The sequence below is a fragment of the Ranitomeya variabilis genome, chromosome 4 (assembly GCF_051348905.1).
Source record: "Ranitomeya variabilis isolate aRanVar5 chromosome 4, aRanVar5.hap1, whole genome shotgun sequence".
Lineage (NCBI taxonomy): Eukaryota > Metazoa > Chordata > Amphibia > Anura > Dendrobatidae > Ranitomeya > Ranitomeya variabilis.
The window spans coordinates 98,477,905-98,622,083 of NC_135235.1; the positions used below are offsets into that span (position 1 = coordinate 98,477,905).

A 144,179-nucleotide genomic window follows, 5' to 3' on the forward strand; every position below is an offset into this window, starting at 1 on the left:
AACAAAAAAAGTTCAGAATTTTTTAACCCCTAAAATAATCTTTTGGTACTGTCATAATCATACTGCCAGATCAAGTTTTATAGCTCAATAAGAACAAAACTCAAAATACAATGGCAGCATAGCATTTTTTTTTCACTAATTCGTTAAATGATAAAATGAGTGGTGTCAACTGCAATTTGTCCCGCACAGAACAAGCCCTTCTATAGCTGTCGATGGAAAAAATAAAGAGAGTTATGGCTCTTCAAAGAAGGGGAGGAAAATAGTCTGGTCATCAAGGGGTTAAGAACTGGGGATTTTCCAGATATTGTTTTTTAAATGTATAGCTGACATAACTTTTTATGATAAGCACTAGTCAGTCTAGTTTTGCACATTCTTTACATTTTGTAAAACACTTCCTGATTTCGCATAAAACACACAAGTAAATCAAACGAGTAAAATTCACGAGCTGTGATCAGGTTTCATGTCTTGTCAGGAGGAAGATAAGAGACATCAGACCCAACAATGCAGACGAGCTGAATTCTGCTATCAAAGCAACTTGGGCTTCCAAAACACCTCAGCAGTGCCACAGGCTGATCGCCTCCATGCCACGCCGCAATGATGCAGTAACTGATGCAAAAGGAGCCTTGACCAAGTACTGAGTGCATTTACTGAACATACATTTCAGTAGGCCAACATTTCGGATGTTAAAATCATTTTTTCAAGCTGGTGTTATAAAGAATTCTAATTTACTGAGTTAATGACTTTTGTGTTTTCATTGGCTGTAAGTAGTGATGAGTGAGTATAATCGTTGTTCGGGTTTTCCCGAGCACGCTCGGGTGGTCTTCGAGTATTTGTAAGTGCTCGGACATTTAGTTTTCATCACCGCAGCTGAATGATTTACAGCTGCTAGACAGCTTGAATACATGTGGGGATTCCCTAGCAACCCCCACATGTACGTGCAGCGCCCCAGAGTCCTGGTCGTTGCAGTACTGTGGCTCCGCCGCTATGGGGAGCTATGGTACGTCTGATGGCACTGAAGGAGTTCGTCTAACCAGGTATCACAGACACCAATACATTTCACAGCCGGGCCTCCGGGGGGAGCTAAGGGTTCTATTCACTAGGCCACTCCCCACCATAGTGGGTAAACTGGGGGTCAGGCAGGAAGTTAGATCAGAAGCTGACTGGGTTGGAACCAGGCAACACCTTGTGGCAGAGGGTGTTGTGGGGGAAGATACAGTAGGGTCTCTGTCAGGGGTGGGATCCTGACAGAGGCTTGGCAACTTGAACGAACGTAACGGGACCGTGCCTGCTCAGCATAGCGGCGGTGCCCAAGGAGGGACCAGAAGCGAGATAGATTGTGCTGAGTGAGAAACGAGATCATAGCAATAGGAGAATACCAGTAGGAGTCGTGCTGTAAGACCGAGGCAACATCCTACTGAGGCGCATTACCGGTGGCCGGAACGCCGAGGGAGTATTATAATATCCAGCTTCAAGCAATACTCTAAACAGCGGCAGGACAGTCAGTCTAAGGCGGGCTGTCTAACTTAAATCACCTATGCAGTCTTGGGGGGCAACTTGTGGAGAGGGGCAACTCTAGGGTCCCGGAAGAGCTCCGAGCCTACCCGTCAAACGGGTGCCGTCCCAACCAGAACATCAGGGAGGGACGGAGGATTAGCAGAACATCATCTAATCGAGTTGTGAGGGAACTTAAGAAACAGACACAACAGTTGTGGGGACTTTCCGTAAGCACAGCAGGGAAGGACCACAACACATAGCGCAAGCAGGAAGGCACAGATTTCCACCTGTGAAGAGAACTCTGGAGGTGCCATTGGACCGGCCGGACTTGCGCAGCCTGGTGAACCCTATTCCGGACTGAGGACCCAGAGATCTTCAGTAAAGAGGTAAAGAGACTGCAACCTGGTGTCCTCGTTATTTACCGCGACCTGCACCCCACAACTGCACCGCTACAGTCACCACCATCTACATCTACCTACCCATTCACTGTGCGCCCCACGGCAGGGTCACGGACCGGGGCCTAGCCACCGTGACAACCCCAGAGCAGAGACTCAGAGGCCCGGTACCGGGTACCCCTCGGCCCTGCGGCGGTGGGGGCGCTACAAACTTGGCGTCACGAACAGGATCTACTTAAGCCTGAAGAATCAGGTCATGTGTGCCTTGGAACTGTGATTTGTTGTGTTTGGACTGTACTTTATTGCAAGGACTGTGCTGCGCCATTTGCCGCCAAAATCCGCCGCCATTACAGCGTTGAGGAGAGCGCAGGAAGAGAGGAGGGGCGTGGAGTGGGCGTAGGTAAGCTGGAGAGCGCGAACAACAATGGCCGCCCAGTCTAAATATTTCTGTGTCCTGAGGACGTGTCCGTCAACAGCCGAGGTCCGCCTCCTGATCCTGTTTGGAGGGTGGAGACCATGGAGACGGGGCCGCCCACGAAAGAGACCGCGGGAAGAGGACATTGGAGAAGGAGAAAAGATGGCGACACCGAGAACACCGCGTGGGACTGACCCGATCCAGCCTGAGGCTGCGCCACTTGACATAGCCCCAGACGCGCCAACGTTGCGGGGATTGACCCTCACGGGGCCGCCGATGGGCCGACCCCCCTTGCCAACGTCCGAGGAGTGTGTCGCGGCAGCCGAGGCCCGACGAATAGCACGCCGCTTGGAGGCTGATGCCCGCGTGCTCGCTCGGCTGGGTCAGCCCACGGAGATCCGTCTGTCTCCAGTGTCCCCGACTCCTCCCAACCAGGCCGCGGCTGGAGGTACGCTGCAGGCAGAGGGCATGAGGATCTTGCCGGAGGCCGAACACCTGCGGCACCTGATGACGGCGTGGCGGAGCCGGCCCCAGCCTGCAGTTCAGATTGATCTGACCAGCGTTGTGGAGATCCCATCGTCCCACTGGGGTGTAGTGGTCTCCTTTAACCCCCGATATGGAAGAGGGGTTATACAGGAGATCGGGGAGCCGCTACAAGTTCACGTGGACCGAGAGGAGGTGGAACATTGCGGTGGAAGGTTCGCTTGCGACCTGGAGCCAGGTGATGCCGTAACTTATACCAGGTGGAGGAGAGCAACAGGTGAAGCTGGCTGGATGGCGCGGGGCGTCCAGCGGTGTGTCGCGCTCCAGGCCGCCGCTGCAAACCCCGAAGATGAACCTCCCGCTGAAAATACAACGGAACCTGACCTTGCGGAGCAGCGGGGGACCCGGACCCACCATGTACCCTGGGGGCGTGCCGGATCCTCGGTGAAAAGAACATCCCGGCGAGGGATCCTGTCGTTGTTGGGGCGGGACCCGATCCTTGAACCAGCAGGACGACCCGTTGGTCTGGTGAGGCCCGGGAGGAAGCCACCTTCCTCCCCGAAGAATGAGTAAGCATGACCGCTTTAAATATGTATATAGTTACTGTTTCCTGTTTTGCTGCTAAACCCGTTTAGGGTAAACTCTTACAGGGATCCCTTCGTTGACCCGGGATCCCTATTGTTTTTGTTTGTTTTTTCTAAGTTTTTGCACAAGTTTCTAGAACTGCCGCAATCATGAACAGTGCATGATACAAACTTTCTGTAAATAGTTTGCACCTTATTAAAGGTGCTCCCTACTGGTTTTACTTAAAGAAGGACTCTTTGTGAAGATACCACACTGGAACCTTCGTTGAGTATGGACTGGTAGCTTGAGAAGACACGCTACCTCATAGAGACTTGATCCCCTCTTAAAGGGGATGTTCATCTACGTACCTATGAGTAATACTGCCTTAAAACAGTAAAGTGATGATGATGCTTTGAAAGAAAATGACACTGTTTACATGTAAAAGTTATGTGTATTGAACTGGTTAACTGTAGGAGAAATGTTGATAATGTTGATAGAAAATGGGGATAGAAGGTAAACCCTGAGTCCTCCGTGGAAAGCTAGTTTATTGAAAGAAAGAGTTAATAATGTGTTACCGAGGACAGAAAGTGAACCCGTAGGGGTTAGGTAGTGAGTCCTCCTAGGAGCCATCTGAAGAAGGCTCAGTAGTCCTAAACTGAAAGAATGTTATGCTCTATACTGTGTATAGTAGTGGAAAAGACAGAAGGCTCGGGCTGAAAGGAGCGGTCCTGTGAGAAAGGAGAGGCAGTAGGTCTGGTGCCGTTAGGACAGGCAGTCCTGCAGATTTAAAGAAGGAGAATGTGAAAGTTAAATTGCCTTATAATGTGATTAGAAGAAGGTCTTTAAAGGATTTAGAGTGTACATCCTTAAGGTCAATGTTAAATTATTGTTCAACAAATTTTGCACTTAGTAGAATACCCGGTTGGGTAACAGGAGTTATTTATAGCATGTTGCTATAATATTTAACCATGGTTAATAGAAGAGAACAAAGGAAGCTTTCTCAAATATATAAAAGCGATAAATTTATTAGTTACAAAAAACACTCATACAAAAAAGACCAATAAAATAGACATGATACAAAAACACATGAACACGTTATCTGTAAATACCCGTGTACAAAACACAAGAGTGTAAAGAAAGACACCAGGATTAATAGAGGAGCGTACCACATAAACCATTAGCTGTACATGTTCTTAATGTGGACCATAACTAAGGTGCTACCAAGCCAAAATCTCCATGTGTAACCATGAATAAAATACTATGTCTATCACCCTCTGTGTGTCCTATGCCATATGGACACGAGTGGTGAAAGAGCTATAGACCATGCGTTATGTGCACCCTAAGGTCCTAGACACAAAAACCTTGTGGACCCTGGAAACGCTAGTGGTCCTGAAAAAACGGTTATCATATTGAACACATGGGAGGCTGGTCTCACCTGGTATGCGGACGCTCCAGCACGCACCCCGACGCACGTTTCGCTACCTGTAAGTACTTGCTTTATCAAGGGGAATAGTATTATAGTATGTGTCTAGGACCTTAGGGTGCACATAACGCATGGTTTATAGCTCTTTCACCACTCGTGTCCATATGGCATAGGACACACAGAGGGTGATAGACATAGTATTTTATTCATGGTTACACATGGAGATTTTGGCTTGGTAGCACCTTAGTTATGGTCCACATTAAGAACATGTACAGCTAATGGTTTATGTGGTACGCTCCTCTATTAATCCTGGTGTCTTTCTTTACACTCTTGTGTTTTGTACACGGGTATTTACAGATAACGTGTTCATGTGTTTTTGTATCATGTCTATTTTATTGGTCTTTTTTGTATGAGTGTTTTTTGTAACTAATAAATTTATCGCTTTTATATATTTGAGAAAGCTTCCTTTGTTCTCTTCTATTAACTATGATCTATAAGGAGGATGTTTATGGTTTTTTGTGACATATGGGGGTCACAATGATGTTTCTGGAAAATTGGTTAATAATATTTAACCATGTTTGTAACGTTCAAGTGTCCTTACCTCCCATAAAGGGAAGCCTGTTCAAGTATACTTATTGTTATTGCACTCAACAAAACTGTATGTCTTTTTGCTAACTTGTATTGTTGTTTTCTTCCCAGTCCCGGAGTACTGTGTTTAACCAGGGGGGAGTGCAGCGCCCCAGAGTCCTGGTCGTTGCAGTACTGTGGCTCCGCCGCTATGGGGAGCTATGGTACGTCTGATGGCACTGAAGGAGTTCGTCTAACCAGGTATCACAGACACCAATACATTTCACAGCCGGGCCTCCGGGGGGAGCTAAGGGTTCTATTCACTAGGCCACTCCCCACCATAGTGGGTAAACTGGGGGTCAGGCAGGAAGTTAGATCAGAAGCTGACTGGGTTGGAACCAGGCAACACCTTGTGGCAGAGGGTGTTGTGGGGGAAGATACAGTAGGGTCTCTGTCAGGGGTGGGATCCTGACAGAGGCTTGGCAACTTGAACGAACGTAACGGGACCGTGCCTGCTCAGCATAGCTGCGGTGCCCAAGGAGGGACCAGAAGCGAGATAGATTGTGCTGAGTGAGAAACGAGATCATAGCAATAGGAGAATACCAGTAGGAGTCGTGCTGTAAGACCGAGGCAACATCCTACTGAGGCGCATTACCGGTGGCCGGAACGCCGAGGGAGTATTATAATATCCAGCTTCAAGCAATACTCTAAACAGCGGCAGGACAGTCAGTCTAAGGCGGGCTGTCTAACTTAAATCACCTATGCAGTCTTGGGGGGCAACTTGTGGAGAGGGGCGACTCTAGGGTCCCGGAAGAGCTCCGAGCCTACCCGTCAAACGGGTGCCGTCCCAACCAGAACATCAGGGAGGGACGGAGGATTAGCAGAACATCATCTAATCGAGTTGTGAGGGAACTTAAGAAACAGACACAACAGTTGTGGGGACTTTCCGTAAGCACAGCAGGGAAGGACCACAACACATAGCGCAAGCAGGAAGGCACAGATTTCCACCTGTGAAGAGAACTCTGGAGGTGCCATTGGACCGGCCGGACTTGCGCAGCCTGGTGAACCCTATTCCGGACTGAGGACCCAGAGATCTTCAGTAAAGAGACTGCAACCTGGTGTCCTCGTTATTTACCGCGACCTGCACCCAACAACTGCACCGCTACAGTCACCACCATCTACATCTACCTACCCATTCACTGTGCGCCCCACGGCAGGGTCACGGACCGGGGCCTAGCCACCGTGACAACCCCAGAGCAGAGACTCAGAGGCCCGGTACCGGGTACCCCTCGGCCCTGCGGCGGTGGGGGCGCTACATACTCAGCCTGGCTAGCAGCTGTAAATCATGCAGCTGCGTCAACAAAAACTAAATCTCCGAGCACTTACAAATACTCGAAGACCACCCAAGTGTGCTCGGGGAAAACCCGAGCAAGGAGTACACTCGCTCATCACTAGCTGTAAGCCATAATCATCAACATTAACAGTAATAAACACTTGAAATACATCCCTCTATTTGTAATGACTCTATCTAATATATGAGTTTCACATTTTGTATTGAAGACCTGAAATAAATTAACTTTTTCATATTATAATCTTGTGAGATGCACCTGTATGTGACCTAAAACTATCACCTTAACAACCAGAGGTATTTTTGTTTTTGCATTTTCATTTTTTGCTCCCCTTCTTCAAAGAGCCATAACTTTTTTATTTTTTGGTCATATTGGCCATGTGAGGGCTTGTTTTTTTGCGGGACCAGTTGTAGTTTTGAACGACATCATTGGTTTTAACATATCATGTACTGGAAAACGGGTAAAAAAGTGCAGTGAAATTGCAAAAATTTGGCGATTTCGGTGATTCGGCGGCTGAGGAATGAGGTGGCTCGAGCGCTGATGGATGACTGGGACGCTACGCCACGAGTGAGAAAGGAATTTCGGAAGTATTGCAATGTGGTCTGATGCGGCAGTGAACATGAAGGCCTGGATTACACAACCGTGTGTGATGCTATAAACTCCTGCGAGTTTCTCACACCACACAATGGTTGTGTGATCCCGGCCTAAAGTGCATTGTTTAACTATTTTTTTTCCCTATTCACAGTGAACAAAGTCAAAACCCGTTGACGTTCAATGAAGAATCGCTTCAACAAGGACCTGAGACAGGAGATCCAAGTTCGCAGTGGTGCTGCAGTAAGGATAGGGAAATACAAATACCACCAGGTGCTGGCTTTCCTGAGGCCTGGCCTTGCTTAGAGAACGTAAGCATTTTTGTGTTGTATTCCCTAATCTGAATGTTTCTATTCCACAGGAGTTGGCACTTTTACAATTGTTATTTTTTGGTAGTAATGTTATACTTTTCTTTTCACAGACCCTGTAGCAGCACCCTCGAACCTGGATTGTCCTCTGGAGCGGTCCCTCATCGAACAGCCACGGACCAGTCCCAGCCATCCACCAGCGAAGCAGCAAGTGTGCCTGCGTCATAGTCTGGAGAACAAGCAGCTGGTCCTTCAGGTGTTCCTCTGTCCCAGTCCTCTGCCTCTTTTTGGGCTCTTCCCGCCAGCGACAGAAGGCCTCGGACAGGTCACTCATGCCCAAGTTTCGTCACTTGAGCTCGGTCTTCCAGAATGGCCTGAAGGTGCTGGGAAATACACTGGAAAGTGGTCTGACCCATATTAACACACTTTTCCAGGATGTCAACCAATGCCTTGATCATCTGGAAGACGACCTCCAGAGACCGGTACACCATTTTTTTAATCAGATAGAGCGGGGCATGTCGGAACACCTTACGCCTGAACTCCAGCTCAATGTGATGCAGATCTGCAATGCTGCTTATGTTCAGGCTATGCAGCAGACTCGGTACTTCCAGCAGCCACAGGTGGCATGTCCGCCTCTGCCACCACTAACCTGCTTCAGTTTTCCGACTTCTGCTGCATACCACTGTACGGCCACCACCATGCCCAGTCCTGCTGCACGCCACTATACCGCCACCACTATGGGTCCTGCTGAACGCCAGCCTACCACCACCTTGCCGAGACCTGCTCCTGCACGGCCGTCAACCTCCACCACCAGGCCGGGACAAGATCCTGCACACCCTGCTGACCCCACCACTCCCAAGGATACACAAAAAAAGAAGGCAGCCGACTAAGACAGGACAGAAATCTAAAAAGAGTTGTGCCACCAGAACTGTCCAACTACCTCCACCCTCACCTCCCATTGTGTCTCTGATTTCCAATGTGTCTCTCCCGTCCCATGCTTCCACTCCTAATGTGTCTACTTCCATCCTTGACCTCCCAGACTCCACAAATTTAGTAGGCCTTTCCCCTGGAACCCCTTCATCGTCCATACCTAGCCAATCCTCCCAGCTCCACACCCCATGTCCATATTCTTTCTCCCTCATTGTCTCATAAATTTTTTTTTTGTTTTTGTTAAATAAATTTGTGTTGTTTTTCCCCTATCACTGCTTGTTCTTTGTCTCTTTCGTCGCCGTCTACTCACAGTGTTTTTGCCACCTTATAGCTCCATAACACACAATCTGCTGCCCCTCTTCTTTAATTGCTTTCCACTGCAGCTTTGCTTCTTGTGTCTGTCATGGAGCTATGAGGTGGCAAAAACACAGAGGACTGAAAATCCTCCAAAAATGTATATTAATACAGCACAAAGGGTCAGGGGTCAGCAATGCTCACCTGCCCTGGTGTCAGCACTAGTGCACTCAGGATGCAGTGTTTTCTGCATCCTGAGTGCACTAGTTCTGACACACGGGCAGGTGAGTAAAGATATGAGGTGCATTAGCTCCATCATCTCTTCAGTCTGCATTAATCTATTGGACTATAGAAATGCTGACTGAAGAGAAATCCCTGAAGCTCTCTTGGGACATCCTCGTGTACTCAAAATATTTCTCCGGGTTTTCACGGAGCTCACTGAATAAGGAGTGGTAGGCTCCACGGCTCTGTCGGAGTTCAACAATGGGGTGCTGCCAAAATCTCCACCGCCATCTTCTCTGTCTTTCTCTTTTCCATTCTTGCTCACAAGCAAATGCAAAGGCAAGAAATAAGTTGACATCCAAATCCAGATTCCGATAGAAACTGCCCATGCGAAGATCCATCTTGACGCTGGATACGGGAGCAAAATCTGAGGATTGAATCAGTACAAGGGTCTATATATATAGAAATCCCATGAGACACGCCCATTTGGCGTAGCTTGTGTCAAGGAAATTCTCCTTGATAATCTTTTTCCTATTGAACGCATGCGCATAAAAACCGCAAACGCATGCAAAAACGCTTCCAAACGCAGCGTTTTTTTCTCACCATGTGTAAGCGGATGCGACTAAAATACGCTGCGTTCTTGCATGCGTTTGCGAGCCATACGCTGCGGACTCAACCACAAATGTGAAACGAGCCTATGAGAGACTCGTTCTGCTGGGTCGCCCAACCAAGACTAGAGTGAGCAAGCTAGTCACAACTAGCAGAATAGCAAAAGACAACTGGGGCGGCACTGAGAACAGAAGACGGCGACTGGTAAGTATTTACCTATGGGAAGGGAACATACATTAGTGACACCACTCCAGTAGTGAAATGAAAAAAAACCCAAAACATTGGAACGATGGTTTAAGAACAACTCACACGTATATCACACATGGTCCTGCTCTGTCAAGTACCCCCTGTAAAACGAAGGATCTATCCTCTCTGCTAACTTGTCCGTTTTAGTAAATACTAGTATTCTTCATGAAGTAACTATTCTGGATCATTTTTTCCTAGAAATTTGCATTGTGCTGTTCCTCTGTAATTCCTCCAGGAAATATATGTATAAATCGACAACCGGGTGATACCGGCTGTAGCTGCATTAAAATGTGGCAGTCACATTGAGTTTTTTTCGCTAAAAAAAAAACGCATGGTGGCTGGAAGGTGTTCGTGTAGTTTTACATTTTTAATGAATCTACGAAAATTCAAGTTCCTTGTAAATCAAATGTGCTTTATTATACTCTGAGGCATAATAATTTTTTTATTTTTTTTAAACCTTAGAAACCAGTATACTCACCTCTTCTAGGCCGCCTCTTTCTTCACAGTGCTCTTCAGCGTTCACTAGACCTCACGTGAGCCAAAGGGCATTGTGAAGATGGAAGACCAGATTTTAAGGCGGTAGTCACACAAAAATCCAGGCAGCGAGCTGGGGGAGTACAATTTTTTTTTTATGTTTTACTAGCTTTAAATTGAACCAAGCAAAATGGCAAATGTCTGGCCATGGTTTTACTGGATTTCTATTTTTTTTGTGAAATTTGATGTGAAACTGATTTTCTTTAAATCAATTCATTCATTTCAAATGTACAATATTTGTTGATGCTATCAGACTCTGTAGAGACACTCCCCTTTGACTAAGGGGAAAGGTGACACCCAGTTGTCAATTTACTCATAGAGTTCGTAGAGGAATAACAGAGGAAGAGCACAACACAGATTTGATAAGAGATGACCCAGAATTGTTATTTCATTGGGAATAAAATGGTAAAACAGACATGTCATGAGTGCTTAGATAATAGCAGCTGTACGTCCTGACTCCTCTTAGATACCCACAGGATAGGTGTGAATTGTATATACATATGCATGTCGGGCTGAGCGTGCACATGTCCAAGTGGGGAAAGAGGAACGAGCCGCTACCAGACACCACCTTCTGTAAGAACAAAGGCTCTGCCATCTGGGAAAAGTAGAGTCACCTTTATACACCGCACATTGCTGACCGACGTGGGTTCCCCCAACATTCATCTAATGTGTATGGGCACGTTTTAAGGCACCCCTGGAGAAGTCGGACCTCTCAGTGCAATATGAGATGATAACTTTCTGGTCTGACACTTTGAATGCATAAATCCTATTGGTTGCATACAATAAGGCTTATCTCACCATCTAAGGACAGTTTATATCCGATTTTCTAGAACATGTTCTGCATTTTTCATGGATAGTACCCATTATTGTCTATGGGGATGTTCAGATGTCTGTTAGTCTTTTTTTGCAGACCAAGTGCATGAATAAAAAAAATAAATAAATAACTGCCCAAAGATATGTTGAATTTTAATCCTAGTCAAGGACTAAGATAACCCATTCAAGTCTATGGGTCAGTGAAAACCTGAGACAGCACGTAGATTCATTCCTACTGACGTTCATTTTTCAATGACTGTTTCATCAGAGAAGCTAGAAAACCTTGGAGAGGTTGTCCACTACTAGGACAACCCTTTCTCATTCCCCACTAAAAAAGCTTATACTCACCTCCTGTGCGGGCGACGTTCCTGCAGAGTTGGCACGCATGCTCCCGGAGTCCAGTCAGCGAACTGAACATGAAGAGGAAGAAGTAAACATAACCCAAGATGCATAAGGAATAGTGTTGAGCATTCCGATACCGCAAGTATCGGGTATCGGCCGATACTTGCGGTATCGGAATTCCGATACCGGGATTTCGATACTTGCCGCGTATCGGATACCGGAATCGGAAGTTCCCAGATTCAAAATGCACAAATTCAGCCAATGAGAATGATTTCAAGTGTGGGCACATCCTGTTCAGCATGGAGGGCATGAAACTACTGGCATGGCTGTGATTGGCTGCTGAAATGATGTCATGATGCAGTTTAAAAGTCGCTGGCGCCATTTTGCGATCACTCTGCTGTGAATTCAGTTAGTGACAGGACGCTGTTTGCTGACTGAGGGACAGTTTAGAGATAGCGATTTGCTTCTTTGTGCTTTCCAAAGGCTAATTTAGCAACCGCTGTGTTCACCTACTATTCACCTTGCTTTTGCCTTGTAGCGCTGTTTTCACAGTGATCTGCAAGGTCTGTGTGTGTGTGTGTGTGAGTGCAGCCCACTCTCTAGTCTGAGTGCAGCCACATAGGCCATCCATAGCTGGTTGTATTCAGTTCAGGGAGGGTGGTTCATTGCCTCATACTGTTCTTTCTTTTTTTTTTTTTCCAAGTAGTCTGCTGCTAATTTTTAACAAAAAATCCTATTAGTGTCTTTCCACCCGTCTCCAGCTAATTTGTGGAAAAACACTACATAGGATAACGTAGAGGAGGGTTTTTGGGCCTTGCAGCGCCGTTTACGGCTGTCTGCACGGTCTCCGTGTGACTGCAGCTCGCCCTGTAGTCTGTAAGCAGCCATAGCCTGGTTGTCTCCAGCTCAGGGTTGTTCACTGCGTCATACCGCAAAATCAATTTTCATTTTGTTTTAAGTAGTGCAGGCTGCTGCACATTTTTTCAAAAAATTCCTATTAGTGTCTTTCCACCCGTCTCCAGCTAATTTGTGGAAAAACACTACATAGGATAACGTAGAGGAGGGTTTTTGGGCCTTGCAGCGCCATTTACGGCTGTCTGCACGGTCTCCGTGTGACTGCAGCTCGCCCTGTAGTCTGTGAGCAGCCATAGCCTGGTTGTCTCCAGCTCAGGGTTGTTCACTGCGTCATACCGCAAAATCAATTTTCATTTTGTTTTAAGTAGTACAGGCTGCTGCACATTTTTTCAAAAAATTCCTATTAGTGTCTTTCCACCCGTCTCCAGCTAACTTGTGGAAAAACACTACATAGGATAACGTAGAGGAGGGTTTTTGGGCCTTGCAGCGCCGTTTACGGCTGTCTGCACGGTCTCCGTGTGACTGCAGCTCTATCTGTTGTCAGTTCAGCCCCCAAAAAATAAACAAATAATAAAGTTCACCAAACACACCAGTGACACCACTTTACATTTCTGTAGGCCACATTAGCTCATATTAAAGTCTAGTCCACACTTTAGAAAATTAGTGTTTCTTATACCTGTTAGGAGGAGTTGTTCAGGAATAAGCACACAAAGCCGTTAGTACTTTTCTGCTTATCTTTATCAGTCACCCAAGATGAAGAAGGCAGTAAGTAAGGCACGTGGGCGTGGGCGTGGGCGCGGAGCAGGGAGGGGACGTGGGGATTCTGTGCCCGCTGCGGGCACCGGTGACTCATCAGCACCCACTTTCACAAGGGAACAGTCATTCATGCGCAGCTTTGTCGCAGAGCGCCGTACACCGCTGCTGCGTGAAGACCAAATTGAAGCCGTTGTCGGATGGATGGCAGCTAATGCATCAACTTCAATTAGTGCCACATCCTCTCAGACACAGAGCACTGGAGAGCAGCCATCTGTCTCTTCACCACCTGCCAAATTGCCCAGGCAGACAGAGAGCCCAGGACAGGAGCCGTCTCTACTTCTGTTCTCTGAATCTCTTGGCTTGGAAACAGGGGGCCAGCCAAGCAGCATTGGAGAAATGGAAGAAGAGGCAGGGTGCAGTGATGCCCAACAGCTTTTTCTCTCTTCCTCTGAAGAGGCGGGTGGGCCAGTGGCTCCGGTCACCACATCGCAGGCCGCATCAGCTGATGATGACACTCAGGTGCCACTTACTGGTGCGTGCTCTGCTGCTGAGACTACCCAGGAGGAGCAGTTGGGGGCAGAGGGTAGTGTAGATGATGAGGTCCTTGACCCATCTTGGCGTGAGGGACAGGAAGGTGGTGGGAGCAGCTCTGAGGAAGAGATTCCCCATACGGCCCAAAGAGGGAGAGGGAGGGGGAAGACTGCGGATCCTGCAGCCTCCGCTTTGGCAGCCGTTAGGAGCATGTCTCTTCCAAAAGCCAAAAAGGGCGCTCCCAAGACTTGCAGTGCCTGGTCCTTTTTTGACACAGTTGCAGCTGACATTTGCTATGTCAAATGCAAGGTGTGTCATCACAAAGTCAAAAGAGGTCGAAATGTCAGCAACCTCAATACCTCCAACATGTGGAAACATGTGCGCACCAGGCACCCGGCGGAGTTAGAAAAACACACTGAAGAGCTAGGCCAACCAACAGCGGCAGCTACCACCTCTTCAGCTCGTGTTGCCTCTTCCTCCAGCTCACACGCAGCTGGTTCGGCTTCCTCCCAGGATCGCCGTGGAAGAACCTCTGGCCCTGTTGTCCAGAGACCCGCTGTAATTCCACCCGCAGCACCACTTTCCCAGTCATCCACACACTCCCAGCCCAGTCTACAGCCATCGGTAGTACAGGCATGGGAGAAAAGGCGGCCTTTCTCGTCAAACCACCCACGAGCACAGGCTCTGACTGCAGGCATTGCCAAACTTCTGTCACTGGAAATGCTGTCATTCAGGCTGGTGGAGACTGACAGCTTCCGTGACTTGATGTCATTGGCAGTCCCACAGTACAATGTGCCCAGCCGCTTTTACTTCAGCAGGCAAGCCATCCCTGCCCTGCACAAGCATGTGGAGGGACACATAAAACACGCGCTACTGAACGCCGTCAGTAGCAAGGTCCACCTCACCACCGATGCGTGGACCAGTCAACATGGACAGGGGCGATACCTTTCCCTCACTGCCCATTGGGTTAATGTCGTTGAGCCGGGTACAGACCGTGCGAGTGGCGCAGGACGTGTCCTGCCCACTCCAAGGATTGCAGGAATCCATTCTGTACGCATTGACTCCTCCTCCACCAGTTCCTCAGAATCATCGCTGCAGGAGCCGTCACAGTCCACCTCCACATGGACCCGTGATGAACGTGTACCTGTTACGACCGACATGAGCACAGCCGTGGCCAAACGTCAACAGGCCGTCTTGAAATTAATTTATTTGGGGAATCGAAGCCACACAGCGCAGGAGCTCTGGAATGCCATCAAGCAGGAGAGCGATGTGTGGTTTGTGCCAGCGAATCTCCAGCCAGGCATGGTAGTGTGTGATAATGGCCGAAATCTGGTGGCAGCTCTGGGCCTCGGCAACCTCACTCACATCCCATGTCTGGCACATGTGCTCAATTTGGTCGTGCAGAGTTTTCTGAGGGACTATCCGGATCTTGATGCACTGCTGCACAAGGTCCGCCTAGAGTGTGCTCACTTGCGGCGTTCCAGCACGGCAAAAGCGCGCATTGCGGCTCTGCAGCGCCGACACCGCCTGCCGGAACATCGCATCATATGTGACCTACCTACCAGGTGGAATTCCACGTTACATATGTTGGAACGGTTGTGTGAGCAGCAGCAAGCTGTAATGGAGTACCAGCTGCTTCAGGCGCAAAGAAGTCGCAGTCAGCGCCGTACAGACTTCACAACCACAGAGTGGGCCACTATGAATGACGTCTGCCAGGTTTTGCGTCCCTTCGATTATTCCACGCGGATGGCGAGTGCAGATGATGCACTAGTCAGCATGACTGTCCCCCTTATCTGCCTGCTTGAAAAATCACTGCAAGCGCTAAGGGATGATGTTGTGGAAGAGGTGGAGGATGAGGATTCAGCATTTCCATCATCTTCTGGACAGTCAGCGCCACGTGGTTCCTCACAAACACGTAGGCAGGGGACAGTTTGTGAGGAGGATGAGGAGGAGTCAATGGAGGAGGAAGACATCCGTCCAGAGGAGGGAGTTACACAATTGTCCAGTAGTCAGTGTGTACAGCGAGGGTGGGGTGATGACGAGCGGGCAGAGATCACGCCTCCAGCAGGGGACAGCGTTTCTTGGGCAGTTGGCAGTCTGCAGCACATGGTGGATTACATGCTGCAGTGCCTGAGAAACGACCGCCGCATCGCCCACATTCTCAACATGTCTGAATATTGGGTGTTCACCCTCCTCGATCCTCGCTACCGGGACAACGTAGAAAGCATCATCACACCGTTGAACCGGGAGCGAAAAATGCGGGAGTACCAAGACACACTGGTGAATTCCATCATCTTCTCCATTCCAAGTGAGAGAAGTGCTGCTAGTGCATTCCAAAGCAGCTCAGTGCGTCCAGGCAGTGGTGGAGGCTCTGCACAAAGAGGGAGCAGAAGCAGTGCCTCTGCCCAAGGCAAGACCAGTATGGCCCAACTGTGGCACAGTTTTCTGTGCCCGCCACAAAAGTCTACACCATCACAGACGGCTCCAGTCAGCAGGAGGCTACGGTTCCGTCAGATGGTGACAGACTACATGTCTTGCCCTCTTGCTGTACTCCCAGACGGCTCTTCCCCTTTGTATTATCGGAACGTGTCTTTAGTGCTGCAGGTGGTGTACTAACTGACCGTCGCATGCGACTATCCTCCGATAACGTTGACCGGCTTACTTTCCTGAAAATGAACAAGGCCTGGATCTCGCAGGAATTTGCCACTCCTCTTCCTGATTAAATAATTAGGTGACTGTCTACAGTATCCAGGTCTCCTGTTGTGTTCATCTTTCTACCACCTGAACTTAAATTCCTGGGCTCCAACACCGCCAGTTGAGGCTCAGAAGTGCCGTCTGCACAGTCAAAACATACGACCCAGTGTTATTGGGTTTCAGTAACGTCAGCTGATCCCCAGCTGTGTAGCCGGCAATGTGTCCTGCGACCGCCACGCTGACACAACAACTGAAATGTAAGGGAACCTGTCCCCCCCCCCCCAAGGCGTTTGTTACTGAAAGAGCCACCTTGTACAGCAGTAATGCTGCACAAGGAAAAGGTAGCTATTTTTGTTTAGCTCCTTGCACACGCAGAACTTAACACTTATAAAATGTGTCCACTGATACCGTAAAACCGTCCCGGAGGTGGGACTTTCCTTCGTAATATGACGCAGCACAGCCGTCATTCCTACCCCCTTGGCGCCGTGCCCCGGCTCCTCAGCGTTGTTTGATTCCGTCCCGGAGCCTGCGCTGTTATGTTATGGCCACGGATCCCAGGCCCGCGGTGGGATTACATTAGACGACACTGCGAGGCGGGCTCTCGGCCAGCGCGGCCGCACAGGCGCAGCCAGCCTGACACCAAATGATGTCAGAAGATGGGCAGCGCTAAGTGTGCCTGGCCAAGGGATAACATAACAGCGCAGGCTCCGGGACGGAATCAAACAACGCTGAGGAGCCGGGGAACGGCGCCAAGGAGGTAGGAATGACGGCTGTGCTGCGTCATATTACGAAGGAAAGTCCCACCTCCGGGACGGTCACACGGTATCAGGGGACACATTTTATAAGTGTTTAGTTCTGTGTTTGCAAGGAGCATCATGAAAAGAGCCACCTTTTCCTTTTGCATCTTTTTTGCTGCACAAGCTGGCTCTTTCAGCTACATACGCCTTGGGGGGGGGGGGTTAAAGGTTCCCTTTCTACTTTCTCCAATCAGGCTTCGGCCTACATTGTGTTCCTCTGCTTCTCCTCCTGTCCCTGGGCTCCAACACCGCTAGTTGTTGCCTGGTAGTGCTGTACGCACAGTCCCAACAGTCCCTCCTCTGTTATTGGGGTTCAGTAACGTCAGCTGTTCCCCTGCTGTGTGTGTGGCAATCCCTCCTATCTCCTCCACCTCCACCTCCCCCTCCTGTCCCTGGGCTCCAACACCGCTAGTTGCCGTCCGGTAGTGCTGTCCGCACAGTCAACAGTCCCTCCTCTGTTATTGGGGTTCAGTAACGTCAGCTGTTCCCCTGCTGTGTGTGTGGCAATCCCTCCTACCTCCTCCTACCTCCTCCACCTCCTCCTCCTCCACCTGTCCCTGGGCTCCAACACCGCTAGTTGCCGTCCAGAAGTGCTGTCCGCACAGTCCCAACAGTCTCTCCTCTGTTATTGGGGTTCAGTAACGTCAGCTGTTCCCCTGCTGTGTGTGTGGCACTCCCTCCTACCTCCTCCTACCTCCTCCACCTCCTCCTCCTCCACCTGTCCCTGGGCTCCAACACCGCTAGTTGCCGTCCAGAAGTGCTGTCCGCACAGTCAACAGTCCCTCCTCTGTTATTGGGGTTCAGTAACGTCAGCTGTTCCCCTGCTGTGTGTGTGGCAATCCCTCCTATCTCCTCCACCTCCTCCTCCTCCTGTCCCTGGGCTCCAACACCGCTAGTTGTTGCCTGGTAGTGCTGTACGCACAGTCCCAACAGTCCCTCCTCTGTTATTGGGGTTCAGTAACGTCAGCTGTTCCCCTGCTGTGTGTGTGGCAATCCCTCCTATCTCCTCCACCTCCACCTCCCCCTCCTGTCCCTGGGCTCCAACACCGCTAGTTGCCGTCCGGTAGTGCTGTCCGCACAGTCAACAGTCCCTCCTCTGTTATTGGGGTTCAGTAACGTCAGCTGTTCCCCTGCTGTGTGTGTGGCAATCCCTCCTACCTCCTCCTACCTCCTCCACCTCCTCCTCCTCCACCTGTCCCTGGGCTCCAACACCGCTAGTTGCCGTCCAGAAGTGCTGTCCGCACAGTCCCAACAGTCCCTCCTCTGTTATTGGGGTTCAGTAACGTCAGCTGTTCCCCTGCTGTGTGTGTGGCACTCCCTCCTACCTCCTCCTACCTCCTCCACCTCCTCCTCCTCCACCTGTCCCTGGGCTCCAACACCGCTAGTTGCCGTCCAGAAGTGCTGTCCGCACAGTCAACAGTCCCTCCTCTGTTATTGGGGTTCAGTAACGTCAGCTGTTCCCCTGCTGTGTGTGTGGCAATCCCTCCTATCTCCTCCACCTCCTCCTCCTCCTGTCCCTGGGCTCCAACACCGCTAGTTGTTGCCTGGTAGTGCTGTCCGCACAGTCCCAACAGTCCCTCCTCTGTTATTGGGGTTCAGTAATGTCAGCTGTTCCCCTGCTGTGTGTGTGGCAATCCCTCCTATCTCCTCCACCTCCACCTCCCCCTCCTGTCCCTGGGCTCCAACACCGCTAGTTGCCGTCCGGTAGTGCTGTACGCACAGTCAACAGTCCCTCCTCTGTTATTGGGGTTCAGTAACGTCAGCTGTTCCCCTGCTGTGTGTGTGGCAATCCCTCCTATCTCCTCCACCTCCTCCTCCTCCTGTCCCTGGGCTCCAACACCGCTAGTTGTTGCCTGGTAGTGCTGTACGCACAGTCCCAACAGTCCCTCCTCTGTTATTGGGGTTCAGTAACGTCAGCTGTTCCCCTGCTGTGTGTGTGGCAATCCCTCCTATCTCCTCCACCTCCTCCTCCTCCACCTGTCCCTGGGCTCCAACACCGCTAGTTGCCGTCCAGAAGTGCTGTCCGCACAGAGCCAAACACCTCGCCAATGTGTTAGTGGGGTTCAGTAACGTCAGCTGTTCCCCTGCTGTGTATACGGCAACGTGTACTGCGACCGCCACGCAGGCACAACAAGTTAAATTTAAGGGAACCTGTCCCCCCCCCCCAGGCGTTTGTTACTGAAGGAGCCACCTTGTGCAGCAGTAATGATGCAAAGGGAAAAAGTGCCTCTTTTCGTGGTGCTCCTTGCACATGCTGAACCTAACACTTATGAAAAGTGTCCCCTCCTACCGTGATACCGTCCGGTTGGTGGAACTTTCCTTTGTGATGTGACGCAGCACAGCCGTCATTCTTACCCCCTTGGCGCCGTGCGCCGCCTCCTCAGCGTTGTTTGAATCAGTCCCGGAGCCTGCGCTGTTATGTTAGCCCTTGGCCATGCACACATTTTGCGCTGCCCGTCTTCTGACATCATTTGGTGTCAGGCTGGCTGCGCCTGTGCGGCCGCGCTGGCCGAGATCCCGCCTCGTACTGTCTTCTGATTTAATCCCACTGGGGGCCTGAGATCCATGGACATGCGCAGTGCATATCTGAACCTCCACCTCTCACTCATCTCCCTACGGCTTCTTCAAACTGTGCGGTGTCAGCTGGTCCCTAATAGCATGCCACGGCCGTGACACCGCACAGTCTGAAGAAGCCGTAGGGAGGGGAGTGAGAGGCGAGGATATGCACTGCGCATGGCCACGGATCTCAGGCCCCCAGTGGGATTAAATCAGAAGACAGTACGAGGCGGGATCTCGGCCAGCGCGGCCGCACAGGCGCAGCCAGCCTGACACCAAATGATGTCAGAAGACGGGCAGCGCAAAATGTGTGCATGGCCAAGGGCTAACCTAACAGCGCAGGCTCCGGGACTGATTCAAACAACGCTGAGGAGGCGGCGCACGGCGCCAAGGGGGTAAGAATGACGGCTGTGCTGCGTCACATCACAAAGGAAAGTTCCACCTACCGGACGGTATCACGGTAGGAGGGGACACTTTTCATAAGTGTTAGGTTCAGCATGTGCAAGGACCATAATTAAAAGAGCTAAGTTTACCTTTTCCAGCATTAGAGCTGTACACGATGGCTCTTTCAGCTACAAACGCCTGGGGGGGGGGTTAAAGTTTCCCTTTCAACTTGCTCCAGTGCAGGCTTCGGCCTACACTCTGCTCCCTCTCCTCCTCCTGCTGACCCTGGGCTCTAACACCGCCAGTTGGGGCCCAGATGTGCTAGCTGCACAGAGAAAAACACCAGCCAATGTGTCAGTGGGGTTCAGCACCGCCAGCTGTTCCCCTGCTGTGTAGCCGGCAACGTGTCCTGCAACAGCCACGCAGACACAAGAACTGAAATTGAAGGAAACCTGTCCCCCCTCCCCCAGGCGTTTTTACGTTTTACAGCCACCTTGTACGACAGTAATGCTGCATGTGTGCAAGGTGGCTCAGAAACTTATTCTCCTTGCCCATGTTGAAGTGAACACGTCTAAAAATGAGTCCTCTGCGACCATTAAAACGTCCCTCAGGTGTGATTTTCCTTTGTATTGACACGCAACAAGCTCCTTGGTAGCGCTGCCCGTCTTCTGGCATCATTGTTTGGCTGCCTGCGCCTCTGCGGCCGCCTTGCCCCACACAACGCCCCTCGGTGTCTTATTTATTGGGACTGCGAGGGTGTGATTGATGGGCATGAGCGGTGCATCAGTTCGCCTGTCCCTCATCTCCTGCCGCCTTCTTCGGACTGTGCGGCTTCATGGCTGTGGCATGCGATAAGGGATCAGCTGACGCCGCATAGTCTGAAGCGGGTGTAAGAACCCAAGCGAGAGGCGAACATATGTACTGCGCCAGGCCATGAATCCCAGCCCCGCAGTGTTTTAACAATGTTAAGACACTGGGGGGCTGGGATTCATGGTCATCGCAAACCGCAACGGCCGACATAACATGATGTCAGAGGATGGGCAGCGCTAACAGCGCAAGGCCAAGGGATAACACAAAAGCGCAGACTCCTGTGCAACAAATAACGATGCTCAGGAGGCCGCGCAAAGCACCAAGGTGGCATTTTTGTCAGCTGTGCTGCGTCTCATTACGAAGGGAACTCACGCCTCCAACACAGTTTGACTGTATAAAGGGCTAAATGTTATACGTGTTTCATTCAGCGTGTGCAAGGAGAAAAATGAAAAGAGCAACCTTTGACTTGTGCAGCACTACTGCTGCATAAGCTGTGGCTCTTCTACTTTGTAACCCTTGAGGGGGGGTTAAAGGTTACTTTTAAAATCGGTTCAATTAGGCTTCGGCCTACACTCTGCTCCACCTGCAGAGCCCGGGCTCCAACACCGCTAGTTGCTGTCCGGAAGAGCTGGCTGCACAGAGCCAAACACCTCGCCAATGTGTCAGTGGGGTTCAGCAACGCCAGCTGTTCCCCTGCTGTGTAGCCGGCAACGTGTCCTGCGACCGCCACGCAGACACAACAGACCCAAAGCTGCCACCAGTGCAGGCTTCGGCCTACACTCCCCTCCCCCTGCTCCTCCTCCTGCTCCTCCTCCTCCTGCTGACCCTGGGCTCTAACACCGCCAGTTGGGGCCCAGATGTGCTAGCTGCACAGAGAAAAACACCAGCCAATGTGTCAGTGGGGTCCAGCACCGCCAGCTGTTCCCCTGCTGTGTAGCCGGCAACGTGTCCTGCGACAGCCACGCAGACACAAGAACTGAAATTGAAGGGAACCTGTCCCCCCTCCCCCAGGTGTTTCTATGTTTTACAGCCACCTTGTACAGCAGTAATGCTGCATGTGTGCAAGGTGGCTCGGAAACTTATTCTCCTTGCCCATGGGGAACTGAACACGTCTAAAATGAGTCCTCTGAGACCATTAAAACGTCCCTCAGGTGTGATTTTCCTTTGTATTGACACGCAACAAGCTCCTTGGTAGCGCTGCCCGTCTTCTGGCATCATTGTTTGGCTGCCTGCGCCTCTGCGGCCGCCTTGCCCCACACAACGCCCCTCGGTGTCTTATTTATTTGTACTGCGAGGGTGTGATTGACGGGCATGAACGGTGCATTTCTTCGCCTATCCCTCATCTCCTTCCGCCTTCTTCGGACTGTGCGGCTTCATGGCCGTGGCATGCGATAAGGGATCAGCTGACGCCGCATAGTCTGAAGCAGGTGTAAGAACCCAAGCGAGAGGCGAACATATGTACTGCGCCAGGCCATGAATCCCAGCCCCGCAGTGTTTTAACAATGTTAAGACACTGCGGGGCTGGGATTCATGGTCATCGCGAACCGCACCGGCCGACATCAAATGTTGTCAGAGGACGGGTAGCGCTAACAGCGCAAGGCCAAGGGATAACACGACAGCGCAGACTCCTGTGCAACAAATAACGAAGCTCAGGAGGCCGCGCAAAGCACCAAGGTGGCATTTTTGTCAGCTGTGCTGCGTCTCATTACGAAGGGAACTCACGCCTCCAACACAGTTTGACTGTATAAAGGGCTAAATGTTATACGTGTTTCATTCAGCGTGTGCAAGGAGAAAAATGAAAAGAGCAACCTTTGAGTTGTGCAGCACTACTGCTGCATAAGCTGTGGCTCTTCTAGTTTGTAACCCTTGAGGGGGGGTTAAAGGTTACTTTTAAAATCGGTTCAATTAGGCTTCGGCCTACACTCTGCTCCACCTGCAGAGCCCGGGCTCCAACACCGCTAGTTGCTGTCCGGAAGAGCTGGCTGCACAGAGCCAAACACCTCGCCAATGTGTCAGTGGGGTTCAGCAACGCCAGCTGTTCCCCTGCTGTGTAGCCGGCAACGTGTCCTGCGACCGCCACGCAGACACAACAGACCCAAAGCTGCCGCCAGTGCAGGCTTCGGCCTACACTCCCCTCCCCCTGCTCCTCCTCCTGCTCCTCCTCCTCCTGCTGACCCTGGGCTCTAACACCACCAGTTGGGGCCCAGATGTGCTAGCTGCACAGAGAAAAACACCAGCCAATGTGTCAGTGGGGTCCAGCACCGCCAGCTGTTCCCCTGCTGTGTAGCCGGCAACGTGTCCTGCGACAGCCACGCAGACACAAGAACTGAAATTGAAGGGAACCTGTCCCCCCTCCTCCAGGTGTTTCTATGTTTTACAGCCACCTTGTACGACAGTAATGCTGCATGTGTGCAAGGTGGCTCAGAAACTTATTCTCCTTGCCCATGTTGAAGTGAACACGTCTAAAAATGAGTCCTCTGCGACCATTAAAACGTCCCTCAGGTGTGATTTTCCTTTGTATTGACACGCAACAAGCTCCTTGGTAGCGCTGCCCGTCTTCTGGCATCATTGTTTGGCTGCCTGCGCATCTGCGGCCGCCTTGCCCCACACAACGCCCCTCGGTGTCTTATTTATTGGGACTGCGAGGGTGTGATTGATGGGCATGAGCGGTGCATCAGTTCGCCTGTCCCTCATCTCCTTTCGCCTTCTTCGGACTGTGCGGCTTCATGGCTGTGGCATGCGATAAGGGATCAGCTGATGCCGCATAGTCTGAAGCGGGTGTAAGAACCCAAGCGAGAGGCGAACATATGTACTGCGCCAGGCCATGAATCCCAGCCCCGCAGTGTTTTAACAATGTTAAGACACTGGGGGGCTGGGATTCATGGTCATCGCAAACCGCAACGGCCGACATAACATGATGTCAGAGGATGGGCAGCGCTAACAGCGCAAGGCCAAGGGATAACACAAAAGCGCAGACTCCTGTGCAACAAATAACGATGCTCAGGAGGCCACGCAAAGCACCAAGGTGGCATTTTTGCCAGCTGTACTGCGTCTCTTTACGAAGGGAACTCACGCCTCAAAATCAGTTTGACTGTGTAAGGGCCTAAATGTTATACGTGTTCCTTTCAGCGTGTGCAAGGAGCAAAATTAAAAGAGCAACCTTTGACTTGTGCAGCATTACTGCTGCATAAGCTGTGGCTCTTCTACTTTGTAACCCCTGAGGGGGGGTTAAAGGTTACCTTTGAAATTGGTTCAATTAGGCTTCGGCCTACACTCTGCTCCCCCTGCAGAGCCCGGGCTCCAACACCGCCAGTTGGGGCCCGGTACTGCTAGCTGCACAGAGAAAAACACCAGCCAATGTGTCAGTGGGGTTCAGCACCGCCAGCTGTTCCCCTGCTGTGCAGCCGGCAACGTGTCCTGCAACAGCCACGCAGGCACAACAGACCCAAAGCTGCCGCCAGTGCAGGCTTCGGCCTACACTGTGCTCCAGCTCCTCCTCCTGCTGACCCTGGGCTCTAACACCGCCAGTTGGGGCCCGGTACTGCTAGCTGCACAGAGAAAAACACCAGCCAATGTGTCAGTGGGGTTCAGCACCGCCAACTGTTCCCCTGCTGTGTAGCCGGCATCGTGTCCTGCAAAAGCCACGCAGACACAAGAACTGAAATTGAAGGGAACCTGTCCCCCCTCCCCCAGGCGTTTGTACGTTTTACAGCCACCTCGTACAGCGGTAATGCTGCATGTGTGCAAGGTGGCTCATAAACGTATTCTCCTCGCACATGTGGAACTGAAAACACGTCTAAAATGTGTCCTCTGTGTGACCATTTAACCGTCCCGGTGGTGTGACTTTCCTTTGTAATGACACGCTGCAACCCCCTTGGTAGCGCTGCCCGTCTTCTGGCATCATTGTTTGGCTGCCTGCGCCTCTGCGGCCGCCCTGACCCACACAATGCCCCTCGGTGTCTTATTTATTGGGACTGCGAGGGTGTGATTGATGGGCATGAGCGGTGCATCAGTTCGCCTGTCCCTCATCTCCTTCCGCCTTCTGCGGACTGTGCGGCTTCATGGCCGTGGCATGCGATAAGGGATCAGCTGACGCCGCATAGTCTGAAGCGGGTGTAAGGACCCGAGTGTGAGAGGCGAACATATGTGCTGCGCCAGGCCATGAATCCCAGACCCGCAGTGTTTTAACAATGTTAAGACACTGCGGGGCTGGGATTCATGGTCATCGCGAACCGCACCGGCCGACATTAAATGATGTCAGAAGATGGGCAGCGCTAACAGCGCTAGGCCAGGGGATAACACGACAGCGCAGACTCCTGTACAGCAAATAACAACGCTCAGGAGGCTGCACCCAGCACCAAGGTGGGATTCTTGACATCTGTGCTGCGTCTCATTACGAAGGGAACTCACGCCTCCAACACAGTTTGAATGTATAAAGGGCTAAATGTTATACGTGTTTCATTCAGCGTGTGCAAGGAGAAAAATGAAAAGAGCAACCTTTGACTTGTGCAGCACTACTGCTGCATAAGCTGTGGCTCTTCTAGTTTGTAACCCTTGAGGGGGGGTTAAAGGTTACTTTTAAAATCGGTTCAATTAGGCTTCGGCCTACACTCTGCTCCACCTGCAGAGCCCGGGCTCCAACACCGCTAGTTGCTGTTCGGAAGAGCTGGCTGCACAGAGCCAAACACCTCGCCAATGTGTCAGTGGGGTTCAGCAACGCCAGCTGTTCCCCTGCTGTGTAGCCGGCAACGTGTCCTGCGACCGCCACGCAGACACAACAGACCCAAAGCTGCCGCCAGTGCAGGCTTCGGCCTACACTCCCCTCCCCCTGCTCCTCCTCCTGCTCCTCCTCCTGCTGACCCTGGGCTCTAACACCGCCAGTTGGGGCCCAGATGTGCTAGCTGCACAGAGAAAAACACCAGCCAATGTGTCAGTGGGGTCCAGCACCGCCAGCTGTTCCCCTGCTGTGTAGCCGGCAACGTGTCCTGCGACAGCCACGCAGACACAAGAACTGAAATTGAAGGGAACCTGTCCCCCCTCCCCCAGGTGTTTCTATGTTTTACAGCCACCTTGTACAGCAGTAATGCTGCATGTGTGCAAGGTGGCTCGGAAACTTATTCTCCTTGCCCATGGGGAACTGAACACGTCTAAAATGAGTCCTCTGAGACCATTAAAACGTCCCTCAGGTGTGATTTTCCTTTGTATTGACACGCAACAAGCTCCTTGGTAGCGCTGCCCGTCTTCTGGCATCATTGTTTGGCTGCCTGCGCCTCTGCGGCCGCCTTGCCCCACACAACGCCCCTCGGTGTCTTATTTATTTGTACTGCGAGGGTGTGATTGACGGGCATGAACGGTGCATTTCTTCGCCTATCCCTCATCTCCTTCCGCCTTCTTCGGACTGTGCGGCTTCATGGCCGTGGCATGCGATAAGGGATCAGCTGACGCCGCATAGTCTGAAGCAGGTGTAAGAACCCAAGTGAGAGGCGAACATATGTACTGCGCCAGGCCATGAATCCCAGCCCCGCAGTGTTTTAACAATGTTAAGACACTGCGGGGCTGGGATTCATGGTCATCGCGAACCGCACCGGCCGACATCAAATGTTGTCAGAGGACGGGCAGCGCTAACAGCGCAAGGCCAAGGGATAACACGACAGCGCAGACTCCTGTGCAACAAATAACGAAGCTCAGGAGGCCGCGCAAAGCACCAAGGTGGCATTTTTGTCAGCTGTGCTGCGTCTCATTACGAAGGGAACTCACGCCTCCAACACAGTTTGACTGTATAAAGGGCTAAATGTTATACGTGTTTCATTCAGCGTGTGCAAGGAGAAAAATGAAAAGAGCAACCTTTGACTTGTGCAGCACTACTGCTGCATAAGCTGTGGCTCTTCTAGTTTGTAACCCTTGAGGGGGGGGGTTAAAGGTTACTTTTAAAATCGGTTCAATTAGGCTTCGGCCTACACTCTGCTCCACCTGCAGAGCCCGGGCTCCAACACCGCTAGTTGCTGTCCGGAAGAGCTGGCTGCACAGAGCCAAACACCTCGCCAATGTGTCAGTGGGGTTCAGCAACGCCAGCTGTTCCCCTGCTGTGTAGCCGGCAACGTGTCCTGCGATCGCCACGCAGACACAACAGAGCCAAAGCTGCCGCCAGTGCAGGCTTCGGCCTACACTCCCCTCCCCCTGCTCCTCCTCCTGCTGACCCTGGGGTCTAACACCGCCAGTTGGGGCCCAGATGTGCTAGCTGCACAGAGAAAAACACCAGCCAATGTGTCAGTGGGGTCCAGCACCGCCAGCTGTTCCCCTGCTGTGTAGCCGGCAACGTGTCCTGCGACAGCCACGCAGACACAAGAACTGAAATTGAAGGGAACCTGTCCCCCCTCCCCCAGGTGTTTCTATGTTTTACAGCCACCTTGTACGACAGTAATGCTGCATGTGTGCAAGGTGGCTCAGAAACTTATTCTCCTTGCCCATGTTGAAGTGAACACGTCTAAAAATGAGTCCTCTGCGACCATTAAAACGTCCCTCAGGTGTGATTTTCCTTTGTATTGACACGCAACAAGCTCCTTGGTAGCGCTGCCCGTCTTCTGGCATCATTGTTTGGCTGCCTGCGCCTCTGCGGCCGCCTTGCCCCACACAACGCCCCTCGGTGTCTTATTTATTGGGACTGCGAGGGTGTGATTGATGGGCATGAGCGGTGCATCAGTTCGCCTGTCCCTCATCTCCTTCCGCCTTCTTCGGACTGTGCGGCTTCATGGCTGTGGCATGCGATAAGGGATCAGCTGACGCCGCATAGTCTGAAGCGGGTGTAAGAACCCAAGCGAGAGGCGAACATATGTACTGCGCCAGGCCATGAATCCCAGCCCCGCAGTGTTTTAACAATGTTAAGACACTGGGGGGCTGGGATTCATGGTCATCGCAAACCGCAACGGCCGACATAACATGATGTCAGAGGATGGGCAGCGCTAACAGCGCAAGGCCAAGGGATAACACAAAAGCGCAGACTCCTGTGCAACAAATAACGATGCTCAGGAGGCCGCGCAAAGCACCAAGGTGGCATTTTTGCCAGCTGTACTGCGTCTCTTTACGAAGGGAACTCACGCCTCAAAATCAGTTTGACTGTGTAAGGGCCTAAATGTTATACGTGTTCCTTTCAGCGTGTGCAAGGAGCAAAATTAAAAGAGCAACCTTTGACTTGTGCAGCATTACTGCTGCATAAGCTGTGGCTCTTCTACTTTGTAACACCTGAGGGGGGGTTAAAGGTTACCTTTGAAATTGGTTCAATTAGGCTTCGGCCTACACTCTGCTCCCCCTGCAGAGCCCGGGCTCCAACACCGCCAGTTGGGGCCCGGTACTGCTAGCTGCACAGAGAAAAACACCAGCCAATGTGTCAGTGGGGTTCAGCACCGCCAGCTGTTCCCCTGCTGTGCAGCCGGCAACGTGTCCTGCAACAGCCACGCAGGCACAACAGACCCAAAGCTGCCGCCAGTGCAGGCTTCGGCCTACACTCTGCTCCATCTCCTCCTCCTGCTGACCCTGGGCTCTAACACCGCCAGTTGGGGCCCGGTACTGCTAGCTGCACAGAGAAAAACACCAGCCAATGTGTCAGTGGGGTTCAGCACCGCCAGCTGTTCCCCTGCTGTGTAGCCGGCATCGTGTCCTGCAAAAGCCACGCAGACACAAGAACTGAAATTGAAGGGAACCTGTCCCCCCTCCCCCAGGCGTTTGTACGTTTTACAGCCACCTCGTACAGCGGTAATGCTGCATGTGTGCAAGGTGGCTCATAAACGTATTCTCCTCGCACATGTGGAACTGAAAACACGTCTAAAATGTGTCCTCTGTGTGACCATTTAACCGTCCCGGTGGTGTGACTTTCCTTTGTAATGACACGCTGCAACCCCCTTGGTAGCGCTGCCCGTCTTCTGGCATCATTGTTTGGCTGCCTGCGCCTCTGCGGCCGCCCTGACCCACACAACGCCCCTCGGTGTCTTATTTATTGGGACTGCGAGGGTGTGATTGATGGGCATGAGCGGTGCATCAGTTCGCCTGTCCCTCATCTCCTTCCGCCTTCTTCAGACTGTGCGGCTTCATGGCCGTGGCATGCGATAAGGGATCAGCTGACGCCGCATAGTCTGAAGCGGGTGTAAGGACCCGAGTGTGAGAGGCGAACATATGTGCTGCGCCAGGCCATGAATCCCAGACCCGCAGTGTTTTAACAATGTTAAGACACTGCGGGGCTGGGATTCATGGTCATCGCGAACCGCACCGGCCGACATTAAATGATGTCAGAAGATGGGCAGCGCTAACAGCGCTAGGCCAGGGGATAACACGACAGCGCAGACTCCTGTACAGCAAATAACAACGCTCAGGAGGCTGCACCCAGCACCAAGGTGGGATTCTTGACATCTGTGCTGCGTCTCATTACGAAGGGAACTCACGCCTCCAACACAGTTTGAATGTATAAAGGGCTAAATGTTATACGTGTTTCATTCAGCGTGTGCAAGGAGAAAAATGAAAAGAGCAACCTTTGACTTGTGCAGCACTACTGCTGCATAAGCTGTGGCTCTTCTAGTTTGTAACCCCTGAGGGGGGGTTAAAGGTTACCTTTGAAATCGGTTCAATTAGGCTTCGGCCTACACTCTGCTCCACCGGCAGAGCCCGGGCTCCAACAACGCTAGTTGCTGTCCGGAAGAGCTGGCTGCACAGAGCCAAACACCTCGCCAATGTGTCAGTGGGGTTCGTTCAGCAACGCCAGCTGTTCCCCTGCTGTGTAGCCGGCAACGTGTCCTGCGACCGCCACGCAGACACAACAGACCCAAAGTTGCCGCCAGTGCAGGCTTCGGCCTACACTCCCCTCCCCCTGCTCCTCCTCCTGCTCCTCCTCCTCCTGCTGACCCTGGGCTCTAACACCGCCAGTTGGGGCCCAGATGTGCTAGCTGCACAGAGAAAAACACCAGCCAATGTGTCAGTGGGGTCCAGCACCGCCAGCTGTTCCCCTGCTGTGTAGCCGGCAACGTGTCCTGTGACAGCCACGCAGACACAAGAACTGAAATTGATGGAAACCTGTCCCCCCTCCCCCAGGTGTTTCTACGTTGTGCAGCCACCTTGTACGACAGTAATGCTGCATGTGTGCAAGGTGGCTCAGAAACTTATTCTCCTTGCCCATGTTGAACTGAACACGTCTAAAATGAGTCCTCTGCGACCATTAAAACGTCCCTCAGGTGTGATTTTCCTTTGTATTGACACGCAACAAGCTCCTTGGTAGCGCTGCCCGTCTTCTGGCATCATTGTTTGGCTGCCTGCGCCTCTGCGGCCGCCTTGCCCCACACAACGCCCCTCGGTGTCTTATTTATTTGTACTGCGAGGGTGTGATTGACGGGCATGAACGGTGCATTTCTTCGCCTATCCCTCATCTCCTTCCACCTTCTTCGGACTGTGCGGCTTCATGGCCGTGGCATGCGATAAGGGATCAGCTGACGCCGCATAGTCTGAAGCAGGTGTAAGAACCCAAGCGAGAGGCGAACATATGTACTGCGCCAGGCCATGAATCCCAGCCCCGCAGTGTTTTAACAATGTTAAGACACTGCGGGGCTGGGATTCATGGTCATCGCGAACCGCACCGGCCGACATCAAATGTTGTCAGAGGACGGGCAGCGCTAACAGCGCAAGGCCAAGGGATAACACGACAGCGCAGACTCCTGTGCAACAAATAACGAAGCTCAGGAGGCTGCGCAAAGCACCAAGGTGGCATTTTTGTCAGCTGTGCTGCGTCTCATTACGAAGGGAACTCACGCCTCCAACACAGTTTGACTGTATAAAGGGCTAAATGTTATACGTGTTTCATTCAGCGTGTGCAAGGATAAAAATGAAATGAGCAACCTTTGACTTGTGCAGCACTACTGCTGCATAAGCTGTGGCTCTTCTAGTTTGTAACCCTTGAGGGGGGGTTAAAGGTTACTTTTAAAATCGGTTCAATTAGGCTTCGGCCTACACTCTGCTCCACCTGCAGAGCCCGGGCTCCAACACCGCTAGTTGCTGTCCGGAAGAGCTGGCTGCACAGAGCCAAACACCTCACCAATGTGTCAGTGGGGTTCAGCAACGCCAGCTGTTCCCCTGCTGTGTAGCCGGCAACGTGTCCTGCGACCGCCACGCAGACACAACAGACCCAAAGCTGCCGCCAGTGCAGGCTTCGGCCTACACTCCCCTCCCCCTGCTCCTCCTCCTGCTCCTCCTCCTCCTGCTGACCCTGGGCTCTAACACCGCCAGTTGGGGCCCAGATGTGCTAGCTGCACAGAGAAAAACACCAGCCAATGTGTCAGTGGGGTCCAGCACCGCCAGCTGTTCCCCTGCTGTGTAGCCGGCAACGTGTCCTGTGACAGCCACGCAGACACAAGAACTGAAATTGATGGAAACCTGTCCCCCCTCCCCCAGGTGTTTCTACGTTGTGCAGCCACCTTGTACGACAGTAATGCTGCATGTGTGCAAGGTGGCTCAGAAACTTATTCTCCTTGCCCATGTTGAACTGAACACGTCTAAAATGAGTCCTCTGCGACCATTAAAACGTCCCTCAGGTGTGATTTTCCTTTGTATTGACACGCAACAAGCTCCTTGGTAGCGCTGCCCGTCTTCTGGCATCATTGTTTGGCTGCCTGCGCCTCTGCGGCCGCCTTGCCTCACACAACGCCCCTCGGTGTCTTATTTATTTGTACTGCGAGGGTGTGATTGACGGGCATGAACGGTGCATTTCTTCGCCTATCCCTCATCTCCTTCCACCTTCTTCGGACTGTGCGGCTTCATGGCCGTGGCATGCGATAAGGGATCAGCTGACGCCGCATAGTCTGAAGCAGGTGTAAGAACCCAAGCGAGAGGCGAACATATGTACTGCGCCAGGCCATGAATCCCAGCCCCGCAGTGTTTTAACAATGTTAAGACACTGCGGGGCTGGGATTCATGGTCATCGCGAACCGCACCGGCCGACATCAAATGTTGTCAGAGGACGGGCAGCGCTAGCAGTGCAAGGCCAAGGGATAACACGACAGCGCAGACTCCTGTGCAACAAATAACGAAGCTCAGGAGGCTGCGCAAAGCACCAAGGTGGCATTTTTGTCAGCTGTGCTGCGTCTCATTACGAAGGGAACTCACGCCTCCAACACAGTTTGACTGTATAAAGGGCTAAATGTTATACGTGTTTCATTCAGCGTGTGCAAGGATAAAAATGAAATGAGCAACCTTTGACTTGTGCAGCACTACTGCTGCATAAGCTGTGGCTCTTCTAGTTTGTAACCCTTGAGGGGGGGTTAAAGGTTACTTTTAAAATCGGTTCAATTAGGCTTCGGCCTACACTCTGCTCCACCTGCAGAGCCCGGGCTCCAACACCGCTAGTTGCTGTCCGGAAGAGCTGGCTGCACAGAGCCAAACACCTCGCCAATGTGTCAGTGGGGTTCAGCAACGCCAGCTGTTCCCCTGCTGTGTACCCGGCAACGTGTCCTGCGACCGCCACGCAGACACAACAGACCCAAAGCTGCCGCCAGTGCAGGCTTCGGCCTACACTCCCCTCCCCCTGCTCCTCCTCCTGCTCCTCCTCCTCCTGCTGACCCTGGGCTCTAACACCGCCAGTTGGGGCCCAGATGTGCTAGCTGCACAGAGAAAAACACCAGCCAATGTGTCAGTGGGGTCCAGCACCGCCAGCTGTTCCCCTGCTGTGTAGCCGGCAACGTGTCCTGCGACAGCCACGCAGACACAAGAACTGAAATTGAAGGGAACCTGTCCCCCCTCCCCCAGGTGTTTCTATGTTTTACAGCCACCTTGTACAGCAGTAATGCTGCATGTGTGCAAGGTGGCTCGGAAACTTATTCTCCTTGCCCATGGGGAACTGAACACGTCTAAAATGAGTCCTCTGAGACCATTAAAACGTCCCTCAGGTGTGATTTTCCTTTGTATTGACACGCAACAAGCTCCTTGGTAGCGCTGCCCGTCTTCTGGCATCATTGTTTGGCTGCCTGCGCCTCTGCGGCCGCCTTGCCCCACACAACGCCCCTCGGTGTCTTATTTATTTGTACTGCGAGGGTGTGATTGACGGGCATGAACGGTGCATTTCTTCGCCTATCCCTCATCTCCTTCCGCCTTCTTCGGACTGTGCGGCTTCATGGCCGTGGCATGCGATAAGGGATCAGCTGACGCCGCATAGTCTGAAGCAGGTGTAAGAACCCAAGCGAGAGGCGAACATATGTACTGCGCCAGGCCATGAATCCCAGCCCCGCAGTGTTTTAACAATGTTAAGACACTGCGGGGCTGGGATTCATGGTCATCGCGAACCGCACCGGCCGACATCAAATGTTGTCAGAGGATGGGCAGCGCTAACAGCGCAAGGCCAAGGGATAACACGACAGCGCAGACTCCTGTGCAACAAATAACGAAGCTCAGGAGGCCGCGCAAAGCACCAAGGTGGCATTTTTGTCAGCTGTGCTGCGTCTCATTACGAAGGGAACTCACGCCTCCAACACAGTTTGACTGTATAAAGGGCTAAATGTTATACGTGTTTCATTCGGCGTGTGCAAGGAGAAAAATGAAAAGAGCAACCTTTGACTTGTGCAGCACTACTGCTGCATAAGCTGTGGCTCTTCTAGTTTGTAACCCCTGAGGGGGGGTTAAAGGTTACCTTTGAAATCGGTTCAATTAGGCTTCGGCCTACACTCTGCTCCACCGGCAGAGCCCGGGCTCCAACACCGCTAGTTGCTGTCCGGAAGTGCTGGCTGCACAGAGCCAAACACCTCGCCAATGTGTCAGTGGGGTTCAGCACCGCCAGCTGTTCCCCTGCTGTGTAGCCGGCAACGTGTCCTGCGACCGCCACGCAGACACAACAGACCCAAAGCTGCCGCCAGTGCAGGCTTCGGCCTACACTCCCCTCCCCCTGCTCCTCCTTCTGCTGACCCTGGGCTCTAACACCGCCAGTTGGGGCTCTAGGAAGACAAGCTTGAATAGGTCCCCATCCTGGTTCCAGTACCGTCAGCTGGTTCCGGGCAGAGCCTTTGGCTTAGGTGCCTCCCTCTGGGTATCCGAGTTCCACCAACGTCAGGTGGTCCTTGGTAGTGCTTTCAGGCACGGGTACCTCCTGCTTAGTAACCGGGTTCCAGTAACGTCAGCTGGTCCTCGGTAGTTCCATTGGCTCTTGGACCTTCGGCTACCCATCCGGGTTCCAGTACCGTCAGCTGGTTCTCGGCAGTGTCTTTTGCTCTTGTACCTTCTGCTCCCCATCCTGGTTCCAGTACCGTCAGCTGGTTCCGGGCAGAGCCTTTGGCTTAGGTGCCTCCCTCTGGGTATCCGAGTTCCACCAACGTCAGGTGGTCCTTGGTAGTGCTTTCAGGCACGGGTACCTCCTGATTAGTAACCGGGTTCCAGTAACGTCAGCTGGTCCTCGGTAGTTCCATTGGCTCTTGGACCTTCGGCTACCCATCCGGGTTCCAGTACCGTCAGCTGGTTCTCGGCAGTGTCTTTTGCTCTTGTACCTTCTGCTCCCCATCCTGGTTCCAGTACCGTCAGCTGGTTCCGGGCAGAGCCTTTGGCTTAGGTGCCTCCCTCTGGGTATCTGAGTTCCACCAACGTCAGGTGGTCCTTGGTAGTGCTTTCAGGCACGGGTACCTCCTGCTTAGTAACCGGGTTCCAGTAACGTCAGCTGGTCCACGGTAGTTCCATTGGCTCTTGGACCTTCGGGTAGCCATCCGAGTTCCAGTTCCATCAGCTGTTTCTCGTAATTTTCTCAGCCTTCTTGTACCTTCTGCTACATTTCCAAGTTCAAGACCCTAAAGACGACGACCCGGAAGACCACCCCTAAGATGATGACGACACCAGAGACGACAACCACCGAGATGACGACGACCCTGGAGACGATGACCCTGAAGACGACCCCGATGACGACGACCCCGATGACGACGACCCCGGAGACGACGACCCTGGAGACGACGACGACGACGACATGGGAGACCGAGAAGCAGAAGAACAAGAGGCTGCAGAACAAAGAGCAGAAGAACATTAAGCATAAGACTAAATATCAGAGCAAAAGATATTATCTAAATTATAAGCAGAAGAAGACTAAGCAGTGTATGGGGGTGAGTCCGTTCCTCCTCGTGGTGCCCCTGGATAAAGCCTGATGCTGCAGGCCAAACTGAACGGGACAAATGTAACTCTTTTGTGACAGGCAGAACGGAAGGTGTAATCTTCAAACTTTTATAGATAACAACTACGGGAATGCCTGTCATAAATAAGAATATGATGAAGAAGTTGAATATGAAAAAGATAATAGTTAAATAAAAAGAATATGAACAATGTAAAAAAAAAAAATTAGAGGTAGAAGAAGAAGAATAAGGTGAAGATAGTTGATGTCAAAGAAGCTGATGATGAGGATAATGAAGAAGAAAGTGTGGGAGAAGTAAAAAAGAAGGTGAAGGACGTGGAAGTAGTGAAACATCAATATCTGACAAAATAAAAAAAAAAAATAGTCAAAATCTTTCTAACGCCGACCGTCATAAAAAAAAACAAAAAAACCTGCTATTCTATTTGTTTGGGCTAAACCTCTGTGCCTTTAATGTCTCCGCCACCTCCCCCAATACATCCTACATTATTCTTAGTTGTTTTCCTTCATGTAGAATGAACCTACAAGGAAAGAAAGGGTTTATTTTAATTCCGATATTTTCGTCCCATTGACTTGCATTGGGATCGGGTATCGGTATCGGATTAGATCCGATACTTTGACGGTATCGGCCGATGCTTTCCGATACCGATACTTTCCGATATCGGAAGGTATCGCTCAACACTAATAAGGAACAAAAGACACATACTTTGGAAAGAATCCCTTTTGCAATATCAGACTACCAAGCTGCTATGATAGCAATCTGAATTTTCTGCAAGCGGGGAACTCTCTCCATTATTCTGCATAAAAGCAAGGAATTTTCATTCCACAATGGCAAGTATGCACTTGTTGGCTTCTTTTTATATACGGTAGACTAGTGCCTCCTGGCACCTCCCATAATCAACATTTCTACCTGCAAGCAGGCAGGCAGAAGCACATTCAGCCTAATAGGTTTCCATTTTGAAACACATAGAGTGGCCATCTTCTCCACCCTGAACCAGCAGCGGTGATCAAACCAAAGAGGGCATTGTCATCTTTGGACCACTGGAACATAAGAGGAGATCTCATCTGTAACTTTAGGCAATCTGTGCTTTGTGGCTGAGTTGGTGTGGTTCCTACTACATTGCTCAAAAAAATAAAGAGAACACTAAAATCCCACATCCTAGATATCACTGAAATATTCCAGTTGTAAATCTTTATGCATTACATAGTGGAATGTGTTGAAAACAATAAAACCTAAAAATTATCAACGTAAATTACAACTAATATCCCACAGAGGTCTGGAGTTGGAATGATGCTCAAAATCAAAGTGGAATATGAAGTTACAGGCTGATCCAACTTCAGTGGAAATGCCTCAAGACAAGGAAATGATGCTCAGTAGTGATGAGCGAGTGTACTCGTTGCTCGGGTGACCTCCGAGTATTTGTTAGTGTTCAGAAATTAAGTTTTCATCGCCGCAGCTGAATGATTTACAGCTATTAGCCAGCTTGATTACATGTGAGGATTCCCTAGCAACCAGGCAACCCCCACATGTACTCAGCCTGGCTCATAGCTGTAAATCATTCAGCTGAGGCGATGAAAACTTAATCTCCGAACACTAACAAATACTCGGAGGTCACCCGAGCGTGCTCTGGAAAACCTGAGCAACGAGTACACTCGCTCATCACTAATGCTCAGTAGTGTGTGTGGCCTCCACGTGCCTGGGCATGCTCCTGATGAGGCGGCGGATGGTCTCCTGAGGGATCTCCTCCCAGACCTGGACTAAAGCATCCGCCAACTCCTGGACAGTCTGTTGTGCAGCGTAACGTTGGTGGATGGTGCGAGACATGACGTCCCAGATGTGTTCAGTCGGATTCAGGTCTGGGGAACGGGCGGGCCAGTCCATAGTTTCCATGCCTTCATCTTGCAGGAACTGCTGACACACTCCAGCCACATGAGGTCTGGTATTGTCCTGCATTAGAAGGAACCCTGGGCCAACCGCACCAGCATATGGTCTCACAAGGGGTCTGAGGATCTCATCTCGGTACCTAATAGCAGTCAGGCTACCACTGGCGAAAACGTGGAGGGCTGTTCGGCCCTCCAAAGAAATGCCACCCCACTAGTGACCCACTGCCAAACTGGTCATGCTGAAGGATGTTGCAGGCAGCAGATTGCTCTCCACGGTGTCTCCAGACACTGCCACATGTGCTCAGTGTGAACCTGCTTTCATCTGTGAAGAGCTCAGGGCGCCAGTGGCGAATTTACCAATCCTGGTGTTCTGTGGCAAATGCCAAGCATCCTCCACGGTGTTGGGCTGTGGACGTCGGGCACTCAGACCATCCTCATGGAGTCAGTTTCTAACCGTTTGTGCAGACACAAGCACAGTGCTCCTCCATGCACAAAGGCTGAGGTTGCCCTCCTACAGCCCCCTCCACGTCTCCTGCTGTACTGGCCTGTCTCCTGGTAGCACCTCCAGCCTCTGGACACTACGCTGACACAGCAAACCTTGCCACAGCTCGCATTGATGTGTCATCCTGGATGAGCAGCACTACCTGAGCCACTTGTATGGGTTGTAGAGTCCGTCTCATGCTACCACGAGTGTGAAAGCACAACCAACATTCAAAGGTGACCAAAACATCAGCCAGAAAGCATTGGTACTGAGATGTGGTCTGTGGTTCCCACCTGCAGAACCACTCCTTTATTGAGTGTGTCTTGATAATTGCCAATAATTTTCATCTGTTGTTTATTCCATTTCCACAACAGCATGTGAAATTGATTGTCAATCAGTGTTGCTTCCTAAGTGGACAGTTTGATTTCACAGAAGTTTGATTTACTTGGAGTTATATGCTGTTTAAATGTTCCCCTTATAATTTTGAGCAGTGTACATCTCAATAATATCACTCACAGTTCACATTGAAATTTTGAGATAAGGAAAGTTGTGAACGGACATGTTACATTGGTGACGTCCTATTACAAGACTGCACTGGTATCTGCGATGTCTTCAGAATGATCTGCTCTATCACTATTAGTAAAAAGACCCACCAGAAACCTGAATTCAGTGCTTAAGATGAGCGTCCCTGTATTTTTGTATATATGATGTACAGTTGTGGCCAAAAGTATTGACACCCCTGCAATTCTGTCAGATAATACTCAGTTTCTTCCTGAAAATGATTGCAAACACAAATTCTTTGGTATTATTATCTTCATTTAATTTGTCTTAAATGACAAAACACAAAAAGAATTGTCCTAAAGCCAAATTGGATATAATTCCACACCAAACATAAAAAAGGGGGTGGACAAAAGTATTGGCACTGTTCGAAAAATCATGTGATGCTTCTCTAATTTGTGTAATTAACAGCACCTGTAACTTACCTGTGGCACCTAACAGGTGTTGGCAATAACTAAATCACACTTGCAGCCAGTTGACATGGATTAAAGTTGACTCAACCTCTGTCCTGTGTCCTTGTGTGTACCACATTGAGCATGGAGAAAAAAAAAAAAAAAGACCAAAGAACTGTCTGAGGACTTGAGAAACCAATTGTGAGGAAGCATGAGCAATCTCAAGGCTACAAGTCCATCTCCAAAGACCTGAATGTTCCTGTGTCTACCGTGCGCAGTGTCATCAAGAAGTTTAAAGCCCATGGCACTGTGGCTAACCTCCCTAGATGTGGACGGAAAATAAAAAATTGACAAGAGATTTCAACACAAGATTGTTCGGATGTTGGATAAAGAACCTCGACTAACATCCAAACAAGTTCAAGCTGCCCTGCAGTCCGAGGGTACAACAGTGTCAACCCTTACTATCCGTCGGCGTCTGAATGAAAAGGGACTGTATGGTAGGAGACCCAGGAAGACCCTACTTCTTACCCCGAGACATAAAAAAGCCAGGCTGGAGGTTGCCAAAACTTACCTGAAAAAGCCTAAAACGTTTTGGAAGAATGTTCTCTGGTCAGATGAGACAAAAGTAGAGTTTTTTGGGCAAAGGCATCAACATAGAGTTTACAGGAGAAAAAAAGAGGCATTCAAAGAACACGGTCCCTACAGTCAAACATGACGGAGGTTCCCTGATGTTTTGGGGTTGCTTTGCTGCCTCCGGCACTGGACTGCTTGACCGTGTGCATGGCATAATGAAGTCTGAAGACTACCAACAAATTTTGCAGCATAATGTAGGGCCCAGTGTGAGAAAGCTGGGTCTCCTTCAGAGGTCATGGGTCTGCCAGCAGGACAATGACCCAAAACACACTTCAAAAAGCACTAGAAAATGGTTTGAGAGAAAGCACTGGAGACTTCTAAGGTGGCCAGCAATGAATCCAGACCTGAATCCCATAGAACACCTGTGGAGAGATCTAAAAATGGCAGTTTGGAGAAGGCACCCTTCAAATATCAGGGACCTGGGGCAGTTTGCCAAAGAAGAATGGTCTAAAATTCCAGCAGAGCATTGTAAGAAACTCATTGATGGTTACCGGAAGCGGTTGGTCGCAGTTATTTTGGCTAAAGGTTGTGCAACCAAGTATTAGGCTGAAGGTGCCAATACTTTCGTCTGGCCCATTTTTGGAGTTTTGTGTGAAATGATCAATGTTTTGCTTTTTGCTTCATTCTCTTTTGTGTTTTTTGATTTAAGACAAATTAAATGAAGATAATAATACCAAAGAATTTGTGTTTGCAATCATTTTCAGGAAGAAACTGAGTATTATCTGACAGAATTGCAGGGGTGTCAATACTTTTGGCCACAACTGTATGTAGTTTATTTTTATTTATTTTACTCACTTATACAGCGCCATTAATTCCACAGTGCTTTACAGACATTTTATAGTTGTAGGAGAATTATATTTTTTGAGTTCAGATTTTTAGTCATTACAAAGTCACATTACCTCACATCACATTGTTTACCTCTGCAGTTTTGTCTAAAATTTGGCAAATTGAGCCTCCTAACCTTGTGCATGCACCGATGATGTTGGCAATGTTTCTTGCTCCTATAGAAACATGCACAAACCCTATTTACCCACAAAGAAGCTATTAGTCTAAGGTAAATAAAATGAAGTACAAGAGTAAATGTTAAAATATAATTTATTAAACAAGATTAAAATTAGAAAGGTGCTAGGACAAAAAAGAGGGATCTAATTCCAAGGTGTGCACAAAGCGAAGCAAAACGCGCGTCGGGGCAGAGGGACACCATCATGTGACGCAGTAGTATAGCCTGGACAGGTATAGAACGATCATTTAATTTATCTATAGCCTATTATCCTGCACATTAACCTTATGACTCTTAGTAGTCACAGTATTATTGGTATTTTAGTACAGGGTTTTTTGGCTCAATACAATGTTGTATAGTTAATACCTGTCAGGTGCTCTCTGATTGTTTCATTCAGATTCCTGGGTTACCAACCCTATAGCACTATTGCACCTTTCTATTGTTAGGTATTGTGTTTAGAGACACTTCTTGAGTAGAATCTGAGTAGCTAAGGAACACCCTTTGTCATAGGCTGGTTTCACACTTGCGTTTGGCTGGTCTGCGTACATTCTCCGTTAAGTTCCGCCTACTGCTGCATGCGTCCTGCATACCTACCTTGAACATCGGGTACACTGGGACATGCATTGTATGCAGATGCGGCGTTGTATGCGAATGTGTCCGCCTGCAGCATTTTGACATGCCCGCCGACTGCACGGGAACGCAAAAAGGCCCGATTCATCAAAGCTCCTACACCAGAGTTGTGCAGGACCTTTGGCATTCTCTCGCCCAGCTCTGACACAGTGGTCAGATCTGGAGCAGACAATCCCTGTCATTCCTGAGGAGCGGCGGCGTTTCCTGATACCACACATCTTACTCTAGTCCCCAAATGGAGTAAGATTTGTGGTGAGGCTCCAAGATATGCGACCGACTTCAGCACATCTCTTCCTTAAGACCAGTGTGAACGACACCAGTTTGACGAATTAATATTTGACACCAGTTTGAAGAAATAATATAAGCTATAATAAACAATAATAATATACACAAAAAAACAAAACAAAGAGTTAAAAAAAAGTCCTGGAACTCAGAAAATGGCGACAAATTATTTTTTTAACCCCTGACTGACATCGGACGTATTAGTACTCCGATGTCAGTATCCCCCACTTTGATGTGGCCTCCGGCAGTGAGCCCACATCTTTTCCGGGACAGCTGTTTTGATGGCGATTCCACCAGCGGCTATTAACTAGATAAATGCCAAACTCTGACAGCGGAATTTAAATCACGCTTCCGGCCATCGTGCCAGAAATACGCGCACCGGTGACCCCGTCACATGATCGGGGTCATCAGTTCATCGGCATGACAACCAGAGGTCTGCTTGAGACATCTATGGTTGTCAGTGCCGGATTGCTATGAGCGTCACCCGGTGGACGGTGCTCATAGCAACTTGGAAATTCAGCTACAACCACATCCAACAGGATATCTCAGCCGAATCTCCTCAGTGCCTGGATCCCCTTCCCTGCCGCACCTCAAGCTCACTAGACATCTTTGGCTACTTTCACACTTCTGTCTTTTTGAAGACGTTGCAATGCGTCGTTTTCTGCAAAAACCGCATCCTGCAAAGTTGCCCGCAGGATGCGTTTTTTGCACATAGACTTGCATTACCAACGCATCGCGACGTATGGACACGTTCCATACGTCGTGCACTGGATGCGTCGGTAATTGGCGGACCGTCGTCACAAAAAAGTTCAATGTAACTATTTTTGTGCAACGGGTCTGCCATTTTCGACCGCGCATGCGCAGCCGAAACTCCGCCCCCTCCTCCACGGACTGCAGAATGGGTAGCGGATGCGTCCATCCGCAGCCCATGTCGTGCAGAGAATTCACAATGTCCGTCGGTACGTCAGCCCGACGCATTGTGACGGGCCCGTACCAACGGAAATGTGAAAGAGGCCTTTGAGCCTGTTTCAGAAGTTGTTTCCAAGCTCCTCGCTTCTGCTCGGCCAACAACCTGCAACAGTGACCCCATTCCTTCACATCTCCTGCAGTCTCTCTCACCAGTGGTCCCCACTCACCTGACTAAAATATTTAACCTCTCTCTTTCTTCAGGTATCTTTCCCTCCTCGTTTAAACATGCAATCATAACCCCTTTACATAAAAAGCCATCCCTGGACGAGAACTGCAATGCTAACTAACTACAGACCTGTCTCTAACCTTTCCTTCATCTCTAAACTCCTGGAACGCTTGGTCCACTCCCGTCTAATCCGCTATCTCTCGGATAACTCTCTTCTTGACCCCTTACAATCTGGGTTCCGCTCTTTACACTCCACTGAAACTGTCCTCACTAAAGTCTCTAATGATCTAATAACCGCTAAATCCAAAGGTCACTACTCCCTGCTGATTCTCCTGGACCTCTCTGCAGTATTCAACACTGTGGATCACCAGCTCCTCCTCACTATGCTCCGCTCTATTGGCCTCAAGGACACAGCCCTCTCCTGGTTCTCCTCCTACCTCTCTGACCGCTCCTTCACTGTATCTTTTGCCAGCTCCTCTTCCTCTCCTCCTCCCCTTACTATACGGGGTTCCGCAGGATTCAGTCCGAGGCCCCCTCCTCTTCTCTCTATACACTGCCCCTATTGGACAATCAGCAGATTTGGGTTCCAGTACCATCTCTATGCTGACGACACCCAATTATACACTTCTTCCCCTGACATCACCCCTACCCTAATTCAAAATACCAAGGATTGTCTGTCTGCTGTCTCTAACATCATGTCCTCCCTCTATCTGAAACTAAATCTCTCCAAAACGGAACTACTTGTGTTTCTCCCTTCTACTAACCTCTCTCTACCCAACATCGAAATTACCCTGGAGGGTTCAACCATAACTCCCAAGCAGCATGCCCGCTGTCTTGGGGTCATATTCGACACCGAACTTTCCTTTACTCCCTATATCCGATCATTCACTCGCTCTTGTAACCTGCATCTTAAAAACATCTCCAGAATACGACCTTTTCTCACCGTTGAAACTGCTAAGACTCTTACTGTCGCTCTTATTCATTCTTGTCTGGACTACTGCAACTCTCTTCTGATCGGTCTCCCTCTCACCAAACTTTCTCCTCTTCAATCCATCTTGAATGCGGCAGCCAGGGTCATATTTCTGTCCAGCCGCTTCACCGATGCCTCCATCTTGTGCCAGTCATTACACTGGCTACCCATTCGCTACAGGGTCCAGTATAAACTCATCTCTCTCACACACAAAGCTCTCCACAGTTCTGCACCGCCTTGTATCTCCTCTCTCATCTCTATCGCCCTACACGTGCCCTCCATTCTACAAATGACCTAAGGCTAACATCCCCCGTAATCCGAACCTCGCACCTCCATCTCCAAGACTTCTCTCATGCTGCGCCAGCTCTCTGGAATGCACTTCCCCAGATGATCAGACTGATACCTAGCCCCGACCTATTCAAGCGCGCTCTAAAAACCCCTCTCTTCAAACAAGGCTACCACATCAACTACTCAGTAAACTAACTTTGCCCTGTTCCCTCCTTCCAAATATTACTCTGAATCTGCACCCTACTATTCGCCTGTCTCCACACCCTCCATGCACACGATAACTGCACTTGATACTTGACTCTTGCGCTTAAACACACGGGCTGATGACCGAATCATGCAGCTTATATGAAAATCCCTATTTATTATAATTGCCAGACCTGAAATAACAAGCACTTTTCACCTATTGTGTCCCCCTATTGCCTTGTAGATTGTAAGCTTGCGAGCAGGGACCTCACGCCTAACTTTTCTTAACTTGTATTGAATTTATTGTCTGTATATGTCCCCGCTTAATTGTAAAGTGCTGTGGAATATATTGGCGCTATATAAAAATTATTAATATTATTACATAGAGGCGAGATGAACATTGCCTCTTTGTAGCTTAGCCGATCGAGTTGTGCAAAAAAAGATCAAACCTACACATATTTGGTATCGCCGTGTTCAGAATCACCCGATCTATCAATAAAAAAAGGATTAACCTGATCGCTAAACGGCGTAGTGATAAAAATAATCAAAAAGGCAGAATTACGTTTTTTTTGTCGCCACGACATTGCATTAAAATGCAATAACGGGCGATCAAAATGTCGTATCTGCACCAAAATGGTATCATTAAAAACGTCAGCTCGGCGCACAAAAAATAAGCCCTCACCCGACCCCAGATCCCGAAAAATGGAGGCGCTACGAGTATCGGAAAATTGCACAATTTTTTCTTTTCAGCAAACTTTGGAGTTTTTTCTCACCACTTAGATAAAAAATAACCTCGACATGTTTGGTGTCTGTGAACTCGTAATGACCTGGAGAATCAGAATGGCAGGTCAATATTAGCATTTAGTGAACCTAGCAAAAAAGCCAAACAAAAAACAAGTGTGGGATTGTACTTTTTTGCACTCTCACCGCACTTGGGAGTTTTTTTCCCCATTTTCTTGGTACACGATATGGTAAAACCATTGTGTTGTTCAAAAGTACAACTCGTCCCACAAAAAATAAGCCCTCACATGGCCATATTGACGAAAAAATAAAAAAGTTTTGGCTCTGGGAAGGAGAGAAGCGAAAAAGCAAAACCCCAAAACGCTCCAGTCATGAAGGGGTTAAACAAAGTTCTGTTCTGTTATTTTAACCAGGACTATAGAGAATGAATGGAGAAAAAGTCGCCAGGTGAGATCACTGCGCATCCGCACCATGAAAACAAGAGCAAAAGCAACACCCAGAGGGAACGCTACACAACTGGCACGGCCCCCATGTTGGCTGCCCCTTTAAGACCGTGTGTGCCTGTCACAATAGGCGATCGACCTCACCGCGCTCCCAGCAGCACCACCTGTGCACGCTGCACTGGCACCTGTGCGCAGTCGCACTGGCAGGAGGAACAGGAACCCCAGTACAGTGCGTGACGTGCTCGGGAGTGGGCGGGACGATGATTGGAGGGCGTGGCTACGGACAACGTGCGCGAGCAGTGTGGTGGTATGCGCAGGCGTGTGCGCGCACAGCCTGTGTTTTCGGCGTTACGTCACGTGACAGGACTTGCCTGCCTCCTGCTGGCCCAGTCATACGCTCCGTGTCGGTGCTGAATTCTGCCCCCGGGCCCGAGCGGCCAATTGGCAGAGTAGAGGTCGTGTCACTGGAGAGTATGGAGCGCGGTGACAGCTGAGACAGGGCCGATACCGTAAGACGACACGGCGGCGCGCGGGGGCCAGGTGCGGGCAGACTCCCCCGGTGATGGCCTCCGGGTGTCTGTGACGCGCCCGGGCGTCGGTAAGGAGGACTGCGGCCTGGGAGCTCAGGCTCTGCACGGTACTCCGGCTCCTCCTTCCTCCGTGCACACAGGCGGGGACTGCTGCTGGTGGAGGATGTCCGGCCGCCGCTGTGCCGGGGCCTCTGGCTCTGCTGCAGCCCACGGAGACACCGGAGGAAGCGGGGAGCCGGCCCGCGAGCTGTTCGAAGCCTGCAGGAACGGGGACGTGGAGCGGGTGAGGAAGCTAGTGGCTGCCGACAACGTGAACAGCAGGGACACCGCGGGCAGGAAATCCACCCCGCTGCACTTCGCCGCCGGTAAGAGACCGAGGGAAGCGTGTATACATGGGGGAGGGGGACACTGGGGAAGTGTGTACACCTGGGGGGAGGGGACACTGGGGAAATGTGTATACCTGGGGGAGGGGGACACTGGGGAAGTGTGTATACATGGGGGAGGGGGACACTGGGGAAGTGTGTATACATGGGGGGGAGGGGACACTGGGGAAGTGTATATACATGGGGGGAGGGGACACTGGGGAAGTGTGTATACATGGGGGGAGGGGGACACTGGGGAAGTGTGTATACATGGGGGGAGGGGGACACTGGGGAAGTGTGTATACATGGGGGGAGGGGGACACTGGGGAAGTGTGTATACATGGGGGGGAGGGGGACACTGGGGAAGTGTATATACATGGGGGGAGGGGGACACTGGGGAAGTGTGTATACATGGGGGGAGGGGGACACTGGGGAAGTGTGTATACATGGGGGGAGGGGGACACTGGGGAAGTGTATATACATGGGGGGGAGGGGACACTGGGGAAGTGTGTATACATGGGGGGGAGGGGACACTGGGGAAGTGTATATACATGGGGGGGAGGGGACACTGGGGAAGTGTATATACATGGGGGGAGGGGGACACTGGGGAAGTGTGTATACATGGGGGGAGGGGGACACTGGGGAAGTGTGTATACATGGGGGGAGGGGGACACTGGGGAAGTGTGTATACATGGGGGGAGGGGGACACTGGGGAAGTGTGTATACCTGGGGGAGGGGGACACTGGGGAAGTGTGTATACATGGGGGGAGGGGGACACTGGGGAAGTGTGTATACATGGGGGGAGGGGGACACTGGGGAAGTGTGTATACATGGGGGGAGGGGGACACTGGGGAAGTGTATATACATGGGGGGGGGACACTGGGGAAGTGTGTATACATGGGGGGGGGACACTGGGGAAGTGTGTATACATGGGAGAGGGGGACACTGGGGAAGTGTGTATACATGGGGGGGAGGGGACACTGGGGAAGTGTGTATACATGGGGGGGACACTGGGGAAGTGTGTATACATGGGGGAGGGGGACACTGGGGAAGTGTATATACATGGGGGGGGACACTGGGGAAGTGTGTATACATGGGGGAGGGGGACCCTGGGGAAGTGTGTATGCATGGGGGGAGGGGACCCTAGGGAAGTATTTTTACAAAAAGCAGGTCTCGCAATGGTGTTTCATACAGTGCTCCTAATTTCCCAAATATGTGTGAAGAATATATGAGGGGTAACTGGGAAGAAGTATTTAGGTAGTTATGGGGGGGTGACATGAAAATATTTCAGAGGATGACACAGTGGAAGTATATATGTGTGTATATATTATATAATTTATATATTGGGGCTTTCATGGGTGAAGGATCTGTGTCAGGGACCGACACCAGGAAAGGGTATATGTGTCTATAGGCGGCAGGGGGATATGGCTAACAACTATTTTCCCAAAGACTTTTGGAGTTAGGGCATGTCACTTCCTGCAGACTCGCCCGTCAGTCTCCATTAGTCCCGGGCTGCACATCACAGCAGTGTCCTTTCTCTGTATAAGCGCTTGTTAACAGAAGCGATTGTCCGTTTGTCAGACAAATATCTGTTGCCCTGGGCCGCAGTGGAAAGTGAAGTTTTACCTTTTCATCCATGTACTAATTTTCTCAGCCAGAGCAGATAACAGCTGTAATAGGATCTGCAGCCATAGGTGTGTGCTCTTGGCGCAGTTCTGGTTGTGCACGGACTCATCACTGACATTTGGGTTTCTCGTCTCCCTGCTGTGTGGTACTTTGCTGTGTCAGTGAGGCATACTGTCCATTCAGCGCTAATGAAGCTGGAGACGAGCAGATGTGCTGGCTGCTATAGGCTCTGTTTCATCTCTCATGTTCTTTGCTTTTTGGTAACAAAAATGTACCCTGCAGCTCTAGTCCTACCAAAGGAACGGAGAAGTCAGTGAGGATTGTCAGGATTTGTTGTAATCCATTGAAACTGTTATGTCTATCTTTGGGGAAATTATGTTTAAGTAAATTGATAACTAAGGCTACTTTCACACATCAGTTTTTTACCGTCAGGCACAATCCGGCGAATTTTGAAGAAAACGGATCCGGCAAAAGTTGCCGCCAGATCAGTTTTTCTCATAGACTTATATTAATGGCGGATGGGCTCACATTTCATCCGTCGTTGGATCCGTCGAAAATTGTTTTTCCAGAGGCCGGAGAAAACGGACATAGTAATGTTTTTTGTGTCCGTCAAAATAACGGACAGCGACGGATCTGTTGTCGTCCGTCATCTACTATAATAGAACCCTATGGCTCTGGATCCATCAAACTGAGCATGCGTTTTTCATTCTGATCTCTCCGGATCAGCTAGTCAGATCTGGCGCAAAAACTGATCCGACTCATCAGTTTTTCACAATTTGCGACAGATCCGTTTTTTTTTTTTTAAATTCGCCAGATTGAGCCTGACTGCAAAAAACTGATGTGTGAAAGTAGCCTAAAGTGCTGCAGAATATGTTGAGTGGGAGGGGAGGGGCTGACATTGCTGTTCTAATACCAGTCCTAAAATCTTTTCTTACATAGTAGGGTTGAAAACAGATGTATTTCAATCAAGATCAGATTCGTTCTTTTCTGTCTTTGTATATATGAACTATGCATCATAGTGTTATCAGATAGCTGTAAATACAGTGTAGACCAGACACATTTGTAGACATTCAGTCCATTTGAAATTACGGTACATTGATATTTGGACAATGGTCAAAATTTTCTTTTTAAGCACCTTCTATTAGGGCCTGTGCACACGTTACAGATTTGTGGCTTTTTTCTGCACAGATTTGTCACACAACCTGAAACCTGGTTTCTTGATGGCAGCACACGTTGCTTATTTCTGACTTTTAGGTTTAGTGCAGATTTTAACCTCTGGCATGTCGTTTCTTTCAGTGTTTCTGATCTAGATTCCACCCTTACTAATGAGGGGGGAAAATCTGCTCCAAAAACATGCGTTTTTCCTGCCAAGAGATGCAGAAATGGTGGATACATTTCTGCTCCGAATACTTCACTTGTGCACATACCCTTACCGTCATTTAACCATTTTTCGATATCTTTGCTGCATTTGAGTTTGACCACCATTCACATGCATCATTTTGATGTGAAAATGTGAGTTAAATCTGACATGTAAAGAGACCCTTCACGGAGCTCACATCTGCCTTGGGGGCTCAGTTGCAGATTCCATCATATTTGCAGAAAAAAAATAAGACATTTTCTTTTTTGGGAAATGGATGGAAACCTATGGACTCCATAATAAATTACTGTGGTTGGAGCCTTAGGTATAAACTGCAGGCAATTAGAGATTGATTGCAGATGGTGGATTGCTCAATAATCGAACTGTAAATGTAGTTATTAATGACCAAGGAAAGTTAAATTTTACAGGCAAAAATGGTTACGGCAATAAAGCAAGTGATAGCTAATAGTTGTGCACTCAGTCATTGCCTACTGTAAGTGATGTGCATTGGGCAATTCATCTCTAAAGGTACCTTCACACGAAACGACTTTGTAACGATATCGCTAGCGATCCGTGACGTTGCAGCGTCCTCGCTAGCGATATCGTTTCGTTTGACACGCAGCAGCGATCAGGATCCTGCTGTGATGTCGCTGGTCGCTGAATAAAGTCCAGAACTTTATTTGGTCGTCCAATCGCCGTGTATCGTTGTGTTTGAAAGCAAAAGCAACGATACCAGCGATATTTTGCACTGGTAACCAGGGTAAACATCGGGTTACCAAGCGCAGGGCCGCGCTTAGTAACCCGATGTTTACCCTGGTTACCAGCGTAAAAGTAAAAAAACAAACAGTACATACTCACCTGCGCGTCCCCCAGCGTCTGCTTCCTGACACTTACTGAGCGCCGGCCCTAAAGTGAAAGTGAAAGCAGAGCGGTGACGTCACCGCTGTGCTGTTAGGGCCGGAGCTCAGTCAGTGTCAGGAAGCAGACGCTGGGGGACGCGCAGGTGAGTATGTACTGTTTGTTTTTTTACTTTTACGCTGGTAACCAGGGTAAACATCGGGTTACTAAGCGCGGCCCTGCGCTTAGCAACCCGATGTTTACCCTGGTTACCCGGGGACCTCGGCATCATTGGTCGCTGGAGAGCGGTCTGTGTGACAGCTCCCCAGCGATCAAACAGCGACGCTGCAGCGATCGGCATCGTCGTCGCTATCGCTGCAGCGTCGCTTCGTGTGAAGGTACCTTAATTCATCGGACTGATCCACAGGGCTTGAAAGGCGCCCCTAGTGAGTGCTGGAGCCAACGAGGGGAAATTATCAGGAGTGAGCGTTGTTTAGTCAATCTGCCTGTATAAATGGGTCTTACCGCTGGGAGGTTGCTGTGTCCTCCACCTCTAGTTTTGAGATACTTTACTGAAGAGGGCGTCATTTTACAATGAAGGTAAATGCTTCCTTAAAATTTTCTGTGAAGACTTTGGTAATTCTAAGGGTAAGTTCACACAGGACGTTTTTTCTGCGTATTTTTTTCTGCAGCAAAATCTGATTATTTTGGCAGGAAAGAAGCTGCGTCAAAAATGCAGGTTTAGGTGCCCTTTTTTTGGTGCGTTTTTTTTTCCCCCCTCTTTGTCCAGGCTAATGTCCTTAGATTTTCAGCAGCAAAATGCAGCAAATAATGATATCTGCGTTTTTGCTGCAAGAAGTGACATGCTCTATGTCCAAACAACACAGCAAAGCACAAAATACTGATCAAACAAAAAACCAATGTGTGTGCATGAGATGTCTGAAATCTCATAGGCTTTGCTGGTACTGTAAAAAGCAGCTGAAAATTAGCATAAAAAACGCAGCAAAAATACACAGCAAAAACGTCCTGTGTGAACTTACCCTAAGGATGATTGATTAGACTTGGATGTGGATCTCTCAGCTTCATGGCATGTAGTCGTTTCCCTATACTCATCTCAAGGCATCACCCCTGTATAACCAGCCTTTGTGGTTTTTAATCATTTCAGACTTTTGGGGTGTTTTTAATGGCCTAAGCGGTGATCTTGGACATGATTGGTGTATACAGATTGCTATAAAGAAGGCTGACAGTGGGATTTATGCTGACAGTGGGATTTATGCTATGTGCACATGTTGCCGATTTGCCTCTGGAATTTTTTGTGCGGATTCTGCATGTCTTGGCGGAAACCGCAGGTGCGGATTTGATGCTTTTTTTTATTCAGATTTTGTGCGGATTTCATGCATTTTTACCCCTGCGGATTTCTATAATGGAATGGATACAAAAACGCTGCAGATCCGCACAAATAAATGACATGCTCCTTCTTTTAATCTGCAGCGTTTTCCATGTGGGATTTTCTGCACCATTAGCACAGCATTGTTTTTTTCCATTGATTTACATTGTACTGTAAATCACTTGTGGATCTGCAGCGTTTCTTGCACGGAAAAAACGCTGCTTATCTGCAGTAAATCCGCTATGTGTGCACATAGCCTTAATGAGTCCCCATTAGGAATATGCTGCAAGTAAATGCGGTGAAACTTGCACCATCTTCCATCAGAGCTAGTCTGACCCAGCTTTAGTAAATGTGCAGAAAATGCCCTTCTTTGTATGCAGATGCTTTTCACTCATTAAGTTCCCTTCCCAGAGGCAAACTGAAACATGGCTTGTTCATAAGGTTTGACTTTAGAAGTGTACCGGAAGTTTGCTTATTGTGTGACGTGACCACTTTTTTGTTCTAATCTGAATGATTTACTAGGTTTTGTTGCTTGCTCCATTAGTTAGGTAGATGTCAGCCACAACATACTGGGTTCATGCAAACCACTTAAAGGGAAGGTGCCACCAGTTTTTTTGTAGTTTGTTTTTTTGTGAAATTAAGCTTAAAATAGTAAATAAAATGTGTTAATGCAATGTTTGCACTGTTTGCAAACATTTCTATATGAAAAATATATATTTTCTTACAAATATATATATATTGACCACTAGGGGGAGCATTTTCCGTTTTAAACCTCAAGACCTATAGTAAGACTTACCAGCTTTACTGTTAGCTGGATAATTGGGGCAGTAACTGCTGACATCACCATTTCCCTCCCCTTTTTGGTGGTCTAATATCCCTAGGGCAGAATGAAGAGCAGCATCACAGGGCAGAGCCATTTTGTGTGTGACTGCCCTGTGATCTGCTATCACCAGCAGTTACTGCATCAGAAACACAGCTACAGAGTTTACAAAAGAGCAGAACACAGTGGGCTCTGCAGCATGGTGGACTGGAGGAAAAGTGAAGACATGTGGTGTTTATGTATGGAGCAGCATTATCTGAGCGGAGCTGTCTGTGACTCATCCCTCAGTAAGATAAGAAGGAGATCCAGGTCTGCAGTGAATGGCCAGGCAGTGTGGAGGGAGGGGAGAGATACATTGGTATGGCTGAGAAAGACTGATGGGAGAGAGAGCTCCCTCTCAGCAGGCTGTGAATGCAGCTTACCGGAGATCTCCGGGACTCTGTGTGAGGAGGCGGAGACAGAGCAGGAGAAGCACACAGGGAGGGCAGCGTGTGAGAGCAGAGGATGTCTGCCCAGGATGTGCAGTGCCTGGAGTACAGAGGAGCATGGAGGTAAATCACCCGCACTCCCCATCCTCCGGTTCCAGTGAGTGCTTCTCTCCTGCGATAGAGAGTAAGTGGAGCTGGGCAGAGACCACTGGGCTATAATAAAATGGTGGCTAGTCACACCTACAGCAGTGAATTGTGCAGCCCACAGAGGCGTGCCCAGCTCACTGCTAATGCTGCTACAATGTTATAGATAGGGTCAGCGCCGGTCTATTATCTCCTATGTCCATGGGGACATGCCGTCCATGCATGTCCATGCCGTAAAATGACACTGATAGTGTCGTGAACTGCTGTGAAACCAAGATGTCAGCCCCCAGTGCCTTCTTTAAACTTATATAACACACAAAATCTGTTTCACATGCATTTAAAACTTGGTTATAGCAGCATGTTATGCTACATTAAAGTGATTTATTAATGATCTACAAACGCGGAACCTTCCCTTTAAGGAGAAGTCATCCCATTACTCAGTAGGTCCAAAAGGTGTATTGAGGGAAGAGATGGATCTGGTTTTTGAAAGACGTTTTCTTAAACTAATAATCTTCACATTGGATAATGTACGGATTGCTGGGAGTCTGACTGCTGGTGACATGGTTCCTGAGAGTGGGGCTCAGTGGTTAGCACTGTTACTTTGAAGTCCTGGGTTCAAATCTCCCAAGGAAAACATCTGCAAGGAGTTTGCGTTTTTTTCCTCCAGGTACTGCAGTTTCCTTCCTCACTCCAAAGACATAATGATAGGGAATTTAGATTGTGAGCCCCATCGGGGACAGTGATGATAATGTCTGCGCAGCTCACTGGAATTAACGGTGCTAGATATGTAAATAAAATAAATGTGCCTTTAATATATGCATGCCTAATGGTTTAATTTTGTCCTGAAGTTAACATCTGTCAAAGAGGCCAGATGCTGCTTTTCTTTTTTGCCTTTGTTTCCCTAAAATGATATTTTGATCAATAAGGTGTAAAATGACCCTGTTTTGCACCATGAATTGGTACTGTGACTCGCTCCCTAATCTTCCAGTACCCGGTGCCCCGTTTGCCCCAGTCACGGGCAGTGCTTTTTCCCCTCCTAGTTGTCACATTAGGTGACACGTTATCTTCTGTAAGTCACGTGATTGTAGGTCTGTGTTCATTTATTCAGGCCACTAAAGTCAATGCCATGATTTTTTTTTTCTTTGTACAAAAGATCATTTCAGTTTTTGGTTTGTCATTGATTTTTTCCATTTTTTTTTTATATATATTCCCTCATTTAACTTACGCTGTTCTGTACCAAGTTACCTATTTAGTACTTGATTACAGTATACAAGATTGTGTTACATTATAGGACATTGTGTTCCTTTATACATGGAAGCGATGATGGAGAATGAGGTAGGGCTTTAGCTTTCTCAGTGATTCTGGACCTGAAGTGAGCAAAGTACATGTCAATAAGAGCTCCTCTAGTGCATTACCACAGCACGAGGCAGCAAATGTCTATAATCTGCGATAAATGGCCAATACAAGGGAGAAGCTTTGTTTTTTATGTATCCCTTTTGGGCTACAGTGTATTTTTCTAATGGAGGACGACAGATAAAGACAAAAAAACTATTTTGAAATTGCGTTTTGGATGTAAAGTATTATTTTATTTTTTGGGTCAGTGTGATTATAGTGTTGCAAAATTTTTATAGCTTTTAACATAACTTTAATTTTTCTGCTACTGAAACTATGTGAGGACTTTCTTGAAAGATATGCAATAGTTTTGATTGCTATCCATTGTGACTTTAACCCCTTCACCCCATGGCCAATGTCCATCTTTTGTGTTTGTCTTTGTTACTTTTTCATCCACACAACCTTATGGGACTAGTTTTTTGCTGGACAAGTTGTACTTTCGAATAACACCATTCATTTTATCAAGTGATGCTCAGTAAAGTGGGAAAAAATTCCAAGTGTGCTAAAAAATTTTGAAAAAGGGCATTATTGTTTTGTTTTTTTAATTTATCATGTTCACTACACTGAAAATGCCTGGCAATATGATTCTACAGGTCAGTACGAGTGTGCGGATATCAAACATGTATATTTTTTTTTTTATTTTTTTTTTTAAGTGGTGAGAAAAAATGTGAACATTTGTTAAAAAAAAAAAAAAAAAAAATCATTGTCGCCATTTTCTGAGACCTATAACGTTTTCAATTTTTGGGATATGGGGCTGTGAGAACTTTTTTTGTTGTTGCACAATTAGCTGACATGTACTGATACCATGTTGGAGTACATACAGATGTTTTGATTGCCGTTTGCTGTTTTTTTTTTTTGTTTTTTTTTATACATTGCTGTGGCGTTTAAAACCCATTTACCAACCAGGTAGCTTTCACAGTAGAATTTACATGACAAGCATGGAGGTCTTCAGCAGACCCCTGGCTGTCATGGCAACCCTTTGGCACCCCGCTATCCCATCCCATGGAATGATGCAACTCCCTGCCATTGTGTGTTAAATGCTGCTATCAGAGATTGACAGTGGCATTTAACAGGTTAACAGCCTCGGCAGAGCTCTACTCCACCCTTGGTTGTTAAAGACAGAGATTAAATTCGCCATCATCAGTCGGGAAATATGTGGGCTCGGCTTGCAAGCGGCACCCAAGTCAGGACGTACGTCTACTGGGTTAACGGGATTTTGTCAGCATAGACTGACTGTTCAAACCAAGTACAGGCGCTCGGTTCCTCACGACGGGGCCAATTGTGTGTGTATACCCACACCCAGAATCCGAATTCTCTGGTCCCAGCTGTTGCAGCATAGTGACATCTGTGCTGTACAGCCATCACTCACTTACAGATGGAGCAGATGTATTTCATGCACTTTCTCTGCACCATACCTTTTTCTTCATTTGGCACTAACAACATAGCGCCAATGCCATAAATCCATTGACAATTGCGTGAAGGCGTTAACTTACCACACATTGATATTGGCTCTCTTATTGTTCTAGATGGGCACCCTGACTGCTTAGACGCATTGCAAGCAATGTTGACAGAAGCCCTGAGATCACCGGGCACAAATGTCGAGTGTCGGCTGAAGTGGCGTATAGTATGTCATAGCTGATCACTCACTTCACTCTCTGGCAAAGGAATCTGGGTTTGGTAGTTACCAGTGTGATGCCAGTGCCAATGTAAAGTTTGGGAGAGGACTGATGGCCTGGGGCCGTTTAATTGTTGGCATAGGTCCCTAATCCCCGGTTACTGGAAGCATTAGTGTTATTGTATACAATGATAAGTTAGAGAGTTTTGTGGCACTTGTTTGCTAAAAGTGCTTGTCTCTGTATTGGGGCGTAGTGGTTGTGTAACCCACAGATACAACCTGTGTTCTGGTCCTAGTGATCCATGCTTTCCCCCTGGATAAATGTGATGGGTGCTGCATAGTGGGGGCTTCTGGTAGTGGGACCTTCTGTAGTTTTGTGTCCGTGCAAGGTTGATAAAGCCATGTGTTTCTAAAGTAATATGACTTATTTAAAATGTCATCTTTTAACCACATTTCATATTTAAAATATAGCAAAATATTAAGTGCTTTTGTTTTGTTTTTTTCTTGTCTTCAAGGATTTGGACGCAAGGACGTTGTAGAGTATTTACTGCAGAGTGGCGCCAATGTCCACGCTCGCGACGACGGTGGTCTTATTCCTCTCCACAATGCCTGCTCCTTTGGTCATGCTGAAGTTGTCAATCTCCTGTTGAGACATGGCGCTGATCCAAATGCCCGTGACAATTGGAATTATACCCCTCTCCATGAGGCCGCCATTAAAGGCAAAATAGATGTCTGCATAGGTATGTCAAGCTCTAGAACGGCAGAGTAAAGGTATCTTCACACTCAGCAACTTTACAACGAGAACGACAACGATCCGTGACGTTGCAGCGTCCTGGATAGCGATCTCGTTGTGTTTGACACGCAGCAGCGATCTGGATCCCGCTGTGATATCGCTGGTCGGAGCTAGAAGTCCAGAACTTTATTTCGTCGCTGATGACCCGCTGTCATCGCTGGATCGGCGTGTGTGACGCCGATCCAGCAATGTGTTCACTTGTAACCAGGGTAAATATCGGGTTACTAAGCGCAGGGCCGCGCTTAGTAACCCGATATTTACCCTGGTTACCATTGTAAAAGTAAAAAAAAAAAAACAGTACATACTCACATTCTGATGTCTGTCACGTCCCCCGGCGTCCACAGGGTTAAAACTGCTTTCGGCAGGAGCGCTGCTAATATGCACGCGCTGCTGCCGAGAGCTTCCCTGCACTGACTGTCAGCGCCGGCCGTAAAGCAGAGCACAGCGGTGACGTCACCGCTGCTACTGCCGGCGCTGACACATTCAGTGCAGGGAAGCTCTCGGCAGCAGTGCGTGCATTAGCAACGCTCTTGCCGAAAGCAGTTTTAACCCTGTGGACGCCGGCGGGGGATGTGACAGACATCAGAATGTGAGTATGTAGTGTTTTTTTTTTACTTTTACAATGGTAATAACCAGGGTAAATATCGGGTTACTAAGCGCGGCCCTGCACTTAGTAACCCGATGTTTACCCTGGTTACCCGGGTGCTGCAGGGGGACTTCGGCATCGTTGAAGACAGTTTTAACGATGCCGAAGTCGTTCCCCTGATCGTTGGTCGCTGGAGAGAGCTGTCTGTGTGACAGCTCCCCAGCGACCACACAACGACTTACCAACGATCACGGCCAGGTCGTATCGCTGGTCGTGATCGTTGGTAAGTCGTTTAGTGTAACGTTACCTTAAAGGGTGAATACCCGGATGTTATAGTATGAATAAAGACAAGTTTGCATTAGTAAAAACTTGGGCAGAATTTCCATATAACTGGAATAGCAGTTGTAATTATCCACAAATAAAATATATAACATTCTGTGATTTAATATGCTATCAAACCATCCATCAAGCTCATTATACATATTTTGTTTTTCTTTTCATAGTGCTGCTTCAGCATGGAGCAGATCCAACTATCCGCAATACAGACAGCCGGACAGCTTTGGATTTATCAGACCCATCGGCAAAAGCAGTGCTGACAGGTAATGGTTTCAAGTGACTTAAGTGTCTTAATTTGCAGATTTTGTCTGCTGAGCTTCAGTCTTGTAAGTCAGGGCTCATTTGTAATCTATTTAGAGTGCTTAAAGGCAACTTGCCAGCTGTTTTTTACCCCTACAGTGCCACCGATATCTGTTACTGCACCATTTGTATTGTAAGGCCCCCTACACTTCAGCTAGCTGTCAGCTAGCTGAAGGTTTGCTTTGGCCAGAAGCTTTCTTGTCTGACACACCTGAGCGTTCCTGGGATCTCTAGGAGAGCTGCTACCAGAACAAAATGATCTGCAGTGTGAAACTGGACATAACAGATCCTTGACTCCTTGCAACGTCATGTTGTGGGGCCCCAATACACATTAGGCTGTCAGTTGAATTGGGCGATATCTGAGAGTTCAGCCATTGTTGGTGTATTGTGTATGGGTAGATCAAAACACAAATTCATTTTCATTCTAAATGCCTATCTATTTAATGCCATAATCTAATGTTTTTTCTAATATATTTTAATTACAAAGTCCCTATTCTTCCCTCACTACACCAACTGCTTTATTTTTTTTCTTTTTGACTACTTCCGTTTTGATGACACTACTTTGAGAATCCCGGTGCATGCTAGGATACTCAAATGAAATGTCATTAGGGGGCTGAGGCTGCTGTCACTGCCACAGTTTCTGCCCCCTATCTGAAATGAAGTGTCATCAGTGACCTTTTTTAGGGGCTCAGCTAGTCCCTGCTCTACTGAAAATGCTTTGGTTGTCAATTCCGACGGATGCTCAGTAGATTCTTGTCACTGTGCACTATGCATAGTGGCAGTGCGCTCTCTCAGCATCTCTGATCAGATAGTAACAAACTGGCCCATTTTTTTTTACATATGGGAATACTTGATGCTTGTCACCCAATAAGACAATGCCTGTGTTTCTTTTTTGCTTAGATACACTCTGTGCTGGTCATGAGAAATGTAGTTTAGAAACCAAAAACAAGTCGGACTGGGTATATCAGCGTATGGCTTCTACACTAGATTTCTCATTGCTGATACATCTCATCTCTACAAAATAACATTAAATTTAATTGGGGGACAAACGCCAAACCACTGTTTCTATATGTAAAAGCTTGCTGACCGGTTATCTTTACTATACCCTGTCCTGTAGTATAGTGCTTATTGATTATAACATTTATCATGTCTTACTCTGTCGCCTCATTGGGGGACACAGGACCATGGGTGTTATGCTGCTGTCCACTAGGAGGCGACACTATGCATAATCTGAAATAGATTAACTGTGGCTCCTCCTGTGCAGTATACACCCCTGGACGGCATCAGCCTTCTCCAGTTTTTGCTTAGTGTCGCATAGGAGGCACACCTAAAAGTTTTTTACTCCGTTTTTTTCCGACGGGATTACAGATGAAGAAAAGAGGGTCTCCTGTGAGACTCCCGGCATGGCTCCTTCCTCGGCCCCCTATTATGGGGTGCCCAGTTGAAGTAGAGATGGCTATTCCCCATGTTGCTCCTTCCCCAGTCCCTCGGGTGCTGGTTCGAAGTCGAGAACCCCCCCCCCCCTCCTTCCCCAATTCCTTTTGGTTTCTGGGTTGAGGTCGAGGCGAGGATAAAGGCCTCTGAAGGTGTGACAACAGCACCCTCCCTAATCCCCCTCTGGGGGTATTAGGTTGAGACACCTCAGGTAACATTTATCATGTCTTTCTTTTTTTTGGTCAATTTTTTTATATATTTTTTTTATTTTTTTAGGGGAATACAAGAAAGATGAACTGTTGGAAAGTGCTAGGTATGTAATCCTGCATGATTTGTTCAGAATGTATACCCCTTTCGAGATACACTCCCAGCACAATCAGCCTAATAGACAGGGTTGGTCTCTGAACCACAAGGGGAGCCACTACATAATGGCTCTATATGAATGGCTGCCTGCGGACGCCGCTACAAGCCCTGCTTCAGACAAGCCAAGATAAGCCCAATGACCCGAATGAACCACTTCATAAAGTTTTATTGTTCTGTCTCTAGAGCCGCTGTAATACACCACCAAAGATGCGGCCGTATTACACTGGTGTGAAACTGGTCCCAGGGAAATAAGATCACAATAACTTCACCTGGCATCTTTGTTAGAAGTGTTGTCTGTGATGCACCGACAATTTTTTCTTTTCTCTTTGTTTTTGTAGAAGTGGAAATGAGGAGAAAATGATGGCTCTGCTGACGCCCCTTAATGTCAACTCCCATGCCAGTGATGGAAGAAAGGTAATGGTGTATACAGCATCACTGATGTCTCTTGTTATTGCACTGGCATCTGCAGCCAAATTGCTGGATGTATCATGCATTAGACAAATATTATTCTTTTTTTTTTTTTTTCTACAGTCAACCCCGCTTCACTTAGCTGCTGGCTACAATCGTGTCAAAATCGTGCAGCTGTTACTTCAGCATGGAGCAGATGTACACGCCAAGGATAAAGGGTAGGGGCTCACTCATTACTACTTGATGGGGCTCTTATCCAGGCACAATAGTATGATAGTTATAATCTGTGATTTGTTATCAGATCTTGCTTCCTTATTACATTTTGTATGCTATAATTTACATCTTATTACTTCTAGTTAGTTTATAATGGCACGTGCTGTAACTATCCATTGTCAGATACAAAATGGCATTAAATGATTATTCTGCTAAAAAATATTACTAAAAAATGTCTGTCATTTGAAGAGAAGTAATTCATTGGTTTTAAAAGTATTGCCTTTGAGTGCACAAATTGGTGGTACGGTAGTAGCAATCCTCCCATCGTTAGCTCTTCATGGTGGAAAGCTGTGGTCTTTATCTGTGCGCTGTCCCAGTCTGATGATGTGGGGATGTAATTTTACCTTGCCTTGTTCTCCACGTGTCGGGGAGGTACAGTGTCTGCAGCTCAGCTTTACTCCTCTGACAAGTCCACGAGATCCCTAGTTGGCGCTGCTTTAGCTTCAAAGCTTAAAAGGCAGCACCGGCATGTGTGGCTATGTATCTATCTATATATGTGTGTACATATATATTTATAATTTTTATTTTTTATTTATTTTTTGACTGCTTGGGTGGTGCTTTTAAATGTGAGTTCCCTGTTCTTCCAGTGTTTTCATCTGTTTTCGTTGCAGATCCCGTCGGTCTCTGGCGAAAAACTTGACCTGCCCGCAGCTCCAGTGTTTCATGGAGCTGCATGGCCGTCAGTTTTAATACATGTCTGAGAGCCTTGCTCTGGCCTCGTTCTGGCTCTCATAGACTTGTATTGAGAGCTTTTGACATAGCTTCTTGACCAGATAGTAGCTACTGTTACAATATGGCGCCACGGGACCGGAAAGGTTCCGAAAAACTGAAGTCGCCGGAGGGCGAGTATATGACTGGGGGCAGGGAGCTTACATTAAAAGTGCCACTCCAGCGCTGAAAACACCCCCTCTTCCCCACCGGTTGAGAGGTGATTTAGACATCGTAACCTTACACTGATCATTACGGAATAAAGATTTATAGAGGAAGGTCAAAAGATTATTTGTGTGGATGGCAGCACTTGAGCTCCAGCCTGGCTCTTTCATTGTTCTAGATGTAGAACTATACTGGTACAAAGCTATGTTTTTGCAAAATATTTCTGCATTTTTTTTTATCAATATCTTTGTAATTCTGGAAAAATCACAATATTTTGCTGTGATCGTGGCAAAGTTTTCATTTTCCATTGGACCATGTAAGTTCTTAGTAGCTGCATGAGGGGAGTGTACAATGGCTTTTAGAGCTCTTTGATGTTTTGCCAACCCTGAGGGTATAAAAGGGTAGATCCTCCTATTAACACTATCAGTTATTATGCAAAACCACTGAAAAACCTCTGTATGCAGGATGCCATGGAAAGCACATAAGTCAGGCTTAGTCATTTCTAAAGATGCCTGAGAAATTAGTGTCTAGACCAGAAGATTTCTTGGCAGATCTAGGATTACAATTTTTTTTTTTTTTTAATTCAGGGTTCAGATTCCCATATTTAACTAGTGATGGATACATTTCCTTTTTTGCAGTGTTTCTGCTTTGAAAAGTGCAATCTGTGTGATTCATGTAGAAATTGTCAAGTCATCACTGAGTGATGGAGCGATCTATCTGCTAGCATAATGGGAATTGTTCACATCTTCCCTGATAGTTCCTTAATAGAAAAAAAGATAAAAAGATTCTCTTCAGCTTCTAGATTGCATACGGTTCACTGCTGCTATTGGATCACAGAATAAAATTGACATTTGGTTAGCAATGCTGTCTCATGTCAATCACTTAGTGTTGGGTGGAGTTAGGCTGAGAATGGAGCTGGGAATGAGGCGGTGCATGTGCTCTGTCACACCCAGAGCACTTCCAGCCTTATTTACATATCACTTCTAAGGTCAATTTTTTTTGCAGTGGAGCAGGGTTTTTATTTTATAAAAATATAGATTCACTTGTGTCCTTATAACGAACTCAAATGTAAGTGGCTTGAGGGGCCAGAATGAGCTGACTGATTCCCTTTCATATCTCACCCAAGTTTCATCATATACTTCTTCTGAAGTCTTGCGTCACCGCAATGCAGCTTGATCAAAATAACCCATATGTTAAGTTATAGACCCAGATCATTTGGGCATCTTGTAGTGAACCTGACGTGTATAGGTTAATAGTGTGCTTTGCTGATTACCTGGATCCAGGACCACCCTTACCCCTGGTAAGAAGATGATTGGGTAGCACTCTTTGTCCAGTAAAAACTCTTCTTTATTCAAACAAGTGTTGAAATATGGATCCTGGGGAGCGGGTCACCGCGTGAGCGACAGCTGTTTCACGTGCAACTAACAATTGGACGGGTCCAGGTATGGTTTGATGTGGGGGGGAAGCGGTCCCTTTATAGAACACGCGCTTCTTCGCACACATCATGGTTGCACAAAAAACAATTATACAGCAGGATTATAAAAACACCATACCTAACTTGGCCTTAAAACCTAAAGGACCTTGCGTGCCGAATCGAATGATCCAATTGGATTCTCTACGGAAGAGTAATTTTTTGAGATTACCTCCCTGAGCCAGTAAATGTTTCATGTCCAAACCTGCAAAACGCAAGACCTCCAGATTTGATGTGTCACATGTATGTTCAATGAGCTGGGTAGAGCCCTTGCCAGACAGAATGGACTTAAAGTGTTCCCTAAACCTTGCATACATTGGTCTGATATTTTTTGGTACAGTAGATACTATATAGGGAAAACTATTAACAACGTACAGGGTTTTACAGTATATGAATTCTGAAAAGTGATGTATTATTCCTTCCAATTTAATAGGATTCGTATTTAGGCTAGGTTCACATTGCGTTAGGGCAATCCGTTTAGCGCTAGCGGATTGCGCTAACGCAATGTTTTTTTATGGGCCGCGTTAGGGGTCGCGTTAACGTCCCCGCTCTCGCAGATCCCCGATCTGCGAGAGCGGGGAACGGACCTCGGGCGCGCCGCGGACGCTGCAAGCAGCGTCCGAGGCGCGTCACAGAAGAACGGCACATCACTAGCGCGAGCCGAAAAAGGCACGCGCTAGTGATGCGCTGCAGGCGAAATTTACATTGCTGTCAATGGGTGCGCTAACGGACCCGTTGCACGGCGTTAATTGCGACATTTTCGCCGTGCAACGCTGTCCGTTAGCGATCACCCACTAACGCAATGTGAACCTAGCCTTACATGAAAACTGCAAAAATTGCAGGAACCTCATGTGATTGCCAGTGACATTAGAATTATTAACCCCTTCCCGACCTTTGACGCAGCGTATGCGTCATGAAAACCTGTGCCAATCCGACCTGTGACACAGCATATGCGTCATGGTCGGATCGCGCTCCTGCAGGCCAAGTGAAAGGGTTAACTGTAAGTTCACCCGACCTGCAGGGACAGGGGGAGTGGTACTTGAGCCCAGGGGGGGTGGCTTCGCCCCCCCCTGTGGCTATGATCGCTCTGATTGGCTGTTGAAAGTGATGTTTTCACTTTCAATCAGAGCGATAGTAATATTTTACAAATGAAAATTGGTGAAATATTACAATCCAGCCATGGCCGATGCTGCTATAGCATCAGCCATGGCTGGAGATCGCGATCTGCCCCCCGCCACCGATCTCCTCCCCACTGTCCTCCGTCCTGTCATCTGCTGTCCTCCGCTCCCCTCGTCCTCCTGTCTGCTCCCGCCGCAGTCTGATCTCCCTCCGCTGTCCGATTTCCCCCCCCCCCCCCCCTCTCATACTTACCGACCTCCGGTGTCCCTGCCGGTGTCCGTCCGTCTGCTCCATGGGCGCCGCCATCTTCCAAAATGGCGCGTGCATGCGCAGTGCGCCCGCCGAATCTGCCGGCCTGCAGATTCGTTCCAGGTACATTTTGATCGCTGTGATAGGTTCTATCACAGCGATCAAAATAAAAAAATAATAAATAAACCCCCCCCCTTTATCACCCCCATGGGTAGGGACAATAATAAAATAAAGAAAAAATATTTGCCTTTATTTTTCCACTAGGGTTAGGGCTAAGGTTAGAATTAGGCTTTGTGCACACGGTGCGGATTTGGCTGCGGAACCGCAGTGGATTGGCCGCTGCGGATTCGTAGCAGTTTTCCATCACGTTTACAGTACCATGTAAACCTATGGAAAACCAAATCCGCTGTGCCCATGGTGCGGAAAATACCATTCGGAAATGCTGCGTTGTATTTTCCGCAACATGTCAATTCTTTGTGCGGATTCTGCAGCGTTTTACACCTGTTCCTCAATAGGAATCCGCAGGTGAAATCCGCACAAAAAACACTGGAAATCCGTGGTAAATCCGCAGGTAAAACGCAGTGCGCTTTACCTGCGGATTTTTCAAAAACTGTGCGGAAAAATCCTCACACGAATCCGCAACGTGGGCACGTAGCCTTAGGATTAGGGTTGGAATTAGAGTTAGGGTTGGAATTAGGGTTAGGGTTGGAAATAGGGTTAGGGTTCGGGGTGTGTTGGGGTTAGGGGTGTGTTGGGGCTAGTGTTGAAGTTAGGATTGAGGGGTTTCCACTGTTTAGGCACATCAGAAGTCTCCAAGCGCGACATGACGCCACCATTGATTTTCAGCCAATCTTGCGTTCAAAAAGTCAAATGGTGCTCCCTCCCTTCCGAGCCCCAACGTGCGCCCAAACAGTGGTTTACCCAAACATATTGGTTATCGCCGTACTCAGGAAAAATTGCACAACAACTTTGGGGGTCTAATTTCTCCTGTTACCCTTGGGAAAATAAAAAAATGGGCGCTTTTGTGGGGAAAAAAAAGGATTTTTTTTTTTAACGGCTCTGCGTTATAAATTTCTGTGAAGCACTCGGGGGATCAAAGTGCTCACCACACATCTAGATAAGTTCCTTGGGGGGTCTAGTTTCTAAAATGGGGTCACTTGTGGGGGGTGTCTACTGTTTAGGCACATCAGGGGCTCTGCAAACGCAACGTGATGCCCGCAGACCATTCCATCAAAGTCTGCATTTCAAAACGTCACTACTTCCCTTCCGAGCCCTGACGTGTGCCCAAACAGTGGTTCCCCCCCACATATGGGGTATCGGCATACTCAGGACAAACTGGACAACAACTTTTGGGGTCCAATTTCTCCTGTTACCCTTGTGAAAATAAAAAATTGCGGGCTAAAAAATAATTTTGAGGAAAGAAAAATGATTTTTTATTTTCATGGCTCTGCGTTATAAACTTCTGTGAAGCACTTGGGGGTTCAAAGTGCTCACCACACATCTAGATAAGTTCCTTGGGGGGGTCTAGTTTCTAAAATGGGGACACTTGTGGGGGAGCTCCAATCTTTAGGCACACAGGGGCTCTCCAAACGCGACATGGTGTCCACTAACGATTGGAGCTAATTTTTCATTCAAAAGTCAAATGGCGCTCCTTCCCTTCCGAGCCTTGCCGTGTGCACAAACAGTGGTTTGTGACCACATATGAGGTATCGGTGTACTCAGGAGAAATTACCCAACACATTTTAGGATCCATTTTATCCTGTTGCCCATGTGAAAATGAAAAAATTCGAGGCTAAAAGAAATTTTTTGTGAAAAAAAAAAAAGTACTTTTTCATTTTTACGGATCAATTTGGGAAGCACCTTGGGGTTAAAAGTGCTCACTGTGCATCTAGATAAGCTCCTTTGGGGGTTTAGTTTCCAAAATGGGGTCACTTGTGGGGGAGCTCCAATCTTTAGGCACACAGGGGCTCTCCAAACGCGACATGGTGTCCGCTAACGATTGGAGCCAATTTTTCATTGAAAAATTCAAATGGCGCTCCTTCCCTTCCGAGCCCTGTCGTGCGCCCAAACAGTGGTTCCCCCCACATATGGGGTATTGGCGTACTCAGGACAAATTGTACAATATAACTTTTGGGGTCCAGTTTCTCTTTTTACCCTTGGGAAAATAAAAACATTGTTGCTAAAAGATCATTTTTGGGACTAAAAAAGTTAAATGTTCATTTTTTCCTTCCATGTTGCTTCTGCTGCTGTGAAGCACCTGAAGGGTTAATAAACTTCTTGAATGTGGTTTTGAGCACCTTGAGGGGTGCAGTTTTTAGAATGATGTCACTTTGGGGTATTTTCATCCATATAGACCCCTCAAATTGACTTCAAATGTGAGGTGGTCCCTAAAAAAAAAAAAAAAAAATGGTTTTGTAAATTTCATTGTAAAAATGAGAAATCGCTGGTCAACTTTTAACCCTTATAACTTCCTAGCAGAAAAAAATTTTGTTTCCAAAATTGTGCTGATGTAAAGTAAACATGTGGGAAATGTTATTTATTAACTATTTTGTGTCACATAACTCTCGTTTTCCATTTCCATTTTTTTCACAAACTAAAAAATTATCGACCTAAATGTACCACTAACGTGAAACCCAATATGTCACGAAAAAACAGTCTCAGAACCGCTAGGATCCGTTGAAGCGTTCCTGAGTTATTACCTCATAAAGGGACACTGGTCAGAATTGCAAAAAAACGGCCAGGTCATTAAGGTCAAAATAGGCTGGGTCATGAAGGAGTTAAGCCAGGTATGGAGAGGATCCATTGACCGGTTCAAGGAGGTAATCTCAAAAATTACTCTTACAAAGAGAAGTCAAATGGATCATTTGATCCTGCCCCACAGGGTCCTTCAGGTTTTAATGATAAGTTAGATAAGGTGGTGTTTTTATAATATTGTTTTTTGTTTGTTTTTTCTTCAGTTATTGTGAAGTGGGAGAAGAGGCATGTGTTCCTATAAAGGGCCTACCCCTCCCAATCAAACCGTACTTGCACCCATTGAATCGTCACTTGCATACAAAATGGCCGTCGTCCACGTGTTGATCCGCTCCTCCTGCATCCATGTGTTAAAACTTGTTTGTATTAGGCTGGTTTCACACGTCCGTGGCTCCGGTACGTGTGGTGACAGTTTCCTCACATGAGACACTTGACACATGCAGACACATTAAAATAAATGTGTCTCTGCAGATGTCAGCGTGTTTTCATGGACCCTGTGCCTGTGTTCCAAACACGGAGACATGTCCGTGTTCGTGGGAGCGCACGGATCGCATGGACCCATTAAAGTCAATGGGTGTGTGTAAACACGTACCGCACACGTATGCCGTCCGTGTGCTTTTTTTTTTTAAAGTCATAGGGTTAAAATTGAAACACATTGTTTCAAGACAGACAGCACATGGACAGCACACGGATGACAACACGCATGGCCTACGTGCACACACGGACACGGATAACTCCGGTACCGTTTTCTCCGGTACCGGAATTATCTGGATGTGTGAGACTTGCTTTAAGAAGAGTTTTTTTATGGACATCATCTTACCAGGAATATCCAAGACTCTGCTTGTCTGGGGTATTGCACCTGTTTAGGAAGCTAATCAGCTGCTTTCTATCCCTGTGCTCTGCCAAACTGGGAAGCTGCCGGGGTGAATAAACGTAATTTTCTCCCTGCACAGTTCGGCTATGTGCTGGAGCCGGGCAGGTCAATAACACTAAACCCCATCTCTGCAGGTTAATAGCGTGTTTGCTGATGACAGTAAAGTTTTACAGACAACTTATACTTTGAGAGAATCCAGCACTTGTTTCTGGAAAGTACAGCATTGCGTATATTGTATCCATTTAATTGCACTATATTCAGACCATTCCTTGTTTCCCTGCTTTCTATAGAGACTTGGTGCCTCTTCACAATGCTTGTTCATACGGCCACTATGAAGTGACAGAACTTCTTGTTAAGGTAACTGATTTTTTTTTTTTTTTTTTTTTTTTTTTACATTAAGGCAGGGACCATATAGATATTTATACCATCATTCGGTGCCCGTACAAAATTACCAGCTTCAATATTTTCCTGCTATATTTGGTCCGTCCTTTAATTAACCCCCCTAATGTGATGGCTGGAGCTGCTTCACTTTGGTGACGTGTGTGATGTTAGGTGGTAATGATGAAGTTGCTATTTGCAACTGATTTTCCAGATTTGTGTCACTCTTGGATGCAGTTGACTCTTTGCAATACGTTTTGTAAAGAACGGCTCGCAGCAGTATAACGTTCTGAACACTGATGTATATTACACTGCAGGTCTCCTCACAGCGGGAAATACAACACTGCTCATGTATCATTTATAGAGCTCAAGCAGTGGGAGGTCTGCACTACATACATCACAGGAAACACCGATACTGCTGTATATACATCACATAGGAGACACTGAGACTGCTGTATACAGCACATAGGAGATGCAGAGCCTGGATCATACACATCACAGAGTAGATGCTGGGGCATGTAGAGAGACTGGGACTGGGCATGTAGAGAGCATGTATAGGAGAGACTGGGACTGGAGCATAGACATTTCATAAGAGATGCTGGGGCTGGTGCATCACATAGCAGATGCTGGGGCTGCTGTCTTCATTGATGGAAAGGGAGTGCAGAGCTTGCTGACTCGGCCCACAAAGTACAACTTAATGCTGGCACCATCCAGCGTCCGGACATGATCCTTCGTGGCATTCGTTGCAGCGTTCAGTACTGAATGCAGAGTGTGCTCACAGTATAAGGAACAAGTAAAGGGCTGGCAAAACGGGGTCACCAGCCTGAGCACTGCAATCCCCAAGAATTTGTCTAGGGGCCAGCGAAAAGGTTTATTTCGGCTCGTGGGCCAGTGTTTCCCCATCCCTGCTTTAAAATAACATTTCATGGTGAAAATGGTATCTTATCTGAAGGCAGGATTTTACAGAGCAGGATCAACATTTTTTTTTTTTTTTATAAAGGAGTTCAGTGGGTGGTCCTATCAGTGATTGACAGGCTTCCCTGTATGACTACATGCAGAGATAACTGTCAGTCACTAGTAGAACCGCCCACTGGACTCATACAGACGCCAGAGATTTCAATTAATAAAATACTTTATACTGAATCTATTTCAACATACCTATGTATCATTCTGCTTAGTTTCTCCCTCTACTATGCTAATACTATAGCTCAGAAGGGACCACATGTACAACGTGGCAGGTTGCCTTTAAAAATGTCCTATTAATGGAGAAAGTGAGTTGCTGAATTCAGCGTTTTCAGGCAGACCTATAGACAATGGAGTAGAGGTGCATGCGTACACCCATTGCTCCATTCACACAGGACACTTTGGAGCTGCAGTCTCTGGATCGCCCGTGATCAGCATCTTGTTACCCATCTTGTGGCTGGGTAACAGCTTGCTATGTTGAGATCACCACAAAATACTGAATGATGAAATACTGAATAATGAAGTACTGAATAAAATGTATAAGAGTATAGGAATATACACTGTGTTCCAAATTATTATGCAAATTGGATTTAAGTGTCATAAAGATTTAATTGTTTTGTTTTTCAAATAAACTCATGGATGGTATTGTGTCTCAGGGCTCAATGGATCACTGAAATCAATCTTAAACACATGTGATAATTAGTTTTCCAGGTGATTCTAATTAAAGGAAAACTACTTAAAAATGATGTTCCACATTATTAAGCAGGCCACAGGTTTCAAGCAATATGGGAAATAAAAAGGATCTCTCTGCTGCTGAAAAGCATTAAATAGTCAATGCCTTGGACAAGGTATGAAAACATTACATATTTCACGAAAACTTAAGAGTGATCATCATACTGTGGAAAGATTTGTGACTGAAACAGCACAGACAGAGTTCATGCAGATAAAGGTATAATGAGGAAGGTTTCTGACAAATTCTTTGGATTAAGAGAGCAGCTGCCAAAATACCATTACATAGCAGCAAACAGTTATTTGAAGTTGCTGGTGCCTCTGGAATCCCTCGAACCTCAAGGTGTAGGATCCTTCAAAGGCTTGCTGTGGTGCATAAACCTACTATTCGGCTACCCCTAAACAGTGTTCACAAGCAGAAATGGATGCAGTGGGCCCAGACATACATGAAAACTAGTTTTCAAACAGTCTTGTTTACTGATAAGTGTCGAGCAACCCTGGATGGTCCAAATGGATGGAGTAGTGGATGGTTGGTGGATGGCCACCATGTCACAACAAGGCTGCGACTTCAGCAAGGAGGTGGAGGAGTCCTGTTTTGGGCTGGAATCATGGAGAAACAGCTGGTAGGGCCCTTTAAGGTTCCTGAAGGTGTGAAAATGACCTCTGCAAGGTATATAGAGTTTCTGACTGACAACTTTCTTCCATGGTCTAAAAAGCAGAAACGTGCCTTCAGGAGCAAAATCATCTTCATGCATGACAATGCACCATCTCATGCTGCAAAGAATACCTCTGAGTCATTGGCTGCTATGGGCATAAAAAGAGATAAACTCATGGTGTGGCCACCATCTTCCCCTGACCTCAACCCTATAGAGAACCTTTGGAGTATCATCAAGCAAAAGATCTATGAGGGTGGGAGACATTTCACATCAAAGCAGCAGCTCTGGGAGGCTATTCTGACTTCATGCAAAGAAATACAAACAGAAACTCTCCAAAAACTTGGCCTGTTAGGATGTTTTGGAGTTAAATCGCTTTTTTGTTCAGTGAATGTGACCTCCTAATGCTGCAAATTCCACAAATGAGCATTTTCAGTTCTTTAAAACATATCAAATGTTTAGAAATTCTACTGTGCCTAATAATTTGGAACAGTGCATTTTGAGTTTTTATTCATTTTGGAGATTATACTGTTATCATTGGGAGGTTTCTTCAATAAAATTCGATGTATACTCTAACGGGTGATGACTTTTATTGGACGGACTGTCATTTGCACTGACCATTTAGGAAAATCCGAGAAAAATGTCATTTGCATAATAATTTGGAACATGATGTAAAATAAAACACTCATTACTCACTTGTAAAATTCCCTGGTTTTCTGACTGCCTTTGCTTACTTTCCTGTAGTGACAAAATACTGTACATTCTTGTGATGTCTGCAGCCAATCACTGGTCTCACTGGTGATGGTGGTATGTACTTCATGGGACTTCTAAGACCAGTGACTAGCTGCAGGGGTCATATGGACGTGCAGCATGTCATCTATTTTTTTTTTTTTTTTTTGGGGTGTGGGTAGGAAACAGGGCGTATTTCCTGTTGTCAGTTTCCCCCCTGATCTCGGACAACCCCATCGGACCCCTTTAAAGTCAGTTCTTCCCCCGGTGTTTATCTAGGACAGTATGATGGCTTCTGTTACAGCTGCTGGTTTTGTCCCCACTTTCAGTAAAGCATTACCATAACCAGCCATACATGTCTCACTAGACTTTCTTGTCTTCCAGCACGGAGCCTGCGTAAATGCAATGGACCTGTGGCAGTTTACGCCTCTTCATGAAGCGGCCTCCAAGAACCGTGTGGAGGTGTGCTCCCTCCTGCTCAGCTATGGAGCAGACCCCCACATGCTCAACTGTCACAATAAAAGCGCCGTGGATTTGGCCCCAACGCCACAGTTAAAGGAGAGATTAGCATGTGAGTCCTGACGTATTAAGCTTTCACTCGCTGTATATTATAGATTTATATGGCTAGCGGGACTGTGGGTTATTCCTGGGGTAAGTGTGCTGGCATGAAGTCATTGGCAGACTCTGGTAATGTAAAACTTGCAGTCTTCAGTGGCACAAAACTAGTAGGTTTACTATGAGTTTTAAGAAATGTGTACAGTGGCATGTAAAAGTTTGGGCACCGCTGGTCAATTACTGTTGTTGTGAACAATTAACCCCTTCCCGACATGTGACGTAATAGTACGTCACATGTCGGGACCCCCGCTTTGATGTGCGCTCCGGCGGTGAGCGCACATCAAAGTCGCGACATGTCAGCTGTTTTTTACAGCTGACATGTGCGCGCAATAGCGGCGGGTGAAATCGCGATCACCCGCCGCTATTAACTAGTTAAATGCCGCTGTCAAACTCAGACAGCGGCATTTAACTACCGCATCCGGCCGTGCGGCCGGATATGAGCGCATCGCCGACCCCTGTCACATGATCGGGGGTCGGCGATGCTTGTGCATTGTAACCATAGAGGTCCTGGAGACCTCTATGGTTACTGATTGCCGGTGGCTGTGAGCGCCCCCCTGTGGTCGGCGCTCACAGCACACCTGCATTTTAGCTACATAACAGCGATCTGATGATCGCTGTTATGTAGCAGAGCCGATCGGGCTGTGCCTGCTTCTAGCCTCCCATGGAGGCTATAGAAGCATGGTAAAAGTTAAAAAAAAAAGTAAAAAAAAATGTGAAAAAAATAAAAAAAATATAAAAGTTTAAATCACCCCCCTTTCGCCCCAATCAAAATAAATCAATAAAAAAAAAGCCCAACCTACACATATTTGGTATCGCCGTGTTCAGAATCGCCCGATCTATCAATAAAAACAAAGCATTAACCTGATCGCTAAACGGCGTAATGAAAAAAAAAAATCGAAACGCCAGATTTACGTTTTTTTGGTCGCCACGACATTGCATTAAAATGCAATAACGGGCGATCAAAAGAACGTATCTGCACCGAAATGCTATCATTAAAAATGCCAGCTCGGCACGCAAAAAATAAGCCCTCACCCGACCCCAGATCACGAAAAATGGAGACGCTACGGGTATCGGAAAATGGCGCAATTTTATTTATTTATTTTTTTGCAAAGTTTGGAATTTTTTTTCACCACTTAGGTAAAAAAGAACCTAGTCATGTTTGGTGTCTATGAACTCGTACTGACCTGGAGAATCATAATGGCAGGTCAGTTTTAGCATTTAGTGAACCTAGCAAAATAGGCAAGCAAAAAACAAGTGTGGGATTGCACTTTTTTTGCAATTTCACTGCACTTGGAATTTTTTTCCCGTTTTCTTGTACACGACATGGTAAAACCAATGATGTCGTTCAAAAGTACAACTCGTCCCGCAAAAAATGAGCCCTCACATGGCCAAATTGACAGAAAAATAAAAAAGTTATGGCTCTGGGAAGGAGGGGAGCGAAAAACGAAAACGGAAAAACGGAAAAAGCTCCGGGGGTGAAGGGGTTAAGCAAGTTAAAGATGAAATTATCTCTAAAAGGGCTAACGTTAAAGATAAAATATTTTCTTTGTATTATAGACCAAAAATAAAAATATGGTAATTTTTGCACTTTAAAAATTACAAAAAGGAAAATGGGACGATGCAAAAGTTTGGGCACCCTGCATGGTTTGTACCTAGTTGCACTCCCTTTTGCAAGTATCACAGCTTGTCAACGCTTTTTGTAGCCAGCCAAGAGTCTTTCAATTCTTGTTTCAGTGATTATCATCCATTCTTCCTCAGAAAATTCTTCCGGTTCTGTGAAATTCCTGGGTCGTCTTGCTTACACTGCTATTTTGAGGTCTAACCACAGGTTTTCAATGATTTTCAGATCGGGGGACTGTGAGGGCTACTGTAAAACCTTCAGCTTGCTCGGTTTGAGGTTGTCTGTTGTGGATTTTGACATGTTTAGGATCATTATCCATTTGTAGAAGCCATTCTCTTTTCAACTTCAGATTTTTTTTTTACAAATAGCGTTATGTTTCCACCAAGAATTTGTTAAAATTTTCATTGAATCCATACTTGCCTCTACCCATGATAAGTTCCTCGTGCCATTGGCTGCAACACAACCCCAAAGCATGATTGATCCACCCCCATTCTTAATGGTTGGCGAGATGTTCTTTTCCTGAATTTCTCTGCCCTTTTTTCTCCACATGTACCTTCGATCATTGAGGCCAAAGAGTTCTGTTTTATCCTCATCGGTCCACAGGAATAATTTTCAAGTTGCATCGGGCTTATTTAGATGTTTCAAAACTAGAAACGTGGTGTAAGCCATCAACCTCTGAAAATTGTACGCAAGACAAGTTTTATTACTACAAATATAACAAACATTAAAATACAAGACACGTACAAGGATATATTAGAGACATGAAGGAGACATGGAAGTAGGCAAGGAGGGGAAACAGACAGAAGTACAAGGTAAGACCAAAGGGAGCAGATCAACGGTTACTATGGCATAAGCCCATACAATGTCCGCTGCAGCAAGCAAGTAAAAGCAACAATAATGTGCATCAGAAGTCAAGTCAAGCCTGCCACAGAAAAATCTTATCCGCTTACCCATGATAGGTCACAACTGCTGTCACCCTCCTTGCTGCCCCTGACACGCGTTTCGTGTAGCTGCTTTATTGAAGTGGTGGATGGAATGTCCAGCCTCTCTGGTTTAACTATGTCCTGATAATGCGGCACCAATAACAGCGGCACATTCGCCCCAAAGGCTCTGCACACTTCCGGTCACCTCGTCCACCGCCGTCCCCACACTGTGCGCATGCGGGTGAACTCGCACCCTGTGATGTCACAGAGAACGTGCGCATAGCGATTGAATCGATAGCTGTAGGCGGAGCGACGTGCATGTCAGCGGCCATTTTATTGAAGATCACTAAAAGGCACACATGGGCATGGCCATCTCGGGTGGTAACTCAAAAAAATGTGTATGTATATATGTGCGTGTATATATGTATGTGTATGTGTGTGTGTATATATATATATATATATATATATATATATATATATATATATATATATATATATATATATATATATATATATATATATATATATATATATATATATAGTAAACGCGAAAAAAAGGGGGAATACCTACAGTAAAAGGAACAATGAAGTAAGAAAGTATGAAATGTAAAGTGACCATGTGCACACACAACCAATACTCATAAAGACGATCAGTCTATTCACTGGGAGACAATGTTTGCTGAATGTGAAAACAGGGCTTGTGTGCAAGTAGACACAAAAGGTAAAGTAAAAAGTGCAAGTGAGAACAATTAGTAACATGGAAATAAAGAGCTTAGTAGCGTTTAATAAAAAGCACACACAGTGCAAAAAAGGAGACACATCAACATAATATAAAAAATAACAAGGTGGTAATATAAAAAGTTACATTGTCTATTGATCAGACCTAAATATATTCCATAAATATTAACCAGAAAAGAAAAGTAAAAATAAAAGCTGCCAGAACCAACAAAATTATATCACAGATAGTCCTTGCCTGTGTGGCAAATTTTCATGAAGCGGACAGTAGAGATCTACTGATACTCAGATCATTGCCGTAACTCAGACAGAGGATGGAGAAGGTGTATCCGGAATACATGTGACGGATTCAAAGGGACGTCCAGGTATCGGAGCTCAAATAGAAGGAACCGGCAATAAAACTAAGGACAAAGGACAAAACATCAATTAAAAATCAAAATTACAGAGAGACCACAGAAACATAACACCACAAGGGACGGTGAAAACACGTAAAATCAAAAATAGGACACAGATGGGAACAAGCCGTGTTTAAATAAAATGTTCCTGTGGTGAGATAATCTTAGAAATGTGCCCCTGCTGTGTACTGTGTAATGGCCGTGTGTGACCGTACAGGAACATGGTCTGATCATACCACATCTCCTGGGGAGGGGGTGGGGGTTGAAGAGAGAGTATACAGACAGGACAGCAGGGGATCGCAGCTGATACTATTTGTGGTTAAAACATTTACCATCCTGTTTTTTTAAAAATGTTTTACCTCACAGAAAAACACCTGTGATCCCCTGCTGTAATGTCTGTATACTCTCTTGCTTCCTCCCCTGCCCAGGAGCTGTGGTATGATCAGACCATGTTCCTGTACAGGCAGACACGGCCATTACACACGACACAGCAGGGGACATGTATAAGATTATCTCACCACAGGAACATTTTTTTTAAACACATCCAATCGTGGCGTTTTATTTTTATTCCAAGATCTGTTGATTAAAATATACTTTTGTTCTTGGCACAACTCTTTAAACTGTTCACAATAATAGTAATTAATCTGTCGCCTCATTGGGGGACACAGGACCATGGACAGCAGCATAACACCCATGGTCCTGTGTCCCCCAATTAGAGGCTAAGAGAAAGAGATTTTACGGTGAGTACACAAAAATCTCCTTTTTGACCATGAGTGCCCAAACTTTTACATGCCACTGTATGTACTGTATGTATTATGATGAAGGTGCTACTTTTAGGCATTATTTCTAAGAACAATAACATGACCTTCTGGTCGAGCACTTGGTGTCCCTGTTGGCATATTGATGGCAGATCTGATGACCTTGACATGACTGCATGCTGGGTGGTACAGTTGCAGATACGGCCGCACAGCGCTCTGCCGGTATTGTTCTTTGGTCTTGTACTGGAGTGAGCCGTTGTCTCTCGACACCTGATGTTAGATAATGGAAGAGTTTGCCCAGATGGACATCTTTAATACGCTGATACATAGAGCATGTATTCCACATCTTCTCTGCGCAGTATTTCTAGTTGCTCATGCTTGTTTTCTTTTTTCTGTGTAATCTTTTTTTTTTTTCAACTTAGATGAATTTAAGGGTCATTCTTTGCTACTGGCAGCACGGGAAGCAGATGTCGCTCGCATGAAGAAACATCTATCATTGGAAATAGTTAACTTCAAACATCCTCAGACTCATGAGACTGCACTGGTAAAATTCTCAATCAGGTTATTTATTCTTATAAATGAACAGATATTAAAGTAATTTCTGCACTTATCCGGGTACGTTGCTTTTAAAAAACTCATACATTTTTAATAGTCATTTTCTGGTAGATGATATACAGGTCCTTCTCAAAAAATTAGCATATAGTGTTAAATTTCATTATTTACCATAATGTAATGATTACAATTAAACTTTCATATATTATAGATTCATTATCCACCAACTGAAATTTGTCAGGTCTTTTATTGTTTTAATACTGATGATTTTGGCATACAACACCTGATAACCCAAAAAACCTGTCTCAATAAATTAGCATATCAAGAAAAGGTTCTCTAAATGACCTATTACCCTAATCTTCTGAATCAACTAATTAACTCTAAACACATGCAAAAGATACCTGAGGCTTTTAAAAACTCCCTGCCTGGTTCATTACTCAAAACCCCCATCATGGGTAAGACTAGCGACCTGACAGATGTCAAGAAGGCCATCATTGACACCCTCAAGCAAGAGGGTAAGACCCAGAAAGAAATTTCTCAACAAATAGGCTGTTCCCAGAGTGCTGTATCAAGGCACCTCAATGGTAAGTCTGTTGGAAGGAAACAATGTGGCAGAAAACGCTGTACAACGAGAAGAGGTGACCGGACCCTGAGGAAGATTGTGGAGAAGGACCGATTCCAGACCTTGGGGAACCTGAGGAAGCAGTGGACTGAGTCTGGTGTGGAAACATCCAGAGCCACCGTGCACAGGCGTGTGCAGGAAATGGGCTACAGGTGCCGCATTCCCCAGGTAAAGCCACTTTTGAACCATTAACAGCGGCAGAAGCGCCTGACCTGGGCTACAGAGAAGCAGCACTGGACTGTTGCTAAGTGGTCCCAAGAACTTTTTTCTGATGAAAGCAAATTTTGCATGTCATTCGGAAATCAAGGTGCCAGAGTCTGGAGGAAGACTGGGGAGAAGGAAATGCCAAAATGCCTGAAGTCCAGTGTCAAGTACCCACAGTCAGTGATGGTGTGGGGTGCCATGTCAGCTGCTGGTGTTGGTCCACTGTGTTTCATCAAGGGCAGGGTCAATGCAGCTAGCTATCAGGAGATTTTGGAGCACTTCATGCTTCCCTCGGCTGAAATGCTTTATGGAGATGAAGATTTCATTTTTGAGCACGACCTGGCACCTGCTCACAGTGCCAAAACCACTGGTAAATGGTTTACTGACCATGGTATTACTGTGCTCAATTGGCCTGCCAACTCTCCTGACCTGAACCCCATAGAGAATCTGTGGGATATTGTGAAGAGAAAGTTGAGAGACGCAAGACCCAACACTCTGGATGAGCTTAAGGCCGCTATTGAAGCATCCTGGGCCTCCATAACATCTCAGCAGTGTCACAGGCTGATTGCCTCCATGCCACGCCGCATTGAAGCAGTCATTTCTGCCAAAGGATTCCCGACCAAGTATTGAGTGCATAACTGAACATTATTATTTGATGGTTTTTTTGTTTGGCATTAAAAAACACTTTTATTTGATTGGTCGGGTGAAATATGCTAATTTATTGAGACAGGTTTTTTGGGTTATCAGGAGTTGTATGCCAAAATCATCAGTATTAAAACAATAAAAGACCTGACAAATTTCAGTTGGTGGATAATGAATCTATAATATATGAAAGTTTAATTGTAATCATTACATTATGGTAAATAATGAAATTTAACACTATATGCTAATTTTTTGAGAAGGACCTGTAGAATATTTTTTTAAAGAAATTGGTCACCTATTCACAATGGAGGGGGGAAAAGTGTATTGGGAAATGTTAGACTGTTTCTCCCTAGGATCTAAAGAGGCATACAGGAAAACATAGGTCTACAAATGAGTTGAGTGGGGCATTATGGAGGAAGTGAAGCCATCTTTTGAAATTTTTTTTTTCCATGCCATGCGATAATCTCTTGAATTTATTAGAACTGTGTGGGGGGGGGGAAAAGTTTTTATTTTACTTTCCATTTGCCGTTTGACAAGTAGTTAAACGTTTCCCTTAATGGACCTCAATTGCATTTTTTTTCCTTTTACTTTCCCATGAGAGAATTTCATAACGCCTCTGCTAAGCCTGGAAAATCGATGTATGTCATAGACTGTAAAATGAAAAAACACAGATTCTACATTTTTCTCCAGTAAACTATTCACAGGTCATCTGTCTGACCTCACTTCCCAGTAAGCCAAGCCTCCGGGGAAAACATGCTTATCTTCAGTAATTTCCATAAAAAAAGGCAATGTTAAAGTGTTCATAAAGGAAACTTTTCAGAAAAGGTCTAATTTTTTTCTGTTATTTTGTTAGTTTTACATTTAATTATAATAATCCACTGTATACACTACATCTCCTCTCGGACAAAAATACTGCTGAGTGATGGATTTGTCTTCAGTTCCCATACTCATTGACCCATACTCAATAGACAAAAACAAAAGGAAACTTGAAGATCTTCCACTTCAGTTTTGTCATTCGATTGATTGAAACTTTAAAACATATTTTGTTGATTCATGAGTTTCTTTATGATGCATAGTAATAAGAGAGGAAACTGTCAGTCATTGGCAGTGGGGATCACAAATTGACAATGCTCACAGTGTGCTATAACTCATAAACTTAGAGGCCGATTCATCTAGACTGGCTTTTCTTGCATCAATCTTAAAAAAGTCCACTGTAGTAAGATACAGCAAATTCATTAATGGGGACCTGTTATCAGATTCATCATGCTCCAGTCTCCAGCAGCATGAATCAAAGCCTGGCTACAATATTGCAGTTGCAGTGCAAAAGGAATAGGATCTGTATAGGGAAGGAATGAGTAAAAACATAAATGCTGTATTCTATTCAATTAAAATATCCATGATGGGAGGAGATGGAGTTACTCCGTGTCTTTATTAACGTGTCATTACGCCGCTTTGCATAATTACCCAGAGAGTCACAACCAATTGGTAAGAACCATAAAAAAGGCTCATACTCTGGAACCATAAGGTTTATTGAAAAAAAATAAATAAAAAATAGTGGGTGGTTCAGGGCTTTTTTTTTTTTTTTTTAATACTATGTCTCAAGAAACTAAAAGATTGACCACTCCTGCCGGCGATTAATCTGCTCTCTGACAACAGAGCAGCTCTTTTTCTACCAGGCTGCTCTGTTGACGGGGCGTTACTGCTGATGTCATGCTGATTGATTGCCTACTTCCCCTGTAAAGCAACGGGGAGCTGGCTGTCAATCAGAATGATGTCTGCAGTCACGCCCCATCAACAGAGCAGAGCAGAAAAGTAGCCCCTGTTCTGTCGATGTGACGTCTGCAGGAAGCAGCTGACTTCCTGGCAGGAGCGGTCTGTGTGTCTGCATAGAGCAGCGCTGAGCAGAACAGGCAGGTAGATGGCAACTAGCTGACTGTTAGTGCTTTGGTATATTATTATTATTTATTGTTATAGCGCCATTTATTCCATGGCGCTTTACAAGTGAGGAGGGGTATACATAATAAAAACAAGTACAATAATCTTGAACAATACAAGTCATAACTGGTACAGGAGGAGTGAGGACCCTGCCCGCGAGGGCTCACAATCTACAAGGGATGGGTGAGAATACAGTAGGTGAGGATAGAGCTGATCGTGCAGCGGTTGGTTGATCGGTGGTTACTGCAGGTTGTAGGCTTGTCGGAAGAGGTGGGTCTTCAGATTCTTTTTGAAGGTTTCGATGGTGGGCGAGAGTCTGATGTGTTGTGGTAGAGGGTTCCAGAGTAGGGGTGATATGCGAGAGAAATCTTGTATACGATTGTGGGAAGAGGAGATAAGAGGGGAGTAGAGAAGGAGATCTTGTGAGGATCGGAGGTTGCGTGTAGGAAAGTACCGGGAGATGAGGTCACAGATGTAAGGAGGAGACAGGTTGTGGATGGCTTTGTACGTCATGGTTAGGGTTTTGTGGTATATATATATATTTTTTTTTTTTACAAAGTTCTTAATATTCCCCTTAAGAGAGCAGAGGGAAAACAAAGCAGAAACTGGCCACTTTTGAACTAGTGTCAGCTTCTCTTTAAGTAGCGGCATTCGCCAATCTCCAATGCTTCTTTAATCCAGATGCGAGTAGCATGACACAGGGCTGGGCCACGCTTCCTTCTGATACAGCATGACAACCATTTCACATCCATGATGGTGCTTTTTCTGGTGGCACCATGATGCAGACATCGGATAAAGCATCATTACTGATGTGAAACGGCCATTGTGCTCCAGTCCTGTGTTGTGTAACTCCCCCTTGGATTACAGTAGCATTGTAGATTGGTAAGTGCTATGTGAAGATATTCTATGTTGCTGTGGACTTTTCCCACTTAAGTTTTAAGACAGCACTAACATTGTAATTTCTGTAGCCCAGCACCGTATACTTAGTGCTGCCATCTTTTGAGTCTATGGGCTATATTGCAGGTGCACATTGATAACTAGATGGTGGCCCGATTCTAACGCATCGGGTAATCTAGAATATGTGTGTATGTATGTATATAGCAGCTACATAGTATATAGCACAGGCCACGTAGTATGTAGGAGCCATGTAGTATATAGCAGACAAATACTACATGGCCTGTGCTATATACTATGTGGCTGCTATATACATGCATACATACATACTGTAGAATACCTGATGCGTTAATACAGGCCACGCAGTATATAACAGTGGCCACGCAGTATATAACACAGCCCAAACAGTATATAACACAGCCCACGTACTATATAACACAGCCCATGCAGTATATAGCAGCCATGCAGTATCTAACACAGGCGACATAGTATATAACACAGGCGACGTAGTATATAATACAGGCCACGCAGTATATAGCACAGGGCTCGTAGTATATAGCACAGCCCACGCAGTATATAGCAGCCACGCAGTATATAAGACAGGCACACAGGCGACGTAGTATCTAACACTGGCCACATAGTATATAGCAGCCACGCGGTATATAACACAGGCCGTGTAGTATACAGCAGTATATAGGAGCCATGTAGTATATAGCAGAGAAATAGTACGTGGCCTGTGCTATATACTATGTGGCTGCTATATACATACATACATATAGTAGAAAACCCGATGCGTTAATACAGGCCACGCAGTATAGAACACTGGCCACGCAGTATAGAACACTGGCCACGCAGTATAGAACACTGGCCACGCAGTATAGAACACTGGCCACGCAGTATAGAACACTGGCCACGCAGTATAGAACACTGGCCACGCAGTATAGAACACTGGCCACGCAGTATAGAACACTGGCCACGCAGTATAGAACACTGGCCACGCAGTATAGAACACTGGCCACGCAGTATAGAACACTGGCCACGCAGTATAGAACACTGGCCACGCAGTATAGAACACTGGCCACGCAGTATAGAACACTGGCCACGCAGTATAGAACACTGGCCACGCAGTATAGAACACTGGCCACGCAGTATAGAACACTGGCCACGCAGTATAGAACACTGGCCACGCAGTATAGAACACTGGCCACGCAGTATAGAACACTGGCCACGCAGTATAGAACACTGGCCACGCAGTATAGAACACTGGCCACGCAGTATAGAACACTGGCCACGCAGTATAGAACACTGGCCACGCAGTATAGAACACTGGCCACGCAGTATAGAACACTGGCCACGCAGTATAGAACACTGGCCACGCAGTATAGAACACTGGCCACGCAGTATAGAACACTGGCCACGCAGTATAGAACACTGGCCACGCAGTATAGAACACTGGCCACGCAGTATAGAACACTGGCCACGCAGTATAGAACACTGGCCACGCAGTATAGAACACTGGCCACGCAGTATAGAACACTGGCCACGCAGTATAGAACACTGGCCACGCAGTATAGAACACTGGCCACGCAGTATAGAACACTGGCCACGCAGTATAGAACACTGGCCACGCAGTATAGAACACTGGCCACGCAGTATAGAACACTGGCCACGCAGTATAGAACACTGGCCACGCAGTATAGAACACTGGCCACGCAGTATAGAACACTGGCCACGCAGTATAGAACACTGGCCACGCAGTATAGAACACTGGCCACGCAGTATAGAACACTGGCCACGCAGTATAGAACACTGGCCACGCAGTATAGAACACTGGCCACGCAGTATAGAACACTGGCCACGCAGTATAGAACACTGGCCACGCAGTATAGAACACTGGCCACGCAGTATAGAACACTGGCCACGCAGTATAGAACACTGGCCACGCAGTATAGAACACTGGCCACGCAGTATAGAACACTGGCCACGCAGTATAGAACACTGGCCACGCAGTATAGAACACTGGCCACGCAGTATAGAACACTGGCCACGCAGTATAGAACACTGGCCACGCAGTATAGAACACTGGCCACGCAGTATAGAACACTGGCCACGCAGTATAGAACACTGGCCACGCAGTATAGAACACTGGCCACGCAGTATAGAACACTGGCCACGCAGTATAGAACACTGGCCACGCAGTATAGAACACTGGCCACGCAGTATAGAACACTGGCCACGCAGTATAGAACACTGGCCACGCAGTATAGAACACTGGCCACGCAGTATAGAACACTGGCCACGCAGTATAGAACACTGGCCACGCAGTATAGAACACTGGCCACGCAGTATAGAACACTGGCCACGCAGTATAGAACACTGGCCACGCAGTATAGAACACTGGCCACGCAGTATAGAACACTGGCCACGCAGTATAGAACACTGGCCACGCAGTATAGAACACTGGCCACGCAGTATAGAACACTGGCCACGCAGTATAGAACACTGGCCACGCAGTATAGAACACTGGCCACGCAGTATAGAACACTGGCCACGCAGTATAGAACACTGGCCACGCAGTATAGAACACTGGCCACGCAGTATAGAACACTGGCCACGCAGTATAGAACACTGGCCACGCAGTATAGAACACTGGCCACGCAGTATAGAACACTGGCCACGCAGTATAGAACACTGGCCACGCAGTATAGAACACTGGCCACGCAGTATAGAACACTGGCCACGCAGTATAGAACACTGGCCACGCAGTATAGAACACTGGCCACGCAGTATAGAACACTGGCCACGCAGTATAGAACACTGGCCACGCAGTATAGAACACTGGCCACGCAGTATAGAACACTGGCCACGCAGTATAGAACACTGGCCACGCAGTATAGAACACTGGCCACGCAGTATAGAACACTGGCCACGCAGTATAGAACACTGGCCACGCAGTATAGAACACTGGCCACGCAGTATAGAACACTGGCCACGCAGTATAGAACACTGGCCACGCAGTATAGAACACTGGCCACGCAGTATAGAACACTGGCCACGCAGTATAGAACACTGGCCACGCAGTATAGAACACTGGCCACGCAGTATAGAACACTGGCCACGCAGTATAGAACACTGGCCACGCAGTATAGAACACTGGCCACGCAGTATAGAACACTGGCCACGCAGTATAGAACACTGGCCACGCAGTATAGAACACTGGCCACGCAGTATAGAACACTGGCCACGCAGTATAGAACACTGGCCACGCAGTATAGAACACTGGCCACGCAGTATAGAACACTGGCCACGCAGTATAGAACACTGGCCACGCAGTATAGAACACTGGCCACGCAGTATAGAACACTGGCCACGCAGTATAGAACACTGGCCACGCAGTATAGAACACTGGCCACGCAGTATAGAACACTGGCCACGCAGTATAGAACACTGGCCACGCAGTATAGAACACTGGCCACGCAGTATAGAACACTGGCCACGCAGTATAGAACACTGGCCACGCAGTATAGAACACTGGCCACGCAGTATAGAACACTGGCCACGCAGTATAGAACACTGGCCACGCAGTATAGAACACTGGCCACGCAGTATAGAACACTGGCCACGCAGTATAGAACACTGGCCACGCAGTATAGAACACTGGCCACGCAGTATAGAACACTGGCCACGCAGTATAGAACACTGGCCACGCAGTATAGAACACTGGCCACGCAGTATAGAACACTGGCCACGCAGTATAGAACACTGGCCACGCAGTATAGAACACTGGCCACGCAGTATAGAACACTGGCCACGCAGTATAGAACACTGGCCACGCAGTATAGAACACTGGCCACGCAGTATAGAACACTGGCCACGCAGTATAGAACACTGGCCACGCAGTATAGAACACTGGCCACGCAGTATAGAACACTGGCCACGCAGTATAGAACACTGGCCACGCAGTATAGAACACTGGCCACGCAGTATAGAACACTGGCCACGCAGTATAGAACACTGGCCACGCAGTATAGAACACTGGCCACGCAGTATAGAACACAAAACAGAGCCCACGTACTATATAAAACAGCCCACGCAGGACAAAACAGAGCCCACGTACTATATAAAACAGCCCACGCAGGACAAAACAGAGCCCACGTACTATATAAAACAGCCCACGCAGGACAAAACAGAGCCCACGTACTATATAAAACAGCCCACGCAGGACAAAACAGAGCCCACGTACTATATAAAACAGCCCACGCAGGACAAAACAGAGCCCACGTACTATATAAAACAGCCCACGCAGGACAAAACAGAGCCCACGTACTATATAAAACAGCCCACGCAGGACAAAACAGAGCCCACGTACTATATAAAACAGCCCACGCAGGACAAAACAGAGCCCACGTACTATATAAAACAGCCCACGCAGGACAAAACAGAGCCCACGTACTATATAAAACAGCCCACGCAGGACAAAACAGAGCCCACGTACTATATAAAACAGCCCACGCAGGACAAAACAGAGCCCACGTACTATATAAAACAGCCCACGCAGGACAAAACAGAGCCCACGTACTATATAAAACAGCCCACGCAGGACAAAACAGAGCCCACGTACTATATAAAACAGCCCACGCAGGACAAAACAGAGCCCACGTACTATATAAAACAGCCCACGCAGGACAAAACAGAGCCCACGTACTATATAACACTGGCCATGAAGTACAGGTCCTTCTCAAAAAATTAGCATATAGTGTTAAATTTCATTATTTACCATAATGTAATGATTACAATTAAACTTTCATATACTATAGATTCATTATCCACCAACTGAAATTTGTCAGGTCTTTTATTGTTTTAATACTGATGATTTTGGCATACAACTCCTGATAACCCAAAAACCTGTCTCAATAAATTAGCATATTTCACCCGACCAATCAAATAAAAGTGTTTTTTAATACCAAACAAAAAAACCATCAAATAATAATGTTCAGTTATGCACTCAATACTTGGTCGGGAATCCTTTGGCAGAAATGACTGCTTCAATGCGGCGTGGCATGGAGGCAATCAGCCTGTGACACTGCTGAGATGTTATGGAGGCCCAGGATGCTTCAATAGCGGCCTTAAGCTCATCCAGAGTGTTGGGTCTTGCGTCTCTCAACTTTCTCTTCACAATATCCCACAGATTCTCTATGGGGTTCAGGTCAGGAGAGTTGGCAGGCCAATTGAGCACAGTAATACCATGGTCAGTAAACCATTTACCAGTGGTTTTGGCACTGTGAGCAGGTGCCAGGTCGTGCTGAAAAATGAAATCTTCATCTCCATAAAGCATTTCAGCCGATGGAAGCATGAAGTGCTCCAAAATCTCCTGATAGCTAGCTGCATTGACCCTGCCCTTGATGAAACACAGTGGACCAACACCAGCAGCTGACATGGCACCCCACACCATCACTGACTGTGGGTACTTGACACTGGACTTCAGGCATTTTGGCATTTCCTTCTCCCCAGTCTTCCTACAGACTCTGGCACCTTGATTTCCGAATGACATGCAAAATTTGCTTTCATCAGAAAAAAGTACTTGGGACCACTTAGCAACAGTCCAGTGCTGGTTCAAAAGTGGCTTTACCTGGGGAATGCGGCACCTGTAGCCCATTTCCTGCACACGCCTGTGCACGGTGGCTCTGGATGTTTCCACACCAGACTCAGTCCACTGCTTCCTCAGGTTCCCCAAGGTCTGGAATCGGTCCTTCTCCACAATCTTCCTCAGGGTCCGGTCACCTCTTCTCGTTGTACAGCGTTTTCTGCCACATTGTTTCCTTCCAACAGACTTACCATTGAGGTGCCTTGATACAGCACTCTGGGAACAGCCTATTTGTTGAGAAATTTCTTTCTGGGTCTTACCCTCTTGCTTGAGGGTGTCAATGATGGCCTTCTTGACATCTGTCAGGTCGCTAGTCTTAGGGTACCGTCACACAGTGAAATTTCCATCGCTGCGACGGCACGATTCGTGACGTCGCAGCGTCGTATGAATATCGCTCCAGCGTCGTAGACTGCGGTCACACTTTGCAATCACGGCGCTGGAGCGATGCCGAAGTCCCCGGGTAACCAGGGTAAACATCGGGTTACTAAGCGCAGGGCCGCGCTTAGTAACCCGATGTTTACCCTGGTTACCAGCGTTAACGTAAAAAAAACAAACAGTACATACTTACATTCCGGTGTCTGTCCCCGGCGTTCTGCTTCTCTCCACTGTGTAAGCGCCATAGCCGGAAAGCAGAGCGGTGACGTCACCGCGTCACCGCTGTGCTCGCTTTCCGGCCGGCAGGCGCTCACACAGTGCAGAGAAGCTGAGACGCCGGAGGACTGACACCGGAATGTAAGTATGTACTGTTTGTTTTTTTTACGTTTACGCTTGTAACCAGGGTAAACATCGGGTTACTAAGCGCGGCCCTGCGCTTAGTTACCCGATGTTTACCCTGGTTACAAGCGAACACATCGCTGGATCGCTGTCACACACAACGATCCAGCGATGTCAGCGGGTGATCAAGCGACGAAAGAAAGTTCCAAACGATGTGCTACGACGTACGATTCTCAGCAGGGTCCCTGATCGCTGCTGCGTGTCAGACACTGCGATATCGTAACGATATCGCTAGAACGTCACGAATCGTACCGTCGTAGCGATGGAAATTTCACTGTGTGACGGTACCCTTACCCATGATGTGGGTTTTGAGTAATGAACCAGGCAGGGAGTTTTTAAAAGCCTCAGGTATCTTTTGCATGTGTTTAGAGTTAATTAGTTGATTCAGAAGATTAGGGTAATAGGTCATTTAGAGAACCTTTTCTTGATATGCTAATTTATTGAGACAGGTTTTTTGGGTTATCAGGAGTTGTAGGCCAAAATCATCAGTATTAAAACAATAAAAGACCTGACAAATTTCATTTGGTGGATAATGAATCTATAATATATGAAAGTTTAATTGTAATCATTACATTATGGTAAATAATGAAATTTAACACTATATGCTAATTTTTTGAGAAGGACCTGTATATAGCAGCCACGCGGTATATAACACAGCCCATGTAGTATACAACATTGTGGGCGCCATATCCCTGTTTAAAAAAATAATTAAAATAAAAAATAGTTATATACTTACCCGCCGGGATCCATTGAAGCTGTGGCCATGCGCACGCGGCTGCTGCCATCTTCCGTTCCCAGGATGCATTGCGAAATTACCCACATGACTTAGCGGTCTCGCGAGACCGCTTAGTCTTCTGGGTAATTTCGCAATGCATCTCTTGGAACAGAAGATGGCGGGATCCGCGCGCCTCGGCGGACTACGGAGGGTGATAATAGCAGGTTTTTGTTTTTTTATTATTTTCAACATTACATCTTTTTACTATTGATGCTGCATAGGCAGCATCAATAGTAAAAAGTTGGGGACACACAGGGTTAATAGCAGCTATAACGGAGTGCTCTTACCCGCGCCATAACGCGGTCCGTTACCGCTGGCATTAACCCTGTGTGAGTGGTGACTGGAGGGGAGTATGCGGGTGCCGGGCACTGACTGCAGGAGAGTAGGGAGGGACTAATCGGACTGTGCCCGTCGCTGATTGGTCGCGGCAGCCATGACAGGCAACTCTTGAGACCAATCAGCGACGCGGGATTTCCGTTACGGAAGTTGAGGACAGAAAGACAGAAGTACCCCTTAGACAATATTTATATATATATATATATATATATATATATATATATATATATATATATATATATATATATATATATATATATATATATATATATATATATATATATATATATATACATGCGGTACATATATAGATGTGTGCGAAAACTGTAAAGTGCTGCGGAATATGTTGGCGCTATATAAATAATGAGATTATTATTATGTCCCCTTTAAGAGCTGCACACTCCCAATCTTAAGCTGTACTTTAAGAGCTGCACCTCTGGGACCAGTTTTTCTATTTATTTTTTTTCTTTTTCTTTACTAAAATGCATATATTTCAGGCTAAAAGTAATTTATTACAATTCATTTTCCTTAAAAATTATGCACTTTGCTTTCACATGCTCTTAGTTTCAGTTCTCAATCAATTTTCATGTGGTCTGTGGTCATAAATCAGCTGAGAGGAGCTAAACGAGACAGAGTAAAGCTCCAAGTGCCCAGTCAGAACAAGCTCAGGGACCGATTCTCAGTTAACTCATTCTGTAGCCACCTATATACAGTATAATGCAGCACAGGGGCTGTTGAAGGTAAATGGTGGAAAATTACCAATGACGCCCAATGACAGTTGATTTATAGTCAAAAATACATTCATTTAAATAAAAATAACTTTTTTTTTTTTTTTTTTTTTTTTACTCCTTTCATGAATTTGTTGCATCTTTGGTTTGTATCAAAATGAGAAATCTTGTTCGGCCATGATTCCTGTAATAGTTTACGCCACTTTCTGAATTATGACTCCGGTGGTGCTTGGCTCCACGCCTCTGGCTACTACTCGCTTTTTAGAATGAAAACCGCCATAAAACTCCATAGTCACCAGTTTGCACAACTACAAGTTGCGCTAAAATTTGAAACTTCCACACCAGATGTCATGGCGAGAAAACTCTAGTCGCAACAAAGCATTTTTCCACTTTCTGCATGTTCTTATTTTTGTATTTCAGAGGCTAAGTTCACGAGTGTGTGTCTATATATATATATATATATATATATATATATATATATATATATATATATATATATATATATATATATATATATATATATATATATATATATTTTATAAAAAAGACCAAGTTTCACCCAGAAAACAGAGGCTTTCCACGCATGTTATTATCCATGTGGCCTATTTTTTTTTTTTTTTTTACATCCATGTGGCATCTGTATTTATACATCATTATTGTAAATTATACATAATCAAATAGTTTCCTATGTTAATAATTACAATATATTGGTAAGAATCCGATGCAATATGTATAATCCGTAGGGGATCTGATTTTTCTTTCTTTGGAAGACTTGAATAGGTAGCACGTCTCATCCGACACATGGCAGAAACTAGTACATGTGGCAGATTTTTTTCACAAGCGCATTTAGTCCATAAAAAAACCTCATCTAAACAGCTCAGATGAATAACATTGGTTCTAGTGCTGTGTGGTCAGTTTTTTCATGGAAAGCACCAAAAACGCAGTCTTGTGAACTTGGCCTCAGGCAGTATATAATGTGCACCTGTCTGAAAACAAAATTGTATAAGAAATAGTGTCTCTTTTTGTGTATTTCAGCATTTTGCTGCATTTTCTCCGTACCCCAAGAGAAAACAAATTTGTGAACTGCTACTTAGGAAAGGGGCCAATGTCAATGAAGAGACTAAAGAGTAAGTCCGGTTAGAAGTGGGATTTTTGTATTAGTAAAATCCATGTTCTAGAAATCCATTTTTTTTCTCTTTTGTGCACTAAAGCTTTTTGACGCCACTGCACGTCGCAGCAGAGAAGGGCCACAACGATGTTGCAGAGGTTTTGCTAAAGCACGAGGCAAAGGTAAGGAGTCTGCCATTGGGGAATATCAGTGATTTGTCCTTCTGCTGTGCAAGCAAGTGTGCATTACTATAATCATACGCGCTCTATACATTTCTATAATGATTGCTTTACGCTATTTGATTGAGTCTGCGTATTGTTTCCACTTCTGTAATAGATGAATGCAGTGGATAACTTGGGGCAGACATGCCTCCATCGTGCTGCACATTGTGGCCATTTGCAAACCTGCCGAATTCTCCTGAACTCCGGATGTGACCCAGCAATAGTATCTCTGCAGGGCTTCACTGCCCTTCAAATGGGTAACGAGAGTGTGCAGCAGCTCCTCCAAGGTACACAGATTTCGTGGAGTTTTTGTAGATTCTAAAAAATGTTCTTTAATTTTTGCTATTAGGATTTGCACCATGTTTGTAAATGTGTGCTCCTTGTTTGGTGACGGATGCATTAATGTTGTTTCTTTTCACCAGAAGGCTTATCATTCAGTAATACAGATGCAGATAGACAACTACTAGAAGCGGCAAAAGCTGGAGATATGGAAACCATAAAAGTGAGTGCTCTTGTTTCTCTTTCGGTCTAGAATATTATTTTATTAAAGGGAACCTATCGGCAGGTTTTGTTTTTTTTATTCAATTGGAGATCAGCACAATGTAGGGACTGGACTGTGTGTTGCCTGTTTCACACATCAGTTTTTAGCCGTCAGGCACATCCGGATAATTTTGGAAAAAAAAACGGATCCATTGCAAATAGTGGAAAACTTGTTCGACGGATCCGTTTTTCTGCTGGGTCGCCGGATCCATCATTTCACCTCACGTTTCATGTTTTTCGCTGGATCTGTCGCTGTGCGGTTTTTCGCCGGACAGAAAAAAAAAACGTTCCTCTGTACGTTTTCTCCGGCCGCCGGAAAACTAATTTTGGACGGATCTGGCAAAAAACGGATGAAACGTGTGGAAATCTGTCACAATCCGTCGGTAATACTACTCTACGAGAAAAAAAACTGATAAGGCAGCAACTTTTGCCAGATCCGTTTTTTTCAAAATTTGCCGGATTGTGTCTGACGGCAAAAACCAGATGTGTGAAAGGGGCCTATCCCCCTCCCTCAACACTGATTTAGCAGAATCTTATCAATGCACAGTATACACAGACTGTCAATCAGTGTTGTGGGCTCAGCATTTAGAGCCCTGCTAAATCTGCAGCAGAAAAAACTGCGATTATATCAAAATGACAACAAGCAGACCATAATACTGGAATCAGGGTCTCAGCCCCTACATCATTACAAGGCTAATACTTGGAGACAGATTCCCTTTAAGTTGTCAAGCATTAGCTTCAGCCATTCACTTCAATAGGCTCTGAGATGCTGTCTCTGAGAGCACCTAATACACAGCGTACTGCGCTATGGTGTTTTGGTTATGTACTTTGGCAGTGTCTGGTCCTGCTAACAGCTGATCGGATACTGATGGCCTGTCCACAAAGTAGACAATCAATTTCAAAGTCCTGGGTAACCCCTCTAAGGCTACTTTCACACTAGCGTTAACTGCAATCCGCCACAATGCGTCGTTTTGCCGAAAAAACGCATCCTGCAAAAGTGCTTGCAGGATGCGTTTTTTCCCCATAGACTTACATTAAGCGACGTATTGCGACGGATTGACACACGTCGCAACCGTCGTGCGACGGTTGTGCCGTGTTGTGGCGGACCGTCGGGACCAAAAAATGCTACATGTAACGTTTTTTGCTCACGACGGTCCGCTTTTTCCGACCGCGCATGCGCGGCCGGAACTCCGCCCCCACCTCCCCGCACCTCACAATGGGGCAGCGGATGCACTGGAAAAATGCATCCGCTGCACCCGTTGTGCGGCGGAGACAACGCTAGCGTCGGTAACCTCGGCCCGACGCACTGCGACGGACCGAGCCCGACGCTAGTGTGAAAGAAGCCTAAGTCGCCATGTCTGATAGATTTATGACACTAGTCCCTACCGAATGTAGGAAACGTGTTTTGTTTTCCCCTGTAAGTTGCTGTAATTAGTGATGAATGAGCATGCTGGGATAAGATGTTACCGGAGCCTGCTCTGGTGCTAACCCAGTGACTTCGGCGTGCACAAAAAATATGTTAGTCCCTGCGGCTGCATGTCTCACGGCTGTTCGACAGCCACAACACATGCAGCGTTGCCTGTTTGTCAGCAGCTGCGGGACTCAACATATTTTTTTTCACTCTGTTCGCACCGGAGCATGCTCGATAACACATCACTCATCACTAGTTGTAACATTAGCAGCTTCACTTCACCTGATACTGCAAACGGGTCTGTATGCGACTGGCGACTGCAGATCAATTGTTTGTATAGGTTAAGAGTTTTCCTAAAACAACCTTGTTTCTACTCCCAGAAATTGTGTAACACGCAAACGGTTAACTGCAGAGATGTGGAAGGGCGGCAGTCTACACCCCTCCATTTTGCTGCAGGATACAATCGAGTGGCTGTTGTGGAGTACCTGTTACAACATGGAGCTGACGTCCACGCAAAAGATAAAGGGTAAGCAGTCACCTGGCTTATCGTTCCTCCAGGGCGGCAGCTGCAATTTTCATGTTCTAGTAGTTGTTACTAAATGAAGTAACTTAATTAAATTTTTAGCTAAATACACCAAGCTTATCAGCAGAGCACTTCATTTGCTTTTTTTATTCTTCAGATTTGGGGGAAATATTGCTGACAGATTCTGCTTGTGAACTATGTGTTGTATTTAAGACCATAAATGCAACATTTTTGGTACAGTTTTTACTGCAATGTCAGAAATTGATCCAGAGAGAAGTTTGAAGGGAAGACTCTACTTTGGATCCACTTTTGTTTAGCCCAAAACACTGCTTGTGTAATCCCAGCCTGGACCTAATATTTTGCCTATGGTAACTATGCCACCATGTCACCTCTCCGAGCACCATAATCTTTCCTTTAAGCAATGCTCCTATGGAGGAATAATATGGCATTGCTACCTATAGAATTGGAGGCACGCTGTGCGTCTTAACAATCATGCCGACAGCAGTACTACACGTCCATGATGTAAAGTCTGACCCCTTCAATAATATAAAACTTTCGAAAAACTACCAGTCAGCATGGCCAATGCTTGAGAAAATATTTTGTTTCTACGTTTTCCTCCAGGGGCTTGGTTCCATTACATAATGCCTGTTCGTATGGACACTACGAGGTAACGGAGCTGCTTGTCAAGCACGGAGCAGTTATTAATGTTGCAGATTTGTGGAAATTTACACCTTTACACGAGGCCGCAGCAAAAGGGAAATATGAAATCTGCAAACTGCTCCTTCAGGTACGATGGTTACAAAACTGAGCGATATTGTAAATTCCTTTTTTGATTCCTTGAAAACTAAAACTTGTGTGATTTACAGCCGTGCAAAGATGTAAGGGCTTCCCTCAGTCCGTTACATCATGAACACCTTCACGCGGTGTCATAAATTATGGTGAGGAGTAGACATGAACGCTCTTGTGGACATATACTACATGTTTGTAATGCCAGTTCCAGTATCGCTTGCCGAGTACACTCTATCACTGTGTATCTTGTACTACAAGTAAAGGGGAAAACATCAGAAATTTGTGTAACTGTCTGTGTAGCTGTCACATCATGTTTATTATACACTTTTCCTCCAAAAAATTGTGTTTTTTCAATAAACTGTTTGCCAAGCTGCATCCCTCCTGTGTATTAGGCAGGCAAACTGCTATCCCGAGATCTACAGATCCTGGCATCCTCTGCTGCCCACGTTTCCCCTCCACTGCTATCCACGTCTCCCCTCTACTGCTGCCCACGTCTTCCCTCCACTGCTGTCCACGTCTCCCCTCTACTGCTGCCCACGTCTCCCCTCTACTGCTGCCCACGTCTCCCCTCTACTGCTGTCCACGTCTCCGCTCTACTGCTGCCCACGTCTCCCCTCCACTGCTGTCCACGTCTCCCCTCCACTGCTGTCCACGTCTCCCCTCCACTGTTGTCCACGTCTCCCCTCTACTGCTGCCCACGTCTCCCCTCCACTGCTGCCCACGTCTCTCTTCCTCTGCTGCTCATGTCTCTCTTCCTCTGCTGCCCACGTCTCCCTCCTCCTCTGCTGCCCACGTCTCCCTCCTCCTCTGCTGCCCACGTCTCCCTCCTCCTCTGCTGCCCACGTCTCCCCCCTCCACTGCTGGCCACGTCTCCCCCCTCCACTGCTGGCCACGTCTCCCCCCCTCCACTGCTGGCCACGTCTCCCCCCCTCCACTGCTGGCCACGTCTCCCCCCCTCCACTGCTGGCCACGTCTCCCCCCCTCCACTGCTGGCCACGTCTCCCCCCCTCCACTGCTGGCCACGTCTCTCCCCCCCCCCCTCCACTGCTGGCCACGTCTCCCCCCCCCTCCACTGCTGGCCACGTCCCCCCCCCTCCACTGCTGGCCACGTCCCCCCCCCCACTGCTGGCCACGTCTCCCCCCCCCCCTCCACTGCTGGCCACGTCTCCCCCCCCTCCACTGCTGGCCACGTCTCCCCCCCCCTCCACTGCTGGCCACGTCTCCCCCCCCCCTCCACTGCTGGCCACGTCTTCCCCCCCCCTCCACTGCTGGCCACGTCTCCCCCCCCCCCTCCACTGCTGGCCACGTCTCCCCCCCCCCTCCACTGCTGGCCACGTCTCCCCCCCCCCCCTCCACTGCTGGCCACGTCTCCCCCCCCCCTCCACTGCTGGCCACGTCTCCCCCCCTCCACTGCTGGCCACGTCTCCCCCCCCCCCCTCCACTGCTGGCCACGTCTCCCCCCCCCCCCCCTCCACTGCTGGCCACGTCTCCCCCCCCTCCACTGCTGGCCACGTCTCCCCCCCCCCCCTCCACTGCTGGCCACGTCTCCCCCCCCCCCCCTCCACTGCTGGCCACGTCTCCCCCCCCCCCCTCCACTGCTGGCCACGTCTCCCCCCCTGCACTGCTGGCCACGTCTCTGCTGCCTACGTCTCCCCTCCATTGCTGCCCATGTCTCACTCTGCTGCCTACGTCTCCCCTCCACTGCTGCCCACGTCTCCCCTCCTCTGCTGTCTACGTCTCCCCTCCACTGCTGCCCACGTCTCTCTCTGCTGCCTATGTCTCCCCTCCACTGCTGCCCACGTCTCACTCTGCTGCCTACGTCTCCCCTCCACTGCTGCCCACGTCTCCCCTCCTCTGCTGTCCACGTCTCCCCCCTCCACTGCTGGCCACGTCTCCCCCCTCCACTGCTGGCCACGTCTCTCCCCCCCATCACTGCTGGCCACGTTCGTCTCCCCCCCCCCCCCCTCCACTGCTGGCCACGTCTCCCCCCCCCCCCTCCACTGCTGGCCACGTCTCCCCCCCCCCCCCTCCACTGCTGGCCACGTCTCCCCCCTCCACTGCTGGCCACATCTCCCCCCCCCCCCTCCACTGCTGGCCACATCTCCCCCCCCCTCCACTGCTGGCCACGTCTCCCCCCCCCCCCCCTCCACTGCTGGCCACGTCTCCCCCCCCTCCACTGCTGGCCACGTCTCCCCCCCCTCCACTGCTGGCCACGTCTCCCCCCCTCCACTGCTGGCCACGTCTCCCCCCCCCCTCCACTGCTGGCCACGTCTCCTCCCCCCCTCCACTGCTGGCCACGTCTCCCCTCCACTGCTGGCCACGTCCCCCCTCCACGGCTCCCTCCTCCTCTGCTGCCCACGGCTCCCTCCTCCTCTCCTGCCCACGGCTCCCTCCACTGCTGGCCACGTCTCCCTCCTCTGCTGCCACCCAAGCCGAGAATCTCCTGTAATGGAGCATGGAAGGGTCAGAAGTGGGTGAGAGAACTACTCACGATGCCGAGAGGCAATCGGAGGAACTACAGAACTTCTTTCAACAAATGGAGTGAGATAAAGTCTCAGAATAGTGATCCATTAGCAATATGGAAAAAAATGGATGACTATTTTAATGCTGGCCTTGTTCCCATCGCAATCCCAGCTGTACTGAACCACTTATGAAATGACACTTAACCTTTGGGCACAATTTAGTCCTGGACTGTTTTAACCCCTTTCTGTCATTAGACGTACTATTCCGTCCATGTGGGGTGGGCCCTACTTCCCAAGGACGGAATAGTACGTCCAGCACGATCGGTCGCGCTCACGGGGGGAGCGCGGCCGATCGCGGTCGGGTGTCAGCTGACTATCGCAGCTGACATCCGGCACTATGTGCCAGGAGCGGTCACGGACCGCCCCCGGCACATTAACCCCCGGCACACCGCGATCAAACATGATCACGGTGTACCGGCGGTATAGGGAAGCATCGCGCAGGGAGGGGGCTCCCTGCGGGCTTCCCTGAGACCCCCGGAGCAACGCGATATGATCGCGTTGCTCTGAGGGTCTCCTACCTCCCTCCTCGCCGCAGGTCCCGGATCCAAGATGGCCGCGGCATCCGGGTCCTGCAGGGAAGGGAGGTGGCTTACCGAGTGTCTGCTCAGTGCAGGCGCTGGTAAGCTTGCTGCACTCTAAGTGAGATCGCCAATTTGACAGAGTGCTGTGCACACTGTCAAATCACCGATCTGTAATGTCCCCCCCCCCCTGGGACAAAGTAAAAAAGTTTAAAAAAAATGTCCACATGTGTAAAAAAAATAAATAAAAAAAAAATCCTAAATAAATAAATAAAATAAAAAAATTATTCCCATAAATACATTTCTTTATCTAAATAAAAAAAAAAATCAAACAATAAAAGTACACATATTTAGTATCGCCGCGTCCGTAACGACCCCACCTATAAAACTATATCACTAGTTAACCCCTTCAGTGAACACCGTAAAAAAAAAAAAAACGAGGCAAAAAACAACGCTTTATTCTCATACCGCCAAACAAAAAGTGGAATAACACGCGATCAAAAAGACGGATATAAATAACCATGGTACCGCTGAAAACGTCATCTTGTCCCGCAAAAAACGAGCCACCATACACCATCATCAGCGAAAAAATAAAAAAAGTTATAGTCCTCAGAATAAAGCGATGCCAAAATAATTATTTTTTCTATAAATTAGCTTTTATCGTATAAAAGCGCCAAAACATAAAAAAAATTATATAAATGAGGTATCGCTGTAATCGTACTGACCCGAAGAAAAAAACTGCTTTATCAATTTTACCAAACGCGGAACGGTATAAACGCCTCCCCCAAAAGAAATTCATGAATAGCTGGTTTTTGGTCATTCTGCCTCACAAAAATCGGAATAAAAAGCGATCAAAAAAATCTCCCGTGCCCGAACATGTTACCAATAAAAACGTCAACTCGTCCCGCAAAAAACAAGATCTCACATAACTCTGTGGACTCAAATATGGAAAAATTATAGCTCTCAAAATGTGGTAACGCAAAAAATATTTTTTGCAATAAAAAGCGTCTTTCAGTGTGTGACGGCTGCCAATCATAAAAATCCGCTAAATAACCCGCTATAAAAGTAAATCAAACCACCCTTTATCACCCCCTTAGTTAGGGAAAAATTAAAAAAATTTAAAAAATGTATTTATTTCCATTTTCCCATTAGGGTTAGGGCTAGGGTTAGGGCTAGGGTTATTGCTAGGGTTAGGGCTAGGGTTAGGGTTATTGCTAGGGTTAGGGCTAGGGTTAAGGCTACAGTTAGGGTTGGGGCTAAAGTTAGGGTTAGGGTTTGGATTACATTTACGGTTGGGAATAGGGTTGGGATTAGTGTTAGGGGTGTGTCTGGGTTAGGGGTGTGGTTAGGGTTACCGTTGGGGTTAGGGTAAGGGGTGTGTTTGGATTAGGGTTTCAGTTATAATTGGGGGTTTCCACTGTTAAGGCACATCAGGGGCTCTCCAAATGTGACATGGCGTCCGATTTCAATTCCAGCCAATTCTGCGTTGAAAAAGTAAATCAGTGCTTCTTCCCTTCCAAGCTCTCCCGTGCGCCCAAACAGGGGTTTACCCCAACATATGGGGTATCAGCGTACTCGGAACACTTTGGAGAACAACTTTTGGGGTCCAATTTCTCCTGTTACCCTTGGGAAAATACAAAACTAGGGGCTAAAAAATAATTTTTGTGGAAAAAAAATTTTTTTTTATTTGCATGGCTCTGGGTTATAAACTGTAGTGAAACACTTGGGGGGTTCAAAGCTCTCACAACACATCTAGATGAGTTCCTTAGGGGGTCTACTTTCCAAAATGGTGTCACTTGTGGGGGGTTTCTACTGTTTAGGTACATTAGGGGCTCTGCAAATGCAATGTGACGCCTGCAGACCATTCCATCTAAATCTGCATTCCAAATGGCGCTCCTTCCCTTCCGAGCCCTCCCATGCGCCCAAACGGTGGTTCCCCCCCACATATGGGGTATCAGCGTACTCAAGACAAATTGGACAACAACTTTTGGGGTCCAATTTCTCCTGTTACCATTGGGAAAATACAAAACTGGGGGCTAAAAGATAATTTTTGGGGGAAATTTTTTATTTTTTTTATTTTCACGGCTCTGCGTTATAAACTGTAGTGAAACACTTGGGGGTTCAAAGTTCTCACAACACAACTAGATAAGTTCCTTGGGGGGTCTAGTTTCCAATATTGGGTCACTTGTGGGGGGTTTCTACTGTTTAGGTACATTAGGGGCTCTGCAAATGCAATGTGACGCCTGCAGACCAATCCATCTAAGTCTGCATTGCAAATGATGATCCTTCCCTTCCGAGCTCTGCCATGCGCTCAAACGGTGGTTCCCCCCAGATATCAGGTATCATCGTACTCAGGACAAATTGGACAACAATATATAGGGTCCAATTTCTCCTGTTAACCTTGGAAAAATACAAAACTGGGGGCTAAAAAATAATTTTTGTGGAAAAAAAATATTTTTTATTTGCACGGCTCTCCGTTATAAACTGTAGTGAAACACTTGGGGGTTCAAAGCTCTCACAACACATCTAGATGAGTTCCTTAGGGGGTCTACTTTCCAAAATGGTGTCACTTGTGGGGGGGGTTTACTGTTTAGGTACATTAGGGGCTCTGCAAACGCAATGTGACGCCTGCAGACCATTCCATCTAAGTCTGCATTCCAAATGGCGCTCCATCCCTCCGAGCCCTCCCATGCACCCAAACGGTGGTTCCCCCCTACATATGGGGTATCAGCGTACTCAGGACAAATTGGACAACAACTTTTGGGGTCCAATTTCTCCTGTTACCCTCGGGAAAATACAAAACTGGGGGCTAAAAAATAATTTTTGTGGGAAAAAATTTTTGTTTTATTTTTACGGCTCTTCATTATAAACTTCTGTGAAGCACTTGGTGGGTCAAAGTGCTCACCACACCTCTAGATAAGTTCCTTAGGGGGTCTACTTTCCAAAATGGTGTCACTTGTGGGGGGGTTTCAATGTTTAGGCACATCAGTGGCTCTCCAAACGCAACATGGCGTCCCATGTCAATTCCTGTCAATTTTGCAGTGAAAAGTCAAACGGCGCTCCTTCCCTTCCGAGCTCTCCCATGCGCCCAAACAGTGGTTTACCCCCACATATGGGGTATCAGCGTACTCAGGACAAATTGTACAACAACTTTTGGGGTCCAATTTCTTCTCTTACCCTTGGGAAAATAAAAAATTGGGGGCGAAAAGATCATTTTTGTGAAAAAATATGATTTTTTATTTTTACGGTTCTGCATTATAAACTTCTGTGAAGCACTTGGTAGGTCAAAGTGCTCACAACACATCTAGATAAGTTCCTTAGGGGGTCTACTTTCCAAAATCGTGTCACTTGTGGGGGGATTCAATGTTTAGGCACATCAGTGGCTCTCCAAACGCAACATGGCGTCCCATCTCAATTCCAGTCAATTTTGCATTGAAAAGTCAAATGGCGCTCCTTCGCTTTCGAGCTCTGTCATGCGCCCAAACAGTGGTTTACCCCTACATATGGGGTATCGGCGTACTCAGGACAAATTGTTTAACAACTTTTGGGGTCCATTTTCTCCTGTTACCCTTGGTAAAATAAAACAAATTGGAGCTGAAGTAAATTTTGTGTGAAAAAAAGTTAAATGTTCATTTTTATTTAAACATTCCAAAAATTCCTGTGAAACACCTGAAGGGTTAATAAACTTTTTGAATGTGGTTTTGAGCACCTTGAGGGGTGCAGTTTTTAGAATGGTGTCACACTTGGGTATTTTCTATCATATAGACCCCTCAAAATGACTTCAAATGAGATGTGGTCCCTAAAAAAAAATGGTGTTGTAAAAATGAGAAATTGCTGGTCAACTTTTAACCCTTATAACTCCCTAACAAAAAAAAATTTTGGTTCCAAAATGGTGCTGATGTAAAGTAGACATGTGGGAAATGTTACTTATTAAGTATTTTGTGTGACATATCACTGTGATTTAATTGCATAAAAATTCAAATTTGGAAAATTGCGAAATTTTCAAAATTTTCGCCAAATTTCCATTTTTTTCACAAATAAACGCAGGTAATATCAAAGAAATTTTACCACTATCATGAAGTACAATATGTCACGAGAAAACAATGTCAGAATCACCAGGATCCGTTGAAGAGTTCCAGAGTTATAACCTCATAAAGGGACAGTGGTCAGAATTGTAAAAATTGGCCCGGTCCATAACGTGCAAACCACCCTTGGGGGTGAAGGGGTTGATCTTTGATGACTTTTAACATACAATTTTACCTTAAAACAATTCCGGCTCGAGTCCCTCTGCACTTCCAGTTCTCATGAATGTACAGACCAGAAAGTATTGTAAATATTGGGCTTCTCTATGGAGCTTCACATTCTCTTCTAGTACATAGTCCGTCACAGGACAGTGTCTCTTATAGAAATGCTTCCACCAAAGAGCAGAGTTCTTGCCCCAGGACAGTGATTGCAATCTATATGCAGAAAAATATCCATGTTTTCTAAAATTACATTTGGTGTAGCAGGAGCCTCTCTTTGCTACAGTGCACCGTGCTGCGTGATGGGATGACGCTGCCTTCTTCTCCCACTCTTCCTCCTCCTCCTCACTTCTAGTGTTTCGATGTATGACCTGAAAGCATAAAGAACTGCTTGGTACAGAAGGCAGCTTGCAAGGACCATCTTGTGCTTACTAGCGTTTACATCCTGTACATTTTTGTGTAGAGCTTTAATGTGGGTGCTAAACGCAGCAGGAACTGGTGTGCATAGAAGACGAGCACCTCCCTAATTTGTACGGCCCGCATCATGTTATACATTCCTGTACAGCACTTTGATGTGGGTTGTGAATGAATCAGGTGTAGCCGGGCACAGGCTGGTGAAGCAGGTGTAGCCGGGCACAGGCTGGTGAAGCAGGTGCAGCCGGGCGAAGGCTGGTGAAGCAGGTGCAGCCGGGCAGAGGCTGGTGAAGCGGGTGCAGCCGGGCAGAGGCTGGTGAAGCGGGTGCAGCCGGGCAGAGGCTGGTGAAGCGGGTGCAGCCGGGCGGAGGCTGGTGAAGCGGGTGCAGCCGGGCGGAGGCTGGTGAAGCGGGTGCAGCCGGGCGGAGGCTGGTGAAGCGGGTGCAGCCGGGCGGAGGCTGGTGAAGCGGGTGCAGCCGGGCGGAGGCTGGTGAAGCGGGTGCAGCCGGGCGGAGGCTGGTGAAGCGGGTGCAGCCGGGCGGAGGCTGGTGAAGCGGGTGCAGCCGGGCGGAGGCTGGTGAAGCGGGTGCAGCCGGGCACAGGCTGGTGAAGCGGGTGCAGCTGAGTCAAACACCCAGGTTAGTGTAGCAGGAGCCGCCCTCCACTACACTAAGTGGAGGGTCCAGTTGCCTCGTGGAGACCTTGCAGATCTTAGGTATCCATGGTTATGACCACTGATAAAGTGGCAGTTAGCTAGTCGCTAATGGTCGTAAACCATGGATACCTATGATCTGCAGTGGCTGCATATGAGGAAAAAGACACCGTGAATCAGAAAAACTATACTACATTTCTAATTGGAGGTATTTGCTAATATTACACCTGCTACATATTGGGATAGGATCTTGCAGTAGGGAATAACCCTTTCATGCCTTAGCGCATCCTGTGCTTATCTAACCAGTGTTTTGGTTACAGACACAGGACATGCTAAAGCGTATCTGGAGGTACATTATATTCTATGTATAGTCTTCCTCTGCACATACTGTTATGATGTGGATTATTTGCAGGTGATTACTTTTCCAAGATAATGTAGTGAACAAGGAAACAACACTTAGGCCACGTTCACACTTTGCGGTTTTTACCGCGGAACCGCCGCGATTTTGCCGCTGCGGGTCCGCTGCAGTTTCCATTGCGTTTACATTTACATGTAAACCTATGGAAACCGCAAACCGCTGTGCACATGCTGCGGGAAAAACCGCGCAGAAACGCAGCGGTTTATATTCCGCAGCATGTCACTTTTGTGCAGAATCGCTACGATTCTGCACCCATAGGAATGCATTGAACCGCTTACTTTCCGCATGGGGCTGTGCCCACGTTGCGGGAAGTAAGTGGATAATGTGCGGATGGTACCCGGGGTGCAGGAGAGGAGACTCTCCTCCAGGCCCTGGGAACCATAAATAGTGTAAAAAAAAGAATTAAAATAAAAAATCATGTTATACTCGCCTCTCAGCGCTGCACGCGGCCGGCCGGTCAGAGTTGCTGTGCGAACAGGACCTGCGGTGACGCCGCGGTCACATGACCGTGATGACGCCGCGGTCACATGACCGTGACGTCACGAAGGTCCTTCTCGCACATCATCTTTGGAACCGGAGAGCCGGGTGCAGCGCCGAGGAGATCGCGACGTCAGAGGGTGAGTATATAAACTTTTTTTTATTATTTTAACATTACTATTGATGCTGCATATTGCTGCATATGCAGCATCAATAGTATAGGCGGAAACCCGCAGCGGAAACCGCGGAACAAACCGCGATAAATCTGCAGGGATAACCACAGCGGGTTTGCCCTGCAGATTTATCAAATCCGCTGCGGGAGAACCCGCAGAGCACACCGCAAAGTGTGAACATGGCCTTAATGATTTTAACGTTTCTTCTGCTCTCATGTGAACAGCATGGAGCTGATTCAACAAAGAAGAACAGAGATGGTAACACCGCATTGGATCTGGTGAAGGACGGAGATACAGACATTCAGGATCTTCTCCGAGGAGATGCTGCCTTATTAGATGCTGCTAAACGAGGCTGCGTGGCTCGAGTTAAGAAATTGTGCACCCTGGAAAATGTCAACTGCAGGGATACACAGGGCCGGCATTCAACGCCGTTACATTTAGCGGGTCAGTATTGGTTAGCATGAAGCTTTCCTTATTTTAAGTTGCTGAGTATATGGTTCTTGGTGATTTATCCCCCCCAGAATCAAGTCTTCATATTTGCTGTAGAAGATCAAAGGAGAAAATAGACTAGACTAATAAGGGTATGCACATCCTCAGTATAGTAAGAAAATATAACAACCTTTATTACACCTCAAACCAAACAATGATTAAGAACATACATACATAACCGATAAACCAACACCCCCCCCCCCCCCCCCCAGACTAAATGTGTCATGAGATGGAACAATATAAGGAATGAAAGAATGGACTAGCTGTAAGTACAAACATGTGTAAACATTGAATTATGACCCAAAAAATAATGGAATAAATACCCTTATCTAGAAAAAAGGATGTTAGTTATAACCTATATTGCATCTAGAGTATAATATAATCACACAATAATGCATAGAATCTATTCACAATACAATAGTAGCTTGCAACAATTTACCAATGAAAGGGAACCTGTCTCCCCTAAAATCGAAGGTGAGCTAAGCCCACTGGCATCAGGGGCTTATCTACAGCATTCTGGAATGCTGTAGGTAAGCCCCGATGTATCCTGAAAGATGAGAAAAAGAGGTTACATTATACTCACCCAGGGGCGGTCCGGTCCGATGGGCGTTGCGGTCCGGTCCGGGGCCTCCCATCTTCTTACGATGACGTCCTCTTCTTGTAGTCACGCTGCGGCTCCGGCACAGGCGTACTTATCTGCCCTGTTAAGGGCAGAGCAAAGTACTGCAGTGCACAGGCGCTGGGCGTCTCTGACCTTTCCCGGCGCCTGCGCACTGCAGTACTTTGCTCTGCCCTCAACAGAATGCTGTAGATAAGCCCCTGATGCCAGTGGGCTTAGCTCACCTTCCATTTTGGGCGTGACAGGTTCCCTTTAAGGTTATGACTGGTTCAGTATGAAAAGCATACCATAGTATACACTCAATATTGAGTCCCAGCACTGACCTATATTTCTCCTTGAGTTATAGGAAGGAATACACACTGTTGTGGGGTCCCATGCAGCCAAATAGCCAACAAAACCACAACAAGAAAGTGCCAGAGTGATGATTGTGTATAAATCTGGGAAAATAAGGCCCAAATATATAACCTGACATAATTGCTGTGCGTGGTATTAGTTCCCTTGTTGTAACAGGAATAAATACCCACAAATGTAGGTTCCCATGTAGACTAAAATAGCCACAAAAACACACATGGGGGTGCTAAGGTAATGATTGCATAGCAAACCTGGGAAATAAGGGTCCAAACATACAACCTGCCATGTAGTCACTTGGCGTAGTGCAGCAAAAGAAAGGGCTAAGGAGGCTAAAATAGCCTATAGAGCAACAATCATAATGCCAGTGCTTTTTTTTTTTTTTCCTCTCATATTTGCTGTAGCTAAATGATGTCTTGGACTGTCTTTTACTTAGTAGTTTGTACTTGTCTTAGACTTAGGCCTCTTTCACACTTCAGTCTTTTCAGATCCGTTGCAATGCGTCGTTTTGGGGAAAAAAACGGATCCGTCGTCTGGAAAAAACGTTCAATGTAACGTTTTTTGTCTGCGTCGGCAAAACGTACAGCGACGGATCCTGCAGCGTCCGTCGTTGGCTAGAATGGAAGCCTATGGGCGCCGGATCCGTTGCTGTCCGTCAAATGACGGAATCCAGCAACAGATTGTTTTTTTACACTGAGTATGCCTGGAAGGATTTCTATTCCTTTAATTTAAAACTGATCCGTCAAAAAACAGGATCCAGTGCATCCGTTTTTTACAATCTGCACAGGATCCGTCTTTTCAACACTTTGACGGATTGTGACTGATTCTAAAACACGGAAGTGTGAAAGAGGCCTAAGACTGCAATGATACAGAAAACGTGACCAATTTTTTTCTGTTTTTACCAGCTGGCTATAATAACCTAGAGGTTGCTGAATACTTGCTCCAACATGGCGCTGATGTAAATGCACAAGATAAAGGAGGACTAATCCCATTGCACAATGCAGCTTCTTATGGGGTATGTCTCTGAAATATTCTGCGGTAGATATTATTAAGGACATTATATAGGCATATATTTACATAGATGGGTGCACATATACAGTAATTTACCAGTTGTGTAAAGTGACAATGTACATGTATTTTGCTGGTTTCCAACATTTGAGCCCCGCTCCTCTCCCGATCTTTCCATTTGGGCAGAGCTGCTTCAGACTGGTGTGAAACTGCCTAAAGTTACAACATTTTTGCGTAATTTTGACTTTTTGCGCAACAACATTCTTAAACATTTTCCGACAGTATTTTTTGCATAAAAGCTTTTGGTGAATCTCCCCCTCCGTGTGTGAATGAAATGGTTTCTACTTTTCCACAGAGATCAGCTATGGCATTGTATGGTACCTATACGTATATGTGTTGTACTAACCCGCCGGATGTTGTTGTTTACAGCATGTGGACGTGGCCGCTTTGCTTATAAAATTCAATGCATGTGTTAACGCCACTGACAAGTGGGCTTTCACACCCCTGCATGAAGCTGCTCAGAAGGGAAGAACGCAGCTGTGTGCCCTGCTCTTGGCACACGGGGCAGACCCTACTCTGAAAAATCAAGAGGGACAAACCTCCTTAGACTTGGTTGGAGTAAGTATTTGTTAACTACATTAGTTAAATTCTGTGTGTTCCTCAGAAATTGACAACATTTTGCTTCTACTGTGAAAATGCCTTGAGTTCTTCACTACTTCTTGTCTTTCTCCTCTTAAATATTGATTTATGTCCTGCGCTCTTCCCCTTTACTGTTAACCTATCACCCAATAATTTTACATCACAAATGTCTGATCTCGTTTTTGCGCTTTACTTCCAAGAAGCTGCACGTCTGTTTATTGTATTGTTTCGTTAATCAGGCTGATGACGTCCGAACCCTCCTGGCAGCAGCTATGCCGTCCGCTGCTCTACCCACGTTTTATAAACCTCAGGTGATCAATGTTTCCCAGCCCACCAACCCATCAGCCGCAGCTTTGTCATCTGCGCCCTCCAGTCCGCCAACTCTCTCTGCTGCCAGCAGCTTGGACAACCTGGCTATAAGCTTCCCTGACGCACCATCAGAAAGTAGTGGCATTGCTGAGGGAGCTGTTGGTTTAGAGAGAAAAGAAGAAGGTAAATGGCAAATAATGCTGATAAGATACATGGGCTACCGGGGTTGTCCAACCACATAAAAAGATGATTTAGTGTGGTTACAATTAAATTTGTTAAGCTTTTTCATATACTTAGAGGCTGTCCACTATTTTAATATTGATGACCTCTCTCTAGGACAGGTCATCAATGTCTGATCGACCAGGGTCCCACACCCCCGGCGAAAAGCGGTTATCAGGGTTGGCTGCTGCTGGCTGGAGGTACCTACTTGCAGAGCTGACCATCTTCTAATAATGGCCGCTGCATGTTACTGCCCATCTGCCTCCTACTCTTTTGAATAGGAGGCGGATGTGTAGTACCATGTTCCAGGCAGTATTAGTAGACGAAACAGCTTGGCAAGTGAGTACTTCCGGCAGCCAACACCGATTACATAAGGGTAGGTCATCAATTCTAAAGTAATGGACAACGCCTTTAATCTTATGATGGCTAAAGCGAGCGTTCTGCATCCGCATCACCCCTCCATTTATTGTTTATAGGACTGTGAGGTGGCCTGATGCTGCAGGTTTGGCCGTCCCACAGACAAGGAGTGGAGTGGATGTGTGCATACAGCATTGTGGCTCATTACAAAGGTCACACTTCAGAGCCCTGTTATCCAGATCAGTGGACCTCAGATAGGCGATGCCTTAAATTTTTAGTTATACCCCTTTAATAACTAGTGCTGTGGAGATTGCTTTCATATACCTTGCATTGTTTAGACATTGTTGCACACGATGATATAAGTGTTTGTTTGTTTTTGTTTTATTTTTAAGTGCCTGGCATGGATCTCAGTATCAATCAGTTTTTGAGGAACCTTGGACTTGAGCACTTAATTGAGATCTTTGAGAGGGAGCAGGTGAGTTAGTAATCCCAGAGCTGAGCTGTTACCAAATGAAGCTTCTACAATGGCAATGACTTCTTATACTCAGCATCACTGTTTTATTATAGGGGCAGTATAATGGAATAGTCAGATGCTTACATGGATGGTCCCATCTTCTTAGCAATGTACTCTTCCCAGCATCCTACTTGCCATAGGACACTTTTGATTAACATTTCAAATTGGCATCATTGCTGCGCCCCTGGCCCCAACTGCACGCAGAGGAAGCTTTTATTCTGTCGCATCAGAGGAGCGCTCAGTCCAGCGATCCGCACACCTTCACAGCAGAACTTGCCAGCTCTATTGTAAAGAGCTTGTAAGCACTGTACTTGCCTTTAAAGGCCCCGTCTCACTAAGCGATTTACCAACGATCACGACCAGCGATACGACCTGGCCGTGATCGTTGGTAAGTCGTTGTGTGGTCGCTGGGGAGCTGTCACACAGACAGCTCTCTCCAGCGACCAACGATCAGGGGAACGACTTCGGCATCGTTGAAACTGTCTTCAACGATGCCGAAGTCCCCCTGCAGCACCCGGGTAACCAGGGTAAACATCGGGTTACTAAGCGCAGGGCCGCGCTTAGTAACCCGATGTTTACCCTGGTTACCAAAAAAAACAAACAGTACATACTCGCCTTTCGGTGTCCAGGTCCCTTGCCGTCTGCTTCCTGCTCTGACTGAGCCGCCGTACACTGAGAGCAGAGCGCAGCGGTGACGTCACTGCTGTGCTCTCACTTCTCACTGTACGGCGGCTCAGTCAGTGAGAGCAGGAAGCAGACGGCAAGGGACCTGGACACCGAAAGGCGAGTATGTACTGTTTGTTTTTTTTGGTAACCAGGGTAAACATCGGGTTACTAAGCGCGGCCCTGCGCTTAGTAACCCGATGTTTACCCTGGTTACCAGTGAAGACATCGCTGGATCGGTGTCACACACACCGATTCAGCGATGTCAGCGGGGCCTCAACGACCAAAAAAAGGTCCAGGCCATTCCGACACGACCAGCGATCTCGCAGCAGGGGCCTGATCGCTGGTACGTGTCACACATAGCGAGATCGCTATGGAGGTCGCTGTTGCGTCACAAAACTTGTGACTCAGCAGCGATCTCGCTAGCGATCTCGCTATGTGAGACGGGGCCTTTAGATTGGCCACTGTTGATAGACTGCAGAGGTGGTCGGTAACCTAGGCCATGAGCTGAATGCAATAAAGATAAAAACGCCTTTGTTCTTTGAGGACAGAGACTATTTTTAATGAAACGTAAACTGCAAAGCTGCTTGTTTTGCACTTTGCAACTTTAACCATGAAATAACATGAGAATAACCCTTTAGGTAAAGCATAATAAGATCCTTATTATTATTGACCCTCATACAACTATCGATATGATGTCCAAATTGTGACAGTAGTGTGGAGGAGAGCCTAAGGAAGGCAGAAGTGTGCTTTGTGCTGTGAAGTCTCGTTTTTCCAGCCGCTTTTTCTGTAAATGTATTCTACATTCTGTGTCCGGTCTGCTTACAGATAACACTAGATGTTCTAATTGAAATGGGACACAAAGAATTCAAGGAAATCGGAATTAATGCATATGGGCACAGACATAAAATCATAAAAGGCGTAGAGAGGCTGATATCCGGCCAACAAGGTAACATTTATATCTTTTATTCCTTTTTGTATCAATGAAATATTTACAGTAATATCGTCTGATACAATGATGAGCGAATGACGTTCAGGTTTGATCAGTGTACGATCTCGTGTTCATGTGTTGATGATGCACATCACAAATTTAACGCAGTTAATCACATATAAACTCTGACAGTGTATGGGATGTAAAGTTTTTACATTTATTGATTTATGATTTTGCTGGAATTTATAGGGTTGAATCCATACTTGACACTGAATACATCGAACAGTGGGACTATATTAATCGACCTTGCTCCAGATGATAAGGAATTTCTATCTGTGGATGAAGAGGTATTGTTTCATTTGTGATCGTACCATTCATACTTCTTTCTTAATTTAATATACATATATAAGATGGATACAAAAGATCGCTACCGCGCTGACACCGATACAGAGCTGCCAAACAAGCAGAACTAAAAAGGGGGGCTATTAACAGTGCAAATGCAAAAGTAATTATATTTATATAGGTTGTTTGGACTTGTAAGTCCACAGAAATCCACCTTTTATGTGAGAGCCTATGACACACATGGTCACAATGGACATGTTACACACAGGCTCAAATTCAAAACCGCAGCGCCACATGTACACTGAAATGGAGATTTAGTGATGCTGCCGCTAAATGCATAAAGGTGCAGTTTGGTTCAGAATGTTAGGGTTATGCACATGCATGCATCGTAATGCTAGTACAGTGCTAGATGGAGCAAGATTGCTGCTGTATTAGCAAAACAGACATTTGAGTTAAATGGTAGGATATTAACACACATGGAGCACATTAACTATAAGGTATATTAACACTGTTTGTTTGTTTTTTTTACCTGCGGCATTGAATTTGAGCCTGTGTGCAACATAGCCTATGACACACATAGTCACAACAGACCTCACAAAGAGGTGGATTTCTGTGGACTTACAAGTCTGTCCAAACAGCCTATATAAATATAATTACTTTAGCATGTGCACTATTACTAGCCCCCCATTTTTGTTTTGCTTGTTTGGCAGCTCTCTGTCGGTCTCAGCGCGGTAGCGATATTACTAGTGATGAGCGAATATACTCGTTACTCGAGATTTCCTGAACACGCTCGGGGGTCCTCCGAGTATTTTTTAGTGTTCGGAGATTTACCGTATATACTCGAGTATAAGCCAAGATTTTCAGCCCAAAAAAATGGGCTGAAAGTGACCCTCTCGGCTTATACTCAAGTCAGTGTCGGCGGGTGAGGGGGAGCGGCGGCTGTCACATACTCACCTGCTCCTGGCGCTGTCCCTGCATGTCCCATGGTCTTCGGGCAGCTCTTCCTGTGTTCAGCGGTCACGTGGTACCACTCATTACAGTAATGAATATGCGTGCATATTCATTACTGTAATGAGCGGTACGTGACCGCTGAACACAGGAAGATGCCGCCAGCACCCGGAGACCATCTGACAGTGAGACGCTGCCAGGGACCGTGCCGGGAGCAGGTGAGTATATCGGGGGAGGTGAGCATTGCGTGATAGTCACCTTCCTCGTTGCACCGCTGCGGGCCGCTCTGTCTTCCGTCCTCTGGCTGTGACTGTTCAGGTCAGAGGGCGCGATGACGCGATTTGTGTGCGCCGCCCTCTGCCTGAGCAGTCAGTGCAGAGGATGGAAGACAGAGCAGCGCGCAGCGGTGGAAAGTGGATGGTGACTATCACAAGTGCCGGGGGCCTGAGCAAGGAGAGGTGAGTATGTGATTTTTTTTTTTTTATATTTTAATCTCAGCAACAGCAAATAGGGCAAATGTGTGGAGCATCTTATGGAGCCACAATGTATGGAGCATCTCATGGGGCCATAATGTGTGGAGCATCTTATGGGGCCACAATGTATTGAGCATCTTATGGGGCCATAATGTGTGGAGCATCTTATGGGGCCATAATGTGTGGAGCATCTCACGGGGCCATAATGTGTGGAGCATCTTATGGAGCCACAATGTATGGAGCATCGTATGGGGCCACAATGTATGGAGCATCTTATGGGGCCATAATGTGTGGAGCATCTTATGGGGCCATAATGTGTGGAGCATCTTATGGGGCCATAATGTATGGAGCATCTTATGGGGCCATAATGTGTGGAGCATCTTATGGGGCCATAATGTATGGAGCATCTCATGGAGCCATGATGTATTGAGCATCTCACGGGGCCATAATGTGTGGAGCATCTCATGGGGCCATAATGTGTGGAGCATCTCATGGGGCCATAATGTGTGGAGCATCTCATGGAGCCATAATGTATTGAGCATCTCACGGGGCCATAATGTGTGGAGCATCTTATGGAGCCACAATGTATGGAGCATCGTATGGGGCCACAATGTATGGAGCATCTTATGGGGCCATAATGTGTGGAGCATCTTATGGGGCCATAATGTGTGGAGCATCTTATGGGGCCATAATGTATGGAGCATCTTATGGGGCCATAATGTGTGGAGCATCTTATGGGGCCATAATGTATGGAGCATCTCATGGAGCCATAATGTATTGAGCATCTCACGGGGCCATAATGTGTGGAGCATCTCATGGGGCCATAATGTGTGGAGCATCTCATGGGGCCATAATGTGTGGAGCATCTCATGGAGCCATAATGTATTGAGCATCTCACGGGGCCATAATGTGTGGAGCATCTCATGGGGCCATAATGTGTGGAGCATCTCACGGGGCCATAATGTGTGGAGCATCTCATGGGGCCATAATGTGTGGAGCATCTCATGGGGCCATAATGTGTGGAGCATCTCATGGGGCCATAATGTGTGGAGCATCTCATGGAGCCATAATGTATTGAGCATCTCACGGGGCCATAATGTGTGGAGCATCTCATGGGGCCATAATGTGTGGAGCATCTCACGGGGCCATAATGTGTGGAGCATCTCATGGGGCCATAATGTGTGGAGCATCTCATGGAGCCATAATGTATGGAGCATCTTATGGGGCCATCAACCTTTATGCAGCATTGTATGGGGCAAATGTTTCTATGGAGCATCTTATGGGGCCATTAGTAACCTTTGTTCAGCATTATATGGGGTATATTTTAATATGGAGTATCTTATGGGGCCCATCATGAACTGTATGGAGCATTATATGGGGCTCCTGATTCAATATGGATATTCAAAAACACTTAACTTACTGATGTCTCAATTTTACTTTTATTGGTATCTATTTTTATTTTTGACATTTACCGGTAGCTACTGCATTTCCCACCCTAGGCTTATACTCGAGTCAATAAGTTTTCCCAGTTTTTTGTGGCAAAATTATGGGGGTCGGCTTATACTCGGGTCGGCTTATACTCGAGTATATATGGTAGTTTTCCTCACCTCAGCTGAATGATTTACATCTGTTAGCCAGCTTGATTATATGTGGGGATTCCCTAGCAACCAGGCAACCCCCACATGTACTTATGCTGGCTAACAGATGTAAATCATTCAGCTGAGGTGAGGAAAACTAAATCTCTGAACACTAAAAAATACTCGGAGGACACCCGAGAATGCTCGGGAAATCTCGAGTAACGAGTATATTCGCTCATCACTAGATATTACATATCAATTTATTGACGGCCAACACACAGAACCGTTTTCTCTACCAGCAGCTATATCCTCTGGATTAGGGGAAGCGCCAGTGTTTCATTGTATTTCTCTACAATTATTAGTAGTTATTAATGGAGTCAAATTTGCTATAAAAGCCTTTCAAAAATATATATTGATGCAGATTTGATATTTAGATGCAGAGCACAGTCAGGGAACATCGAGACGGGGGCCACGCAGGTGGCGTTTTTAACAGATACAATATCCTAAAGGTAAGGTGATGCGGTCTTCAGCAGTTTTGTGCTCGATGTAGATAATTATAAGGTAATAGTAACTCTCATTTACTGGAACTGTCTAGATTCAGAAGGTGTGCAATAAAAAGCTCTGGGAAAGATACACCCACCGGAGAAAAGAAGTTACAGAGGAGAACCATAATCACGCTAATGAAAGAATGCTCTTTCACGGTGAGTCTCCGCAGTGTTCTGTAACTTGTGTCTCTGGGGAACGTGAAGCACATAGGTGATGGATTACCATCCAGATCGGATGACATGACGCTTGGGGTAAAATATCCAATCGCATCACTGCACATGGAAGAAAATATTATTAATGAACATATGACATGTAAAGTGGTATGAGTGGTAAACACATCCATGCAGCATTTCTAGGTTATTTTAGATTTTTTTTATGTCACCTAATTTATTCTGCCATTGATTAATTTCTTCTGTTTGTCCTCAGTCTCATCAGTGGTAGATTATAGGAAAGCAGATGCTAAGGGAAGGTGCTCATTAAGGTGCTTACTCCGGAAATCTGGCGTAAACACCTTTATAAGTTGTAATGTTTTTGCACAAAGCAACAGTTGCCCACAAATATTGCGCTTTTTAGCATTTACACACCATGCCTGGCCATCTACACTAAAATAAATGTATCGTGGATGGCGGAGGGACACGATAGTTCGCCAAATTCATCATAAACTACCCCACTAAATTAGCTTATCCATGTGCCTATTCTCTTCCGTCATCATACATTGTATTGGTGGCAAACTCTTGCACATGAGTTACCTCCTAGCGTATGCTCTGTTCCTGCATAGCCGCTATTTCAGAGTCCTCTGCAGATCACCTTCTTCCTGGAGGCTAGCTGCAGACCTGTTACAGTTTGGGAGGTTGCCACTGTTGTCCTTGCAGGGCATTACATGGGGCCTGGCAGTGATTACATGAATATTCATTACCCAGGGATGTGAGCAGCAGAGAGGAGGCAGTGATCACCGCATCTAATGAGATAGAAGGAAAACCTGAATGGAAAGCTCTTTGGCCGAAGAATCACATAATTATCGGTTATATATTGATTTTTGACCTGACCGATTCCATGTCATAAAAATGTCCCAGCTTGACATCATCTTTTCCAAATGATTTGGCATTTGTTCTGGCACACATAATGCGTCCACTTCTAACAAGGACCTCCAGTGACTTGGCAGATCTGCAAATCCAATGATGCTAATTAAATTTACTTATGCTACAACTTTTGGTAATTTACAAATAGAAGCCTATTGGCGTAGGATGCACCAAATTGTTAAATTGTGCACGTCTGTAATTATAGTGCATCTTGTCTGTCCATGCACCACAAACTGAAATTTGTGCCATGTTTGAGATAATTGTGTCTTAAATTATAGTAAACTGGTCTGGTCGCATTCCCTTGTGCCCCTGCAAAAGTGGAGAGTGCTGCTAAAAAAAAAAAGAAAAAGGGAATACATTTTGACGAGAAATAGTCATGCGCCAAAATCTACCTATTCTCTGCCTCTAAACTGGCTCAAATAGCCTAATATACCCTCACCATTGATTTGTGATGTGCTGAATCTTTCACAGGGTCCCCATTTGTAAACGCCATTATTCACAAGGGGTTTGATGAAAGGCACGCTTACATTGGTGGTATGTTCGGAGCTGGCATTTACTTTGCTGAAAACTCATCAAAAAGCAACCAGTATGTTTATGGCATTGGCGGAGGCACAGGATGCCCCCTTCACAAGGACCGGTCTTGTTACATTTGCCATAGGTGGGTGCACTTCTATAATACTTTACGTGGGTAGTGTAACGATAAGGACTGTATTGGGATTAATTTGTGGACATTTTCTTATTGACTACACTTGGAGGAATATATTTATAATATATAATGAATATTTGATTTATTTGTTAAACATTTACAACAGAAAAAAATAATTGAGCACCTATTTGATCACAATGTGCTATTAGTTTTTCCTCCACTAGAGGGCAGCCTTATCTTGATTCAGACTAAATGTTAAAGTCCTCATGTGAAGAAAATGGCTCAAAATAAGCCCGAGCCACTTCTCATCTCTAGAGTTGAGCAAATATGTTTGGAATCGGTCGCCGAATCTGAATTTCCCATATTTGTGCCATATTGTTACCCTATTTCTGCTGAATTTGGTTGATTGGTTCCGAACATATTCGGTAATTTCTCCTCCCTTTGACATTCGGCTGTGTAAATGATCGGAACCGAATCTTGAAAAATTCACTGAACTCATCTCGCGTGGTGCTGGAGATGCAGAAACTGCTGTGGAAGTCAGCTCTTTCCAGGCTCTGTTTCACTTGCTCATGACCATTAAATGTGGACCTTTGGTCACCTTGCCTCTACCAATGGAGTGTTTGTAATAGGGAAATGCATTGTGAAAGTCATTCACCTGAATATTCCTGTGTATTACACTTCAATCATTAATGCACAGAGTGTAGTTAATGAGTCGGTCACTTTCATCTAACATCAGTTTCTGACCTCACATATGCTCTTCTGGATGAATGTTAAAAAAAAAATTCTCACAGACCTAATTTAAATCTTGTCGAAAGTCTTTCCAGAAAAGTGGCAGCCCTTATAACGTTGTGTGTAGGTGTCCCATCACTCTTGTCCTTCCAGAGTATCTCACACCGTTTTGTTTCCGTTCCCACAGGCAGCTGCTGTTTTGTCGAGTGACATTGGGGAAATCTTTCCTTCAGTTCAGTGCAATGAAGATGGCTCATTCTCCTCCTGGCCATCACTCGGTCACTGGCCGGCCGAGTGTCAATGGGCTTGCTCTGGCGGAGTATGTGATCTACAGGGGAGAACAGGTAATTGTCTGACTGTCCCTCTGCTTTAAGGGGCCTCGGTCAGCACAGAATGACTGTTCAGTGGTCGGTTGGATAGCAGATAATGCTTCCACATTTATGTATTTTTTATTTTTTTTTGCTTTGGGGCTTTTACACAGTAAAAAATACTTTATAGAAAAAATAATTTTTTGCATCGCCGTATTCTGAGATCTGTAGGTTTTTTATTTTTGCGTTGATTTACTTGTTTTTTTTTGTTTCACAAGATGACGTTTTCAGCTATACCATTTTTGAATACTTTTGACTTTTTGATCGTGTTGTATTCCCTTTCTTTAGTAATATGATGAAAAAGCGTAGTTTTTGCCACTTTTTTTTCTCTTTCTAATAGTGTTCACTTGAAGGGGTTAACTGGTCGGACACTTTTATAGGACAGGTGGTTCTGGGCACGGAAATACCAAATGTGTTCTTTTGCATTGCAGGACATTAGATCAGGCAATAGCACACAGACAGGATGCTTGTCGGCTTCTGCTCTGGCGCTTTACATTGCAGGATTGGTGTTGGTCCAAGCGTTCAGTATGTGTTGTTATTTTCTAGGGGTACTATACCATTTAAGAAGGGGTTGTTCAATAGTGGACATCCCTTTCATGGTAATTGTTTGTATGCTGCTGGAGAAATTGCTAACATGTATATTAATTGTTCTGCAGGCCTACCCAGAATACCTAATTACCTATCAAATAGTAAAGCCTGATGCTGCCGCGGAAGGATGAGCCCGACCTCTGGACTACGTCACCTGTCTGTTCTGCCACCCGGGGAGACAATTAAACAATGTGAACACATTGTAATGTTTTCAGAGACGTCAAGCTTTATGCAGATTTTAGTATATTTCCTGAACATTCACAAAAATACTTTATCAGCACTTTAACAGACACCATTCTTGATGTAAATGGGTTTGTCTATATTTAATTCCACACACAGAAATGTATTGCATTAACTTGAAGTTTAGGTTTTGTTTATTTTTTCCTTTTTTAATACAACGCATTGGCATCTAACTGAATCCCTGTAACAATGCATTACTAGAATATTGTGTATTTTCTAACGCAGCATTGACACTGAATCCAATTTGTACAACTGTATATAAGAGCTTTTCTACTCGCCGGGTATTTATTTACATTGCCTTGTAATATAGTCTTTTAAAATTGCAACTTGTACAAAGCAGAGAAAAAAAATACACATGTAATTTTAGTTAGATGAGGCTGTCCTTTGTGTACCACAATGCTGGCTGTTGCGTACCAAAGAACAGGATGGTGTGAAACATGGCAGAGGACTGATTGCTCTAAAAAATGGACTTGATGTTCTCCCGCAGTATGTAGTTTTTATGGTCTTGCACACACACTCACTTAACCCTTATTTTAGGATGGCAATGGAAGCTTTTAATGAAGGGAAAATCAAAATACATTTTTTCTACCAAAAAAGGCCATGTTCCTTGACAGTGTCTCCATATGTGTTCATGAAGAAATGGAGGGATTGTACAGTAAAGGGGTTATTCCACACCTAAATAAATGTGTGATTGCTAGAGGTACCTCACCTAGGACCTGCTCTGATCGCTACAGCAGGGGTTCAGAGCCTCTGTTCTTCCTAGCTGTGGTCACAACTGAATGGGGTCTTCTGGTGGCCCATGTATGCATGTGGGCTGGACAGACGGCAGAGTACAGCGCTCAGAGTGCGTATATGACCATGCCAGTCAATTCACTTGTGCCACAGTCTCTGCATCAGAGATGACAGTCTCTCCCAGTTGTGTAAGTTTTCATACAATAAGCCTATTCATGTACTGTGCAGCCACATTAATGGGGGCCATAACAAGGAAACAAAAACCATGGGGGTAAGGTATCAATGAAAAAGTGTAGACCATGCTGTATATAACTAGATTGATGACCGGCCCATATTTAAACTGGTCTCTGAAATGACTTTTTGAAGTATTCCCACTGAAATCAAGCTAGAGACTTTGACATTGTGCTGTTCCTCTCTTTCTCCTGGAAGTGTATGAAAATATGTATGTCGTCCGCTTCCACTGGACAATGCAGGCGATAAGGTAAAAGGAAACCTTCAGTTGTCAGTTAATTCCTATATTTCCAGGAATAATAACAGAGGAATGGTGCAACATTATACTTGGAAACTTGAATAGGATGATTGTCGATGTTGTAGGTTCAGATCTAATTCACCTTTGAAAAGTCGTTAGTAGTGATGAGCGAATATACTCTTACTCGAGATTTCTCGAGCATGCTCGGGTGTCCTCCGAGTATTTTTTTAGTGCTCGGAGATTTTGTTTTTTTCTTGCCGCAGCTGAATGATTTACATCTGTTAGCCAGCATAAGTACATGTGGGGATTCCCTAGCAACCAGGCAACCCCACATGTACTTATGCTGGCTAACAGATGTAAATCATGCAGCTGCGGCAAGAAAAAAACAAAATCTCTGAGCACTAAAAAATACTCGGAGGACACCCGAGCATGCTCGAGAAATCTCGAGTAACGAGTATATTCGCTCATCACTAGTAGTTCACTATTGAAGTGAGACATGTAGGCTGTCACTTACTGACATGTGAACCGTTTTGTTGTTCTGCGCTCTCAAGCTTCTCTACCGTATATGCACGTGAGATGAAAGTTGACAGACTCTGACCATTTCAGTGGGACTAGTCAACTATCTGAGGCCCTCTCATCTCCCCCCTTCAAAAGAAATAAAAATAAATCTGAGACTAATCGGACAGCTGGAATTTCAATGACCGATCATTTTGTTTTCACGGAAAGTAAGCCACTGCCAAAGGTGTCTGGCAGCAGCTCTCTTGTCTTCCCATTGAACTTGCATGAGCGGAAAGCCAAACCTGAGTCCTCGTGTATATGGGGAAGTCAGCAGAGATGGCCGTCTGCCAAACGTTCACTTGTCCATCTCGTACATCGCCTGGTTAAGACCAGTGGGATGTGAGTTACATTGCCCATTGTCAAAATAAATGGAAATTTTGCTCATTACTACTCATTAGATCACATGGAAGAGATTAGTGACTAGGTGTTGGTTGCAGAGGGAGGACGGGATTGATTTACTTCCAGCCTTTTGCTATTGAATTATTGCTCTACTTCTAAAAATATTGCCCCATATTGAAATCCTACTGCTCCAGCTACATGAAGGTAGTGTTAAGCAAAATCCATAATCCCATAATGACATAACTGCCTATGTGATAGGTGTTAAATACTGCATCACTGCCATTAATGTGCATTACTGAGCAATAATGGAAAAGGTTTTCTTGAGAATATTCTGATCATGTGGCATTTTTTTCATAATTGGATATATCGGTAGGTGTGGAATGCCCTACCATCCAATTACAGTTGATTATTCCAGGGGTAGTCCATGGGTATGACATTGATGGCCTGCACTTACAATACAGTATGTATGTCATCAGTACCAGACCAGGGTGTGCGGGATTTCCACCAATCAGCTGTTTCCGCTCCGGTGGTGACTGGATGTAATCAGTGAACGGAGCCGAACAGCACAACTCCGATCACTGTATAGTGGCCGTTCTCGGTACTGCAGACCAGCTCCCATTCAGAAGCTCAGGAACTCAGGAATAACTACAGTACCACACAGTGACTGGAGTTGTGCTTTTTGGTTTTGTTCATGGTTTACACCTGGACGGCGCTGAAACAGCTGATCAGTGGTCGTGTCGGACCACACTCATGTGATACTGATGACCTTTGTGAAGTAGTGTCCATCTTTGCATAAGCTTGGAAAACCATTTTAGGGCTAGATTGACACATGCAGATTTTGGTTCTAGGCTTTTGTTACTTACAGCTAGGGTTGTATACAATATACACTCCCTGCACAAGGGAGACACTCCGGGACCAGCACCACCCCTGAAACTAGCGCCACTGATGATGCTTCATTTTAGGGAGGGGGAAGAGCCTGTGACAGTGACCTCAGCCCCTGCCCTCTGATGATGCTTCATTTTAGGGAGGGGGAAGAGCCTGTGACAGTGACCTTAGCCCCTGCCCTCTGATGATGCTTCATTTTAGGGAGGGGGAAGAGCCTGTGACAGTGACCTCAGCCCCTGCCCTCTGATGATGCTTCATTTTAGGGAGGGGGAAGAGCCTGTGACAGTGACCTCAGCCCCTGCCCTCTGATGATGCTTCATTTTAGGGAGGGGGAAGAGCCTGTGACAGTGACCTCAGCCCCTGCCCTCTGATGATGCTTCATTTTAGGGAGGGGGAAGAGGCTGTAACAGTGACCTCAGCCCCTGCCTTCTGATGATGCTTCATTTTAGGGAGGGGGAAGAGGCTGTGACAGTGACCTCAGCCCCTGCCCTCTGATGATGCTTCATTTTAGGGAGGGCGCAGAGCCTGTGACAGTGACCACAGCCCCTGCCCTCTGATGGTGCTTCATTTTAGGGAGGGTGCAGAGGCTGTGACAGTGACCGCAGCCCCTGCCCTCTGATGATGCTTCCTTTTGAGTTTCCCAGCATGCACTGGGGTTAATTAAACAAATTGTCATAAGACAGAAAATAGGGAAAAAATGAAAAAGCAGTTCGATAGTGTAGTGTGGGACAGCAGGGAATTTAGATTATGGGACTCAATAGAAGATAGGAGAAATGATGGGGAAAAAAATGTTTGAAATTCATTAAACCATGTCTTTTGAGCCCCTATTTTCTGATACCAGTAGTGTTAATGCTGTGTTGGGATTGTTTTTTGTGGGTGAAAGCTGATGTTTTTATTGATAGCATTTTGGGCTGTATACCATGTTTTGATCACTTTTTATTGCATTTTTCCACACAGTTGAGGTGACCAAAAAAACGCATGTTTTGTATTTTTTTCTCTTTAGAGTTCAATAATCAGGTTAATTCATTTTATATTTTGATAGATCGGACTTCTACGGATACAGCAATACCAAATATGTAGGTGGTTTCCAGAGTTTTTTTTTTTTTTTTAGGAAACCGGTCACCAGTTTTTTCCTCTAATAACTATGCCCATCACATTTAAGATCATAGGAATGGTGTTCCTGCAACCCCTTTAATCCTCAGACGTGCCCCTGCATACCTCAGAGGAAAGTGTTTCATATTTGTCCTGCGCTGCATGTAAATGGCGTGGTCCTGTCTGGTGGGTGTCGCAGGATGGTTTGCAAAGGTGCATCATCATGAGCGCAGTCCCCCAGCTTTCCTAGTAACCCATCGGTGTGTCTGTGATCAAGGAATTAAAATGGTTGAGAATCTTTGCTGTATGGGGACAGAGTGATTAAAGGTGGAACACAAGTGTCTGGAGCGAGGCTGCGCCCACTGGACGGCCCTGGCCGGGATAACTCACACATACCCTCTATTCCTGGGTCTGAAAGCAGCGAATCCCTGGAGTGCACAGTGTGTAAGTGCAGGCAACCCCTTTAGTGATCGCTTTGTGTTCATCAGTCATCGGTGGCATGAGTAAATGACTGACAATCAACTCCATAATTAATCGCCCTTCGAAATGGACCATTACTCTTCTACCGTTTACTCTTCACACCTATGATTGCCACCAAAAACTGCATGTGTGAATCCTGCCTTGAAGTTCTTCTATTCTCAATGTATAAAAACTAGTTATATGCTGTCATTGTTCTTTTAAGAAAATTCTAAACTGAAAAACATAAAAAAACACAAAACTCAGTATGTGTGACTGTTCTATGTGTTCTGCCTGCTGACACTTTCTCCAGTGTTTCTATTGCCATATGTACAAGCTGGCTTCTCCTTCCAGTAGGTCTATAAGGGTGGCTGGGTTTGGTCATCTACCATGCTACATGTAGACACAAGTGTGTACCGTATGTAAGACCCCGGATTGTTGTTTCAGGCACCTTTTTACCAATCTTTTTGTACTTGATGAGCATTTTGTGGTATACAGGGTCAGATCTATTGTTCTAGTAGGTATTTCCTAGGATTCGGTTACACTACACTCTATCAATAGTGAAGGGTGGAAGTTAGTGAACCTGTCACCAGTTTTTTTTTTTTAGTGTCTGAACAAATACCACCATCTTTATCATCGCCTGTGTTGCATTCTACAAAGTTCTATATAACATCCACTAACCTTTTATACCTAAAAATGCTACTAGAATTTATCCTGCTCTGTATGTCCAGTCTGATGGTCCTCATTACGCAGGCTAGAGATTTCGGGATGTAGGATTCTTCATCCAAATCAATCAAAGCCAGAGGACGGGAATTAGCAGAAAGTAAGGAAGAGATGACATTCATCGGACCGCCCAGTTTATATACAGCGCTGGAGTAAATCCAAAGGTATTTATGGGGTCTGCAGGGGAAGTCGGGAGATAATGTACAAGTTTGTGGAATGAAGCACAGGTGCTAATAAAGATGGTGGTATTTGTTCAGACCCTAAAAAACTGGTGATAGGATTCCCTTAAGGTACATCTACTTATTGTGGTCCATCGTTGTATTAGAACTTTCCATACACAGTGGAGAACATTGCAGGTATTGATATATATGTATATATACTGTATACACTTTGCTTGGCATTTAATTTAGTCTGTTGCAATGGATGATTGTGTTTTGTGCTTTTTTCGTCGTCATAAAAACAAATGTGCATTTGTCAAACTGATGAAATTTGTGAACTTGACAAAAACTTTTATTGTGCATCTATGGACGAGGATCCCGACTTTTTACAGTCACACCTGCCTGCTCTATTAAATTTTTGTGATGTTTAAAATAAAAGTTTTTCTTGTCTTGAAATCTTTCTTATGGAACGATTGTGGGCATGTAATAAGCCCAGCAGTACGAGGCGCATGTGTGCTTGGTTTCAATATGCCATGACGCACCCATATATTGCATGGCCTGAAACGGGGTGGAAAATTAGTCAGGTGGTGAGGAGAAGTTCACATTGGTATTCCCTAGAGCACGTATTTCTATCTCATGTCTAGAATAACTGGATGTCGTCACAAGAAAACTTTTGATGTGCTATAGCCTCATGTCAGTAGTTTGGATCAATCAGGGTGCAGATCCTGAGACCTCACCCCAGTCCCCTTCCAGGTAGAAATTGAGCTATTTTGATGGGTGGGTTGCAGTAGCTACAAAACTTTTAAAAAGATAGATATATATAGATATATATATATAGATAGATAGATAGATACACACACACACGAAGGAAACCGCTCAAAACTGCACTTTCGAACCAAAAGGCTGCAAATAATACTTCAGTAAACAAAGAAAAAAAAATACTTGCAAAACCGTTTTGGGATAACAAAAAATAAAAAAAAATGCATTTTTATCTATCCTATAGAGAAGCTTGTTGTTTCAGGAGAACTCCTCTTACTCCCCTCTCTGTGGAACGGAATGAATGATCAGTCCAGGAGGAGAACTAAGCTGATTTATATGATAAGATATATTACAAAATTTCTTACTTTCACTTCAAATGCCAGGAAAAAAAGAGCAGATTTCTAATAGGATACTTTAGTTTGCTATTTTCATGTGCAGCATTTATGGAAAAAAAATATTAAGTTACTCTTAAACATTTTCAGCTCCTTTCTATCTGGGAATTACATGTTTTGCTAGCACATGTAATGTACAGTCTTGGCATCAACTATGTAGACAGGACATTTTTAAAAGCAAAGACCCAGAGGAGTGTTTTAAAGTTTTATCTTTTAAAAGAAAAAAAAAAAGTGCTTCTCACTAAATCAGAATACCATCAAAAAGTTAATTTGTCAGTTCTTCAGTACAAAAAGTGAAACCCATATTTTATATAGTCATTACAGAGTGATCTGTTTCAAGTGTTTATTCTGTTAATGTTGATTATGGCTTACAGCCAATGAAAACCCAAAAGTCATTATCTCAGTAAATTAGAATAATGAATAATTAAAGGGAACCTGTCACCCTAAAAATTGAAGATGAGCTGCGGCTGCCAGCATCAGGGGCTTATCTACAGCATTCTGTAATGCATTCTGTAATGCTGTAGATAAGCCCCCGATGTTATCCTGAAAGATGAGAAAAAGAGGTTAGAATATACCACTGCAGTCTGGGTCCGATGGGCATTGTGGCCCGGTCCGGGGCCTCCCATCTTACGATGATGTCCTCTTCTTGCAGTGCGCAGGCGCTGAGCCTCTCTGACCTTTCCCGGTGCCTGCGCACTGCAGTACTTTGCTCTGCCCTCAACAGGACAGACAAAAGTACACCTGAGCCGCAGCGTGAAGAAAAGAAGAGGACATCATTGTGAGAAGATGGGAGGCCCCGGACCGGGCCTCAATGCCCATCGGACCCAGACCGCAGTGGGGACCGCCCCTGGGTGAGTATAATCTAACCTCTTTTTCTCATCTTTCAGATTACATCGGGGGCTTATCTACAGCATTACAGAATGCTGTAGATAAGCCCCTGATGCCGGTAGCCGCAGCTCATCTTTGATTTTTGGGGTGACAGGCTCCCTTTAACAAAAACACCTGCAAAGGCTTCCTAAGTGTTTAATAAGGTTCTTTAGTCTGTTTCAGTAGACTCCACAATCGTGGGGAAGACTGACTTAACAGATGTCCAGAAGGCAGTCATAGACACACTCCACAAGGAGGGTAAGCCACAAAATGTCATTGCTAAAGAAGCTGGCTGTTCACAGAATGCTGTATCCAACCATATTAATGGAAAGAAAAAGTGTGGTAGAAAAAGGACCACAATGCAACCAGGATAACTGCAGCCTTGAAAGGATTACGAAAAAGCCATTCAAAAATTTGGGGGAGATTCAAAAGGAGTGGACTGCTGCTGGAGTCATTGCTTCAAGAGCCACCACACACAGACGTATCCAGGACTAGAGCTGAGCGAATTTGATCGGGTCCCTGCTTATTCGGCAGGGACCTGATCAATTTCCTTCTGCAGCTTATTCGGTAAGCGCTACAGCTTACCGAATAACCTGCAGAAGGAATATGCAGGGACCTGATCAAATTCACTCATCTCTATCCAGGACATGGGCTACAACTGTCGCATTTCTTATGTCAAGCCACTCATGACCAATAGACAACCCCAGAAGCGTCTTACCTGGGCCAAGGAGAAAAAGAACTGGACTGTTGCTCAGTGGTGCAAGGTGTGGTTTTCCGATGAAAGTAAATTTTGCATTTCATTTGGAAATCAAGGTCCCAGAGTCTGGAGGAAGAGTGGAGAGGCCACAATCCAAGCTGCTTGAAGTCTAGTATAAAGTTTCCACAATCGGTGATGGTTTGGGGAGCCATGTCATCTGCTGGTGTAGGTCCACTGTGTTTTATCAAGACCAAAGTCAATGCAGCCGTCTACCAGGAAATTTTAGAGCACTTCATGCTTCCCTCTGCCGACAAACTTTTTGGAGATGGAAATTTCATTCTCCAGCAGGACTTGGCACCTGTCCACACTGCCAAAAGTACCAATACCTGGTTTATAAACAACAGTATCAGTGTGCTTGATTGGCCAGCAAACTCGCCTGACCTTAACCCCATAGAGAATCTACGAGGTATTGTCAAAAGGAAGATGAGACACCAGACCCAACAATGCAGGCGAGCTGAAGGCTGCTATCAAAGCAACCTGGGCTTCCCTAACACCTCAGCAGTGCCACAGGCTGATCGTCTCCATGCCACACCGTATAGATGCAGTAATTGATGCAAAAGGAGCCCCGGCCAAGTACTGAGTGCATATACTGAACATACATTTCAGTAGGCCAACATTTCAGATTTTAAAATCATTTTTCAAGCTGGTGTTATAAAGTATTCTAATTTATTGAGATAATTACTTTTGGGTTTTCATTGGCTGTAAGCCAAAATCATCAACATTAACAGAAATAAACACGTGAAATAGATCACTCTGTTTGTAATGACTCTATAATGAGTTTCACTTTTTGTATTGAAGAACTGAAATAAATTTTTGATGATATTCTAATTTAGTGAGAAGCACTTGTAGCTCTGCAACATCATTTCCTCTGTTGCTCATTAGGTGGCGCTATTTAATAGCGTAGGGAGAAAAGACGGCAATATCATATTTTCGTAAATCAAAACATTTTTGCCCTTCCAGGAAGAAGCACTAGATAAAGTGCCTTGCAGGTGGCCAACTAGTTACTTACAAGCCAACAGACTGTAATGTACTTTTTCAAGGACATAGCCCTCATGAGAACACAATGATTGGACACTTGAGTTGTGATTAATCAGCGTGATGGCTGTATTGTGGACTCTCACTGAATCATTTATGATAAGCCAAACGTCCGTTCTCCAGGGGTGCAGGGACAAGTGTATCTATCGGACTTGATTATTTCATATTTTCCTGATTTAGATATTGATTTTTTTGAAGCTCTTGAAATAACAGTAAAAGTTATATCTCAGTCCTCTTGTACATGGTAATGCTGTGTATACTGTGCCTGTTTGTCCCTAAAAAGTCCCTAGACATCCAAGTGCCAACGTGTCAGGCGCTTTACAACTGCTTGGTGATGCAGTATACTGCAATTTTCTTATTTCTTGGGCTCATAATAAATCATTTTCAGGGAATCTCTGGTTTTCCTTACATAAAGTTATTTTGGTATTTAACATGTGATTAAGTACATCATATAAGATGGACAGGATAAGTTCCCTGTATTCTGTGCCCTTGCTGAATGCCAATATTGTTTTTCTGTGATTAATACATGCTGAGCGAAGATATAAACCCAACACTTTTATTTATGCTCCCATTTTTCGTGAGCTGAACTCAAAAGATCTAAGATTTTTTCTATGTACACAAAAGGCCTTTTTCTCGCAAATATTGTTCACAAAATTGTTTAATTTTTTGTTCGTGAACACTTGCCCTTTGCTGAAATAATCCATCCACCTGACAGTTTTGGCATATCAAGATGCTGATTAGACAGTATGATTATCGCACAGGTGAGCCTTAGGTTGGCCACAATAAAAGGCCACTCTACAATGTGCAGTTTTACAGTATTGGTGGTCCGGGGGGGGGGGGGGGGGGGTCAGAAACACATCTTCGCATAGAGTTGATCAGGTTGTTGATTGTGACCTGTGGAATATTGGTCCACTCCTCTTCAATGGCGAAGTTGCTGGATATAGGCAAGAACGTGAACACTCTGTCGTATACGTCGATCGTGAGCATCCCAAACATGCTCAATGGGTGAGTATGCTGCCCGGCAAGAACTGTGCACAGCCATTGCATCCAAAGCAATTTATTGACTCAAGTAGGTAGATAATCTATGAGCAAACTTTTTTTGGGGGGGCTTTGGTCTCATGAACCTTCCTCAGAGAGAAAAAGAGCATATTCATTCTGATTATTTTTTATTTATCAAATTCGGCATGGAGTAATTGTGACAATCATCGCTTGGAGAGCTGTGCCTGCATTTATCTACTTGAGCCAATAAGTTGCATCTAATCAGAGTGCCGGATTCCTCTTTTATTATTAGATGATGTGTTATGCTTCATCCATGTTATGTTGTCCCCCACAATTTTTGCATCTATACGGCGATTGTATTTATGAACGTCGGGTTTCTGTGTGTGCTGACGCTGCTGGACCCTGGCTGTCACCTTGCAGGCGGTAGATGTGACAAGCATCAGCTCACCTCATGCAGAGCCTGATTTGGTGGGATTATGTTGTTGGATGCTAATAGGAGGGTAGAGAGTAAATCGGTTGCAGTATGTTTTGTGAGACTACCGGAGATGCCTGAAGAGCCTTCTCGGAGTGTGACCACGCGCAGCACAGGAGGTTGCTGGTGGGTCCAGAGGCGCTGCTGTAAGACTTGTGTGGGCCAAAATGTATGACCAGCAGGCTTAGTGGAGCTGCACTTATACAGGTCCTTCTCAAAAAATTAGCATATAGTGTTAAATTTCATTATTTACCATAATGTAATGATTACAATTAAACTTTCATATATTATAGATTCATTATCCACCAACTGAAATTTGTCAGGTCTTTTATTGTTTTAATACTGATGATTTTGGCCTACAACTCCTGATAACCCAAAAAACCTGTCTCAATAAATTAGCATATCAAGAAAAGGTTCTCTAAACAACCTATTACCCTAATCTTCTGAATCAACTAATTAACTCTAAACACATGCAAAAGATACCTGAGGCTTTTAAAAACTCCCTGCCTGGTTCATTACTCAAAACCCCCATCATGGGTAAGACTAGCGACCTGACAGATGTCAAGAAGGCCATCATTGACACCCTCAAGCAAGAGGGTAAGACCCAGAAAGAAATTTCTCAACAAATAGGCTGTTCCCAGAGTGCTGTATCAAGGCACCTCAATGGTAAGTCTGTTGGAAGGAAACAATGTGGCAGAAAACGCTGTACAACAAGAAGAGGTGACCGGACCCTGAGGAAGATTGTGGAGAAGGACCGATTCCAGACCTTGGGGAACCTGAGGAAGCAGTGGACTGAGTCTGGTGTGGAAACATCCAGAGCCACCGTGCACAGGCGTGTGCAGGAAATGGGCTACAGGTGCCGCATTCCCCAGGTAAAGCCACTTTTGAACCATAAACAGCGGCAGAAGCGCCTGACCTGGGCTACAGAGAAGCAGCACTGGACTGTTGCTAAGTGGTCCCAAGTACTTTTTTCTGATGAAAGCAAATTTTGCATGTCATTCGGAAATCAAGGTGCCAGAGTCTGGAGGAAGACTGGGGAGAAGGAAATGCCAAAATGCCTGAAGTCCAGTGTCAAGTACCCAGTCAGTGATGGTGTGGGGTGCCATGTCAGCTGCTGGTGTTGGTCCACTGTGTTTCATCAAGGGCAGGGTCAATGCAGCTAGCTATCAGGAGATTTTGGAGCACTTCATGCTTCCTGGCACCTGCTCACAGTGCCAAAACCACTGGTAAATGGTTTACTGACCATGGTATTACTGTGCTCAATTGGCCTGCCAACTCTCCTGACCAGAACCCCATAGAGAATCTGTGGGATATTGTGAAGAGAAAGTTGAGAGACGCAAGACCCAACACTCTGGATGAGCTTAAGGCCGCTATTGAAGCATCCTGGGCCTCCATAACATCTCAGCAGTGTCACAGGCTGATTGCCTCCATACCACGCCGCATTGAAGCAGTCATTTCTGCCAAAGGATTCCCGACCAAGTATTGAGTGCATAACTGAACATTATAATTTGATGGTTTTTTTGTTTGTTATTAAAAAACACTTTTATTTGATTGGACGGTTGAAATATGCTAATTTATTGAGACAGGTTTTTTGGGTTATCAGGAGTTGTAGGCCAAAATCATCAGTATTAAAACAATAAAAGACCTGACAAATTTCAGTTGGTGGATAATGAATCTATAATATATGAAAGTTTAATTGTAATCATTACATTATGGTAAATAATGAAATTTAACACTATATGCTAATTTTTTGAGAAGGACCTGTAAGTTCAAGGCTTGTCAATGGAAGTCTAGCAGGGTCTCATTGAAAAACAAACTCTTCAAATTTGGTAGCCACTGCATCCACAGTGTGACCTGTGAGTTGGCTCAGAGTTAGAGGCAGCTGTGTAAAATACCGCCAGTCACTCTTAACGCCTAGTGAAGGGGCCTGTTCTGTCCGGTACAGTGAGCATACCGGTGGGACCAGCAAGTAGTGAGACATTATTTGATGAGGTCAAATCCAGCAGAGCTATTCCAAATCTAGCAAAAGTGTTTATACTGATGCTTTCCCGAGGGACAGTGCAAGTCCAGTGCTTTTACATGTGTGGCACTACGGCTAAGTTCACATTAGTGTATCTGCGCAGCCTATGCTCTGCATGCCAAAACGCATTTAAATGCATGCTTATGCTGCATTTTTTTTATCTGCATCAGCTTACGCATGATGCAAAAAAAAGCGTGTGCATGCGTTTGCGGTTTTTGCCTGCGTTTGCGTTTATGCGCATGCGTTTGATATTTCCAGGAGGGCGTGTCTCAATCAGTTCCTAAATATGCGCAGTCCGAAGTACGCAAGCTCATCGAACACATGCGTACCCACGTCCTTGCATACCAATGCATTCCCATAGACAGTAATGCGTTTTGACGCACTCATGCGCATGCCTGCGCATATTTTATGCTACAAAAAATGCAACATGTTGCGTTCGACGGGCGCATCCGCATGCAAACTGATGCTAACGCATGACCCTGCTTACACAATGTTAAATACAGGTACGCAAGACGCATGCTGATCTATGTGGGTCTGTACACTGCGCCCAGATACGCTAATGTGAACCTGGCCTAAGACTGTGTTGGCCACTCAGTCTTGGGCCGCAACTTGTTGCGTCCCCGTACGGTCGGTGGGAGCGTCAAAACGACGCATCTGCATACATCTGCATGTTCTGCGTACCCAATGTTAAAGATAGGTACGCAGGACACATGCAGAAGTAGGTGGACCTAAACGGAAGAAGTGCGGAAGTGGGCAGAGCTTCAGGGAGGAAGTAGGCAGCCGCCCGCAAATCCCCGGTACGCAAGTGTGAATGTAGCCTTACACAGAGTTTTGTGTGGGGTGCACGATCACAACCTTAGGTGGTTGAGAAATCCATGAAGGCTCATGGTGTAGCAGCCATGAGGAGCTATAAAGGTGCAGAAGAGCATCAGAATTGTGATATTTCAAGGAAGGACAAAAAATATCTGCTCAACACACTAAAGTTCAGCATTATTTTCACATTTTACTTTTTTTTTTTTTACTGTGCTAACGTGCTTTTTGCAGTGTGGGTTTTTTTTTGTGGCATTTAAAAAATGGCTTTTATTTTTGCCATTTTCCATCTTCATAAGGCCTTGAAAAATAGAGTGTAGAAAATTGCTTGTAGAAAAATATATTAAATATACAACACAAGCAAACAAAATACTAAAGATCAACCCCAAAAAGCTTATTTAATATGAACATATAAAACTTATTTAATATTACTAGATGGTGGCCTGATTCTAACACATCGGGAATTCTAGAATGCACAGCCACATAGTATATAACACAGCCCACGTAGTATATAGCATACCACGTAGTATATTGCACAGCCCACGCAGTATATAACTGCCCACGTAGTATATTGCACAGCCCACGCAGTATATAACAGCCCACGCAAAAAATAACAGCCACGTAGTATATAGCACAGCCATGTAGTATATACCAGCCACGGACTATATTGCACAGACACGTAGTATATAACAGCCCACGTAGTAGATTGCACAGGCCGCGTAATATATAGCACAGCCAAGTAGTATATAACACAGGCCACGTAGTACATAACATCCCACGTAGTATATAGCAATGTGGGCACCATATCCCTGTTACAAAAAAAATGAAAATAAAAAATAGTTATATACTCACCTTCCATTGGCCCCCGGATCCAGCCGAGGCCTTTACCGATTCTCCTCGCGACGCTCCGTTCCCAGTAATGCCTTTCGGCAATAACCCGTGATCATGTAGCGGTCTCGCGAGATCGAACGTCGTCATCTTGCGAGACCACTACGTGATCTCGAGTCATTGCCGCAATGCATTCTTGGGACTGGAGCGGGAAAGGCTGCGGCAGACTTCGGAAGGTGAGAATATAATGTTTTTTTTTATTTTTAACATTCTATGTTTTTACTATTGATGCTGCGTAGGCAGCATCAATAGTAAAAAGTAAAGCGGTGTTTAACTCCTGCCCCAATCTCGACCCAGGATTTCCGTTACGGAAGTTACAGACAGACAGACGGAAGTACCCCTTAGGCAATTATATATATACATAACAGGTTTTTTTTTATTTGGCTGGAGCTTCTTTAAAGTGTTATGGACAGATAAGTCTAAATATTATTTCTTCAGTATTAGTTATTTTGAAGGACCTTACTTCCCGGGTGGGGAACATAATATAAATATAACATACAACATAAGATATGTCCTATACACTGATTCAATTTTGAGGATCTGAATACGATATACTCCATGGATCTCTGTGCTGCCCGAAAAAAAATCATAGATGTAGCCCAAGTCACATAAATTCTGCTTGAGATTATACATGTCCATTAAAGCTGAGAATTGACATCGTTGTATAGTGACAAACTGTGTTGGTGTGTAATTTTCAAAATTAATGACTAGAATTACACATTTAATTGGAGCATTTAAAGTTTGTTGCTTGAGCACTTTGTTCCTGACATGTGGTTGACATGAATTTCCCCCCTGTGCACTTTGTAAGCAGTTTTAGCTGCAAAAAAAAATAATATCTCATTTTAACATTCTACTTGGAAGGCTTTCTACAGGATTTTGAAGGTGTCTTTGAGGTCAGACGCTGATGTTGGATGAAAGGCCAGGCTCACAATCTCATTTCGAGTTCATCCCAAAAGTGTTGAATGCTGTTGTGATCAGGGATCTGAGTTTGAGAGTCAAGTTCTTCCATACCATCCTCGCCTAACCATGTCTTCCTTTGTGCACTGGGGCACAGTTGTGGGGAACAGAAAATTGTTTTCTCCAAACCTGGAACTCCACAAATTTGGAAGCTTACAATTGTCAAAAATGTCTTGGTAGGCTGAAGCACTAAGACTTCCCTTCTCTGGAACTAAGGGGCTAGGCCAACCCCTGAAGAACAACCTCATAATCCCTCCTCCACCAAACATTACTGTTGGCACTATGTGGTCAGGCTGGTAACATTCTTCTGGCATTCACCAAACCCAGACTCATCCATCAAATGCATACCTCCCAACTTTTGAGGATGGGAAAGAGGGTCAAAGTTTGCGGCGCGCAACGCGCGTCGCGGCAAATTTTAGGCCACGCCTCTGACCATACCCATTCATAATTAGTCACACCCATATCCACGTCCCAACCACACCCATTTAGCACTGCTGATCACACTGTTTCATATACAATAAATATAAACAAAAAAATATGGCCACACAGTGCTCCATACTGTATAATGACCGCACATGATGCTCCATACTGTATAATGGCCACACATGATGCTCCATACTGTATAATGACCCCACATGATGCTCAATACTGTATAATGGCCCCACATGATGCTCCATACTGTATAATGACCACACATGATTCTCCATACTGTATAATGGCCCCACGTGATGCTCCATACTGTATAATGGCCACACATGATGCTCCATACTGTATAATGACCGCACGTGATGCTCCATACTGTATAATGACCGCACGTGATGCTCCATACTGTATAATGACCGCACATGATGCTCCATACTGTATAATGACCGCACATGATGCTCCATACTGTATAATGGCCCCACATGATGCTCCATACTGTATAATGACCACACATGATGCTCCATACTGTATATTGGCCGCACATGATACTTCATACCGCATAATGGCCACACATAGCTACTCCTACACATGCGGCTGCGCTCCGTACACTTTGCACACACGGCTCCGCTCCATACACACGCGCTCCGCTCCATACACCTCGTACACACGTGGCTCCGCTCCGTACGCCTCGTACACACGCGGCTCCGCTCCGTACACCTCATACACGCGGCTCCGCTCTGTACACCTCGTACACATTCAGCTCCGCTCCGTACACCTCGTACACATTCAGCTCTGCTCCATATACCTCATACACACACGGCTCTGCTCCATACACCTCATACACACACGGCTCCACTCCATACACCTCGCACACACATGGCTCCGCTCCGTACACCTCGTACACATTCAGCTCCGCTCCATACACCTCATACACACGGCTCCGCTCCATACACCTCATACACACATGGCTCCGCTCCATACACCTCACACACGGCTCCGCTCCATACACCTCATACACACACGGCTCCGCTCCATACACCTCGCACACACACGGCTCCACTCCATACACCTCGTACACACAAGACTCCGCTCCATACACCTCACACACACATGGCTCCCCTCCATACACCTCGTACACATTCAGCTCTGCTCCATACACCTTGCACACACATGGCTCCGCTCCATACACCTCGTACACACACAGCTCCGCTCCATACACCTCGTACACACACGGCTCCGCTCCGTACACCTCGTACACACGGCTCCGCTCCATACACCTCGTACACACAAGGCTCCGCTCCGTACGCCTCGTACACACACGGCTCCACTCCATATACCTCGTACACACACGGCTTCGCTCCGTACACCTCGTACACACACGGCTCCGCTACGTACACCTCGTACACACACGGCTCTGCTCCATACACCTCGTACACACACGGCTTCGCTCCATACACCTCGTACACACGGCTCAGCTACATCCACACTGTAAACACCTCCTGACCCCACACAAGGCAGCTTACCTCATTCAGCAGCACCATCGCAAGTTGGCAACCAGCACAGCCATCCTGCAATCCACGGAGGTCCCGATCGTGTGACCCCCTGACTCCTCCCCCCTGTGACCTCATCACAGGTCCTCCTCTCCTGTGAGCAGGGAGCAGCCAATATGTGGTATGCTGTGCTCAGGCTGCTCTGCGGGTGCGGGGATGAGGCTGACCGGCTGATATTGCACGCACACCTCCCAACCACTGCGGGACAACTAATGTCCTGCCCGGGATCGCGGAGCTGTCAAAATCGGGACAGTCCCGCTGGATCCGGGATGGTTGGGAGGTATGATCAAATGCCAAATGCAAACAGCTGTCGGTCATGGAACCCACAAGCGTGAAACCCCTAGTGCACAGATTTTATGTTGATGTTAATGGCAGAGGGGGTTTGACCTCAGAAGTCATTGAGTCTGCAGACTTTTATGCACTATGGCACCAATTCATCATGTGCTGCTTGTTAAGTAACTTTTTGTGACTTTTTAGCTTAAGAAATGCACATTTAGAAAAATAGTTAAAATATTGCACCAAAGTTTTTAGCTATAAATAACAAATTTTGCTACTATTCGAAAAGTCACAAATGTAGAATTGGATGGAAACATCTGGAAACTTTAAACTCCTCCCACAGTTACAATTAAAACAAAACAGGCAAACACATTGTCACGGTTTCATCACTCACTGTGGCCTAGAGATGTAAGTCACAGCTCAGCCACCCTATAGGATCTGGAGTGTGCTGGACTGTCAATATTGTGAGTTACAGCCAAGTTGTCCAATCGGAGGCTGGGGCGAGCTTGGCTGCCAGCATTTTGATTAACAGCCCTTTTGCTCAATCTGGCCTAGCAGGTGTTTCCTATTCTTGTTAGTTTGCTATTTAGGAACAGACCATTGTCAGCTGTAGCTTTGCTCTGTGATGTATTTGCTTTGCTCTGTGTCTGATTTCCTGATCTTGTTGCCGGACCTTGGATTTGTCCTGACTATTTGTGTGGGTTATCCCTTTTGCTCTTGACGCTCCCTGACCTTTGGTACCTGACACCGGACTTGACCTCTGACTATCCATTTCTCTTATCCCCTTATCTTGATGTACGCTCCTTGCATTTGACCCAGGATTGTTACTTGACCACACCTTTGTATTGCCCCTCTGTACTACGAACCCTCCTGGTATCTGACCTTGGACCTCCTGACTACCATGTCTCACTGTTTGTCTGTGAGTAGTGACTCAGCGTCACACGCATATAATTGATACTTAAAAAAAGGCACAAATGAAAAAGGTAAATATGGCACAAACAAAAATAAAGGCGCTGTTGTCATGAAGAATATGCCAGGAGTTATTAATAAAATAAACTCTTGTTTACTTGACCTTGAAACTATATACACTAGGTAGTAGGTAAACCACTTTAAGGGTAAGTTCATACAGGGCGTTTTTGCTGCGCTTTTTTTATGCAAATTTTCAGCTGCTTTTTACAATACCAGCAAAGCGTATGAGATTTCAGAAATCTCATGCACACACATTGGTTTTTTGTGTGATCAGTATTTTGTGATTTGCTGCATTTTTTTTACATAGGGCAGGTCACTTCTTTCAGCGTTTTTGCTGCGGTTTCTTTCAGCGTTATTCACCAATTGATTTGAATGGGTGTTTTTGACGCAGCTTCTTTCCTGTCAAGAAGATCAGGTTTTGTTGCAGAAAAAAAGCTGCAAAAACGCCCTGTGTGAACTTACCCTAATTCTTCATCTGCATTATATGACGGGGGCACAAACATTTTGTTTGTGGATGGCGGCACATAACTTGTGAGGAACGTTACTCCAGAACAGGTTAAGCTGAGAACCTCCAGGTTTCCACTACAGGACCACTTGGGTCAATGTAGTGTGCTGTAATCTAGCTACACTTCACATGTCCCTGGTCTTGCTCGCCCCCTCCCTGCAATCGCCGTCCTCCTGGCCTGCTTCATGTGGATGATGCATTCTACATCATCCAAACATTGCCCCCAATCTAGTGCCGTTTAGGAATATGAAAGGTATTTTTTGAGCTTGTGTGCAGGATGCTTGACTACTGTAAAAGAGGCAGTAAAAATGGTGGCAGTATTTTTTTTTGGGGGGAAAACCAGGTGACAGGTTCCCTTTAATAAATTAATAATTAAATTGGAATTCCTTTGAGCGCTGCACTATCGTTTGTATATCTATCTATCATCTATCTATTCAACTATCTATTGCTATCTATTATCTATCATCTATCAATTCAACTATCTATTATCTATCATCTATCTTTTTATTCCACTATATATCTATTAAACTATCAATCATTTATCTATCTATTCATCTATCTATTACCTAACCAACTATCTAGTTATCTATCAATTCCTCTATTATCTATCTATCTATTATCTATCTATCTATCTATCTCTTACCTTCACATTAAAGGCCCCATCTCACATAGCGATTTACCAACGATCACGACCAGCGATACGACCTGGCCGTGATCGTTGGTAAGTCGCTGTGTGGTCGCTGGGGAGCTGTCACACAGACAGCTCTCCAGCGACCAACGATCAGGGGAACGACTTCGGCATCGTTGAAACTGTCTTCAACGATGCCGAAGTCCCCCTGCAGCACCCGGGTAACCAGGGTAAACATCGGGTTACTAAGCGCAGGGCCGCGCTTAGTAACCCGATGTTTACCCTGGTTACCAGCGTAAATGTAAAAAAAAACAAACAGTACATACTTGCCATCTGATGTCCGTCAGGTCCCTTGCCGTCTGCTTCCCACACTGACTGAGTGCCGCCGTACAGTGAGAGCAGAGCGCAGCGGTGACGTCACTGCTGTGCTCTCACTTCTCGCTGTACGGCCGGATCTCAGTCAGAGCAGGAAGCAGACGGCAAGGGACCTGACGGACATCAGATGGCAAGTATGTACTGTTTGTTTTTTTTTACATTTACGCTGGTAACCAGGGTAAACATCGGGTTACTAAGCGCGGCCCTGTGCTTAGTAACCCGATGTTTACCCTGGTTACCAGTGAAGACATCGCTGGATCGGTGTCACACACACCGATTCAGCGATGTCAGCGGGACCTCAACGACCAAAAAAAGGTCCAGGCCATTCCGACACGACCAGCGATCTCACAGCAGGGGCCTGATCGCTGGTACGTGTCACACATAGCGAGATCGCTACTGAGGTCGCTGTTGCGTCACAAAACTTGTGACTCAGCAGCGATATCGCTAGCGATCTCGCTATGTGAGACGGGGCCATAAGGGCACTTTACAAACATATTACTATTTCTTTAAAAATTAGAATCACACATTTCAGATTCAGTGTAATCTCAAGGTCAAAGCAGCCAGATTTTCCTTCTGAGATTATGCTGAGCATATCCCTTTCTTATTCTTAAGCTGGTACTACTCCTCGCTGATGGCAGGCACACACAGGGTTATCCTCCGCTCACTACCCCATTGAATATCTCGTTATAAAGAGCTCAGCTTCCCATATTATCATTCATGGCTAATAATGCCGATCATTCCTTCTTACATTATGCTGATGGAGGAGCCATGCAAAGAATGGAATCATTTTCTTGACCATGAATATATAATATTGTTCATTATTTCAGTTTCTTACATACTTCAGGGCAGTACTCAGAGTGTTCATTTGAGAGGTTACTTTTTTGGAATGAAATGTATATGTTCGTGTGTTTTGCCTTCACGTTTTGCTTTTTGGTATATAGTCTCCAGAAAATATGCAGAGCAAGGAAATTGTGTTTGTGTTCCAGTCTGTTGTGTTGTGAGAAGGTGGAGTTTCCGGATCTAAGGGCTGGCCACTGAGGAGTAAAATCACACCATACTAATCAGGCCATTTTGTCTATTCATAGGAGCAGGGGGTGGGTTGAGTTATGGGGGCTTAGTTCAGCCCCATGTCCTTATCCCAGAAGGCACAGGCATAATTAACCATCAGAATGCCTGACAACAAAATAACATTTCCCACGGTCTTTTATGGGGAATAACACTGATTCAAAGCACTTATCGTATTTCAGCCTTAAATGGATCTTTCAGGCACAATTTTAGCATATTGGGTTCTGCGAATTAATGTGTTTGTTGAATTCAATGCATCTCCCTTGTAGGTTTAGTGACAATCTGGTGACAGAGATTTGTCTTCATATTACTTGTGTGTCTCCACCTTATAAGATTGTGTTTATATGTCTTCTAATAATAAATGCACAAATATTCTTATGACATCTGAATATTTCATATTTATTTGTGTTTATTCTGTCTGCTCATTTTTCAATGCCATCACTACAGTCACAGACCTCTAGTCTCAAATATTGGGAACTGTCGCAGGAAGTCAGGAGTATGTCCCAAATTCAACTGCACATGTGTCCTCAGGACATAGTTACAACCAAAGACATTGGTGAAGCAGGAACCATCAGATATGTGCTCCACCATTTTGTCTTGGGTAGAGAGTAGAGACTGAGGGAACTACAAGGTGATTCTTCAGTCACAAGAGTAGGTAGCAGAGATCAGCTCAATAGCAAAGGAGCAGGGATGTAACAGGATACATAGGTAAGGGGAATGCTTGTGTCAGGGTGACTGACAGGTAGTAGGTGAGACCATGGTGAGCATAACATAATATTGTGCAGGGGGGAGACTATAATGGGATCTTATTGTCTGGGGGAATGTACTGTGGGGGGCATTTTGCTTTGTGGGTGGAATGTACTGTGGGTAGTGTTGAGCATACCGATACTGCAAATATCGGGTATCGGCCGATATTCGCTGTATCGGAATTCCGATACCGAGTTCCGATATTTTTGCGATACCGGAATCGGAAGTTCCCATATTGCAATAATGCAGTATAATTGAGTGTGGGCGGTGCGTGGGCGGAGACTGCGTGTCTCTGTGCGGGCGGGGTCTGTGCGGGACTGTGGGGGGTCTGTGCGGCCTGCTGGGAGGTCTGTGCGGCCTGCCGTGGGGTCTGTGCGGGCTGCCGGGGGTCTGTGCGGCCTGCCGGGGGTCTGTGCGGCCTGCCGGGGGTTCTGTGTGGCCTGCCGGGGCTCTGTGCGGGCTGCCGGGGCTCTGTGCGGGCTGCCAGGCTCTGTGCGGGCTGCCGGGGGTCTGTGCGTGTGTGCAGGCATCGTCTGATGGGACTACAAGTCCCATCGGACGATGCCTGCTGCAGTGACAGTGATTGACACATTAGCCAATGATGGGACAGTAGTAGTCCCATCATCCGGCTAATGTGTTGAATGTAAAAAAAAAAAAAAAAAATACATACATAGTACATACATACTACATGCATACTACATACATGCTACATACATGCTACATACATGCTACATACATGCTACATACATACTACATACATACTACATACATACATACTACATACATACATCATACATTACATACATACTACATACATTACATACATACTACATACATTACATACATACTACATGCATACTACATACATTACATACATACATACTACATGCTACATACATACTACATGCTACATACATACTACATACATTACATACATTACATACATACTACATACATACTACATACATACTAGATACATACTAAATACATACTACATACAATACATTCATACATTACATACAATACATACATACAGTACAGACATACAGTACATTAAACATAGAGTTCATACTCACCATTACTTGTCACTTTGTTCCCCGAAGCCAGTGTCATCTGTAAAAAAGATTAAAATAACAAACAACCAATATACTCCCTGTCCACAGAAATCCAAAAATCCACGAGTGTCCCACGACGATCTCCCATGGAGAACGGCAGCATCAGCTGATGCGACTGCTCTCCAGGGGCTTCAGAAACACAATGATGGGAGTAAGGTATCCTTCCGCACTGTATTCCTCCGCCACTGTAAAAAAAATAGTCCCTAGTCTCACTTTATGCCATTGCTGTGTGAGAAATTTTCCCATGCAGCAATTGCCATAAAGTGAGACTCTGAGAGGTTACTATAGTTCAGTGATGCACTGCAGGAGCCATTGTCTCCTGTCAGTGTGTCGCTGAAGGTCCTATAGAGCAGTGACATCACCTGATGTCACTGTTCTATAGGGGAGACACTCGTTGTTAATTGGACTACAGCAGACAGGTAGTATACGGTTTATTATTTTACATTTTTTGCAGGCGCTGAAGTATGGTAAGTATGGTGAAATGAAGAATATTAAAATACTTTTTTCCTGATGTGTGTGTTTTATTAACCCTTTATTACTATTGGATTAATAATGGATAGGCATCTTATTGACACCTCTCCGTTATTAACCTGGCTTAATGTCACCTTACGATATCAAGGTGACATTAACCCCTTATTACCCCATATCCCACCGCTACACGGGAGTAGGAAGAGAGGGGCTAAGTGCCGGAATTGGCGCATCTTACAGATGCGCCATTTCCGGGGCGGCTGTGGACTGGTATTTGTAGCCGGGGGGGGGCAAAATCCATGGCACCTCTCTAGGCTATGAATATCAGCCCGCAGCTGTCTGCGTAGCCTTTCTGGCTATAAAATATAGGGGGACCCCCTATTTTAATAGCCAGTAAAGGCTACGCAGACAGCTGCGGGCTGATATTCATAGCAGGCTACAAATATTGGCCCCTGGCCGTCGGCTTTCCCCCTCTGGCGCAGAAAATTGCCGTTTTTTTCTTTTTTTTAAATTCAACGCTCATTAAGGCCTCTTTCACACTTGCGTCGGTACGGGTCCGTCGCTATGCATTGGGCTGACGTACCGACGCACGTTGTGAAATTTGTGCATGACGTGGGCAGCGGGTGCAGTTTTTCAATGCATCCGCTGGCCATTCTTAAGTCCGGGGAGGAGGGGGCGGAGTTTCGTCCGCGCATGCGCGGTAGAAAATGGCGGACGCGACGGACAAAAAAACGTTCACTTGAACATTTTTTCATGCTGATGGCCTGCCAAAACACACACATCAGGAAAAAAGTATTTTAATATTCTTCATTTAACCATACTTCAAAAAAATTTAAAATAATAAACCATATACTACCTGTCCGCCGTAGTCCAATTAACGAGTGTCCCACGATGATCTCCCCTTTAGAACAGTGACATCGGGTGATGTCACAGCTCTATAGGACCTTCAGTGACACACTGACAGGAGACAATGGCTCCTGCAGTGCATCACTGAACTATAGTAACCTCTGAGTCTCACTTTATGGCAATTGCTGCATGGGAAAATTTCTCACACAGCAATGGCATAAAGTGAGACTAGGGACTATTTTTTCTACAGCGGCGGAGGAATACAGTGCGGAAGGATACCTTCCTCCCATCATTGTGTTCCTGGAGCCCCTGGAGAGCGGTCGCATCAGCTGATGCTGCCGTTCTCCATGGGAGATCGTCGTGGGACACTCGTGGATTTCTGCGGACAGGGAGTATATTGGTTGCTTATTATTTTAATCTTTTTTACAGATGACACTGGCTTCGGGGAACAAAGTGACAAGTAATGGTGAGTATGAACTCTATGTTTAATGTACTGTATGTCTGTATGTATGTATTGTATGTAGTATGTATCTAGTATGTATGTAGTATTTATATAATGTATGTAGTATGTATGTAGTATGTATGTAATGTATGTAGTATTTATGTAATATGTATGTAATGTATGTAGTATGATTGTAATGTATGTAGTATGTATGTATGCAGGTAGTATGTATGTATGTAGTATGTATGTAATGTATGTAGTATGTTTGTAGTATGTACAGTATGTAGTATGTATGTAATGTATTTAGTATGTATGTAGTATGTATGTAGCATGTATGTATGTAGTATGTATGTAGTATGTAGCATGTATGTAGTATGTACAGTATGTAGTATGTATGTAGTATGTATGTATGTATGTTGTATGTATGTAGTATGTATGTAGCATGTAGTATGTATGTAGCATGTATGTAGCATTTTTTTTTTACATTCAACACATTAGCCGGATGGGACTACTACTGTCCCATCATTGGCTAATGTGTCAATCACTGTCACTGTAGCAGACATCGTCCGATGGGACTTGTAGTCCCATCGGACGATGCCTGCACACACGCACAGAGCCCCGGCAGCCCGCACGGAGCCCCCGGCAGCCCGCACAGAGTCCCCGGCAGCCCGCACGGAGCCCCCAGCAGCCCGCACAGAGCCCCCGGCAGCCCGCACAGAGCCCCGAGAGGCCCGTACAGATCCCCGGCAGGCCCGCACAGACCCCACCCGCACACACAGACACGCACAGTGTCCGCCCACGCACCGCCCACACTCTTCCCCCCTCTGGAACAGGATGTAGAAGGACAGAAAGGGCTTATTTATGTTCCGATATTTTTGTCCCATTGACTTGCATTGGTATCGGTATCGGCGATATCCGATATTTTTTGGATATCGGCCTATCCAATCCGATAGCGATACTTCTGGATATCCGAAGGTATCACTCAACTAACTGTGGGGCATCATACACTGTTGGGGGAATGTAGTATGAAGTCATCATGCTATGTGGGGATATCTTACTGACTGCTTCCTTCCTTGTGGTTCCAGTTTCCCAATCTTAAAATCGCTTTGGGTCAGACTACTGTGACCCCAGTGTTTCTAAGATTGGGAATCTGGAATCACAATCTCGAAGGAAGCCGTCCGTAAGATATCCCCTCACTGTCCCCACATAGCAAGATGTCTCTATACTACATTCCCACCACAGTTTATGATGCCCACAGTATATCGTGGTTCCAGATTCACAATCTTAGAATGACTGGGGTCAAAGTAATCTGACTCCCAGCGATCAGCTATTATTTCATATATTATAGATAGGAAAACATAAACATATAATGGGGGATTTCTCTCTGACCCGCCACGTCCCATTGATTGGCGGAAGCGATGTGCTCACCGGCGTGAGTGCTGGAGAAAACACGCCTTCACATGTAGCCAGATGAATGTAACTTGAGAGTTCTGCTATATGATACCAACAGGGACACACCCCATAACAACCCCCTGAGGAAGCCCACGTGAAACGATAGTCTGTTACAGGGAACTATGGGTAAGCCACATGACTTGGGATAATGACTATTTTGTTGTACATTGTAGCACATTTTGATACATCAACTATATTTTGAACAATATTAATTACTTACGTCTAAGTTCATCAGTCAGTACATGTACTACGTATTTATTCATATGGTATCTCCCCTCCTTACAGAATGTGTCTAGACTGTGCCCCCTTTTCCACATTTGAGTCTTCACCTCTGATTTTATTGTTATCCCCTTTTCTATCTACACTGCTCAAAAAAAATAAAGGGAACACTTAAACAACAGAATATAACTCCAAGTAAATCAAACTTCTGTGAAATCAAACTGTCCACTTAGGAAGCAACACTGATTGACAATCAATTTCACATACTGTTGTTCAAATGGAATAGACAACAGATGGAAATTATTGGCAATTATCAAGACACACTCAATAAAGAAGTGGTTCTGCAGGTGGGGACCACAGAGCACATCTCAGTACCAATGCTATCTGGCTGATGTTTTGGTCACTTTTGAATGTTGGTTGTGCTTTCACACTTGTGGTAGCATGAGATGAACTCTACTACCCACACAAGTAGCTCAGGTAGTACAGCTCATCCAGGATGGCACATCAATGCGAGCTGTGGCAAGAAGGTTTGCTGTGTCTGTCAGCGTAGTGTCCAGAGGCTGGAAGCGCTACCAGGAGAAAGGCCAGTACACCAGGAGACGTGGAGAGGGATGTAGAAAGGCAACAACCCAGCAGCAGGACCGCTACCTCAGCCTTTGTGCAAGGAGGAACAGGAGGAGCACTGCCAGAGTCCTGCAAAATGACCTCCAGCAGGCCACAAATGTGCATGTGTCTGCACAAACAGTTAGAAACCAACTCCATGAGGATGGTCTGAGTGCCTGACGTCCACAGATGGGGGTTGTGCTCACAGCCCAACACCGTGCAGGACACTTGGCAGTTGCCACGGAACACCAGGATTGGCAAATTCGCCACTGGCGCCCTGAGCTCTTCACAGATGAAAGCAGGTTCACACTGAGCACACGTGATAGACGTGACAGAGTTTGGAGATGCCATGGAGAGCGATCTGCCTGCAACATCCTTCAGCATGACCGGTTTGGCAGTGGGTCAGTACTGGTGTGGGGTGGCATTTCTTTGGAGGGCTGCAGAGCTCTCCATGTGCTCGCCAGAGGTAGCCGGACTGCCATTAGGTACCGACATGAGATCCTCAGACCCCTTGTGAGACCATATGCTGGTGCAGTTGACCCTGGGTTCCTCCTAATGCAGGACAATGCCAGGCCTCATGTGACTGAATGTATCAGCAGTTCCTGCAAGATGAAGGCATTGAAGCTATGGACAGGCCTGCCCGTTCCCCAGTCCTGAATCCGATTGAACACATCTGGGACATCATGTCTCGCACCATCCACCGTCACGTTGCACCACAGACTGTCCAGGAGTTGGCAGATGCTTTAGACCAGGTCTGGGAGGAGATCCCTCAGGAGACCATCCCCAGCCTCATCAGGAACATGCCCAGGCGTTGTAGGGAGATCATACAGGCATGTGGAGGCCACACACACT

General features: G+C 46.4%; 1 protein-coding gene across 4 annotated transcripts; it reads left to right on the top strand.

Moving 5' to 3' along the window:
- The first annotated feature begins 45,014 nt into the window (after positions 1-45,014).
- Positions 45,015-118,111, top strand: TNKS2 (tankyrase 2). 4 transcript variants are annotated; one of them, XM_077258967.1, is made up of 27 exons: positions 45,016-45,599; positions 55,718-55,942; positions 57,085-57,180; positions 58,928-58,964; positions 59,353-59,428; positions 59,546-59,640; positions 67,323-67,389; positions 70,869-71,055; positions 75,954-76,075; positions 89,673-89,764; positions 89,849-89,927; positions 90,082-90,253; positions 90,389-90,468; positions 92,298-92,443; positions 93,062-93,227; positions 102,869-103,088; positions 105,006-105,115; positions 105,538-105,726; positions 105,987-106,233; positions 107,022-107,107; positions 108,638-108,758; positions 108,990-109,087; positions 112,515-112,589; positions 112,676-112,781; positions 114,177-114,363; positions 115,268-115,424; positions 116,105-118,111. In XM_077258967.1, exons 1-27 carry the CDS (start codon positions 45,398-45,400, stop codon positions 116,165-116,167), a joined length of 3,501 nt encoding a protein of 1,166 aa, XP_077115082.1. In that variant the 5' UTR covers positions 45,016-45,397; the 3' UTR covers positions 116,168-118,111. The 4 variants fall into 4 exon arrangements, with proteins under 4 accessions (XP_077115079.1, XP_077115082.1, XP_077115080.1 ...); XM_077258965.1 differs by having other exon boundaries at positions 45,017-45,599; positions 105,987-106,239; positions 107,025-107,107; XM_077258966.1 differs by having other exon boundaries at positions 45,017-45,599; positions 90,392-90,468; positions 105,987-106,239; positions 107,025-107,107.
- Positions 118,112-144,179: the final 26,068 nt, after the last annotated feature.

Bases quoted from the DNA above. Each gene is read 5' to 3' on its own strand.
- TNKS2 (XM_077258964.1), top strand. From the start codon at position 45,398: ATGTCCGGCCGCCGCTGTGCCGGGGCCTCTGGCTCTGCTGCAGCCCAC. The intron at 58,965-59,352 runs GTATGTAATCCT...TTGTTTTTGTAG, and splicing joins GAACTGTTGGAAAGTGCTAG to AAGTGGAAATGAGGAGAAAA. The intron at 90,469-92,297 runs GTGAGTGCTCTT...TTCTACTCCCAG, and splicing joins GAGATATGGAAACCATAAAA to AAATTGTGTAACACGCAAAC.